Source organism: Numenius arquata, chromosome 8, assembly GCF_964106895.1.
Source record: "Numenius arquata chromosome 8, bNumArq3.hap1.1, whole genome shotgun sequence".
Lineage (NCBI taxonomy): Eukaryota > Metazoa > Chordata > Aves > Charadriiformes > Scolopacidae > Numenius > Numenius arquata.
In genome coordinates this window covers 37,470,076-37,614,254 of record NC_133583.1, presented here as the reverse complement: position 1 = coordinate 37,614,254, position 144,179 = coordinate 37,470,076, and the positions used below count along the sequence as shown (strand labels likewise).

The 144,179-nt window shown below is 37.2% G+C and overlaps 1 long non-coding RNA gene across 1 annotated transcript; it reads left to right on the top strand.

The window, feature by feature from the left end:
* Positions 1-48,656: 48,656 nt before the first annotated feature.
* On the top strand, positions 48,657-112,220 carry LOC141467770 (uncharacterized). The gene is made up of 4 exons (XR_012463334.1): positions 48,657-48,845; positions 79,555-79,668; positions 85,569-85,693; positions 110,180-112,220. It is a non-coding gene; the product is annotated as an uncharacterized lncRNA (long non-coding RNA).
* Positions 112,221-144,179: the final 31,959 nt, after the last annotated feature.

Genomic DNA, 144,179 nt, shown 5'->3' with positions numbered 1-144,179 from the left:
AACAACATTTTTGTATTAAAGCGTCCTCATTCCTTCCAACAAAGGGAGAGAAGTTATGTCTTTACCATCACCCCCAGCAAGCAGATAGACATTTTCTTTAAATCAGCCATTGCTGTTACGTGCTGGACAGAACTATGCGCTACTTAGTTTTACAATATTCTCAGCTTTCAAAACTCTGATTCATTTACTCAGAGCCACTATAATTTAAGATCTGGATAAACTGCAACCCCCTCAGAGATTGTGGGGAAAAAACAATTAAAAACCCTACAAAATTTGAAGTATATCTCAGGTTTGTTTGGTATTTATGTGCTTTTAAAATTTTTAAGATGCAAACCTATAATATCATTTACACTATGCCCATAGCTAGCAAATGTGTTAACAATTCTGCAGAATTATTTTCAGCCCAGCAAGTTTAAAAGACATGGGGATACCTGACAGCATAGCAAAGGGACCAGGGATAACAATATAAGAAGCAGTGAAAGTGGAAGGAAGCAGTAGATAAGAGCAGAAAGAGTTTAGTGATGTGGGATGTAAATCTATTGGATTTACAGGGTCCATAAAACTGGACTCTGCCGTTCAGAGAAGAACTCGTTTGGGTAAGCCACATTCTGGATGGCATAGCTTCAAATAAGGCAACATGTATAAATCCTATAAAATGCACTGAACCACACTAGATCTGTGCTCGCTATAACTGTTCAAAGCTATTTCCCTCAAAGCTCAAAAATCTCTATCTTTAGAACTACAAAGCAGTACAACTAGAGTTGGGTCATGTTTGAGTCCAATCCGTTTCAAATCTTAGCAATTTGCCTTTGTTTCCAGAGTGGGCAAACTGAAATCCAAGATGGAGAGAGCTGCTAATGCTGGGAAAGTCTGGATTCAGAGCTGACCTTTTGGGGTCTTGGGCTTACGTAGTTTGTGAACTGGTGTGGAGACGACATAATATTATTTAAGACAAGGATCACAGAATGGTACTACTGTTCTTTTCCTATCACCACTGAAAGGCTAATTGTTTAAGATAGTGATAAAAAAATTCCTGTCTGAATGTAAAACCATCAAGTTATACAGCAATTCATAAGCGAGCTGAGGGGATTAAAGCCTGGGAACTGTCACACTGAAATACAGTCCTGAACCAATTCAAGTAAAAGAGCAACTTCTTTATCTAGTGACTCAATCACCCTCTGTCAGACAGTGCATTAGGACTGTTTCCTCTTCACACTTCTGCATGATGCTGTATCCCCTTCAGGCCCAAGGAACGTTACTCATAATTTAGTCTGATTCAAAGTTTTCAGGCTGCCAAATCACGTTCACCCTCCAAGCATACACGGAAACTCCTGTCTCAGTCTTCTGCTTAAAAATACACCAATGCTACGGTTTATATAAGGCTGGGATTAAGAGAGTTGGGTAAAACAGCAACACATCCATCAGAAACTGAAATTAAGCCTCTTTGAACATCTTAAGCAGAAAAGAAGTGGGTCACTCAATTATCTATGCTTAAAATTAGGCATTTAACTTATTTTAGCTAATATTGAATTCTTTAAATCATTCATGGAAATTCACTGATCATTCAAGTTAAATATCTGAAGTAATGAGAACTGGGCCATCTAGAGACAGATGTGTATCAAACACACATCAATTAATAAACAGGTTTTGCTTTAACAATCAAAGATGCATCAAATTTTTTAAGGGTAAATTCAAATTACCTGTGTTTTGGGGAGAAAGAAGTAAAACATAATATGCTTTTGTTTTGCTCAGGCCTTTGCAGGTAACGGAGAGGAGAAGAACAGGTTCTGTGAGGAGAGCTGGGCTGCACACTCCCATTGCATTCTCATTACCATGTGTTAAGGTGTAACAGAGAAATAGGAACAAAAAGTGTCAGGTGTAAAAAGTTGATCAACTTCAGTGTTAATGCTACAAAGGTGCTGTTAATAAAGACCTAATTATGACCTTACCAATATTATTAGCATATATATGATTAATGGCCACCTCAACAACTGATTTGGTCAAGCATTATTTATTCAAGAACAGGCTGCTCTCAAAAATATTCACAAAGAAAAATAGTTAAATATTGCAAATTTGCAATTAATGTTTATTTTTAACTTTTTATTACCAGATTATTTTAGGAAACGTTTAACGAGCAGACTGTCCTAACAATACAAGTGTTCTTGAATTCTGTTTTTTGTTTCATTCAACCGTAACAGAAGCCAGCTGCTGATGTTAGATGTGGATTGGCTTTGATCTTCACTAAAACATAGGAGAAGTACCCTTTCTACATTTCTTTCTGGTCCCACACCTCATGGTCACAGTGACCAAAATCCAGAGACTATCATGTGCCTGACTTAACTGCTTGGTGGGAAAGGGGTACAGAGCACATGAGAGGCAGCTCTCTGCAGACACTGAGCATTCCTCTAAAACCACACAGTTTTTTAGTATACTCTGTGAGGGTTGTGACGAGATGATTCAACAGGACATTTGTATTAAGCTTGTGTTCTCCCTTGCTTCAGCAATATCAGTGATTGCTGCAGGATCTAGCAGCTTTTCTTTCCATCACCTACTCTCCCCAACCACCTTCCCCAAGGCGACATATTAGCTAACTTCTGGGATATTTTTCTGAGGAAATGTAACTGTAGCTAGAAATAGAAACAGAATGCTTTGGCTGATATCAAAATCTTTGAAACTTGTGTGAAGCTTGGCTCCAAGCACTTACAGGTTGCAGCCAGGAAGACATTTCCACGCAGGGCTGCCTGGCAGAAGTGCCTGGGCTGTGGGTCTCCCCTGCTAGCACAGACCCTGCCTTGCATCTGAGGCTCACCTGGAAATTTCACTTAAGTTCCCTGCTACTGCAGTGTCCTGTGATACCAATAAAGCTCCTGAGCTCTCCTGCTTTCTTCCTGTGGCACACTGTAATTGTGACCATAGATCTTTTATCATGGGTTTAAGCTTGTTACAGGGTATTAGAAGTGCTGTGCAGCCTCTGGGAGGAGAAGCAGCAGATGTCCCCTGAGCCTGCCTGGATTAACTGCTTGTTACACAATTGTCAGTCTGACAGCCCGGTTGGTCCTTCTCATGCTCAGGTTTCTAACCTGCAAATCATGACCCTGCCCTAGCTAGAAGACAAAAAATTTCTCAATTTTTACTGTTTTTTTTTTCTTTTTTTTTTTTTGTTGCTGTTCTTTTTTTGCTTTGTCTTGGCAGTACCTTCTATAGACCCACTTTCATTTTTTTTCCTCCTGCACAACACCTCTCTTCAGAGACAAGAATCAGAAAGAAGCAAAATCAAGCTTTAAAAAAAAACCAACCACCCCTCAAACAACTCATTCTATTTGAACAGATGGCTTAAAAACCAATGGCTTAAAATGCCTTATTAACTAATGTAAAACAACTTTTTTAAAAAGGAAGAGCTACATTTCATAACATTATCCATATATCTTGCAGAAGCACAGATATTGAAGATCATTGAATCCCATTACATAAATTATTCATTCTCTGCCAAGGCAGTTCCTGTAATGTAAGTTTTAAATAGTTGAAAAGTTGAAAGAGTTTTAAAGTTAGAAAAGTTTAGAAGCTGGAAAGGTTTTAAATACTTGTAAATGGACAACAAAAATCACTAGCTTCTCAGCAAGATAAACCATATGGATATTAAAGCATTATTCTAGTCTCCCTGTTCATGTTTCTGCCTTGGACTGTTTTCTTTTGCAGAAATATAGCCTTTACTCTAATAACTAAGATTAATTTTTGTTGTTTTTCTCATAACAATATAAATGAAATTTCTGTATGGGATAGATTTACACTGTCTTCTAAAAGGAGAAGTAGTTTGGACATAGAACCTGAAACACAGGAGATGGAAAAAATACAAACTAGATTTCAGACTTTTCTATTTGTGTCAAAAAGACACACATCATTGGTAGACCAGACATGCAGTTTCCTGTTTGTTTCATTTCAGAGAACAAAGAAGTTGACAAACATATTTGTATATATAATAACATAATGTTAGTCATCTTATATCAATGAGTGTTTTCAAGTCACATGACAATATAATGGCAAAAAAAAATCAAATTTGAATATTTTAACAGTCAGAAGAAAAGACAGTGATGTGACATTTCCTTACTACCTGCACCCTTTGTATACATATCCATAACATTTGCTCCATCTATGTAACATGCATTTCTGCATTGCAAAGACCATTTGCTTAATAAAATTCAAATATCTGTACAGTGAATAATAAAATTGTATGTTCTCACATCCTGCAACACAGTGGCCAAAGAAATTCAATTTGGATAGCACCATTACAAAAGATTAAATCATATATTTGTTAGTGGTCTGTGAAATTTTTTTATATTCAGAATGTTTCTGAAAATTTTCTCAGTGTAGATTTTGAAACTGTGCTGTAAGGAACCCATTCCTCTGGTTAAGAGCTAACAGATTAAGAACAAAGCACAAATCACTTTTCTTTGGCAAATATCACTTAGATGTGTATTCTTAGGCAGACCAAATTAATCCCTATACATATACTGGATAATCAATGTAAACTTTATGTACTATTCTTTCAGCAGAGGCTACGTCTGCTGCACAGCAGTGCAGGCTGCATAAGGATTTCCATTTAGACACTGAAAACTTCAGAAAATAATGTCCTTGAGGCCAATATTAATTTCAGTTAGAGAAAAAAATCTCAGACTTTTCAAGGCAAGGGGAAAAAAAAAGATCATTCCATTCCTTAAAAACTTTGAAGTTGCACAGCTTTTTAACATTACGTTATCTACTGGGTGAGAGATCTCAAGCAATGTGTAAGAGTACTGTGTCCAGCTCTGGAGCCCTCAGCACAAGAAGGACATGGACCTGTTGGAGTGGGACCAGAGGAGGGCCACAAAGACGATCAGAGGGCTGGAACACCTCTCCTAGAAAGACAGGCTGAGAGAGTTGGGGTGGTTCAGCCCAGAGAAGAGAAGGCTCCGGGGAGACCTTATTGCAGCCCTCCAGTACCTGAAGGGGGCCTACAAGAAAGCTGGGGAGGGACTGTTTGCAAGGGCATGTAGCGACAGGATGAGGGGCAATGGTTTTAAACTAGAGCAGGGCAGGTTTAGATTAGACATTAGGAAGAAGTTCTTTACAATGTGGGCGGTGAGACACTGGAACAGGTTGCCCAGAGAGGTGGTGGAGGCCCCATCCCTGGAGACATTCCAGGTCAGGCTTGATGAGGCTCTGAACAATCTGCTCTAGTTAAAGATGTCCCTGCTTATTGCAGGGGTTTGGACTAGATGACCTTTAAAGGTGCCTTCCAACCCAACACATTCTACAATTCTATGATTCTAAGAGTCAGCTTCTACCTGATCTATACCTCAGTGCATAACTAAGGAGATCGCTTTTGGAAGAGTCTATGCAAAGGGCAGAGCAAAAACTGTTGTACTCGGACTTCTTCATGACTACTATAGCCAAAGATGCTTCTCTCTCACCTCACACACAGGGAATACAAGTTTGAAGTACATGCCTGGCTTGATCTATACAAGGTAGAACCAAAACCCTGCTTCGATACCCTGTAAAACCTAGAAAATAAAGGATGAGAGAAGAGCTGGCAGTGTTGCACATTTTCCCCATTAAATATTTCACATTATGGTTAAGGTGAGGCTGCATGGCTGCCCCTCTGCCCCTTCGGTCAACACTGAGCAAAGTACAAGGTGCATCCTTCCCAAGCAATACAGCAGCTACCACCTAACTGCCTTCCCATACCCTTCATTGCCCTGCTCTAACCAAGAATCGAAACTTTTCCTTTATTCAGTTTATGCAGGATGATACCAGAGTCTATTTCACTATTTTTTCTCAACTCTTTACTGTTCCATTTAGAATAGCAGCACAGAGACTGTCTGTGTGATATTAATTACACAATAGAATTTAATGCCCTTCCCATACTTGTTACATGACTGTTATCATTAAAGAGAAATTTATGTTTGCAGTCTTGTGAAGACTGAAGAAAACTGCAGATTAGGTCAAACAGAAGGTTTGTTTTAGATAGCTCCTGTCATTGCTTCCCAGCATCAGTGAGCATGCTCAAATATGTCTAATAAATTCCCTTGAATTCTCACTAGGGTAAAGTAGAATCTCCATGAAAATGCAATAGTTAAAACACATAAAAGATGTTTGATGCCTGTTAGAAGAGACAGTAAGTCTGTTTTCTGGGTTTTCCTTTGCAGGCTATTTATAATTCAAATGTACTTTCCATATTCACTTATTTAAAAACAGAGGCTCTAGCAAAAGGAAGCAATGCATTAGGAAGAGGCACTGTGCTACATAATCAGTTTTCAGCTGAGACTTCATTTACCATACTGAACTAGTTTTACACAGTAAGACAACCTTATGACCAAACAAGACAAAAGAAAATCCCTTGTGGGGATGTAGCACTAATCAAGGGAACTTCTTTTGCCAGAAAAGACAGTTTCATCATGGCAGTTAGGGGTTTTCTGACTAGAAAGAAAATTGTGTTGGACAAACAATTCTGCTAGAATTGCATATACCACATTGTTATGACAAGGACTTTAATTTATTTTTTACTATGCTGTAGTGTAGCTCTACACAACAAAAGAAAATATTATGGGATATACTTGTATTCTAGTAATGAAGAGAAATGACATCTTTACATGGAATGCTTTTCAAGTTAAATATGTATTTTGATTCCATTTTGATAAACTAATGCTATAAATTACCCTTTTATTTGAAAAAGTCTTTTAGTCCTTTGTCTTAAAATGCTAGATTTAAATAGATCCAGACACAAAGACCCACAAAAATCTGAGTGATCCCAAGCTTTGTGACAGAATCCTGCTTCACAGCATTCCCATGGTAGAAGACAGACACATGTTAAGGGTTTATCATTTCAGACTGCTTCAACCTTTGCTCAAAATTTTAGTAAATATTCAGTTAAGTTACTAAAGCTTTTTCACGGGGGAGGGCAGACATTTAACGTGCCCAGTAGGGGAAACTTTCACTTTCTAATCTTAACAGAAACTCTAGCTTGCGCCACAAAATAAAACCCATAAAAGAACATATTTTATTGTAGGTCCCATATTGTTTCTGTAGCTATATCACAACAATGAACTCTGTATTTCTCTCATCACAGCATATTATCATGCTGGTCCTAGCTCTTGGAAAAAGGGAAATGCAGAACACACATGTGAAATAAAAGAAAACACATATGCTTTAGATTAAGCTGATCTCAAGATGTTAAATCCCAGACCTGCTCCATAGAGGAACAAAATGGGTATTAGCACCATATGATAATTATTCAGTTTAGGACTAGACTGTAAATTGTAACATGGTGTTTTTCCTAGATAATGCATCCTAATTTGATTCCATCTTACTTCTGAGAGATGCTGTCTCATCAACATTTATTCAGAGTCACATTCACTGCACCAGTAAGAAGTGCAGCTATTTTTCTGGCAGCCTGCTGCTCCCTCGTTTTATCCAATGCTGAGTGAGATTATTGTTCTCATTTGTTGAGAGTCAAGCAGTGAGCTACTTATGTCTCTTGACCTTAAATATTTATTGGGCTACAGAAGAAGTTGATTCTGTAGACACCTTTGGTTTGGGTGTTCAGTTATGATGTGAAAGGTTTAAATATTTGACTTTTCCCTTGAAAGATTGTTTTAAATTTACTTTGCCCTATCTCTTTTTCTTCTACTTTAATATAGCTGGAGAATGAAATGTGAGATTTTCATGCCTTTTCTTACCTTATGGATCTCCGCCCACAGAAAAGAAAAATATTTACCCTTATTATTGAAATTCTTCTGATAGCTTTTTGTACTTTTGGTTCAGACTGTAAACTGGCTAGATCACTACAATATTTCTTATATGCTCTTTGGACCAGCTCCCCCTCGGCCCTGCTTTGAGTGAATTTTAAGAACTAATCTTCTTAAAATAGTTATGAAACCATACAGACATGTATCTCTTAAGAATGTATGTTAAAGTAACTAATAGACATTCTTAATTAGAATGACATAATTTGCAATTCTCTATTATAGTCAAGAAAGAAAAGGAAACAATAGGATTACATAAGGTTTAATTTTTTTCCCTTAACTAGGTCTAGTTGAGTATGGCTGGCAAACAACCAGGAACTACCAAGTTTACAGCATTTTTTTTGATGTTCCATAGTTTGTTTTTATTACACATCAAAATAAAACAGACCTTTCGCAATCAATTAAAAACCGGGAAGATTAAGAGAAGCAGTTCACATATTTTCTGGACCAAAGCTTGGACCTTGACTTGTGTCTCCACATGTCAGGTAATTAACCCTAATGCCTGGGTCTTCTGGGCTTCTCTATTCCCCCTCTCCTCCTTATTTCCAGCATAACTTTCACCAAAGTCAAGAGCTTCCCTTGAGAAATTCTGTTTTCAGGGTTTAGTTAAAATACTTCTGACATAGAATAGTTTAGTTTGGTAAGGAGCTCTAAAGCTCATCTAGCCAAATTCCCTGCTCAAAGCAAGGCTAGCTTTCAGCAGCTTGCTATATCATTAGTTTACATATAGATGTTGATAACCTTTTTGCAGACTTTTCGTTTCCTTAGGCATGTCTGATAATTGTGTACACCTCCTTGCAATTGTAATGATTAGAAATACTCTAGTGATTAACAGCAGATCATTTCAAACCAGCACCTATGTAATAGATATCTGTTTCATTTTATTCCCTAAAATGTGTCAACTAAAAGGAGACCATCCATAGATGTTACACACAGAGAAATCCACACTAGCTAACACTTTACTAAGACCATGTACAGGTTATGTCATTTCCAGAAAAATCAAACTCTATTTGTACCATTGAAAAATCAGTAGAAGTTATGAAAAGACTGGTTTTCAGGTAATGCTCTATCACAAGTTTCCCCACTGAGTTTATTAGAATTACTGGTGGACACCAGCACTTTTCAGTTGCTCAGCAACTCTCCAGCTGCTCCATCAGGGTACTGTAAGGAACAGTTTGTACTGTGTTGAAGGGGGTCTAAGAGGACACACTGGTAAAATTGGCCACAGCCCAATGTTGTGGACTTATCTTCTGGCACAGAGCTGGCTGAAATGTTGGTCCGTGCTTTACAACATTATTATTCCAACATATTTAGCTACCTTTATTCGTAAAAATAAATTCAATACTTACTTATACTGGAAACAGAATTTTAGTGAGGTGTATGTATTTTCCAATAGATCCAAGTGAGAATAGGGAAGAACCACAAAGAAAATTGCACTGCACAGGAAGCTTATGAACAGTTTGCAAACCAAACAAGAAAAACTCTTTATCCTATCCATTCAGTGAAATTAACAAATAATAAATTTATGCGCAGAAACAGAACTTCTTTCCAAAGCAGGCCCTTTTATTATTATTATTATTATTATGTTATTTTTTGGTTTAAAGACTTATTAACCAGTTCTTTAATGCTATCTGAAGTGACTTTAACAAATGAGTATCAGCAGTTCAAACCGAACAGTTTACCTGACAGCCTAGCTACTCAGACTTCGAGATTTAAATGACCTGCATATAATTAGAGAAAAAAATACTAAAAAAGCTTCAACTACTAAAGTGTTGTCATTGTTGTTTTAAATGACAAATTAGTGGGATGGAATTCAAGACACTTAATTATCACATTAGTTAGCCAGATGGTTTATTTGAAATCCTAGCAGATGAGTAGCTGATTTTTGCTTTAAGTTGGGCTCAACGAGTTAGCAAAGGCAAAGGACAGCAAGAGTATGTGACTCTTTCTTTTGCTTGCTCTAACAAAAAAAGGAAAATAATTGTCTGCTCATTCTCCTGAGCAATGCCTCAAAAAGAATTTATAAAATAGTGGTAGCCAAAGGAATATGAATGTTCCATGACCCTTCAGATCTTTGGTCACTTAACAGTCTTGTTACCTCTTTGACACAGACTTTCCACTAACTTTTTCAAAGAAAGGGATTTAGAACAAACTTTCATAAAAATGAAGACTTTTTTCTAAACCTGAAAAAAAAGGTTTTAATAGTCTGCACCATCTCTTTTCTCTCCCCTAAATGTTTTGGCAACAAGTAAGATTCCTCGTTGGATGACTTCAGGGGTGGTGCAGAGGAGAGGAGTCATGCATCAATAATCACAGAATAAGAACTGGTGGTATGACTTGGCTTAACTATGCTTTTTCAGCAGTTAGCTCTCTAGTGGCTTGTTCAAATGGTCTCAGCACATTCACAAGAGTTTCCATTAGTGTCTGCTCCAGACGTGAGAAGAATCCATCAATTTCATTTTCAAAATGTCATAGCATGTAATAACTGCCTTTGCTCAAAGAGCTTCTCTTAATAGAGAATGTTGAATTCTGTCTGGTAAGTGCATCCTGAATAAGTTTGTCTTGGGGAACAAGTCATTATTCTTGGAAGAGTTTCAGAAGTTTTTTGGCTTTCACAGGCTGCCTGAACTATGGACAGATACCATCTGCTCTTATAAGAATATACATCTCTAGTGTATCATAGTACTCTTGTATGAAGTATATAGACACAGAAGGGCAACATCTTTAATCCCATCCCCACTGTGAAAGTAAGTGGCAAAAATCTTGGTACTTGTTTTCTTTTAGTGGTTGAATTAGAGGAGTTGAAACATGAACAGCACAGCAATTCATTGCCTCTAAAATATTTCTCAGACGACCCTTTGAGAACAGAAGTAGCATCTGATGCACCCACTTAGGCGCAGTAATTTACAGGGCTCTCTACTCTGAAGTTATAATACTGGTACAATATGTGAGAATAGGGTATATGGCAAACAAGGCAACTGAAGATATTTTACATACAACCATAAATACAGTAGCCTCTGTAAGGTGACATTTCCAAGAAGGGAAATACCACAATTTTCCTTTCAATAGTGGAGATGTGAGGAACAAAAATATTAAATGACTTGTTCAAAATGACACAGGTATCTGTGGCACAGAAGAGAGTCATGCCTTATTTCCCATGTTTCAGACCACATACCATTTGAATAACTGCCCAAAGAAGTTAAAACGCTTGTTTTATGTATTGCTTTGACGGAGTAATTGGTGGAACTTGAAAAAAACTAAAACAACCAACCTCAAAAATTCAAATCCCAGTGATTTTTAACAAGACTAAAATTTTTCAGTGATGAAATACAAGTACTTTGAGGTGATGCCCAGGAGGATCAGCACATGGAAATATTAACACAAGCAAAACATTAACTAAGATTTCCAGTAAAAACGGCACAGTCAATTCAGTTCTTGGTATCAAATAGCAACATCTGTACTATGGTAGGTGTATACTACTACCATCACTTTTTTGCTTCACGCAGAATGCAGATTGTCAGTATGAGACTATTTCTGGGTTAGGACATTAAAGTCAAGCTAATGTATACCAAATGCATCATCTATATATTTTTTAGAGTTCTAGGTTTACCTGCATAGTAGAAAAGTTACTTTATCTAAAATTATTCTTGTAGAGGCATCTGCAAGATTGAAAGGAACTGTAGATTATACAATGCCCTTCTCTCTCTCAACCTGGGGTCCTTCTCTTCAGTTTACATAGAAATGCTCAGTTTTGCCTAGTCATGACAGATTTTTTTGAATCACTATCACTCTTCAGGAGATTTTTCTGAACGACTGCACCAGGGTCTCCCCCCAGCAAAGAACAATATCCCTGTAAAAGCAATATTGTCTAAAACCCACATGTGCATCACTTACTATGACCAAAGTTTGGGAATGACCAAAGTAATCTACAGTAAAACCATAGATTATTTGCCAACAAAATTCCACATAAGGCTCCTGACTATTATTGTCTTGAGACCCTGAATTCCAAAGATGGTCAAAATAATCCTGTTTGGCATTGTTATGTTTCCCTTTCTCAATTAGGCACCCCAACTCCTGACCGGAGCACAATTTGCAACTCTGCACCTCTCAATATATGTGAACTATCATATGTGTGTCTTCCTTTTTTGTCATCCTTTAGCATATGAAATGATGCAGATTATTCCTAGCATGCAGAGTTCTCCTAGATAAAATCTATACCTGTTAAATTAGAAACATGAATCAATACAGGATGTCACAAGCATATCAAACTATTATAAATTATGCAAATACACAATCATAGAGAAACCTGAAGTTTGCACTGTAGGAGGAGCATGAAAAATAATCCAGTTCTGTTTAGTATTTGAGGCTGCTATAAACCTTAGAGGATAGTTAACTAGTTTTTGGAGAATATTTTCGCACTGTGTTTTTGCTTCAGCATATCTCTACAAATGTGCCGCCCCAAGAACAGCTTGGTTTTGCTGTCACTAGAGAGGAGAAGCTCTCCCATGTTCTTGAGAGACACCTTGATTTGGGTCTCCCCAAGAACAATGGAATATGGCTTCTACTTGGAACTGGGGGTGGAGACAGGCTGTTCTTTATAGAAGAATGTCACTCTAAGCTGTTATTGGAAAAAACCTTTTTGAATTCTGAAAAATGATGACCAAAGATAGGACTGCAAGGACTGCAAGTCTTGCCATCATTCATACACGAACACACTTTCACTACGCAAGACACAATTTACTAAATGCTGCTTCAAAACATACAGACCGAAAAAAAAATAGTGACCACCCTTTTCTTGGAAAGGACAAAAGCAGAGATGAAATATCTTCCCTATTATCATGTAACAGGTCAGTAACAGAAGTAGGACTATAAAATGTGCCATCAGTTAAGTGAATCATGTACTACTCTCATAAACTATCATATTGCTTCCCTTAAATCTTACTTGAAAGAAAAATATTGGCTTAAAGCGCATGCTGGTCTGCTTTGTCTCAAAATACTTACTTCAAAGAAAAGTTGCAAATATTTATTCCAAGGGTGCTAGTGGGAAATCTTTTAGAAGCGGAATAGCTACCAACAATATGTCATGTGAAATAAGTGTTGAAGTTACTTAATGGCCGAGTACTGGACAGTTATATGGGAAAAATAGTCCCTCTGATTTTTGAAACAGACTAGAGGGAGCGAAGGAAGAAAGAGGAACTCCAAGCTGCCAGCTCACAGCCCCTACAGGTAACCGAATTGCTTGAAGTCACAAGAAATCTTGTCCAGCCCTTAATGCAAAATGTAATAGCTGAAAGAGTAAAGAAATCCTATGACTGGGTGAAGGGGGGTTACTTACAGTCATGCTTCTAAATGTCATTTGTGTAGAAGTTTTGCTGGTTGTTATTTATTGGCAAACAAGTTGGTAATAAGTGATGGAGCTATATCCTGTTTCCAAAAATTAAAGACCCACTATTTTTCTTTCACATTCTGTGATTTTCTTAGCAAAGCTTGAAGGCCATCCTGCATGAATTTGATTGTGTATTCGCAATTTATTGTTTCCCTACTGTTAAACCCATCTTTTCTGCAAAACCTTTTCTGCATGAACCTTTGTGAGAGTTGTTAAATGAGTGCATCTAATCACCCCTTTTTCTGGAAGGACTCTCTCAGCTAGAAATGAGGTATAAGATCTGTGGCTTTCAAGTTCTACAGTCTAAATTGTTCTTCCGCAACAGCTGGAGAAAATGCTTTCAAGAGTTTTATGCTTCTTCCTGTGTGGTGATGCAGCTTTCCTCTAACGACTATTTCCCATCAATACCCACAAACACCTACCTTCTTAACCACTGGTTTAACGGTTTCTTACCACTTCCACCTTTCCGAAAAAAAGACAGACTCGGTTGGAAGAAGGTTTACAAATATCCGCACACTAGGCTGTTGAAGTAGATATTATCTCAAAGAACTTAAAATTAGGTGTACAATTTGTGTGTAAAGAAAATAAACCAAAACAGTCCTGAATGCGTGCAGGCAGCAGATGTGACCAAAATGATCGGTATATACTCTTTCCCATGCTAAGACTACAATGGTCTTTACTGAAAACTTCACAGCAAGAAAAAATAAGTGACCTTTTTCCAAGCAATATAACTGTTATGAGATTAATAGTTAATACAGCAAAATCCACTGCTCTGAATTATCCCATATTCTTTCAAATTACAAGAAACTTTAAGAAATAAGTTTTCTTAAAAAAAAGAAAACACTTGAAAGCTGTGTTTTTTCCAAGAGCCGCTGTCTACTGACAAATATGTGCTGACGTTTCTGGGAAACTGAATGTTTGCTTCATTTTTCAGAGGACTCTGGAGATCCACCGAATTAACTTCTTGAACTCCTGCTGCATTAAAAAACGGTATATTTTGACTTTATTAGGGTAAAACTTTCACCTATGCAATTATTCAAAATTGCAGTGAAATATTTAACTAACTAGTGTTTCCTTAGATAGTAACTGAGAGTATCATAACAACCCAGCAAATCATTGTGTTTTAATACTGACATATACTCTAAATTATTACAAATATTGTACGCTCTCTCCACATATCTAGTTTACTTATTTGTTACAAAGAAAAGAACAAGGACAGCTGCAGCAGAAGAGCCTGTACATGACACAGTCTGGTAACTGTTCATATAGATCACTATTTCATGGAGCATGCCCAAACTTCATTTAGGGCAAAATACAATTACACGATTCAAAAATTCTGAACTTTCACCTCTTTTTAGACCTGCCTTGAACAAAAATACAAACCAGTTTCCATATAAAATGCTACAGATTGCTCCCACTCCCTCCCCCTGAAAAAAGAGAAGTGCTTTTATTTAAATCAAAACATGCAGACTGAGTGATGATAAAATGTCATGAAATGCTTTTATGCCTTTATAAAATCAGTCAATAGATAGCTAATTCCTAAAAATAATATAATATAAAGTCATTGCCCATATCCTCTGATCTCATAAAACACAGATTGTTGACTTCACTAAGAGAATGTTAAGTAGATAGTCTGTAAGGATTAAAGTTGAAAAGTGCTAAAGTATTGCTCCAGTATTTAATGAGTAACAGGGATATTGTCTGCAATCAAAGGGACAAGAAACATTAAAATACCTAATTTAAAACCTTTTTCCAGCTGAAAATAGAAGTGTTCACAACCAGAGGGTTTCACTCATTCAAATACAGAGGCATGGATTAAATTTAGATTAAAAATAAATTGTTATTATCCAGAAGGGTCAGCTCTGAGGCATTTATGAACAAGACAGCAAAATGAATGATCAGGGTTTATAAAGAATCATCTGATCCATAAATCTATATCCAAATAGCCCAGTGCTCTGGCTTAAAAAAACATGCCAGCCAGAACCTCATCTACAGTTTGTGTGGCACGTGGGAGCGCTATCAGCGTAGGTCTCTTTGGCTCTTACAGACTCAAAGGGGAATAAGGAGACTAATAAGTATGGCAGTTCAGAGTTATTAGCATCACTTGATTATAAACTCTTTGTGCCAGTGCTTAAACAAAACAATCAGCATCTCCTCTCCCTCTAACAAAAAACATTATGCATGCATTAATAATAAGATTGATAACACTGTTATGTTAGTAATATTACTAAATGTATTAATTTGCTTTTTTTAAAAAAAAGTAAAATGCAGCAAAACTTTTAAAGCAATATATCTTAGCATTATAATGAGACGACATAAAATCAGTTTGTCTAGCTAGAGCATGGATTCATATTTATTAATTCAATTTTTCTAAGAGGTTCTACATTAAAGGAATACAGGGAAAATAAAGAATGGAATTTATAAAGAAAGAGGACAAGACCACAAGTTAGGTGAACAGTTCAAATCTAAGTGGAAATTTACAACCATTTGGATTTGCTTTGCTGCTACAGCATTTCAGAAAGGTGTGTTAGATACTGGTTTGGGAGAGTTAATAAGAGAGAAAAGACTAAAGAACTTCAGAAGGAAAAAAAGAGCTACCCAGAATGCCTTACAAAAAGATGCAACAAAGGCAATAACTTAAGTAGGTGACTGCTTATTTTTATTTCCTCTACTTATTTAGGAGGGTATCTCAAAGAAAAATTCTGAAATCCCAGGTTTGTATTTTCACTAATTTTTATCATGCAAAAATCTGAAGATGATTATCAGCAATGTTTTTATAGCATTTAGTGAAAATAACTTTACTTCTACTTCCAATGCGTAATCATAATTTTTAGTAGGATGTCAAGATTGTTCCACTACTGTAATACTTGTGTTAAAACATCAGACAAGTTCATTCTATGGTTTATGTTTTCTTTTCACTTTTCTAATTCATAAAACATGCCACTTACTGGTTTTATGCAAGAAATTCAAATGAGATGTTTAGTAGAACTGATACAGAATTTTTCTATTGCAAAAATCTGGCTGATTTTCTGTCTGACTCAAAAAATCAGTTACTTATTTAATATTTGCCAGTTTTATACTTTTATATTAACTAAAGCTATGGATATGGCCTAAATTCAATTTGAATTTTTAATTTAGATACTAAGAACTTATTTAAATCTTTTGCCTTAATTAGAAATTTTATTTTATAACCTTTTCAGTTAATTAGAACATTTGCCAGTTTTAAAAGACTGTAAAGACAATAAAGACTGTTTTTCTTGCAAAAATCTTAAAATTACCACATTTTAATTAAACTGTGCATGCAACTAGGCTTCTAAAGAAGTAGCCACTTTATACATTTTAGTTTAATTTTAAAAATAATGAACCTGTAAACCACTAAAATTAGAAATAACTTGTTATTTAGTTGTAGTAACCATATGGTTGTAACAAAACAAGAATCAGGCTTCAACACTCACATTCAACATTATAAGTAAATATATATGCCTTTATCAGACCATAAGTATTTGATTGTTTATTTTTATGCATTGCTAAGAGCTTGTTTGGAAATTTCTCATACATAGATATGCATATATTTGTCAACGCGAACACTAGACACCAGCTTGTTAGCTATCACACTTTCTTTCTCCCTCCTCAAGAAAATGTGCACAAAAACAAATGTACCCTTTTCCTCTCTCCAGCTCACCAGTGATATGCCACAATGCACTTTCTCAGAGCAGAGAATCTGGCTTGCATTGTGCATTTCCATACTTTGTGTAAACTCAGCTTAAGTTAGAGTTTAGATTTTGTAAACAATATTCATACAAAACCATTAAGATTATAAGAATGTAAATCAACCTTTCTTATTTCTGTGCCAGCAACTGCAATAAGATGAGGAGCTTTCACTAACACTCTTTTCAGGCCTTGTTCACTGCTCCCATGCTCTGTGTTATTCACAATTTAGCCCTGCTTTCATGGGTAACAATAGCATCAGCTGATAATATGCCAAGCCAATAGAATCTTATTTCATTCACTTAGGGGTAGCTTAAAGTCTTTACTGATGTTTTTTGGTTTTTGGACTGTGAAAGTGGGGTGGAGGGAAGGCTGGATTTTACTATTCACATGCTTTCTTTTGTATAGGTGATAGAGTGTTAACAGGGACTAAGATGCGCACATTTTTTGAAAGTAAAAAAATTAACATATAAAATTTAAGGAGACAAGACAATAACTTGAATAGCATCCATTCACAGAGAAAACAGAGTAAAAATAATCTGTCTATACTGTAGCTATTCTATGCCTCCATTTGTATCTGGTCTTTCTATAGATGGCTGGTACAGTGGCTCCTGTTGCACCTCTCCAAAATCTCATGGCAGGGAGAAAACTTTACTGTTTGTCTTTCAGCTGTCTGTCTCACCGAAACAGCCTGCAGAGAGCTCCGTGCCTTCAATACCACTAGAAGATGCCTGACAATACAACTGCAGTTTTAAGATGATTTGTCCAAATATTAGCAGACAGAACATCCATAAACAAGGTGTGCAGCTGCCCAAGGTACAGGTAGTAATACATCTCATAAGCCTAGTCTCTACTAGGATATAAACATGAAAAATTACAAAATAACTTGCCATTAAGCTTCCTTTGAATGCATAATTTACAGTTGAAGAATTCAACCTTTGGTCATTCACACTGGCAGCTGCCACTTTCAGCCCTCACTGTATGAATCAAGTCAGGACTGAAATGTCTCATGTTACTGCCTGCCACCACAAGAAGGACTCAAATCCAGAGGCACGAAATTCCTAGTAAGGAGGGTCACAAGGGTTTCTGCTATTCTACTATATATTTTACATAAAATTTTCTACCTCACTTAATTTATTCATCTTTGGTGAGTCAAGAGGTCGCTCGTAACATTTCACTAATTCTCACTAATCACCAGGTTGGCATATACAGCTGACAAAATACATAGTTCCTTTTTTTTTTTTTTTTAGCTTTTTTTCTTTGCTTAACCACCTTTTAAACATAAACCAAAAAATATTACCTTTGTATTACACAAGCAATCCCTTTTCCTACACAGTCTAGAGGTATAGGCCTTCCATCAGTCTTTTTCACCACTTTTAAAGCCACTTCTTAAGGAGTTCCGTAGCTGCACAGCAACTGGCTGGCTGCCAACCAGCTGCAAAATGAATGCCCCTCGTATTGACATTAGAGGTTCCTTGATCATACTCAATAAAGCACCTTTGATGTTAGCACTGTTGGTTAATATCATCTTACAGAGTCTTGAGGGAGAGCTTATCGAGTCTGTAAGACAGATTATAAAGCCAGAAAGGACCCTCTAGTGTTAGAATAAAACCAAGTCGGTGTCTCGTGAAGTAAGAATAGTATTTATAGGTGAGAAAATGTCAAAATACACACATCATCTATGATTCACCATTTTTTGCATAAAATTTGGTGAACCACAGATCCCACCTTTTCTAACAAATACCAAGTGGTTTTCTCTTGTTACCCAGCCTTAACAGAGAAGTCCTCACAGGACACTGAGCAACCAGCCACGCCCGGGTGCCTTTCTGTCACCCCATATCCTCCTGACTGTCACCTCATATCCTCCTGACCTTCCTTAGCTCTAGCCAGGCAGCTGCCTCTTTCTTCCCCTTTCTGGCATGGTCTCAGAGTAGTCTGTCACCCTTCCCACAATGTGGGACTTCAACACTTGGCAGACACAAAGCAAAACTTCTAGTGCCCTAGCACTGTGGGCTGTTTGGTTTAGTGACACCTCTTTAAGTACATTAAATTGTAAAAGCAGAAAGACTGACAGGCCTCTGAAAGGTTTCCAAAACAAAAGGGACACTGGCCCAAGAGAAATAAAAAAGGTGTGATACACAGTGACTTGTTTAAGCATCCTCAGTGCTGGCGAATGACCTCTAGAAGGGCAGAAATCTTTCCACATCCTTTACTGGAATATGAAAGGTACTCTTGGATTTGGTGTTTTTGGTGGGTTTTTCTCCCTCTTGTTTCATTAGCTTACTTGCCCAGCCCTGCAGTGGAAATCATGTTCACCAACAACTCAGTGAAGTCATCATCTTTTGCTCTCATCTTCAGTTTTCTGTTCTGCTGTGGGAAATTCCCAAAGGGTACGGCTTCTCCTCCTCTTTTTCAACTACTGCAAAATTTGACTTTTCCCAGTCCTATAGATCTGGAACAGCATCTGGCTAAATGTTATGATCTAGAAGATCCCTTCCAGTACTAAGCTGGAGAAAAAAATCTTCCCTAACATACTAGCCATCTCATTTTATTCTGGGCCAGGTCTGTTTATAAGCAGGTAAAATGACCCTACTGGAGGAAGCCAAAGCGTTGTGGTATCAGGCCTGCCTCCAGCATTGGCTATGAACAAATGCTAGTGAAGCGTCTAAGTATCAGGCAGTTACACAATAGTTTTTCTATTACACTCTTCTAGCTTACAATAACCAGAGGTTTATTAGCTCACAGATCTCTATAAAATTCTTTTCCCTCCCTTTTTAATTATAGAGGGAAAAGGCAGAAAAAGGCTATCACAGATCACTTACATGAGAAAATAAGATATTCTATTTCATTTCTGTGAAACCGCACAGACACAGATGGAGATCATCTTCATCATCTGTTAAATGCTGGATTATGCTGTCATATTAGCCTGACTTATTCAGCAAGGTATAGTCATTCTATGTCATTATACCTAACCCCATATGAAATAGTTGACACCATTCTATTTCTTGGGCCAGCTGCTCTCTCCTTCTTCTCTAGCTCCCCAGCCCAAGGACTCCTGCCTCATCACTCCCACCACCCACCCTTATTTTCACCTTAGGCTCAGCACCTCGTGCACACGCAGGTCTGCCATACCTCCCGCTCTGGGAACTCTGGGAGCAAAACAGTCTCCACTTTTGAACACCCATGGGAAAAACCCTTAGACCTGCAAGCCCGAAAATACAACTCACTTTATCTTATGTCACAGTCAAAAACACTAGAAATGGACTTTCAATAATAAAAATATTACCTTGTAAATCTGCACACTGGGAGGAACATCTGTATGTTTATTTACCACCTTCATAGTTGAGATGGTTTAGCTTGATTGATTTGATGCTATAAGGCAGATATTGTAAACTAAATAAAAGATGTATACACTTCCTTCAGACATGAACTCTTCAGGTTGCATTGAACAAATCTCCAAACACTGTCTCATGAAATAATCTTAGCAGTGAGGAATTTCCCAGTGCCACAGCCTCCAAAAGAAGCAATATCTCTCATTCCTGCATTTTTTCGTCATGGTGCTCCTTTTCCAGCTACATTCTTCAGGCGAACATGCTTTTGCAAGTTATTTTACATTCACTTCAATAAGATTTTCTTTAAATGTCCTATTTTCTTTGAAATAGAAAACTGCAGAATAACATAGTCAGAATAAACTATGACCATACTATGATTAAAAGTATTTTTAGGAGAAACAAAATTCCCATAAATGAATAAAATTTCTAATTTGTGAAAGAACTGATTAGCTACCAACACGACAAAGAAGTTAAAATTGTAAGATCACCCAAATGTTTTATATCATGACTATGACTGAGTTGTCTTTTAACAGTATGCATTCATTAAATTATTAAAAGCTGTCAATTCTTATTAAAATTCTTTTGTATCTTGTTATTTTTTAAACAAAGAAATAAAAAACTGCCTGAGATACAAAAGCAAGTTTCTTTAAGAGAAGAGGAAAGGACATGTTAAGAGTAGCCAGTAAATTAAGTAGGTGAAAAGAAAAACAAATAGTACACCCAACAGTGTTATCTCAACACTATAAATTGATTTTAACCACCCTTTCCAAATATTCACTTTAGATGTGACTACTCAAGAGGAATGAATTCAGTTGAATGTTCTCAATAACTCAATACTTGGGTGTTGTTTTTTTAAAAATTAATCTTCCTAGATCACGTACATGTCCCCTTGATAATCCGTTCCTTTAAAGATTCTACAAGCCTTATAAGCGCAAACTGTTATGGAAGGCATGTTCAAAGGCACAGGTATAAGAATTCAAGGAACGTATTCAAGTTCATGCAAAAACATTTGCAAGACGAGTACTTATCCAGTTGAAGAACAGAAACATCATCACATAGATTAGCTGACCATCTTAATTCCAACAGCACACACTAATTGCTTGCACAGAACACCTGATGGTTAATTCTGACAGACAAGATATTCCTCCTAAACAACTTTAATGCTCCCCAAATAATCAATATATTTCTGTAAGCAATTTTCTGAGCATTAGGAAACACTTTTGGAAGGGATGATAATCCTTAGAAGACAGGAGAGAGGGCTGTAGTTGAGCTGTAGTGGAAAAAAAGGGCTAAAGAACAGGAAGCCCTGGAATTGTCATTTTCACTATATTTAAGAAGGGGTACAGAGGCAAAAAAAGGGGAAAACCCAATGACAATATCGAATTGTCCTTGGATTATTGGACCTCCAATAATCATTAAGTATTTTAACTGTAAAAAAATTCACATGTATAAAATAATTATGTCTCTAATAGTTGGTCCCCATTCTAAAAGAAACCAAGGGTAAATAAATCACATAAAGAACACTGATTACTGCTCCTAATTGTGAAAGCTCATAAGAGATCCAAATGAACAGCTGAAACGTCCAAAGAACCCAAAGAAAGGTACTTGGCAAAGACAAGTTTCCAGGTGTGTCACTGAGAGAAAAGAGTTTGAAAGAGTTGATGTCTTGATACTTCTAAATAACTTAATAGATTTGAGTTGAGCCAAAATAGAACAACCAATGTGCTTTCAACATCGGATGAATAAAATTAGATCTTTTAAAAATGCTTTAAAAGCTTCCTGGATTTTGTCCATTTCTAAATCTGATCTCTAGTATATACTAAGTATATATGTATATATATATAAAAAAATTTATATAAATATATATTTACATAAAGAATATATATTCGATTTTATATAAATATATATTTATATTTTAATAATTCTGGATTTACACATCTGAGCTCCACTGATAGACAGAAAGAAAACAAAAGGATCCTCCTCCTGTTAGATAGGATTTGGATAAAGGGTTAGGAGCCAAAAATTCAAAAAAGAGCTGGTAAAATGAGATAACAACATCTTAAGCATTACTGTACCAAGAAATTCAGAGGTGTCTCTAGCTTATATGAAACTTGTATTTCAGAATGAGTATTACATGTTGAGGATAAGATGCCTACTTTCATTTTCCTATTAAAGTTTACAATTTATATTTATTTATATTTATAACTGTTTTCTTTTATTTTCTTTCAACAATCCTATAAAATCAAAGGGGCACTAGTGATTTTGCACATTGCTTGTGTTTGAGAAACATTAATACGCAATAAATAAATGATATTTATTTGAAAACTGGATGTATAAGAGAAAATTTTAACAACTAGAAAGATTTGCAGTATGGACATCTAGTTCTTTGCACTTTTGTGAACCAGTGAAGTTACTTTTTACAGTTACAAGTGAATATGACAGCCTCATTTATGTTTATAAACTGCACTTTAAATACTAAATAATGTTGTTAATGGAATTTTAAAAGGTAGCACACGTGTTCATTAATATAACTACATTAAGAATGAGGAATTTTGCTGCTTCAGTGCAAGACGACTTTTTGGTTCACATAATAAAAAAACTGAAGCCAAACAACCTGGGTTTTCTTTTCAAACCTACCATATGTTTTTCTAAAATAACAAATTTAACCTTCAAAGATGTGTATGTCATAAAAGAGGCAGTCAACTGGTAGTTTACTTTGCTTTTTTAGCCACATTACTCTCTATTTTCACTGAACAGGGCCACACAGGCTATTTTAAAATCTGAAGACTCCGGCCTTTTTAGTGTAAACCCTCAGTCCCTCCCTGCCTCCTCCCCAAATCCTCAGAGTGTCCGGTGACTTGAACAAAGTATTGCTTTTTCTGCGCAAGTGAGTGTCTCCTAAGTCAACAGCAATATACTGATCCAAGCACCGCAGCCCACCCTCTACCCTGGTGAAGGTAGCTTGTCATTTCCTGTCACAGGATACCCTTCTAAATTACCCTTTTCTTTTTAAGAGTTCAGCAAATCATGTTTCAAGAAATGACCAGTTGTATTTCCTTTTTGATTTAACATGTTAAAAATAAACACAAGTCATCCTTCTTGTTAAATCCAGAGCCAGATGAGAGTATTGTAGATCAAAAATAAACATCAAATTATTTCTTCTCCCAGCTATACCATTTTACATTTGAAGTTGCAAAAGAAAGCAATCTTTAGGTTGGATATTTTTAAAGTTGTACAGAGAAGTAGAAAAGGGATTTGAAGAAATTGCAGTGAACTATTTTCCCTACTTTTAAGTTTTTATGTTGGAGCATGCATTCTTGATTGATAAAAAACAAATGTCCACAAGAATGCTTAACACACTTCAGATTTAAGATTTAGTAATCTGAAAGGTGTTGAAAGTAAAAGCAGTTAAAGTTACAGGCTTCACACCAAGATGTTTTGCCTTGGAGTTCACAAAGTTTTAGACTCAGATGAGGAATTGCCACATATGCTGAACAGTTTTCACAATTCTCATCTCAGAGGAAAAGTTACAGCTTCAATTTCCATGCAATGAAATTGAGGATGGAACTCTGTGAAAAATGAGTCTCAGTTGAGTAGGCAGATGAAAACCTTTTAGGCAATGATAGATTTAGGCCAAATTTTATTTGATTTGCAAATTACCTAACCTTTATTAAAACTTCATTTTCATTGTGGACAGTTTCAAACTAAAATGCATTTTTTAAGCCAAAAGTCTGATAATGTTTACTTTTCAAAAAAAGGTCCTTGTTTTCTTACAGTGAATCAGCTATTCTTTCACATTTTCCTTGACAGGGAAGTTGGAGAACCTCTTGATCCATTTTATTACCCTTTCACAGGTCACTAACAGTGCCAGCTTGCTGGAAGACAGCTGGGTAGTGTGCTACTCGTTGGGCAGACTCAGCTGCAGGGGAGTGGACTGAACTTGCCAGGATATGGGCTGGCCTGTGCCACATGGACTGGTGTGCAAACATTGCTTTAGGACACAGGCTTACCTAGGAAAGACATCTTATACAGTCATAAAAACCTTGGCTTGGCAAATTGAGGACTTCAGTGCAACTTCCCAATCCCTAAAATTCTGGTCGTACAAATACACTAACACATGTTTAGCCTCTTACATGTGAGCAATCCTATTTATTTCCAAAACAAATCATACGTGGATTCTGATTCACTGAATTCCGATAACAGTTATTTTTATGTCTGTCAAGATAATTTTAGAAATATTTAAGGTTTAAATCAAAGAAAGTAATTAGTAATCATCCACCCAAAATTACAGCTTTAAAATATTTATGTTCTGAGGACCAAGAAGAAAACATTAAGTGTTCAAAGCGCTCCCATTTCTTAACTCTAACCAATGCTGCAAAAAAAAGTAATATTCAAAAGTTTTTTGTCTACTGGCATCCCTAATTTCTAACTCAATTTTTTAAAATCTGCTTTATATTGACCTTTCACTATACTTGGGACTCAAACGTGGTGGTTGGACTAAAAAAATCATCATTCTTCCTTCTCTAAAAAATAAGACAAAGTATTGACTCTGCATATCTTCTTCTGTACACTTTATTCCCTTCTTGGTGGAAAACAGGACAATAAAAGTTCAAAAGTCCTCTATAATCTACTTCAGCATAACAGCATCAATGTGAAAAGTAAATATCTCATGCCAATACAAATGTATGCATATATTTTAAAACAGGGATGTTCTGTACAGTCCCTAACGTACATCATTAGCTCATCTAACTTCTACTGTTAAGCCAGCTTTAGTGTTTTGGTCAGTGTCTGAGGTCTTAACAAGACCTCAAACTTCCATGACAAGAGTGAAGTTGTTTTTTTCTTAAATGTGTTGAAGGTTATTGGACGCTACTCCGAGTGTGGGAGACTCCCCGTTTTAGACAAGCACACAGACAATTTTCCAAAAGTAAGCAAAAGCATGGCTTTGCCGCATGTTGATTAACTTTAAGGAAATCTGAATGTCCTAAACCTAGACCATGACTATGGTTGTGTTTGCCACATTTATATTTCGGCATTTTAGGTCTCACTCATGACAGATCTTCATTGCGTTGCCTATTACTTCATTATTAATGAACGCTCCGGTTTTATCCCGTCTTGTATAAGAGAGGCTCATGAACTTGCAGAGGCTTTTTTTCTTCTCTGAGGTAACCAAGCACACTCAAGGGAGTAACGCAGTGCCATGTGTACTCACTGCTTTTGCTTATGTTTGGTAGTGCTGAGATTTCAGTAGAAGCATTATTGCTGTAACAGTAAACTCAGCATAGGAAAACATGATCATTGGTGTTTCTTTTTATTACAAAGTGAAAGAAAAGCTTTAGGGTAAAATAGAGCTTTTCCATTAAGCTCCTTTTCCAACTATACAAAAATGGTGCTATAAAAACTACAGTGGCTTTTGCTAATTCAGTGGCTGTTAATTTACAATCAGATCAAAAGGTAGGATTAGGTGTTTGAACTTTCTCTTTCCCCACTGCTGTATTTTAACTAATTCCATCAAACAAAATGTCAACCTTACTTTCTTTAAACAAAACTCATAACTTGCTAAAAGAAAAGTTGAGTAGTTTTCTATTTGGATCCAAAATACAATGAGGTCAGTAAAAAAACTCTCATTAAGTTTAAACAGGCTCTGGCTCAGGCATTTGTATGGTAATAACTGGACAACCAAGAAAGATGGATGTCTTTTATAAAGCTAGGAGCGTTTTACATCAGCTTTTGCCATTTATCATGTTAACACATGGATATCAATGACTTGGAATACAAACAAGAGGCATTACAATATTTAACTGAAAAGAACTAATAACTATTGAAATTCTTAGTTGATTTGATGAGCGGTCTGCATTTTTTAAACTCAGGAAACCTAAAGAGATAAAAATCCTGTTGTAATATATATGGATGAATATGAACTTAAACTCAGAATAATTGCAAATAGAGACACGTTTATAGACGCCTTGTATTTCACCTTTAACTGCACGAAACCAGTGTTTTCTGCTCTTCCCTGTCCCTCCCCTTCCATTTTCTCAGCTTTTCTTCTATACCAGAAGTGCAGAATTAATTTCAGTATGGGTTAATAAGTGAAAAGTCATGTTTATTTTCTTTTCTAAATTAACACCAAACAAAATCAATTTGGATTGCAGTCAATTTTAAAATATTAGCTCTAGCTTTGATTCCGAGCATATTTTAGCTTTGATTTTGAATTTCTTCAAGTGAGAATTTTGTAAGCATGATTTACTTAAGCAAAAAACTTGAAGTGGTCCTTAATTTTAGATCATGAAAAGCGCCTTTGACTTTAATAAAATCCCACATGTAATTAAGACAATTACTGTGCATTACTGTTGGTCACAAAGATTCATCCTAGTACTGCATGTTCATAGTAAACCACTTACCCACGTTGGCATGTCAGGTTACTGTTGGTTATTTTAATTTGCTCATGCACGCAAGCGTGTAATCAGTATTTTAAAATTAGCACAATCTTCAGTCATAAACTTGTAACACTTACCACGTTTATTTTAAAGCCAAAGGAGCTATCAATGCTATGTTAATGAATACCTTCTAGAGTGGTTAAAATAATAGAATGTGCATTAATGGGTATCACTGTGATTGGCATAAAATGGCCACAGAAGCCAGCTAGAGTGAGCAGAGGCTTGGATTACAACAAAAAGCAGCATTTTTCATAGACTAATTCACCTGCTGCTAGCCACATACCAATAAAAATCACTAACTAGTAGCTAAACTTTCAAATCCATAGTGCTTCTGCATAATCCCCTCTTGCACTGCCAGCAGCGTGCAAAATAAATAAATAAAAGGCTTACCATGCTTAATGCTAGTCAGATGAAAAAGTATGCAAAGGAGTGGAAAGGCAGAATCAAAAATCTTTAGACTTCAGGAAGTTACCTACAATTTGCAAAGCGAACATTTTATTTCAATTGTGGTTTTAAATTATCGCTAAGGAAAAAACCAAGCTGTGCTCCTCTTTGAAGGGGTCCCAGAAAGCACAAAAAGCCTTCACTCACTGTTGTTCCTTTCCTCTCAGGTGCATTTTGTACCTCTCTTCCATTTTTCAGGCCTCCCACTTTTCCTCTTTTATAACTGTAAATCCTCAATGTCCTGACGTTTCCTTTCTAGTCATCACACTTTTCTACTGAGAAGTTTCTCTTTACTTTGAAGGCTGACTCTGCACAGACAGCTTCTCTGTTGTCCACCCCACCCCGATGCCAGTCAACTGTGCTAAATCCAGACATTCCAGATGCCACAGATACTTGTCCATTACATTATCTCCCTTCAGCCCATCTGCTAAAATCAAATTTGCTGGATCGGGGACTAAACAAATGCTTCCCCTTCCCTGGCCTCTGGTAGCACTAAGCCAGCTTAGGGTCAGTAATAACAGCAGAACTTTGAACTCAGGACTTTTGGTTTTGCCTGAAGATGACCAACTTAACCAATTCAAATTAAATGAACAAATGATCTCTCCTGTCATATTAAATATTGCTCCATTATTGAAAAATAATTCCAAAAAATAATCTCTGCACTGTTTTAGCACCTAAAAGGGCTAATGTTCAAGCCCTAGAACGGAATCAGAACTTTTTAACAAATAAATAGTAGCAGTAAGTATTTATCAATGCAGTTATCTTTGTAGTCCTCAATAACCACACTGCTATTTTGTATACACATGCACTGCATACCATCTGCTGATGTTTATTTTAATTCACGAGGAAAGGCCTGTGTTTAAGTTGGAATTTAAGTGACAGAACCAGAACAAAAGGAAAAGGGCAGTAGAATAAACTGAATAAATTCCAAATATGACTTGTAAAGGCAGACAATATAAAAGCTATAATCTTAGTTTAATCCCCACACTTTTTAAACATAGTAATTATTAGACATCTGCTGGTAACACAGCCTTGCTATTGGATAACCTTAATTACCCTGTAATATTTCCTGACACTCCCCAAAATATGCCCTATGGATGATAATTCATTCACGGTTCAGCCCCATTATTAGCTACTAATTCAAACAATCAAGACAAAGACAACGAACAGATGACCTTGAACAATTACCCACTCACTGAACAGAATTTATTTCATGCTTTTCAAAGACTTTACTGCTTTACTGGCTTCATGAGCAGCACTCAAAAATTAACAAAACACAAGCAAGAAAAGAGCTGCAGAATAAAAGGAGATTTGCTGGGGTACCCCAGGTCCCTTAAACATCATTTGCTTGCATTAATAACATAATAGTTACTGCAATATATTTCATTCTCTAAGATTAAGTAGAGACCTAGACAGACTAGGTGCAAAACCCGATACAATTGTTTTATTAGACTGGATTTGTAAGCCGATTAACTATCTGCCAGAAAAGTATTGGGAAACTTGGAATAGACAAAAAAATTAAATGCATATAGGTAAAATGAATGGAATTCACACAACTGTTGCAGAAGCAGATACAATATAATTGACTTCAATGCTGAAGCAGATGGCTGCAAATGTCTGATGCTTCTCTCTGGGCTGCCCAGGAAATATTTCATGCCACAGGTCACGCTTTGTCCTCATTTGAGCTGCCATAACCTGATGTCCTTCTATTTGTTTGAATAGGTAAAGATCAAGCGCATAAAATGGGCCGTTATTGCCAAGAAAACCTAATCTCTACTACTTTGGATGATTACTTGTTTTGTTTATTTTGAGAAATTATCATTGCAATGAACATGAAAAGAGATATGGCTTTTTAAATTATTATCATAGTCAGGTTTTGGACATTTTATCTTCAGATTAGGGTAAGGAGGAAGGTACACTGAGGCGTATAAGAAGTTGTTGTCCTTTTCACTGTACTTCAATTCATTCTGTCTTTGAGAGACTAGGAGGTCCCTTGCAATCCATCTGAAAGTCAAAACATTCAGGTTCAACTGGAAATAGAATTAGAATTACTAAACTGGTAGGAAAATAAGGTTGAAGCAAAATACTGGAAAAAAAGAAAATGTAAATGAAAAGTCAAAGTGAAAATGAAAGCATTGTTTTCTGAGGTGGTTCTGAGAATTACATTGTCTTTGTAGGAATATAGCTGAATTTCTGAAACACCTGTAAAAGTGGATGGCAGAAAGAAGATATTATAAGTAAAATAAAAGCATAGAAAGACAGACGCCACAAAATTTCCCCATGTCAAAATCAGAACTATGATAAAAATAGCTTATAACCCAAATTTATTTATTTTTATGTTCTAATCACAACGACTTTAAAGATGAGATTTTTTAATGTAAAGTTCCTAAGAACGAACAACCTTGTGAAGGTTAGGGCAGGACAGTTAGTCCTAGTTCCAGCCAAACAATAATAAAGCCACAGCTAAAAGGACAACTATAGTTCTCCTTGATCTTAAAAGGTATGCAGTCTGCAAACATAAAGCACTCCATGGAAGGTGGAGTGGAAAAGGATTTTCGTCTCCAATGGAAAGCACAACACTACAATATCTTCAAAGAAAAATATTTCTGTCAACATGGCTTTATAGACTACTTGAGGCTTCTCACTGAAGCTATTCTCTCTGAGCATGCTTTGCTTATCAAGAGTGCCTAATAAAACTTCTAAGATTTAAAAGTCCATCTGCCAGAAATGACATATACGTGATGAGATTTCTCTTCTAGTTCCAAGCGGATTTTTTTTCAACTTTTCCACTACCTGTCTGAACTTCCTCTTCAAGGATGACATTGAAGTGTTAGCACTTCTCCCTATAATGTCATACTTTTCTAGTGTAGTAACTGTAAGAGTGAATCCATGAAATCCACACTTCAATATTGGACATCTTTTCAAAAGCTAGTTTTATAAGCATTTTAAATAGCAATATACTGGATTAAATTTGGTATAGTCGTATAGTCTCTTTTGGCCTCAAAATTCATTAATTACATCAGCATTCCTTCTTAACTTTTTTTTCTTTCGGTTTTTACATGATCCACAATCCAAAATTTGGGATTTTCATTAGGAACTACATTTTTTTATAGGTAGAACTTCTCTAGAAATGGACATTTGACATTTCCTTTCCCAGATCAAAAGTAGCCTCTCAGGTCATAATCAAGCATCTAGGAAACAAATTTGTTATCAAGCCTTTGTAAGAACAGTATGCTCTGTTTATATTTTAAAAAATCGTGTAATGTATGGTCAACATAAAATATTTTCCTGTGGATAAGCCAACAAAATAATCTCTTGGCCACGGGTCAGGAACGGCCTTTTCTAATGCATAAATATTCAAATTATTATTTTTGAGGGGAAAGTTTGAAGTACACTTGTTATTAATTTCTATACAGACCAAATTGATGTAACTTGCCTGCAGCTCATGTCCTTGCTTATTCAGGAACTGAAATGTCATGTACAGCAAGACAGTCTTTTCTTCTAATTAATGTGGTCATGAAACAAATGAAATACAATATGCAAATAAGAGCTATGATGATTAAATAAAATGCTGTCCCTCTAGGAACAAAACACTCAAAATAAACAAGTTCCATATAGTTGGTTTTGAAAGGCCCATCTGTTAAAACTGAAAATATTTTGCTTAAATTACATCTGATTACTAATAGGTACTGTGTTTCAATTATTTCAGGGAAATATAAAAGTTTTTGATAGAGTTCAAGTCCAGAATGAACTACATAGCTAGGCTCCCGTGTGTTTAATCTTAGATGTTGGGCCAATCTCAAAATTAAATTCACGTTTCTGCTCATACCTGAAAAGCCTCCTACAAAGCCAATATGAATCAGATAATTTCTCTTTATGAATGTTACACAGCCAGAAGACATGCTAAAGAATATAGAACCTCCTTTTCAACCTCTTAATTTTATGAATGCTACAGAATGCCATAAAGCCAACAAAAAACAACCAAACTTAGAGAGTGAAGGGTACTTACAAAGATATGATTCGAAGAAAAATTACTGGTTTGCATCAGTGGTGCCATTATCATTTAGCATGTTTGTCCTAATCTCCTGGAGCACACAATAGTGAGTGAGCATCTTGCATGATTATTTTAGAAAATATCTACTTATTAAATGGATTTTAGAAATAGGGCAGAAAGTGACCAAATTCACTAATAAGAATTCTGATTCAAGCATTCTTTAGCCAGCAAGTTCAACAAGGAATGGTGTCCCCTTTCAGACTGGAGAGGATCAAACTGGTTCCTAACATCTTCAAAGCAAAAATTAGACCTTCCTTGTTTTTATCCAATGGGAGTTTTGACAATGGATCTACAACCAGGTTCGCTTACTGGACCCTTCTGGGGAGGGACACCACATCCTAGAGTCAATAATTTTCTGTTTCTCACTAAAGCTTCACACTAAATGGCCCCTTCATCCTGTGACCCTCGAAATTCTTATGTTTTTAAAAATATCCCATTCCAGCGATGTCTTTCAAGATGAAAACAAGACAAGGAAGAAGGTGACCATTTCCGAAGTAAATACGGAGTACCAGGGCATTTGCCTGACATGTAGGAAACCAACATTTCCTGGAATGAATCAGGTACAACAAGACCTGGCATGCAACTTTCTTGATCATAAGAAATTGTTCTGACCACCAAAGTCTTCTTAATTAATTTTGTCCATCTGGACACATAGATCTTTTCCAATATAATCTCCATCAATACTGTTATACTCATTTGAGAAGTTTTAATATCAAGTTATTGGTATTTTTCAGTGACGTATTTCTGCTTAACTTGATTTTTCAAATGAGAATATGAAGTTTAAAGACCCTTGGAAAGTTACAGATACAGAAAATATAAAGCAATAAATAAATCATCATCTGTATAGGCAAAGATGATATTCTGACAGAGTAGACCTTCTAGATGCAAAAGAGCTGTCCAGACCCAGAATGGACTTTGAGAGTAGCAGAATTTTATTTCTTCTTAGATGCACTGTTAAGCAATCAAGGCTTCATACCTACTAAGGCCTAATCCATACAACTCAATGGAAGAGCTGAACTTCAATTGCTACCACCCGCTTTTAATATCTTGGATTTTTCCAGCTCCCCTTCACATGAAAGGTTTTTCTTTCTTAGACTGAATGCTTTTTCCTGCTTATGTTTTCTGTACCCTTCCTAGCTCATGACTGTCTACTTTTATCTTGAATGTAGTCAGTTCCTAGCCTATACCTAAGACTTTGACTACAATGTATTTTTTAGTGGAAATAAAAAAACCTGCCTGCTTTTTTGCTTCTCCCTCCTTCCAATACCTCCTCTATGCTGCCCAATTCCTCCTTCCTCTTTTCTTAGCTTAATCTCTGCTTTTACATCCTGCAAAATTCTTTTTCTATATCATATATACCTTTATTCCTTCTTATCTTTCTCTCCCTACTTTTATTTTCACACACAGTCTTCAATGTCTAAATTTGGTTTAGATTGCAAAGCTTTAAGGATTTTTTTTTTTTCCAAAATAAACTTTCATTCCTTAGCTTTATAATGAAGGAAAATATGCTTGGTTGTTCGAAATTAGCAAATATCATCCCACCTTCTGAATGGTAGATATCAATTTGAATCATACAATCTTTTGTCTCTGAAGTCAAGCACTAAATTCCTGAAGCACATTTAGAACCAGCGAGTTCAGTTTTGCAACAAACGTATTACATCAGTCTGTTTTCTAGTTCCCTAGTTGATGTGAAATATCCTGTATACTGAACATTCATAAATTTAACCTGCTGCAGTCTGACTTGAAACATTTCTACTTGATGTTTTTTACATCTGTTCACTGCAATATAACCTGTACCACTGCAAGGGACAGAAATCATCATTGTCACATTTTTATTTCATATATTTTCTATGTGAAGTAGAAATTATAAACATATGCAAGAAGCCATTGTTGGTATAAGGAGGCAGTTTTAGCAAAAACTATGGTTTTTCCATTGCCATGTTGCCCATTGAAGCTCAAACATTGTCTGGCAACTATCCTCAAGGGCAATTGTCTGGCCAGCTTAGCAGTGGGACCCCTGCCATCCTAACAGATGGGCACCAAGTGTAAGTAGCCATAAGACCATATAAGTGCATTTAGTGTGAAACTTGGGGCATAATTCCCAGCCTTGATCACCATATGGCTTTTCCATATTGAGTTTGTGATAAATGGGATGTGCAGTGCTAACCTAACTTGAACAAGAACAGCCTTAAAGAAAATATTAACAAGAATAGCTCCCACTATGTGATAAGCAGGGGCTAGGTTTGGAACTAGCAGGAGCAGTAGAAGAGTAGGAGTATTTTACACCAACGTGTTCCCACACTTATTTCTGTTGTTTCACTAAGCATTCCATGACAAACTCAACTTCTAAAAACAAGGAAATCAGCTCCTTCACTCCCTCCATACTCCTTTACAGGGAAAGAGAATGCAAAATTATGAAAACCAGTGCCTTCAAGAAAAAACTTTGAATTGATTCAATTAGTCTTGTAATTGAATTGAATCTACATTTCACAGTAATTTCAATACTGAATTCTGCAGGACAGTTTTACAAGAGGTTCAGGATTTCATAGAATCATTTATTATATATGTATTAATGCTTTTACTCCATATTCTTATTGGATATGGAAAGCATTTCACAACCTCTCAGCACACGTTGTTTCAGACAACTGACATACCTGATCTAATGCTCAAGGAAAAAGGAAAGCCAGCAGAACCTATGATTATGTTTGTGGCCACCATCTTTATTCTAAGTAATTCCAAGTAGTGCATGCTTCAGTGCCTATGAATTTTCGCTATTGCAGCAAACTTCATTTGAGTTTGTTAATAGAAAGGATTGAAAACAAACAGTAAGTATTAGTTCCAGGAATGTGAATCTTTTAAAAACTCATACATTGGCTTTGAGTATTTTTAGACAGTGTTTTTGAGTTTTACTTATTGTCAACAAAAGATGCTGTGACTTTTGAAGAGCAAAAATAATGTAATTTTATTAAGTCTTGAGAAAAGTATGAGAACTGATGAAACATCAATCTAGATTTAAGAGTTTAAGTGATAGGAAATCATATGTAAAAGAATTTATCTGGTTGTTGTTCGGCCTTTTCTCTCTATCGTACTTTAGGGTGGAGTTCATCATTGATTTACAACAATCTAAAACCATACTGGCAAAAAGTCCCACCTCTCTCATCCCCAGCTACTCATTTCTACTGGAAAATGCAACGCTGCCTTTCAGTGAGGCATGATTTGAGTAGTTTAGGGTATTTAGGGAACCATTCTCTTAGATAAAAAGAGGGGAAGTCTTAACCTGTTTGGAACAGGTTGCCTACAGAGGTGGTGGAGGCTCCATCCCTGGAGACATTGAAGATTAAGCTTGATGAGGCACTGAGCAACCTGATCTAGTTAAAGATGTCCCTGCTTACTGCAGAAGGGTTGGACTAAATGTCCTGTAAAGGTCCCTTCCAACCCAACACATTCTATAATTCTATTCTATGATTCTAATCTGGTGTACGCCAATACCGATTTTTCTGGAAACGGTTACAGCTGTGCAGCTGAAAGTCTAGAACAATATATCTCTCTAGGTTCAGTTCCTACATCTGAAAGAGCAACACCTTTCATGATACTCATTTGAATTTACTTGTTTTCCAACAGTATTCAAATAATCAACTCTGCTGGCATGAACACTTGCAGAAAGCAAATGTCAAAGTTGCTTATGTGAGCTTTTCTGGAAGTACAGTTTAAATCTGTCCTTCTAAGAACTTCGGTTGAAATGTTTATCTAATTAGGAAGAGAGATAACTGACAGGCAGTATTTCATCAGAATCCTGAAGCAGCCATAATAGAGGATCAAACATAGTCATGTTTTTGCTTGACATATATGAACCCTTTGTGAACTAACTTTGTACTACCTGAAAAAAGATAGTTAAATTTGTGTCCATTTATGTAATGGTTACTTAGGCTACCAATAGCTTTTTTTCATATATGGTTACATATGATTAGAGCCCATTATGTTAATTTTCTCTTAAGAAGATTAGATGTTTCAATTTTCTTTTTAACTATTCACATATAAAGTCTGAAGCTGAATCAGGCTATGTTTCAAAAATCAGGAAATTAACTAGGCAACATTAAACAGTATATTTTTGCAGACCTATGCATCGACAGGAGGCTTCAAATGCATATTGAATAGTGAACAGGTGAGAGAGAGACAAACCAAACATACCAATAGAACATGTCTTAGTCAGCATCAGAGTATAACAAATAATGCAAAATCCCCTTGGAAATACAGAATCTACCACAAGTATTAGGAGATCATATTCACAAGAGAGACAATGTCTTTGTGCTTCAATAGCGGCTCTCTTGAGAAATGAGTCTGAAAGTTGCATAGCTTCCTGTTTCTTGTCATTCAGAAGCTTTCAGGTCCGATTCACTCAGTTTATCTGAAAACTATTTTTCTCAGTTGTCAGTCCTGCAAGGCTGACCTTAACTATGACAGTCAAAGGATGGGCTCCTTCTGATAAGTGCAAGTATGAGTGCAGCACTGAAAGTGAGTGCAGCTGGAATCATCTTTACTCCTGTTTCATCATACAAATGACTCCATAATCTGTCCATCGTGAAGACTTAAGTATGCCAAATTCATAACACAGAAAGAACAAAAGAAAAAGGACTTAGTAAGATGAAACTAGACATGAGTGAAGTAAAAATAAACACCAAGAAATGCTCTAATAGATATTTATCATCCTATAAAAGCAGAAATATTGTACTTCCTATGAAAGTTATGTAGTTAGAAAAGTTACCTCTTTTAGTTATGGATAGGTACATTTTTACAACATAACTAACCTGCAGAACTCGCTACTTATAAGTGATGAGACAAACCAAGAGTTTCATTTGTTTAATTGCTCAGATATTTGTCTGGATAGTGAAATTAAAGAGGGTCTTCATAACAAGAGAAAAATGCTCATCAACCCACTGCCTCATGCCATAAATCACAAGCTTGGGTGAGGCCAGGGCTGTGCATAAATTTCCCCAGTGGATAGTTGACCTGCAAAAGTTTCTGATGTTGGCAATTATAAGAGCAGCGAAAGCCACATGCTCCTTGGCTATATTTACAGGGTTTCAGTTTCTTCACATTCTTCACTGACCTGAGGTGTTCAGCTTCACTGCCAGTACGGGTTGTGATACAGAGCAACCCAGGAGCGACAGAGCTCTCAATCTGCACCTTGTTGATCATCTGCAAAACAGCACAGTGCACAAGCAGCTCTCCAACACCCATGTGGCCTCAGGGGTCCAAATCAGAATAAAAGTTACGAATGTACTACAGAAGTGGATTGTAAGTATTGTGTGCATCTTAAAGGAAATCAATTCTATTTTGCAGCAGGTACTTTCAGAATATGAGCCACATTTTCAGAATTAAGAAGCACCCAATCCTTTTAGAGAAAGCAATACAACTTTGATTGGAATTGCAGTGCATTCAAAACTATTAGAAACACATTTACAAAGTTGTGGTCATTTAAAAGTCTCAGAAATGCCTTATTTCTGCTTGCATTTGCTGGTGTGGTTTCAGTCCTTGTCAGCCAAAACAGAAATGCGTTGTGATTTAAGCTTTCAGCTGCTGGGATCCAGTCAATGGCCCAGCTAACACTGACTCTGGCTCCTCAGTTTTGTTCTCACTCATGTAGGCTGTACCGAGGGGCTCCTAAGCCCTACTCGTCTGACCCCTGATAGAGCCAGGAGCTGCAGAGCGGTGGGTGTTGCAGAGGCTGCACTTGCCCGGACGATGGCGGTGCTGGGCCCGGGGCTGTCCGTCCTTCTGCCACCCTTCTCTCCCACCACCAGTGGTTCACAGCAGCACAGCGTCCCCAAGGCACAATGACACCCAAAACGCTGTAGGGTACTACTATTCCTCACAGGTCCTCTGAGACTAAGCACAATTCAACCCTCATCAGCCTTTAGGAGCCCCAAACGGATTCATAATGCAAAGAATAGGGGGATTCTGGTTCTTGGGTTTTTTGCCTTTTTTACAGTATTAACCTCAGGTCATGATATTATATAGACTTCTGAATAACCTGGTGTCCATAGTCATTTAAAACAGGATGAAACTTTCTGAAGTGCTTTTGGAAAATTAATTTAAGAAAAAAATATTTCCTTATTGCCTACCTTATAATAAATTGGCAATATTTTAAAATGTGTCCAGATTTTTTTCCAATAACTCTTGCTGTAAAGTGTTAACGTTAAAGACACTAAATTCAGAAATAAATGCAACAGAAATGTTTTGTGGTTTTTTTTTAATTTTGTTTCCACCATTTCAGTTCTTCTTTTTCTTAAAATATTTTATTTTCTAAGGTATTGATCATTTATTAAAAATTGCAAACTGAACAGTGTAGTGCTGCTTCCAGATTCTGCTTTTATAATCCAAAGAATCTTTGTGTTTAATCTTTTGTTAAACCCTAAAGTTCTTTGATGCAGGCACATTATTTTCTAGTGATTGCCACCACATGAAAAGGGCGTTAATCCTCTGCTAATTAACAACTTGTTGAGGTCAACAGGGGTCAACACTTTACATTTTTGGATTTAGTGAATTTTTGGTTCATTGGAACTTCTTGTTCTCATCCGTTCAGCTATTCCATCTTTTTTCTCTTGGTGTATCTTTTTCTATGTCAGCGATAGCATCCTCTTGCACTCTTAGCCCACTAAGTACATAGTAAAAGCTTTTGGTTTGAAATGGGATTCAGTTTGCTTGTACTTTTTGAGTAGCTGTACTAGCTACTCTACAATCCCTTTGATTACAAAGCCTATTGCTTCATGCAGTTTAGGTGTTTTGTCTACTCAGGAAATGGAGTTTCCACTGCTTTCGACAGTCATACTACGTTTCACTGCATATAGCATTCTTCAATAAAAATATAATACAATACTTCCACAAAATCATTAACAGTTTTTAAAAGGTATCAAAAAAAAATCCTTTTGGTAGAAAAAAAATATTGAAGAACACCTTGCCACTTTTTAAAATTTATGTATATAAATATTTCTTCATTACCTTATTAATCTGAAAATCAGCTTAACTAAGTCCAGACAATTTTAATTCCTTTCACCATTACCTTCATTGAATGCAATGGCTTACATAGCTGAAATTCTATTAATTGGATTTCAAGAACAGATTTGTTTCCCTTTTCCAGATATCAAGAATAAAAAAAACAATATTAAGTTTCTTTAGGGAAATGATACATGTCAAAAATGTTCTTATCTAAACAACATTAGCAAGATCCACCTTATTTTTTATAGCATGTCAGTGAATCATGCTTATTTTCTAAACGACCACATAGCAACTTTTCACAGTACTGGTGAAATATAACTATGCTGCCCTAACTCTGTATTTTCTTTAAAAGTTTCTGCAATTTCAAGAAAATTAGACAGCAAGACAGAAGATGTTTTGTTTTGCATTCAGATCCCACAAACCGGAAAAAGTGCATGAGAAAAGGCATCACAGAAACAGATTAATAAAACTTGATGGGGTCGAGAAATAATATGAATGAAGAAAAAAAAGGTGGAAGGGCATCAGAATAGAACAGTCCATATCCATATAGTAATGAAAAAACAGGTCTAGTCTTAGTAATCTTGTGCCAGTGAGTTCCACAATTTTATCACACATTGTGTGAAAAAGCACTTCCTTCCTAATAAAAGAATTTGATTTTTATATCTTCAGATTAAGTTGAAGACCTCTCTCATCCCTTGTGAGAGAGACAGAGAACACAGGGGTTCCCAATCTCTCCTCTACAAGCTTCAGTACTTTGCAATTTTTTTTCCTCACGACCCATTTAAATTCTTCTGCTTTCTTAAATAATTAATCCTAAATCTTTGCAGTTTCCTTCACCACCCCCACCCCACCCCCCGCATTTACTTGACTATTTTCATCACTATTTGAACACCCACATTTCTAAAATACCCTAAAAAGGATGAGAAAATTCTCTTTGGAAACATGTTCCTTAATCTAGCTTAAAATTAAAAGAAACTGCTTAGAAAGAAAAAAAAAACCCACAAAACAAACACAGCACAGCCCTGAGGTTGTCACTCGTAGTTATAATTCTTTCAAAAAATCTTCCAAAAATACTACACCATCTAAAACTGAAGTGCAGAATTGGCACACATCCATGTAGACACTGACTAATTACATTTTATAAATGGTATCTCACAGACAGCACTGTATAGATGATAGACCATTACGACAGTTTACAAAGGGAAGTGAGTGATCTTACCCTTTTGAATCTTGATTAAAGGAAAAAAAAAATATTGTATTAATTGCTTGGTTTAAAATGGTTTTGTTATCTGAAGCTCAGTAAAATTTTAGCACAACAGAGGTGATTCATGATACAGGATATGCCTATTTTTTTTACAAACGAAATACCTCCAGGGTGCTGAAGTTCTGTGGCTCTTACTCAGCCATTTGAATGATAGGGGGATGAAGGTTTCCCTGAGGTACCCTTACATCGTTACTGAGTGCGCATCTTCAGCTCCTGTTAACAACAAGGCACTGATTATTTCCATAATTATTTTTGAATGGTTATTTTGACTGTTGAGAAGAAGCAACTTCTGAGATTCCATTTATGCAGATATATGTTAAAATGAAAATAGCTGAAGAAAAAACACGTGTCTTTCTTTTCAGTGTTCTCTTTTCAGAACTTTATTAAAGAATTTTCCCTTTTTATGAAAGTATTAACATCAACTTTTTATTCTTTCTGCTATTCATTTGTAGAAATAGATTTTCATGCAGATAAACTAGCAATTCACTTGCAAGTCAATTCTTTCCTTAGCCTATTAACCAAGTAAGGAATTTCAGTGTAAATATTGGCATTAAAACAGTGCTATAATTTTAGCATTTGAAGAAGTTTCATTACTTGAGGAATTGAAGTATTTAGATAAAGTTAAATTAGGACACAAGAAAATATATTTTTTTAAAAAGACGATGACCTAAATGGTGAATTGTGACAGCAGCCAAGTAAATAACTTAACAAGAAAAAGCTTTGCAGAATATTGATTTAATGCATCACTTAAGCAACAGAATATCTCAAACCCACATTATGCATGCTCTATTTCCTTGTACCTTGGACAGTTTATCTATTCACCTCTCTCAAAGGAACAAGCACATATTTCTACATGAATTGTTTGTCTATGATGTACAGTTTTTAACAGTATAATAAAACTAATCTTCAGTATAATTCTACTTTTGTGGAAGATACTTGTTTATAGAAATTTTATCATACCGGAATTAAAAAGCTGCACAAATTTAACCAAGTTATATATAAATTAATTATCATCTTTATGAAAACGTGTCACTGCAGAATAAGGATTTTCACTATGTCAAAGGACTGTAAATTGCATTTCAACCTCATTGCACAGCAAAGCATTAAAATAATGCCAAAAGTCTGATAAGAAATTAAAGTGATTTTAAATTATGGCTTGAAATGTTACATTCAGGAAGGAGACTGCAGAGGTAGTGCTCTCTCATGGAAGGAGGGACAAAAACCAGGAAAAAATACCCATTTTCATTTTTGTATTTTGTTTTAAGAAACAAGTGAAAGTATCTAATTTTTTATAACAGTCTGTCTTGTTATCCAAAGTATAATCTGGTGCTGTAAGGATTATTTCAGCCAAAATTAGCCTTTATCAGTGCTATGCCATTCAAAATGCATGAATGACAGCTTGATGGCTAGAGAGGCATATGATTTGAATTCTGAAATTTCCTCTCTGTGTCTATGGAGCTGCAGCTACTGCTGCCCGACTCCATGTCACCCAGCTGCCACGTCAGGTTCTGCACGTAGACAGGACTGTTTTCACAGCATACGCTTAAATAGTTCTACCAAAGTCCTACATGAATGATGAATATTATGAATGAGGCCCTTTCCTACATGCCTGTCCTGAGAAGCATTTAAACAGCCTGTTGTCCAATAGTTTTGGTTTTCTCTGATTAAGCACTCAATTTTATGGAAAATGGGCTAAGAAGATAGAGTTACTCAGCAGGTGGCACAGGAATTGCACAGGGTAACAGAAGCCCAAAGGAAACGACGATTTTCATGGTATTCTGCAAAAACATGAATGGTCAGAACACTGTCCCCAGAACAGAGTTTGAATCATTATTTATTCCTAACATTTTCAGTAATTTCCATCACTGTTACCTAGTCTCAAATATATCTCACCAGAGACCAGCAAAGTATATGGAGCTAAATTGTACTGATGAAATGAATCACAGCTAAACTCCTTTCTAGCAACAGCCGTTTCACCAGCAGAGAAACAGTTTTAAATTTTCAGGTCTCTTCTCAGTCTTAGAGGAGGTGGCCACAAGGTCTTACCAATTTCCCTCCCTTCCTCTATTCTGTGGTAAAAAGCTCCCAAGCTATTTGTAGTCTACCCTTTGTAATATCTGCAAAGCAGATTTAAAGGAATTACAGAAGTTACCTCCTGGCCAGTTTTATTTATCTTTTACAGATAAAGGATGCTCTAAGAGCATCTCTGGAGCCTATTTGACCACCCTTAGTGATCTTTCCAGCTGAGCAAGGCAGGGAATAAGACTCATCTGTTCACCTCATGTTGATTTGTCATTTGACATCTGTGTCAGAGCAACACTCTGTAAGAGCAGACACTTTGATGCCACTGCAGCTTCATGTCTGTCAGAACTAGAGCTGGGTGGACTATTTACTGTGAATAATTTATTCAGCAAATTTCACCCTTTCTTCAGTTTAAGAGTTCTCTATACATGTCCTAATTAAAAGAGATAACTGGCTTAATACTCAAGCACTTCATTCTAACTTGTTTCCTTTGTCCAGAGGTGTCCTGAATAAAGGCAGGGGTGAAATCCTGGTGCCACTTAACATATTGAAACCCACTCTCCTCCCTGATTTCGCTAAGGTCAGGATCTCAGTCAAGGTCCCTCAAGCAAGAAACCTCCAGTTTAGACTGTGATATGGCACAAATGAGGTCCATGGTTAAACACTGGGAGGGAACAAAAGAAACAGAGTGGGGGACGCAGAAAAAAGATATTTAGATACCATCATGATGGCTCTGATAAAAAAAAACAAAAAAACCAAACCAGAACAAACTAACCCACAATAGAGATTATGTAACATTTAGGAGGGCTCAGGGTACAATTTTATTCCCCTACAAGGATCAGACAAATATGTGAACATACTTTGGTAACTGCAATTATTTGAACAAGTGCGGTTTGCATTGATTTCTCCCCTCTACCCCTGCTTTCATCCCTTCTGCCTACACCTTATTCTTTAACCAAGAACAAAATCCTCTTGGGTAAAGGAATTCTTTAGTCTTTAGTGTATAAGAAATTCATTAATCGATATAGAATATATAATTCAATACATAATTAAAGATAAAATGTCATTACTAGAGTAGCAGTCCTATTCAACTATATAATAATTTATTTCTGAAAGCATCTCTACCCTGCACGCACCTAGCAAGGATCAGTGCCTGAAGGCAGTATTGAACTATATTCTCTGAAATGTCTAGTGTTTTGCTAGCAATTTCAAACTCCTCTGCTCTTCAACATTCAGTCACTAAACTATGCTGCTTAAATTATTAAATCCTTTTAATTTAAATTTTCATAAGCTACCAGAAGAAAAATGCACATCCTTAAAGTAATAGATCTGTCTTCTTGCAAGGAAAACTATGGTATTAGTATTGTTTTTATGCAGTATTAACTTCCCTTAAGAACAAAATCAATTATTTCATTAAAGAGTAAAATGTGGAGGGCAGATGCTTTAAAAAAAAAAAAGTTCTTTTGAAACTGTCTTGGCTTAGGACCACCCAAAATTTGAACAGAAACGGGCCAAACTACTTACTATCTTAATCCCTAAAAGACTGAGATATCAGACAAGAATAGTGAATCAAAAAATGGGAGACCTCTTTAGACCAAAATTATTGGAAAACAAGCAAAATAATCTCCAAGATTTATTATATTGGTCCCCAAACAATACATTACTTTGAAAAAAAGTTGTAATATATTTTAACTTTGATATAACTTTACTGAAAAATAAGTTGCAACTGCTAATGACTTGTTTCCTTGAGATGCTTTAATCTCACCAATACTACTGCACTTCTGTTGCAGAGAGTGCTGTAGGGGTGCGACAATGGAGGGAATGCCCTATTTATTTTTGTTACAGATGGTGTGAAATACTTAAACATTCATCTATTTCTTCTGTGAAAAGAGAGATGAGTGATCCCAGGGAATAATATATTCAATAAAAAAATTTCAAAATTAGACCACATGTGGCTTTTACACCAAACGACTCCTACATTTGATACATGAACTGCTAAATACTATCATTCTTCACTAGATACTGCATTGCACAAAAGTTTGATACATTTCAGATTTTGAAACCAATAGAATATTTTACAGCAGAAGGGAATTAGAACATAAAGTGCCAGTTGCAGACTTCTAGAAGGAGATGGCAGTTTGATATATATTATATATTATTATGTGTTAATTGAGGATGAAAGAACTTACCTGAAACCAGAAAAAGCTACAACACCTTGTAAGAGTTGTCAGAGGCAAAAAGACCTGTTATGGTCACCAAGTTAGAATGCCCCTACAAAGTCCTTCAGTTTTTGGTGAAAATTAAACCAGCTGAGTTTCAAGCCTGTGTATTTTAGGGAAAATAATTTGTTTATACTGAAAGAAGTTATGGGAACAAGTGAACAAAGAAAAAGAATAAGAATTGGAGGATTCAATAAAACTTGAGGAAATCACCCAAAGGAAAAAAAAAGCATCATTTGAAAGAACTCGCCAGACTTTCTGGAATATGTAGATAAAATATAAAAATTGTTGCATTTTCTTTCATTTCAACAGTACCTTAACAGTTACAAGGGATTTTATGTATTTTAAACTTGAGGCATGTCAGCTTAAAAGCATGGTTGGGTCTAGCTTTGTTGATCAAATCTTTCTGGACATCATAATTCTGTGACACTCAGCATTAAAACATTTGTATCACTCAATTTCATCTGAACAATATTGGAGTTACCAACCCACCGTTTACATAACATTCTGTTTTACCTCGAACTTTTCTCCTACAAATACAGCTGTTAACAGATTATTTTAATTTTGACTTGTATAAACCTTGCAAAAATTTTAGAATCAATTAGCTGAAAATCTTGGATTTTTTCCTAATGTTATCAGTTCATCGGAATGAGATGTTGATGAGATCCGAATTCCTCACCAACAGTCTTGTAACCAAAATCAAGTTTATAAATATAAAACAACTAATAGCTCAAAGTATGCATGAATTTCAGTACATATAGGTCAAGAACATACTGAATCTTAGACAGTTTTTGTAGCAGTTAAATTGCAGCCAAATTATCTAACTTATACACCAAAACTTGACTCTAAACAGAAAGAATGCCTGCAGAGAAAACAGGAATAAATTCTCCTGACTTTCACTAGTAATGGGATCCCAGCTTTCTCTCTGCCTGCTGAAAATCTTCCCAGTATCTCATGTGGTTTCATTCACTTTATCTACATAAATAGCTAGAGGAGATAGAGGAATGAGAAAAGACTCAGCTGGAAAAAAAAAAAAAACCACAAACAAAATGAAACATAAACCCCAAAAAGCTTCCCCAAATCAGTTATGATATTAACAGCTTTGCTAATGAGTTTTCTTTATGTAACTGATAGATCCTGCAACCTGGCCAGCTGGTTCATATACAGCACAGATGACTTGCTCAGGCAGCATTTCAGCAAGTTTCACCCCTTCTGGTGCAGGAGATGAGAACAAACCTTCCTTCACAACCCTCCTGTACCACACGCATTTGAAAAACTCGTGTTAGCTTAGGGACGTTCTTAACAGAGCTATAAAACCATCTGCAGAATATATGCACACACTGCAAGTGATGTGCATGTTTCCAGGCTCTAGTAATTCCTCTCCATGAAATGGCTTTTTGGGTGCCCTTTGCCCACTTGCCTGCCCTCAACGATTTTCAATGACTTTGCTTCTTCTCTATCTTTTTCCAGCTTCCCCGGTATGTCCTAGGGTTTTTTGACTCATTTCTTCTTTTCTGATGCATTACCAACATGAGGGATTTTACTAGCAGTGACTAATATAAGATTTAAACTTTAGCAGATACCACCTACTGCTGAATTATAAAAAGCAAAGGTGTATAGAACAGCAAGAATTCTCTGGCAAAGTGCAAGCAAATGCACAGTCTATGCAGTAATGTTCAATTATTTTCCACAGAAAGGAAAATGGAAAGGCTTAAAAGTGCTGGGCAACATGAAATCTACATAGTACACACAATAGAATTGCATTTGATTTTCTAAGGAAACAAAATGTTTTTAGAAGTATCCATTTATATAATGCAACACATCAACACACAAACTGCGTAACTGCCTTTATTCTAAACTTATCTGAAAGGTGTTTATCTGGCTTTTTGATTTTTGCTTTTCTAAATGTAGCATGCATTGCTAAAAAGAAGCCAAGGGGCAAATCTCCTCCTCCCCCCAAATAGTTATTGAGCTTATATTTACGCAAGAAAAAAAAACCCTAGCTCTTTTGTGAAGTTGTTTGGGAACACACCCCATATGAGAGGGTCAAGGCCATCCTACTTTTTCCCCCTCATGCCATAAGCTCTCTAATAATTCCAAAGAATGAGGAAAAGCTATTTTAGTGACTACCATTTCTAACTTACTTCAATCATCTCTTTTTTTTCCTAGAGCTCCTGGTCAGGGGACGGTGAAAATTCTTAGAAACAGGACCTCTATTAGGCAGGACTTAAGTGTCCTTACCAATCTTTGCTAGGTCAGGCGAAAAAAAAGCCCCAAACCCTCACCCTAAACCTGAAATAGAAGTCCATTCTGTCAATGGATGGAGTCACAGAAGACTGCATAGCAGTAACCATATAGCCTCCAGACTGTAACAGCCCTGTTAGTACAGCAACATCTTGTCTCACATCTTAAGCATCATCACAATGACAGTATCTGCAAAGTAATGTTATTTTCCACAATGTGGTAATTTTATGATGCTCTCATTCTTTGGCTCTTACAGTTATGTATTCTTCTCTAGTAACAAATAATGAAGAAGTAGTTTATTATTCAAGGAGAGTTAACATGATGTAGCCTAAGTCTTCATTTTGATTTCTTCACAATAGAGATAATAGGGAAAATAAGATGTCCACTGAAATACATGAATCCATGTAGATGTACTTACTTCTCTTGCTTCAGACAATTATGAAGCTAAGTATTAATTTGGTATCTGAAATACTTTATGAGTCACAAAAGCGTCTGCTTGTATCACCAAAGTCTTTGAAACGTGGGTCAAGAACTGCAGGTAAATAATCAATGTTCCAGGTGCTCTATATTTTCCTGAAATTCACTCAATGATTTTTTTGAGGAAAGAGCAAAACAATACTAAATTAATTCAGATGTTTATTCCCTCTCTTTAAATAGCTTTTCAGCATTTTAAAATCAGAAACTGACATTCATGAAAAAGATGTATTTAAGACAAGTCCATGTACTGGTCTTAAAACCAAAGAGTTTACTGCTCTCTGGAGTAAGGTTTCTTTTATTAGTATTTCTTCCCACTTTAATTGAATTAAACAACAACAAAAAAAGTAACCAAAATTATGAAGACCACCAGCACTGCGAAAAAAAGAAAATGTCTCCCAGGGTTTTGAGTTCTCTCTCCTCAGTGTTCTGGAGTCCAGATGTGCAAAGCCCAGTGGAGCTGAAAACATTTTTGGAGGGAGGAGAGAAAGTTTTGACGCTACTGCTGTGGCCTTATTTTATCCAAACCAGACAATTACCTCTCTTTATCAAGATTAAAAAACCAAACACCACCACCGCACCCCACCTTTTATATATTATTACTAAACATTATTTTTAAGTGAGCCTGCTAAAGAAAAATAAAGACTCTGCATCTTAGCCTTACAAGGCCGCCTTCTTAACTCAGAGTAGAACGCATAGGGTATTCATCTTCTTTGAAATGCTGTTTGTCAGGTAAGTACATTTTTTAAAATATATTTTTTTCCTGCTCACATATTGAGCAAACACATATTGATTTGCTGCAGCAATACCAGGTCACATTCTGCAGAGGAACATTCCCATATCTTAGGCAGCTACACCTGGAATATGGTGTTCAGCTAAGCGATGACAAGGGTGGTCAGTGAGGTGATGATAAAAGTCTATAAATAGCTTAAGAGGGTGCACTCCAAAGAGGAAGAAGCATTGTTTTAAGGTGGTCTGAACAAGTTTGACTGGTAGAAATGAAAAGGTGCCCTGACACCCAGAACCAGGCATAAGCCGCTGAATAGGAGCTTGTACGTTGTACGAACGCCAGCAGGGCGATCTGTCTGTGCTTGGCCTTGCGCACACCGCAGGCATATAATGAATTCACTATTCCAGAATAATTATTCTGGTAAATTTCCAAGCATAGTTAAGCCCTTCAACTGCTAAATTAGGCCCCAAGTTCAACAGTCCACCAACAGGAGCCACACGCTCAGGGTATTTAGAGTTACACTAGACAAAGTGCTGGAAACATAGAAGAGGAGATAAACCTGGCCAGGGAGGAGGGTGGACACAAGCCCTGGCAAATCTGTCACACCTCTACTTTCTGTGGCTCTAGGAATACATGCATGTGGGATTTGGGAAAGGTCTTTTTAATAAGGGTTAATTGGAGAAGTATGTCACACATGACTGAGTACCGTTTCAAATTACAGCTCACTCTGGCATAACTAAATCAAGGCAAATGATAGAACACCAAAATAGGGAGTAGTCAATCTTCTTCCCTCCTATTTAGTTTTTATAGTTCCATTAGTCTCAAAATTACCAAATATCAGCAATTATATATTTTATGGAATTTGTTGCTTCTTTGAAAATATTAGTATGACCACAACATAACATTCCCCAGAGATCCAATAGTTCTGTAATATCTATTTTCTGTTGTCACTCAAATTATAAATCTAGGCTTTGGAACTGCCAGATTCATTTGTCTGGCTTATGTGATACATGAACTCAAGTCAGATGATCCTGAAATATAGCCCTTTCTGGGCTTAAAAAAAAAAAAAAAATCTAGAACAGAAAAAACAACCATGCTTTAGCCAGCCAGAACAGAGTTATTCCCATAAAAATCATTGTACGGTCTGTAGCACTGTATTGCTCTAAAAGTCGATCCCTGAACCTGAAGAAAGTCACTTCAGCTTCTCTGTGCTGCCCAAGTTAACTGCAAGCATTTCCTGACACACAGAACGCAGGCAGAAAAAGGAAAAACGTCGACTTGAGAAAAGCACAGCTTCCAATCCCCACCCACCAGCTTCAGTCAAAGGGATGACTTCAGTCCCTTTCTTAACTAATCCTGTCACTGTAAAATCCTACAGTCATTCTTCCACACATAAAGGGAAAACGGACTCACTAGGAGGACCTAGACTCTTTCAGCTTGAACTGTTAACCAATGGTGGAAATGCAAGAATGCTGAAGTTGTTCCTTCGGAGCCAATAGAGTGGATTTGTGTGTCCCACATGACTGTGTTTCCCCTGTCTTTCACATGGGCAGTATTTAGTTCAATTCAGAACTGCAGATAGTATAGCGTGCAGAGCAGCAATGGGATGTCTGAGCACAAGTGGCTGACTTCCAGGCGACTTCAGGAAGCATTTTTACATTTCTCCTGAGTTAAACTGGGATTCTGCACCCTTGACATCCTCCTACCCTCCTTGTCTCTGCAGAAGGAGACAGCGATCTGCACAGCACAACAAAACTGTGAGTACGCGGTCTATTTATTTTTATTTTCACCCAGAAAAGCAAATCTCCTAAAATTGTCAAAATGCTGTGTGCACTACAATCGACGGTTACCTTTTCTTATAAGATGAACAAGTATCTAAAGTGCTTTTCAAATTCAGAAATATTTCTTGCATGCTTCAATAAAAGAAAAAAAGAAAGAGTTCTCCTCCAGGGCAGCGCCTGCATGCACGCTGCATGCCACACTGCTTCCTGACATAGCCAGCGTGCTGCTTTGTTCATAAAGAAAAACAAAGACAAAAAGCCCTACACATGTATGTTGTTCACTTTTATTTGTACTCTGTGTCTAATCAGGCCTGATCTGTCCCCAAGGGGAAAAAAATAAAGGCAAACTTTAACTCCGCCAGCAAGGGCAGCCCAGACTTTCCAGACATCTGACAGTTATTATAATTAGCTATGAAAGACAGCGAAGACACTTTGGGGCAAATAGCTCTTACATTTGGAACAATGAAGTCGAGCAAGGTTCCCATCCCACCCCTTCCACAGGGGGAGGGGGAGAGGCGAGCCAACGGGGGGAGTGTTAGAAGCGGGTTATGGCTGGACTGAAAAAACACAACTAGTCTAATATCTGGACTCACTCAGCACAAGGAGAGGCTTTTTGATAAGCAACTTTTAACTACCTCTAGATTGCAGCTTGCATTCACTCCAATTCCTGGTGGGGTGGGAAAGGGTGTGGGGCTCTTCGCAGCATAACGTCAGAAGGTCGGGGTGGAAGGGGCAGTGGGAGCGAAGCGGGCAGAAAGAAGAGAATATCCATAGCAAGAGACATTGCAATTGCTTCCCAGAGCTTTGCTGGCCAGATCTCCTTAAGCCCAAGTTGCTTTCTGGGCAAGATTTATGGGAGTTCTCAAACAGAAGCAACAGACAAAGCAGAGCTTTTTTTTTTTCTTCTTCTCCGGAAAAGAAATTGAACCCAAATGGATAACTGTATAATCAGGAGCACTGATTTGTATTTTTGTTCTTTTTTTTCCTTTATGTGTTCATAAGACCTTTAATAAGATTTGTCCCCCTCCTCCTCCCCCCTCCCCCCCTCCCCCCCGGCCTCCTCTTACCCTCCTCCCCTACCAAAAGTTAGATTCTGAAAACTACGATCAGAAGGGAAAAAGCAAAGACAATAGAAATCTGACTCGGTCCTGGCTGGGCTGGATCTCTAATAAAGCATGAAGTGAAAACAGTTTCTAAGTGAAAGATGAGCAGACTTCTTTTTAAAAAAAAATTAAGTGCAATAAGGAGAAATTGTTGAAAGATTCCAGACGCTACTAATTATGGCTTAAATAAATCTTCCTGGACAGATGTTTGCTTGCTCCCACTGAGGTGAAAGGAACGTTAAAAGAAGCATTTTTTAAAAAAGGATTTGATGTGAATTTTTTTACATATGATTTTTTTTTTTTTTTAAATACACCCTTTTATTCTTTGTCTGCCCTCCTGTTATCTCCCCCTCCCCCAACCGCCGCCCACTGTGAGCTGAGACACCTGAAGGCTAGACATAATGATCAACAGAGCACTGCGCTCGCCTGTCTGGATTCCAGCCAGATTTTTTTTTTCTTTTTTTTTTTTTTTTCCCCTCCACAATCAAGGAGCCTGCACGCAATGCACGGCAAGCCCCTTGCTCTGCTATGTGCAGATCAGACAGAAGTCTGAACCGTGCTGCAAGAAAGATTAAAGACAAACACAAGCCTTTCCTCCTTATGTCGGCCAGGCTCGGTTTCAACTTCATTGTGATTTGCAAAAAATATGAAATAAGAAACTTTGTAAACATATATCCATGTTATTGTACAAAACATGCCCATATGTGCACACACTTTCCAACACTGTAACCAGGGGCATCCACTGTTTCCCATTTTACAGCAGTTTCTACTCTAGCTTTACAGCCAATGCAGTATTTTATGTTAAGTTCATGCATCACTTACATAATTGCCATGTAGCTCTCAAATACTGTGTAAAGATTTTGTATACGTATAAAATATACTACATAAAGGCAAATAGCTAGAGTATGGAGACCTACATCTGAAAGGCGGTCAAACTGAAATACTTGAACATATTTAGGTTTAGAGAGATTAGTGAGATCTCCTAGACAGTTTTAAGCAAGGCAGTAGCGAAGTGCTTTGCGAGTAGGTTGTCTTCAAACCAAAGAACGGGAGCGTGGCCGGGGACTATTTTAGTTAGCTGGCCTTCAACCGCTGGCCTTCCTGTTGCCACAGCCCAGAGTAACGCCGACTGGCCCAGTATCATCGTGCCAGAAAGTTGGTCTTGGGAATGCAGTACTCCCCAAAATAGTTGCTCTCCGTTTGGTGTGGCTATGGGTGGGGTTAGCAGATACATCCAGGGAAAAGGGAGATTCAAAGCATTTATTCTATTTAATTTGTAAATGTATGCTGTGTGGGCCTATTTTCTAAAAGTTTTTGGAATTGCATTGTTTTCTGGTACAAATTATGGCATGATACGAATGGTGATTAATTTTTGCTTGTCAATATGGACTTTGTGTGAAAAAGACTTGAAGAAAATACAGTTTTATACACACATGGAAATATACACATGTACACTGCTTTTAATTTACTCCCTGAAAACGCTATATTTTAGTCACACTAACAGGTATCTTAATAGAAAGATAGGGGTTTTCTAGGTTTTTTTTTCTTTAATATTGCTAATAAACACTATTTGAAAAGGAACACAGCGTAGGTATCCCATAAATTTAGTCTTAAAAAAAAACTTCCTTTCCAAATAGCAGCAGAGACATACAAACAAAAGGTTGCATGAAACGGCAACAATATCCACATGCAAGGTAAAAGTTCTAGAAAAGACAGAAATTTAGAGAAGGAATTGAGAGCTGCGGTCGAATTTGTATTCCTGTATTACTTTTTTTAAACAAGGGATTTAACACTTTTCTGAAGGAACATTTTATATAGCTTATATGAAATCTACAAGCTAACTCAACAAAATGGTCATATATGAGAAGTATATACTTGTAAATTACATGTATATGTATATACACAAGTTCAGTAGTATTAAGCGCTAATTTCCTTTCTACATTTCCTGTTATATTACGCTTGAAAAAATAAAATTTGTCACTTAACGTTTCTCAAATGTATTTTGCAATAATGCCTGCAGCTACATTTTGAAGTGCTGACTTTTATTTTCTTAAGGTAATGACAATAAGCAATCATATTTTTATCCATTTCCTAAAGACTGAAATCCTACGTATATCAATTCCTCTAAACTTCAGAAGTGATTTACACACTACCTTGCATTAGAAAGTATATTTCAACCAGCAATTTATATATTGTTTGTTAATGCAAAAGTAATGACTAATCACATAAGACTTAAGCATTAAACCTGAGCATATGAATACAGGGCCCTTGCCTCCATGTTTAGTTTCACACTCTCCCCTTCTCCCAGTAATGTCTCTTGGTTTTTGCGAATGCTGGGTGTTCAGCAGCTCTTACTAAAGCAGGTAGGAGATACAAATGCCCAGCATTTTTGTAAATGTGGCATTACTCTCCAGCTGCTGTTGTCCAGGCACCTGAGATTTGGAGCTATGTGTTTTAGCTTTCTATGCAAAGAGTTTATTTACCTAAATGTGAAAAATTCTGATCTGTGGTTTTTTGCTGACATCCTTAAACTTTAAATAGTTGATGTTGAAACAAAGCAATCATGGAAGCTCATGCATATTTATGACTCCACTCCTTAAAAATTTGATGTCTGTTACAGCTCATCTCTTAGCCTATGGCCTCCAATTAGTTGTGTAAACTCCTCCTGCTACTAGCACAAACTTCAGGTTCTAATTTCTTTTTTTAAACTCTCCTCTCCCCTCTTCCCCCCATGCTTCCTCTAGTTGCATCTGTTTGTTTGACCCTTTCCTAGTTCAAGCAGAAGAGCAAATTTTAATCATAAGAATAAACCACACAGGATTACTTCCAAAACTTTCAAAAAATTGGTTGTTTCACATATACCTTTGCACACCAGAAGTAACTTGAGAGCCTACCAGAAACATAGGCACTCTCAAAAAGGTAACGGGGTCAAATGAGCTCATGCCTTACAGATAGGAAGAGAACTGCACGTTGCATTTTTATAGACAAAAAGCACAGAGTGTTTTAATGTAAGCAGATTTCTGTTTGATATTTTGGCAAACTGTTGCAAAGACCAAACTACGGTTGAGCCAAAATGACTTTCGGCATGGTACAGTTAGACCAGATGGCCACGTGTTCTTTTCTTATTTAGATGAGACTTTTCCTTTCAATAACATCTTTCTTCCTGACCTGCTTAAAAATTCCAGCGAATGAAATCAGCACAGGATTTTCAATTCTAATTGACCATGTGCAGAGGAAGGGCCAATAGAGAAATCAGTAGGGCCATTGTAAGGCACACTGCATCAATCTCCCCTTTGTCCTGAATCTTTTCTAGCATGAGCTAAAATAATTAAGAATATTTAATTTATATTATTTGTACAGCAGCAAATCTAGTCGCGTTCAGGCAAAAATCATTGCAAGTGCCTCTTTTACAAATGCGTGCAACGAGGAATACATATGTCTATCACACACCAGACAAACAGGTACTCAGCATCATTTTGTTGCCAACTATTTAAGAAAAAGAATTAAAAACCCTCAGGCAGAGAGCAGAAAAAAAAGAAGGAAAGGTGTGGGTGAATTAAATCATGAACTGTTCTGCTTGCCCTTTTTAATGAAGTCAGAAAATGCGAAGAATAGGATACTTCTCAAATTAAAAAAAAAAAATTAAAATATTAGAAAAATATAATTTTTGATTATCCAAAACACTCACCCTTAAAACATCTGTAATCTTCAATCACCATTAATTTGCCTATATAGATTTTACACACACATACCCCACCCACGCTATGTGGGTTTGTGATCACAGTCTCACTTGTGTCTGTGTGATCCACTTGCAAAGTACAGATTGTAAATACTGTACATATCACACAGACACCTTAACTACAGAAATATGCACACAGATGACATTACAGTCTTACCTATTTTACTTGGATTTAGTAAGATAACTGTGGAGTAATATAACAGTATGTATAGAGATTTAGCAAGTAGAGTGTGCAAAAGATGCACCAGGTCCTACCCATATGTTTACATAAGCAATGGATAAGGTAAGAGGGTAAAATGAATCCTTTAGAAAAGGAGGAGGGGGAAAAGACCAGTTGAAAGCAATACAGAGCAAGCTCGTTTTTGTTTTGGTGTTGGGGTTGGTTTGTTTGTTGTTTTACACAAGGAAAAAAATTAGCAACAGATTTCTTATTCCTGCACTATTTTGTACAAATTCCCTCTACTATTCACAGTTTAGTTTAACATTACACTTGAGTGGTTGATGGTTTCAGATTATCACTATAAGCTTGAATCCAGAAACAGCCAAACAGCCCTGGAAAATCATTACCGAAAGATAATTGTGAAAATGGTTTCAATAAGTTATGCTTCTTTTCTTAAGTTGAATCAGCTCTTCATTAAAACCCCAATCACTTTTTAAATGTAGGGTGAAAAACAATCCAGGAGAAAATGCAGTGGGCAGCATGGCCTTTGCTATATGTCAAGCATGCAGTCCAAGTAACATGTGCGTGAAGAAACATGCCTGAGAACAGAAAACAAAGCACAGACTTTGGGACTGGCCAGGCAGACGTGGTAAAAGGTCTGGTTTCAGCTCTCCAGCAAGATGCTTTGTAGCCTTGGGCAAATCATTTAACTGCCTGGCTTCTCATCTACGTCATATTAGTAGAATTCAAGTTTTGAATGTGTGATTATTATTGTGAGGTTGGCATTGATATACCACAGCAAAGGGTACTGGAGACACCTCAGATGCTTGAAAAGAATATAAAATCCCAGACAAAACAATAGCGTTTTTTGTTGTTGCTGTTATTAAATCAACTCATTTTTGGTGTGGTATTTCTATAACTAGACAAGATACAGAGCCCGTTTCTCAAAAGGTTCACATAACTCAGTCCTAGCTAAATTTTCTTAAGATGTTCCTTGTACTTGAACTTTCACATTTTTTGCTAACATGCAACAAAACATCAGAATATAGGATAAAGGGAAGATACTACTCCATTCGTAATGATTCTCTGTAATCAACACGAAGTGCTGTCATGGAAGGCCTAATTCTAAAATGTTGAGTCCTGTAGAGTAATGGCTTATTGAAGAGACTGTCCCATGGTACCAGTGAGCCTGACTGCAGGCTAAAATGCTGCACTGTGTGACCAGGAGTGCCAAACCTGAGCCCTAGACATTTACCGCTCCAGTATTTGTGCACCGAGGGTCTGATCTTGTAATGGTGTTGAGCGTGTCCTTACGTCTAAAGCCTGAAGATGATCCAGTGGACCACTTCCATGCTCAAAGTTCAGCGCAAGCTTCAAGCATGGTTCTGAAACAGCTCTTTAATTTCTACAGAACCCTTTGCCACAAGTAAACACCTTTGCTGGGTTCTGCCCACTTCACTGGCAGTTGTTTAATTGTGCTCCCTATTTCACCTTTATTTTTCTATTGACAATTCATTGATCCCCAACCACTGAACAGACCAAGAAACCCTTGGCCAGCGACTCTAAAAATCACTGCACAGGAAGAGAAATCAGCGGGCCTGCCTGAAGATGGTTTCACAGAAGATTTTTTTCAGACTGCCATTTTGTGACTAACTGAAATGATGACGTTGCACACATGGAACCAAAACTTTGTTTTCCCTTTGTGAACAAATAGGAGGGATATTTGTGCAAAAGAAAAACATAGTTTTCCACCGAAGGTTTCCATTAATCAATATTCATGCACAGTATGAAAGAAACACTCAGACTTTCAGCTACCTCTTGTCAGTTCTGTTCAGGAGTTATAAAAATTAATTAAGAAAATGGCAATGTGGCAGATCTGCTGGTCATCTCAGCAGGTTGGGGTAGTGAGAAGTGGGTAAGAGGGAAATATCCTGTGTGGAAGTACGGCCTCGTGCAGTGCTCAGAATGGGGAGAGGAAGTCAGTAACATGTGCACAGTTACATGCAATTGATGGGCTGTATTTCACCAGTCTATTTTTACTGTCAAGGCTCCAGACTATATTAGGAGTCTATCCAGTCTCTTAAGCCATGGGATGTGGATAATGGGATCAGATAAAATGATTAAAATCAGTTTGGTCTCATGATTTCAGCTAGTAAGCGTAATAGATGCAAAACTGAAAGACTTAATTGTATGATAAAAGTACAAACACCTCTTTGTGTTTTTACCTCTACATTTTTCCAGTTTAGAGAAAAAACTGGTGAAGGTTTGTTTGTTTGATTTAAAAAAAATAAACAGCCTAAAGAAAACAAAACAAAACAACCCAACAATGGCAAGCAAGATAATTATTTTCTTGCAGCATCCCAGTTGAAACTGGCTTCATCTATCCAAACAAAAAAGCTCACAAGTTGTAAAAACAAAATTTATACTGCCATCCCATGAAATATTTTACATAAAGTCTCTGGTTAAGAATCTTCAGAAAAAAGGATGCATTTAAGTTACTTACATAGCTTGATAACTGCCTTTTTTTAGAGATAAAAATCTGATAATTTCCCGGAATGTCTTATCCATCCACTGTGTCTGTGCTACTGTTTTCAAGCATTTTTTTTTAGTTCATTTGAAACTACTATTCTAAGAGAATAATTTGCAAAAAAGAGGATTTTAAAAGATGGGAAGTCTAGTGCATGACAACTGTGAAGAAAAGCAGTTCCCAAGGTTGATTAAAAAACATAGAAAGGGTTAAAATTTCAGATCTTTATGTAAGAATTAAAAATGAAAGGAGAGTTAAAAAGGGGGAGAAGGAGGGTGTGTGGGGGGGAAGAGCTAAGCTGCTGGTGACTTGAGTGTATTTATGGATTACTATGTCCTGAAAAGAAGAAAACCAGAGTTGTAAGATGACACTGCAGGGGTTGTCTGGACTTTTCACCAAGTGTAAAGTCTGTTTAGTCAGTGTCTTAATGCCTAATGCTGACCTTTGCCCTCTTCACTCCTCCCTGCTCCAGGTGCAACATTTTTGCAAGTGCTTTAACATTATTGGAAAGTTTGTGCAGGTTTCACACGCTGCAAAGTGCACAGAGCATTCTACAGAACAACCACCATTATACACGTCCAACATCAAGGCTTAGCACATTTTTTATCCTAAGAACACACAATGATTTGTTTTACACATTTTCCGTTATTAGTTATTACTGAATTAAATTAACAAAAACAAAAGCTTCTTTGTAAGGGTATGCCATTTGCATAATTCTATACAGCAAGATAAAGTTTAAACTCATGTCACATACTCCCCAGCACTGTGAATTATAGCAGGAGTATGCAACATATGCCGGTAATGTTATTGATCTCTGTTAAATTAATTCACTTTGCTATGGAAATGGCAGACAAAAACAGAGCCCATTGCTACAAAACAGCCAAGGCACTTCAGCTGATTTTCCTCAGAAATAAACTGATTTCTTGTACAGTTATTAATTATATTGGGGCTGATATAAATTTTAAAGAAAAACACAACAGTTTTACAGAGTAATTATAAAAAGAGCTAAACGCCATAAGGTCTGTATATTTTCAATTTTAATTTACAAAAATAAGGAATGTAGTAAAATATATATTAAATATGAGGTGCTATAAATTCTACAGCTCTCAGTGATGCAGATAATATAAAAGATGGCACACACATATGTAATGTTTATTCATCTATGCTTTATATTTAGTAGATGGTTACTAAGATTTTTGAGGGCTTGCAATTTGACTTTGCTGGGGAGAAAGCATAAGCTGGGTACCATCATCTTTGAGACCATTACAGATTTCATGTTATTTCCAAAAAAGTTTACCACGGGTATTTCCTGCCACTGTGGGTAAGGAACCCATTTTCCCCATTCATATCGTGTTGCAGGACCAACAGCTTCTTCAGATGTGGACCTGGTATTTAAGATCTATAAGTTTTCCACCGTATGATACCATGTACTAAAATGCACTCTGTAGACTGCGCTATAAAGCTTACTGGAAATACAAGACTGTCCAGTACACATTTTCTGCACTTTGTGATCCATACCAGCTAACTATGCTTAAAAAAATTTTAGAAATTATGATTTAGACATTTAAAAGCTTTAAATAACTAACTGACTTCCCCCACATTCCTTCCTCTCTGAGCTATGCTGCAAAATACTCATTATGTTGAAGGAAAAGAGGAAAAGGATTGGTTTAAAAGAGGTGAATAGCAGCAGGTAGTCTTTATGGAGAACCTTACTAGTCAGAACTGTCTAGCCAAAATAACCCAGGGTAACACCTCTTTTAGCTACAGCGTTACTTCAAGGTGAGACTTGCATAAAAAGAGGTCTGATGAGGGTTTACACTTAGGGAATTTCCCTGACAGAGATGTGCTTGGATCTGGAGTAAAGCATTTATATTACTGGATTGTCTTTCAGTTATGACAAGCAGCCTGCAGCATACTGCGTCTTTCGAAAAGACTATTTTGAAGTTTCCCTATGACATCTATAGATAAATTAATTTAAGCCATCTTCATTATCTAGTTTTAAGGGGTCTGATTCTGGAGGAGTTTTTTCTTTAAAACAAAAATACCTTTTACTTCATGGATCTTACTACACTAGTTTATTCTAGGGATAGGCACAGGTCAAGGGATCAAAATATTCTGGGAAGTGTCCTGAAAGTTTTGTCATGTTCTTTGATTTTATTTGTAACATTTGTACTACAAGAGAATCAAGAAAAAAAAAATATGAAAAGTCGTTTATTGCATGACAGCCTATTTCTAGAGCTGGGCAGCTTTATCTCAGCACAAACAGTGCTCCTGTTCACAGCGCAGCTGCTAACAACTCATCAACACTCCTTGTTTAAGAGAAGGGTACAATTAGAAGTCAAAACTTTCAAGCAACCTGAAATGTTATTATTGTAGTAAGCTACGCAACTGGATTTGATTTCTAGCCAGACTGTATCCCTTTGCTCCTGACACTGTTTACAAGACATATTTAGTGCAGGTGGTACTCTCCTTAATTTCACTGAAGGTCAAGTGTACTTGTCATAATTGTATTTTTCGCACAGCTGAGAATTCAACTGCTTCTGTAGACTGAAAACAGACATTGTTTCTATGAAGGAAATACATAGCACTGAAGAGTCAGACTCGAAACAAACAGAATTAAATAATTTTTCACACTGTTTTCTGCTACTATCTCATCAAGATCATCACTTTTGAGGTTGCTGTGTATGAGTGGAAGCAGCCATTGGGTATTTACACTTAGAGCTAACTTCAGAATCCTTTGTCTGGAAAACATGGTTTCATTTGTCCTGCTCTAGGTGGCTACTATGAATATTTTTCATGACTGCAGTCTAAGATGAAGTTCTTGTCATGTTTGTAAATGATTTGACAATGATTTGCAAGTGCACAATTGAATAAAACTGAAATAATTCAATTTTCTAATTTAAGTAGAGAAAAAAATAGGTAACCAAAAATATAAATTCATTTAGTCTTCTGCTATTTTGGAAGATCAAAATCACGTCTTTCAGAGAAGACTCAGATAAAGCTTATTCTCTGTAAAATCTAAAATGATTTGTTACAGTTGTTGCACACCATACCAAAATCTGCACAAAAAAAATAGCATAGTAGAAGTAAAACACTATCCTTGTGTCTTCATTCATTCACCCTTATGAATTATCAGCCCCTCCTACATGCAATAAGTGCACCTAAAATACAGGAAATTGTCGATTGAACCTGCTTTTTCTGAATGCATATTTCCGTTATCCTCTAACTTACAATCAGTCCTAATGCCTTCACTACACATTTTATCTGAAGAAAGGAAATTAAAGCAAACCATCTCTGATTTGTGCTTGGTTTCAAAGTTCCTCTCCATGTCAGTTGAAACAAGCCATAACAAAACCCAAAAGAAACCCCAGGTGTCTCCTTCTGTAATTCTTATATAATACTTCAGTCTTGCATAACATGTAAAAAACAGTTTTCTTCCAGTAAATGACTTCCTAATACATCATATGCATAGAAGAGAAAAAAATCTTTCCTTCCAGATCCTGTGCACCATCAGGATCAGAGCTCAGGTGTGCTCCAGAGCATTAGATCACAAAATTCTAAAACTAGAGATAGATTCCCCTTGTGAAATCCATTTGTTGGTGACCTGCTTCTAACTCATCTCTTCCATCCAACCTGCTTTTAAGCCACTCTGTCCTCAAACTCTGTATTCCTCTGCAAAGAGTGCGTAAGATGTAAAAATCCAAACTAGTTGACATAAATATGAAAAGTCACTCCAGGTAGGATGAGGTTTTCTTATTTTACTTAAAAACAAAAATGCAAGTAAAATAGTGCCTTTTTGTGAGGCAGTTCATTTTCAAAGATACATAAATATTTTTATTAAACTGACACAAGAAAGATTAGGACTTCAAATCTACATTTAAATTATTAGTGAAACTCAAATAAATTCTCATATGGGAAAGTGCTTAGTATCTCTTTCATAATTTTCCTACTTGCAAAATTACAGACAAGCAAAATAGCATGGTAAAGCAAGCATTGTCTCCCGAAATTTCAGTAAATCAAAATATGGGTTGTTGTTTTTTCAATCTGTGGGATTCATCTGACATCTTGTTTCTAAATCTAAGCTGCTTCTTTCCTCACCTCATTGATGACTCATGTATTTTATATTTTTATTTATTTATTATTATTAAATTTTACTGGTTTATTTTATGGTTAAATCCACATTTCAATTCTACAAAACACATTGCTAAAAAAAAAAAAGAGGAAAAAAGATTCCTCTAACCAATATCCTCTGCCAGTTTTGTATGCGTATTCAGGGAATAAAGTTTATATAACTTCATTTAGAAAGTCATTCATCATGACTATTCTATCAGTACCAGTATTCTAGCTGAATTTTTCAGGGTCAGTGGCAAAATTTGATAAAATAAGATATTTTCCATAATAAATAAATAAATAGAAACTGTTGATCATGTTAATGGAGGAAGTGAAACCTGAGTTACTTAAACTGATAAAGTTCATGTCCTTTTCAAAGAGGAATTAACAACTTTTTTGCTGAAAGACTGGTTTAGATTTGTACAACCAAAAAAATCCTGAACTGTAAGAAAGAAATAGGTCAAAGGAAATGGGGACTAACACTGAATGTGCATCAAGTTCATGAATATATTTCTTGGTTGCATAACTGTGAGTTGGTTCCACAAGGGAGATGGTAACACACCTGTACCCATTCAGGTCATTTTGTAGCAACCAGCACAAGGGATCACATTTAACATCATCCCAGCAGGCTTGAATGGGTTAGGACTCCATTGTGTGTTTCCAACACACATGAAGATCCTTGGTGGAAGGAGACTTACGCCTTGCACACAGATTAGGAGAACATCAAGGCCACTGAAATCACCAGAGGGAGTTGGCTGAATTCACAAACTTTTTATTGCATTAAGACTTAGCTCTCTAGTTTGTTCTCCTCCAACGGCCCTCTGCTGGGTAACACACTATGCAGTGCCTATGTCCTATCCTTCCCTTCTTTGGGATTTACACAGAACAGACAGCAATGATTTCCTGCTGGATGCCCTCAGGATTCACTGCGTGTTTTGGACATTGCAAAAGGAGAGCACAGTCAAGAAAATTTGAGACTTTTATGGGAGAGGGAGTTGTGGCCTTTGGCTACAAGATCTTAATGAGCTTCCTGCTCCTTTTTTCCTTAGCTCTCTACAACAGGAGGTGGCAAGCATAATGAAGGCTAGAATTGTGCATCCCTCCTTGCCAAAGATTTGTCATCCAGTATTTTTAAATTTAGAAACTTAGCTTGGCTGGCATTTCTTCTACCGCACGAATGTAAAATAAGTGAGGTTAACATAGCGTGAAAGAGAAATGTGGGGGAGACCTACTTCTCATGTGTTCTGTTTGAAAACTCGTACTTTATTTCATGACAAGCAATAAGATTCGCTGAAAAAGGCATTCTGCATTGAAAGATATTGGGCATTCTACAGTATATGAGAATATTTCTGAATGAAAACTTTCTGTATTGTTTTCCATTTCCTTAATAAGGCCTCAGACTGTACCAGCTGTCTAAACATATTTACAGTCTCTCCACACTGCTGCAATCCCACTGCAGTGGAATTTGTGTAAGAGTCAAAGGTAGCATAGTTGAAGAGGTTTTGGTTTGTTTTTTAAGACACAAGAAGATAGCCATGCATTTTCTGCAAACATAGCTAGAAGTTTGCTACAAGTATAGCTGGCTCATTATAGAAACATTTGTTAATCTAATTTAGAGATACAACCTTTCTGAGTGTCTGCTAGCCACTTGGCAAGCTCTTTTTTTTTTTTTTTTTTAATTTTGTGCTACATTCTGCAGTTTGCTTTTGATTTACCTACTTTGTCCTCTACTGCCCTCTTTTTCCATTTTTTTCCTTTGTAAGATGCTAGTTGAGCCACAAAAGCAAACCCTGTATCTCCCAGTGTATTTGCCAAGTTAATTTTATGTTTCCTTAATTGTTTAAGTTGGGGAAAAAACCTACACAATACAACAACCCACATTTTGGATCAGATTATACATCCACATCCTAAGCCATGAGTTAAGATGAGATCAGATCAAGCTTACCTAAAAGCAGATAAGCAATTACTGAATAACCAATAGACCGTATTTATCACTTGAATAAATTGCTCAGAATTTGACTGTTAATATCTTTTCTGAAATTACTATTTGGAGGATCCCTCACCCATCCTCCAGGAAAGACATCTGGCTAGCATTGAATGGAGTTTAGTGTTTGAACATCCCATCTGGTTTCATCATGTTAACACATGATTCCAAGTCATTCAAGAAGTATGAACAATAGATATTGTATTCCATATAGTGCCATGTGGATTTAATCTTTAAAAGATGGTGGCACTGTAGAACTCAACCTTTTAGTTAAAAAGTCAAAACATTTCATGTACTGAAAACTTATTTCCAATAGCCTCAGAAAAGCCTCACATTTTATCCTACTCTAAGAACGACAAGCAGACAGTCTCCCTCATACAGTGCCATTCCCATTCTTACCTATCATAATACCTATCTTGATAAATCAAGAACACATTTCCTAAACATGGCAGTGAAAAGCAACATTAAGACAGACTTTTTCATGAGAATACTCATTATTTTCATCCTGAAATTACTTCCAGATTGCTTAAAAACAAATGCAGAAGTTTTCTGTGAGGCAAATGGAAGTTGGGCACCTTTGCCTTCCAGTGGTGATAACTCTATCTTTCACTGAGATTAGCAAAATCTACAAAGTCTCTCTTCAAAACAAACGGTGAGTAAGCATTTTCTTCAACAGACCAGCACTAATCTGTCTCAGTGATGCTGAAAGAACATCTCATTTCTCTTTCTTCTCTTTAATAAAAATTCAAATTTCAGTTAATAACATTTCTTATTCAAACACTTATTTTCCATTTAATTCTTCATAAGGGTGATTGACCCATTGTCCTGTAACACTGATCTTAACAGGTATTTTCTGTATTTATTAAAGGATCCCTAGTAGGAGCAAATATCAATAAGTGAATTATTATGAGAACTTAATAGAGCTGATTTCAGACTGAGAAATAATCATAGAAGCTTCAAATAAAAGCAGGTATTTAAGTATTTCCTAGCTGTCCTTTAAGCCACCTAATAAAATTAGATTACTTCATTTGAGCACTTTGGAAAGTGAATGGATTTTACCTGCTAGGAAAAGAAGATGGGGAAGTAAATACAAAGATTTGGGAAAGAAACATGTTTTTAGCGGAATGAAGCAGGGAAAACATGCTTTCAAATTTGTACGACTGTGTGACAAAAATCTGTGGTCGTGTCATTTTTAAATCAGATTGCTGAATCTCAACTCACATTTTATTTTCGGACTTAAGATTGGATTTTTCATCAAAAGTCCCTAGAACTGGACCAGGAAGAGGGACTAGTTTATCTTCAAAACTGTGAAGCCGGAGTCAGAGCTGTGTAACAAGACATTATAGATTTGGCTGATGAGAAAAGACAAAAAGAATTCTGTGGAGGCTGATAAAGGAGATTAAATTACACCATCCAACTTTTCCTGAACTCTGTTGAAATGTATCCTTTCTTTAGTGTCACCATAATTACCAGCCAGCTCACAGGCTGAAGTAAGTTAGACAAAAGTGAGCAAGAAAAGCAAAGTGGATCTTATAAGGATTTTCACACCAACACCTAAATCAAAAGTATTGAAGAAGCTACTGATGATGCTTAAAATATCACTTTGCATTTGAAAAATTTGTTTACCTGCTGTGTTGTTTCAGTTGACAAAACCTATCTAGAGGATCAGGACTACTGTATTTGAAAATGGAACAGGCAAGGAAGGAAGAAATTGGTTCTGGTTTACTTTATGGAAGTGAATGAGATCCTTGTGGGACAAACTGGTTAAGTTCACAGCAAAATGGGCTTGAAGGTTAGCTGTACTAGCTGGAGATTTTATTTAAACTTATGGAGATCATATAGATTGTTGAACCAGTAGACTTGAGGATTCAACAGTGTCATTTCCAGCTGACTACAGCAGAGAAGATCCTGAACTCCCAAATTCATGATAAGAACTATAAAATGCAAGATTGGAATAGGGACGATCAAACTTTGCTCTTTTTAATGTAGTGTCCAACTGTTCCTACCATCTCTAATAATTAAATTATTAATGTATTAGTTACTGTGTTCATTGATGAGCACATTGGTTTTACAGAACTAAAAGAGAATTGTTCATTTCATTTGGCAACACTTCTATCAACTCTTTTCAAGTCATTCTGGTTGAGAACTCATTCAGCTCAGATTCATGCAAGCTATAGCAGACAGCCTGTGTCAGAAAGTCTTCAGAGTCTGATTCAAGTATTCTGTCTAGAAAGGCATTACTTTTGAGTACTCAAAACCTATTCATTCAGTTCCCTGTGTTGGCAGGCACAGAGTCTCCAAACTACACAATTCTTTTCTGTCTGTAATTATTAACATAGAAAATGTTAAGAACCTCCCTCCATCATCTGTAACACCTGAATTACTACAAGCACTTGTCATGCACTAAACAGAAAAAAGGACACTGAAATAAGGGACTTCAGGAAACTGAAGTCTTAAACTGAGTCTGCCTGAAAACACTTTTAAAAGATTTTAGATTTTTGTGGCCTTAGGACATGAAAAGCATGTAAGATCCTTCCTTAAAAACAACTAAAAAAAACCCCTGTCTTCTAGAATTTAGGCAGTTGGTTAAATATTGTTGGTTCCATAGAAGCATTTTGCACAATTTGATTTTTTTATAGTCTTTTCTGACTTCTCAGACAAGATTGAGAGTTACAATTGGTTCTACTCACAATTGCTTTTACTTACGACGTAGCAAGAAAAATTCAAGGATGCAGCAAGAGTTCCCAAAGGAGACAAAATTCGTTCAAATGCTTTACTGCAAGTTAAACCATGCTGGCCTAGCTAGACAACACAAACTTGGTGTGAAATAATCCTCAAGATTAGCAATACGTCCATTAAAGAGGGCAGTAATACAGTGCCTGATGGAACTTGTTTTAGTAAATTAGCTGGCTCTCTGATTTGCAAGAAAGTCTGAGATATTAATGGTAATTTTGTAGTTCTTGAATGGAGCAAGGAGTATTTATTTTTTAGAACACTGTATTCAATCATCTTGCTCCTACCTATGATTAACTTCATAAATAAAACAGAACGCCCTCACTATTGTATTCTGCATTGGGGGGGGGGGGGGCAGAAGTATCTCAGCAGTTTGATTTCAGTTTCAGCATTAAGAGAAAAATAAGTGGCTTTATTGAATATGTCTACTCTTGCTGGATATCTACATAGAGCTATGACAATTAACTGAAACTAATGGGTGGTCCTAATATGAAGCCTTGCAAGGGCATTCTGAGTTCTAAATTGGACTTTGATTATTTGTAACTCATGGCTAGCCCTATGGAGGCTCTAAATATGTTATGATCCAAATAACTAAATTCAAACTTAAATCTCATCTCCCTTCATTAATGTAACTAAGACGTTTTTGCACTGCAGACATTTGAAATCTCCCTCTCGCTAATACAATCTTGTTTTCCACATATAAATGGCAAGTTGCCAATTAGGGAAGTACATGTGCTGTGATGCAAAGGAAAATAAGTAGATATGTCTGTATGTATTAACTACAAGTCAGAGTATTGTCTAGTGCAGCTGGAGTGAAAAACCACTCCAAAAAAAGCTAATTACAACTCCAGACTTTATTATTATAAGCATAAGCTTTTGTGAGCTAGACTTACACTTCTCACTACATCTTATTTCTTATTTTTGTCTCACTTTTTTTTTCTTCTTCCACTTATTCAAGCTCTTGAAAATAAAATTGTGTCAAAGCTATTAAAAGAGAAAAAAAAAAAGTTATAACAAGGTAATGTACCAAACTACAGAAAAAACACCAAAATTCTCTTCGTTCATTCCATTACCTCTATGGGTGGGCCTTTTAGTTCCTTCTAGCCATATGTAGAACACAATTCCAACATAGACATCAGAATTTCATTAAAATATCTAATAAATAAAACTCATTAGCATTGGTTGAAACACTTTTGCAAAGCTTCCTTTTCCCCTTCTTGGGGAAGGAAAGAACAAATTACTGGTGAAGCCAGAAGGAGACCCAGGTTCATCTGGGGTCCTGGTTCCAGATTCAGAATCATGTAATGTGAGAAACTCCTCTTTGCTTACTCCCTGACTGCCAGGCGGTGGAAAGGTATTTTAAGATTATTTCCCTTTATTCATTGTACTATAAATCAAATCAAATTGAGGCTATTTTGGACATTGTTATACAATAAAAAAGAATCTAGGCAATTCTATATGGTAAAGCATACACACAGTTGTATATCACCCTCAAAACCTGGCAGTAGTAATCAAGATCAGGATACTGAGGAAAACATATGAAGTTAACAAAACTAACAAACCCCATATGTTGTCTTTCTATCTGTATTTTCTGTCCAGGTACTGTAAGTATCTTGACCATCCACAAGGTCACCATATTTGTTGACACTGCTAAAATAAAAATATAACTATAATTATGTTTTATTCATCCTCCTCTCTAGTTAAGAATGAGAGACTTAGCATAGCTAAATTTTGTGGGGTCTGTAATTTCCGTATGACTGTGCTGCAATCTCTCCTCCTGAAATGCTTGGCATCTTCTTGTGCCACACTACTCAGCATAAGCTGCTTTTCTGTAATTCATAGACCACTTCTGTACAGAACCATTGCCATTTTTCATTTGCAAAAGGAACTATATGAAGTGATAGAACTTTCAGTAATGGAAAAAAATGTGTCCTACTTTTAACTTAACAGAAAGTGGCATTTCAACTTATAGCCTTGCCAGTGCTCTTGTTAGTAATGTGATGTGATGTGTCATGTAGGTTGAAGTGAAGTTGTTTGCCTCGAGGATCAAGTGCCACTTCTCACCGAAAACGTAAGAAGATTTCACTTCATGTTTGACTCCTAATTCACAAGTAGTGCAGTCTTTGAACATCAGCCTTTCCATCAAGCTGGAGATGGTGATTCATGAAGTTAAACTTCATGTGGGGTTATACCATTTTTAAAGGAAACTCCTTCAGAAAACATTTCTAAGGATTAAAAGGGAATTTATGGTCAAAACCAGACACATTGACTCCAAAATAGCTGTTTCCCATTCAGCAGCAATTGAGTATTTTAGACAGATCTCTTCATTCTTCCTAAATTTCACTGAAATTTAATATGGAACAGAACTAGTTTTGAACTCAAGGTTTTGTGGGCTGGAAAAAGTGAGTTTTCTGCTTACCTGTGGTCATGAAATATTTATCAGTTCACCAGTTAAAAAAGTAGGAATGAATGGCATACAGTGATTCATTTCTATACGTGAAGGACTTAATATAAATTAGCAATCTAGCATTCAGTTGTCACATGTATTCAAAATATTGAGTCATGTTACTTTATCTCACCCTGATACAAGCATAACAACAATGTGGCCTCCAATTGTTATTTAGTGTTTAATGTAATGGGCCAGAAGTACCTCAAAGTTGCTTGGCATTATTAACAACGCAAGAACTAAATGCACAATTGTGGGAAACTTTTGCAAGAAACTCTATGTGCAACAGTATCTACTGCATAATTTCTAGTAAAAAGCTTGTGGTCCATTTTGGACGAGTGCAACTACTTATGCAAATTTTTCAAATTAAATACCCAATAAAACCATTTAATAAAACATAAAAGTGCCCTAACCAGTCCTCCAGATAAAGTAGTTGATTTTAATAATAGAACTATCACATCCCAGACCCATATCTGTTTTTTCAGTATTTTAAAAGAGAATTGCAATTGTTAAGAGTTATGCAAATTTATTCAGGGGAGTGGAAGGATGACTTTTGGGCTTTTATTAGTGCACTTTGGGGGGGAAGAGGGAAAGGAATGAGAGAGTCAGCTCTGTATTTAAAATAATTCTTTTGCTGCCAGAAGATTTTGCCATCACAAAATAGGCAATACCTGGAACAAACCAGACAAGATAAAGATCTTGTCAGCCTCTGCTTATGGCCAGAGCTAAGCAAATGCGTAGTTGACAAGTCTTAAGAGATGCTACTCTTGTTGAAAAGTATCTTCAACAATTATCAAAGTTATGGCAGGTTGCCATTTTCCTAGTCATGGAAATGTGCTGTTTGGATGTCAGGCATTGCAGGTGACTTCTCACAAAGAAAACCTCCAGTTTTCACAGGAATTCGACAGAATAGACTAGCTATTACCAGAGTCTTCGCTTTCTATTTTAAATCTTTTTAAGAGGGCTAGATATACCTTTGGAAAAAAAATAAATGGGGAATGCTTGAGAGGATGTGCAAAGATTGATCTATTTGAGGTACGGAATGAAGAAAAAAAAATATCTAGGAAGTACAAAACCTGCATGTATTTTGAGCTATCTTAATACATAAGACAGATCCCTTAAAAGAAATTTCACTGTAAATCATGTACTGGACTTGCTTTCGTTGGTTTTTAACCTTAGAAGATAAAAATATGCTGGTTGCTTATTAGACTATCATAAAAAAGACTGTTGTCCAACCAAAAATATAGTTCTTTCTTTACAAAGACAACCCCCCATAAAATTAGAAGGGTTTCTATGATTAAAAGAGAGTTATGCAAATATTTAAAATATATACATCTTCCTCTATCAAGTGCAAGCCAAGCATATGGCATTATTCTTGGGAGTTAAAGGTGGAGATTGACTAAAATTTCTTCTGGGCTTAAATCTGATTTGATGGGAGTCTCATCAAGGTTAGACATCTCCAGATAAAGAAAAAAACCCAAACAAAACCCAAAAAACAACAGTAAAACTTGAATACACTCTACTTTTTATATGCTTCAAATCATTCTGGTAATTTATGTTGTTGTTTTTTTTTTTTTTATTATATGGATTTGTTAAAAAGGTTGTCTATGCATTTTAAGGCAGAAGGATCAATGTTACAATTTTAAAGAAGTAATCACTAAATAGCTATATAATCACAGATTTCAGAGGAAAAATGTTATTAACAGTCAATCAAATAAAGTGACAAAAAGAACACAGACTGGGTCTCAGTTCACTGCTTGTTTTTACCGAGGAATTTTGTCTAGAAGCATGTAAAATGCAGAGTCATAGCACTCTTCTGCAATGTCAGAACTCAGTGTGGTGATGTTGTTATTTAAAACTTTTTTTTCTAGTTAAAAGAATTAAAATAAACTGTTAAAACCTCTTCAGTGAACCAATGTCACTACGGTAGACTATAGCATCTGCAGTGGTGGTAACATTTGCCAGGGCATGCCCTGTTCTGCCACCATTATCAGAGCGACTTGTGATGGAGGAACAGAACTAAAGGCCAAATTCTTTCAACCAACCAAGACGATGTACAGCAATAGATGCCCCCGTAGGTTTTTATTCCCCTCCCAACTATGACCCTATTAAAGGTGAAGAGCAGATTTAAATCCTGGAAGTGAAACAAGATGGAGAAAAAACACTGAAAAGTATTTCATGTCCTAACTTGAAGGCACAGAGCATTTACATGGTGATGTCTATATATGCTAATTTAATTAATAAAATGAAGGTAGTATGTACCACGCAACTCAAAAGCAAGACTCACTGCATGCACAAAAAATATTATTCAACATACTGTGAAGAAAATTATTTACTAAAAATATCTTTTTGAATAGTGTGACTTATCTACTCATGAGACAAGTTTGCCATACCAGTTCTACTTCCTATACTAAAACTTTAGTCAAGGAAAACATATTGTACAATCTTGGCAAAAAAAAACAACCCAAAAATTAAAAAAAATTGTAAAGTGTATGGCTTTCTTATTTAACAAGCTTCCCTTCCTGTAACATAAATGAAGGCTTTTGCTACACCTATGTCAAGTATACAAGTTAATGAAAGATGAGAACTTTCAAAAAAGAAAAAAAGAAAAAGTGCTGGCTCCCTGAAAAAGGAAATAGAATTCGCTTTTGTGAGAATGGAAAACTATCCCCACTCTGGGGGAAAAAAAAAAAAAAAGGTATCCTTGACCTTTATTCCGTCTCTCTAGATGCTTTACTATAAAAAAAAAAACCAAACCAATAAATCCACTTATTTAACTGGTCACATTATACTGAGGTTACCTGGGAGAAATAATGTTTCTGGAAAGAAGCAGTCCAAGGCAGTTATAAAAACCTTTATGAGAACATTTAAGCAAACAAAAAAAATCCAGCTTCATCATCACATAGTCCTATCTCCTGGCTTTTCAAAAAAATACAGGTAGTTGTGTTTAAAGGAGTAAGAACATTAGACATATTGATTTGATGAGTCTGAGCTTAAACTAGGACATCAAGAAATAGTAACATCAGCAGGTATTCCCCCTTACTCCTCTGCTGCAAAAAAAACCCTGCAACTCCTTACTATGTTATAACTTCCTCCTCTGATCGACAGTAGTGCCTGTCAGTTTGCGTCTCTGATGGTTGAAATGGGTATTGCAAGAAATTTTACTTTTGTTTTTAAATTATTATTGTATGTAAAGCAAAAGTCTTTCCTTCCAGAATTAGTATTTGGAGTATTGGCATTTCTCTCTTTTGTTTTGTTGACACTACTATCGACTGTCATGGTAGCAAGAGCACGGTGAGGACTCCCAGGGCATTGCCCCACTTTCTCAACCCCTTTTAGGTTGCATGACAGAGGCAAAGACTGCAGAGAGCCAGAAGCCTTCTATACTCTATAGCATCAGCCAGCTCTTTCTGCTGAAATAAATGCAGCAATAAGCGTCTGCCACTTTACAGAAAATAATAATTTTTTAAAAATCTTTTAACGTTAGCAAGTATCTTCTGTTGCATATTTAACAAACAAGAAACCAAAGGTTTAAAGTTTTTTTCTTTGTTTGTTTGGGTTTTTTTTTGTTTTTTTAAATTGACTCTCTAAAGTGAGCACCTTTGAAATGTAAATGCCTGAACTCACATACCCTATTGGCAATCCACAGTTTTTATTACCTGCTGGTAGCCTGGAACATTTTTAATTTTGCACTGCTTACTGGCAGCCTGGAGAGCTCCTGCACACAGTAGGGTGAACTTTCCAAGAGCTGGCCAATATTAGTCACGCTAAAAGTAACATTTTTGGGCAAAGTTTTTAAGTCATAGTCCATCTGCATGCATCTACTTTCACACATTCACAGTAATTTACAATATTTTCATCTATATAATCATTTCACTTAAAAGGAGGATGAATAGGGATACCTTCTTTAAATTGCGTGCCAAAATTAGGTTACTGGATAATAGAAATAAGCAGAGTTTCCTAATTCCTGTGAATTACAGGGATTTGCAAAACAGTTCTTACCCTAATGTGAAGCACTATAAAAACAAACCTTCAGAATACTTAAATAATAGTCTGGAATGTAATTAGAAACTTTAATATTTGAAGTTGAATGCAAATATGTTTTTCTTCACTTTTATTCTAGTTAGGTTGCTTATAAGGAGCCTACCATTGAATCAGAAATAAGCTTCTATTTACCTTTGAGTAAATTAGACAGTCAAAAATATTTTAAAGTGCTGGAGAAAGAATGCATCAGGGCCAATCACAAACACAGACAAATTAAAATATGCTCAAAGTAATTAAAAATCTTAGAGGACAGAAAGAAATATTGTGTTTGAAGGTGTGGTATAATCAGGGTACCTACAGTTACTTTGAACCTTGCAACTTTAACAGAGTGGGATTTGAATAATACCCTATAAAAAACAGCCTTCATTCTGTTGGAAGAAGGCACAAGATGGTACTTCCAACACCACTTAAAATAAACAGCAAATTTAGATAATATCTTGGAAACTCCTAGTTATCAAGGGAGTTTCTCTTGGAAACTACATACCTATAAGGTTTAAGATAACAAAATTCTGCTACCAATACCCAATCCTGTTAGGACTGTAGTTTTTTGTATTAGCATCTTTTAGATTAAGCTGGGTCTATATCCTGGATCTATATAGGAACTTTAATTTACCCTACTCTACTATTTACTATAATTGTTCATCTCTCTGAAATATGTATTTGATCAATCTACTGGTATTGGTGCACACACCACCTGTAACGTATACTCTGACAATTCAAAGAATTCAAACTGTCCACTGATGGATCACATTTCTTTCTAAAAGCAGTACCCTAAACATGAAAATTTCCTCCTTAGTTATGTAAAAAGCACATCAAAAGCTGAATACAAAGATTAGGCTTGATATGAAAATTCTCTCTGGGATGTGCAATTGAACATACTCAAATTGTATTAAAAAGACTGGTATATTGTTTCCTTTTTAATTAGAGAAATTTCTAACCCTAGATCTATTATGTGCAGCATATAAACACATGATTTTCAAAGGTCCCAAACAAATAAACAGTTCACACAATTTTCTTCAAACCTTTGCTGTGTAACGTAACTTTTTGTGGTAAAGAAAATGCACCTTGTCCACAAAAAACTTCCCTCAGGAATTGAGTAGTTATTACAATTCTGAGATAGGAGAAAAACTTGATATAATACCTTATAGTTATCATGAAAACGTACCTTCAACAGTTTTCTTTTTTACTTTTTCCTATTACAATAGTAATTTGAAGTGACATCTGAGATATTTATTTGCAGTAAGAACCCAAGCCCTTGTGTCATGTAGCACCATATTCCATAAGCTGTCTCATTTAAAACTTGTAAGCCTAGCTGGATACTGGCACGTATGATTCGAGATGACAGAACTAAACAAACAGGGGAAAGAAATAAATTTAGAAAGTAACAGAAGTCCAATTATGAACTATAGAAATATATACTCTCATTGAGTTGAATAGAAAAAGCCTGTGCTTAAAGTTAGGGACATGTGCTCAAATCTCTCATTTAATCAGTCAACAATAAAAGATCATCTGCCAGTAAACATTTTAACCTGGTACAGTATTGTAAATACTGCATCATCTATTTGGATATAGTCTATTGCTTCCATGGTATTAGCTGCAGATAGTGGAAAAAATAAAACTATGGGATACTATGTTGGGATATCTTCTTTGAATTTACTGAATTCCTTCCAAAATGCCTTATGGATGGACTATTTAGTATTCATCGCCATGCTCCTGTACAGCAACGGCTGTTAATCTTCTAAAACATACAGAAAAGGAAAAACATTAGCTCTACAAACAGGCTTATTTTGGCCTATCTTGTCATTTTTAGTAGATGAGCCGTTGGGCTTTCTACAGGAAAAATAAAAAAATTCTAGTAGTTAACTGTAAATTAAATAGCTAAAGTAGGAATTTACTGTCTAGTGTATCTGAGAATCAGTGAAACAAATTCACTTTTCTTCTCTTTTCAAGGTCAACGCTAAGATGACATACAGTCTGCATTACACAGTTGTATCATATAGTCAACGTGCCAGACGATGAACCCATAATTCAACAAGCTCAGACTTCAGATCCAGCACAAATATGGAGCGAAATGTGCTTTCCAGTGCTTCTGAATATTGCATTCAGTCATTGCTGCTCCCTAGGAAAACAACTGCCCCCCCAACCACACACACAGAAACCTCCTCCTTTTCCTCCCCTTTCAATGTGTCCTTCCCCACCCAAATGTAACCCAAAAGCCAAAGAAAATCATAAGTATGGCAGGCAAGGGTAAGACTGAGTTTTTGTCATTGCAATGTAGAGTTACTGAAGTGATCTTAGCAGCTCAGCAAGATAAATTACACTGCTCTGGTTTTACACTGGTACAGAAGAGATGAGGATCTAACTCTCCTTTTGTAGTTAAACTGATTTTAACAAGAGGAATTGGGGAGGGGAAAGGAAGGGTTTAAACTACTTTCTGAAAAGGTATCTAAAGGGAAAATACAATCTTCAAAAAGGAAGAAAATTAAAAGCTTTTCCTCAAGTTTCCTTTAATTTCTTATCTTCCTAAAATACATATATACAGTTTGTTCCAGGAAATGTCTGAAATGCCTTCTGTTAGCTTTTAAATAAACATGAAAATCTCCTTTCGAGTTCAAAGAGTTTCAAATAATGACAGGGGGAGAGTTCTTGGACTATAACACAGATGTAAACAAAGGTCAGGAATCACTCTCAATAATTAAAATGCATTATCGTTACTTTTGGACTTTTAGTCTGCTATCACATAACCGAATTAGACTTGAGCAAAGCTCTAATGCACTTCTACAGCAATCTTTTCCTGTACACTAAAGCCAACAGACCTCAGCTAGATTTCTCAGCTAGGAGCTAATGTTTCTGGGTACATGTTACTGTTGCAGTTTCATTTGTCAGTAAAGCCTTATTTACTTGCTTCCTGTTATTAATTATGGGAAACAGGATCTCTTCAAACTGTAGGAGAGGCTCTTTTAACTCCTGTCTAGACTTTTCAAGACAAAATATTGATGGGCCCTTTAATGTTTGTGCAGAGACACAAACTGAGCGAAAAAAACCCATCGTTACCTCAAACAGCTTAAGACTCCTTATCACACATCCAAAAAAAAAAAAAAAAAATCCTTTAAATCACTCGGGCTCACATCCTTATTGTTAGTCACTGAAGTAAGGTTTTCTTTCATAGTTGGATACTTTCTTCATCTGTCACACTGATTAATTAACAGCTCACAGTATGAGTCCTAAGCTTAAATAGCCTACTGAAATGAGGAGGAGAGATCAACGTTAATATTCCATAAAAAGCTAAAGAGGAGAAATGCTTTCTTTAGTATGAAGGGATCTGTCTTTTAATAAAAAAAAGTTAACTATTTTCTGTTTGGTTACATTACACAAGGAGATGAAAGTGCACAGCCTGTAAAGGAAGATTGCAGCAGAGGATTAGGACAAAAGTTAGAGAAGACTTTAAATGTTTTAAATTAAGCTGTTGGTTGGAAACAACCAGGTCTTCAGCACCATTGAAATAATTTTCATCACTGTTAAAAAAAGCCAGTTTATCAACACACAATATACAAGCCTATAAACACAGTACTGTTGCCTGTACAAATATATGGGGAAAGGCATGCAATTACATGAAATGGAGAGTTGCTAAAACCTTAAACCTAAAGCTGCTGTTAGCCAAAATATTGATAGTTTCTCCCCTCCACCACACCCTTTCACCAAATGGTTACAGTCCAGCAATTATTTGAAGAGTTTGACTTTCAACAGCTATGGCTCTCCCCCTTTTCTAAGCCCCTCCAGTACTGCTGAGTGGACAAAAATTACAGATGCAAAAGCTGACAAAAGAGTGCAAGGCCCCTCCTCTCCAGTGCCTCGACAGTCAGAGCTCCTGCCAAAACATGCCTGAAAGCTAGTGAAGAGACAAAGACACAAAGATTCCATTTTATCAGGGAAAATAGATTTCATGTAGAAACTACCGGGGAGAAGAATAGCATGCTGGCACGTGTGTCGTTTCAAAAGCAGAGCAGGAATGAATATTTCAAGGAAAAATGAAATCATATTTGATTATTCAGTAAGCTCAACAAATGCTGTTTAACACACAGCTCTGTTTAAACTGCAAAGTACTAAAGGGGTGGGAGGGGGGAATCTCCCGTAAAGCTGGAAATACATTTTCAGTCATGGAGAACCTTCAGTTCAACATGATCCAAGATAAGAGTTCACCGCTGTTGCTCAAAATCTTCTCCTGATAATGCTGTAGTACACATGCCACTAAAACAAAGTAAATTCAGCTTTTTTAGCTCAAATCTGTTTGAATACGTTTACTACTAAAAGATTCTTCCCCCAGGGTGTCATTAATAAAGTTGCAACAAGTTTAAAGCCCTGGCACCTAAGCACTTCCAAGTCTGCAAGCTTTTCATAGCAAGTTTACTACTTTTGGCTTGTTATGCTATCGTGACTGGCACTCATCACTGAGCTGGAACGGGTCTGCCTGTGAGCAGGAAGATCAGCAGCGAGGTGAATGCAGGCAAGCAGAGCAGAAGATAAAGAACATGATTTCTCTTTGAAACTAGTCAGAAAGTCGGGGAAAAGTGCAACCGGTGATGGTAAGATTTGAGACGATTCAAGTTTCTCACTAATTTAAAAATAAAAGTGATAATTACAACAGCATATAAGATTAAAAACTATTATTTTAAGTGTGATTCCAATCCATTACGACTCAGTGGCAAAAGGAGCTACTGTTAAAAATAACATGAGCTCCCACTAGGCTGAGAATTTGGGAAGTAGAGATATAAAATGGAGGCTTAGTCATCAGTAAGGATTTCAAAATGCTCCCAGCTCTGATAATGACTGCTCATCAACATGTTGGGTTCTTACAAACTCTTTGCTTATAATAGCCCTTCTTTCTTTTCTTTAGCCTGCTTCTACATATCTGGTGGCAGAGCCACCTGAATTCAGCTGGAGTCTTCCAGTCTTTCCACCAACACACTTACACAGTACAAAAAACATAGAAGATGATACTTAAGGAAAATACTAAAAATGTGATTAATGCCCTGAATTGACAGGTTTGCAATTGAGGATAAAATACAACTGCTGAGAGCTCTCTACAAGAGGACTCCCAGGAGCCCTGTGCCCGGCAGAGAGCCCCGCTCTCTGCCTCTCCTCACCTGCAACGTTCCTCCCCTCCCTTCAGCCCAGCCATGCACTGCCGCATCTCCCCTGCCCGCCCAGACCCACGCCACAAGGATGTGGCACAGTTCACACTCTGCACCCTCATGCTGCCTTACAGCCCTTGCTTGCCCTTCCGTCTGCTGCTGAAGATCACTCTGATGATAGAAAGAAAGGGCTGGTAATCCTTTGACTAACTAATAAAACCACTTCAGGAGATCGACACTGATCATTATACAGGGATTGGGGCAGTCAAGAACAATACGTGAAAAAACAAAAATTATGCTGAGAAACAGCCTTATTCTCTTTATTCTATCCGGGGTGAAGGGTAGAGGACACAAGAACAAACCTTGACCACTACATTTTGTTACAAGTTTACATTTAATTTTCATTTTCAATATTTATCACATCCCTTTGGCTGATCCCACTATCCTCCCACTTGCTAAGTCCAGGCATTCTCTAAGTCTTCGAAGCCAGACAGGATCTAAATGCTTTTTGTTCTTTTTATGCATTTTACCATCCAACCATCATTCAGTCCCTCCTCATCTCGTATTTCTGGTGCCACAAAATCCTCTCATCTACTCTGATAAAATGCCATCCTCCTCATGCACAGCTATTCCCATTTGGTCTCCATTCTCAACCAGACTAAACCCACCATCACATTTTCGGTTTGCTAGCAAAAAGGGCTCCTAAAAGATGGCTCACTACAAAGATGTAAAAAAAGTCTGCATCTACCATTTTGATCCTTTTACTGATACTTTTTTTTTTTTTCCTCCTTCAAATTCTCATAAAGTGGGTCCCACCTTCCTCCTGTACTCCAGTCGCAGAAAGTAGAACTGCTGCACTTGCACACATAGAACAAGAGTGATTTGGCTGCCTGATTTCCAGAAATACTGCAAAAGAAGGACACTTAGTTCTGGGGTCAAACTCTGAAAGGACTACTAACAGCAGAAATATATTTAAAAAGAAAAAGGGGTGGGTCGGTGGGTGGGTGAAGAAGGGCTGCAGTTATTGACTAGATGTGAGATACAGAGCAAAGAATGAAATAAGCAACAAAATTTATGAATGAAGAATTACAAACATGCTTCCTTGTTTTCTCTTATACAGCTGGTAAACTTATTCTTCAGACTAATATTACAAAGGAATCTTTTGAGAGAAAACTCAATTCATATCAGATTATGGAAACACTGCAGCAGTTAAATATTATCACTTGATTTCCCATATATAGAGACCTGTTCCCTCACTCAGCTAACACTTCCTATTTGAATGCTTTTCAAGATTACTTGAAGATTGAATCCTAGAATTATTTCAGCCTAGAAAAGCCGTTGAAAGCCAAAATGAAATCATGCACCTTTGTCTAATTCCTGTCATTGCAACCGAGTTCATTTTAATGACCGCATGTCCAGGCAATACATGGCACAGGACTTGAAAAGGAAGGAGACTTATGTTTTAGTTGGCAGTGGTGCAGCATAGGTCTTTAGCATGAAATTTATTAGCATTAATGGGCATTATGTAAATAAAGCACTGTGCTTTAATTCGCTGGGAGTGGTGGCGATTTTTTCATGTCCTATAAAATAGACAAATAACAAATGTGAGACTTTTCAAAGTTATTTGAAGAATTCAAACTTGCATGTGCCTCCATTAATAGTAACGGAGAAGGTGTAGCTGAACAAGATGGATCCAAAATTCTCAAAATGTCTTCCATGAAACTGCATGAAGATTAATACAACAGAGCAGCCTTTTTAAGAATATGCTGTATAATTACAGTATTTTGCAGACCAGAAGGTCTTCAAAAAGTAATCATTAGACCATTGAAAAATCCAGATTTGAAAAGATTTATTTTTAGATTTAATATACCATACTTATTTGATACTAGACTTATTCAGATGAGTCCAATTTAATAAAGTGGCTTTAACAAGCAGCTCAAATATTTGTCACTTGAGCCCTGGCATTTTCAATCTTGAATGCCAAGAATTTAGAAGGCTTTGGGAATCCCATCACCTGACCCACTGCATTTTAGGGACAGGGGGTAGTCATTTATGCAGTCCCTCAGGTGCCTTTGAACATTGCAGGCTAAGGTTGGAACAATTTTCAGACCTACTGAAAAATTGCACCACTGTTGCAGATTTCATCAGGATTGGTGCATGGTACCAATAAAGATCAGTCTACTACCTATTTGAGTACTTAAGTGGAGTTATTTTTCCTTAAGAAAAAAATGAATTTAAAGCTACACTAAAGACTCATGCGCACAGGTTTAATATTTGAATTTTCAGTGAAGGATCTTATAAAGACTTATCTGCAGCACTGAAAAATAAGCCTCGAGCTCATTTTCTGAGAAATTTTTATTGTTTTATATGTCTGAATAATCTCACAAGAACAGCAAACCAAACCAGCATGAAACAAAATACCATAGACATATGTATTTATGGTGTTTAAATTATTGAAAATGTAAGGCTTATTCATAGTATTGTGTCTCAGTTTAATATTCTGAATGATGTAATTTCAGTCAGAACTAACTTGAAGCACAACATATTTTACCTGAAAATCCAAAGAAAAGAGTTAGCACAAAACCACTCAGACCTTTATAGTGACACTAGAGATTTTTCTTTGGGTAATGTCAAGACCAATTATCGGCTGATCTATTGAGCATATCCTAAGCTATCGCACAAAATCTTTTATTTCTTTGTCTTCTAGACAAATCACCACAGAGCTGCAGACCAGCAAATGAAGTGAACTGAGGGCAATTTGACCAACATCATGCATGTCGATTCCCCAGAAGTCGATGAAACATGTTATCGGGTCTCCAAGGTACATCCCAGAGATTAGTTGGTTGTGCCATACAATTAGTAAATGATTAAAACCAGCTTTTTTCTTTGATTACATTAAGATACTTGCAGCAATGAGAGTTATTATCTTCCACAGAAGAGAGTACATTCCCAAATTATGTTGTTTATTAGCACTTAATTAACAATGTGCCACCCTAGCCAAATGATCAGGCAAACCAGTGGTCTCAGGTACAAGGAAAAGATCATTACGAAACTCCACCTGTCTCATTTGGGAAAATCAAGTAAGTACATCTGAACCATAGAGTGCACAGAAATATTTTAATGTTGGTTTTCATCTCAGGCTTTTTGTGTATTTTGTGCCAAACCCATAAGCCTTCTTCAGAGAAATCAAAAAAACAGCGTAGAGACTGAATTAAACAGATGAGTTTTAAATGGCTAAACATTTTTTCTTGTATTTTCATAAGAACGGGACCCCAGGTAAATGATGCCTCCTAATACAGCACATGAAAATCTCAATTATGAAAATCATTATTCTAGGCACTATGTGCCATTTTATATTCCCAGCAGGATGTTTTTCATCTCATCAAGAGTTTCCAAGGCTGTTCAGTGTTTCTGTATATGCAAAATACATTTAAGGGCCCCCAAAAAGATCTACTAATTACAAAAGCCTAGTCAAGTGGTCAGACAGACTGGAACTTGAGGATTATAGGTAAGAGGGATGAAATGAAGGCTTGGAAACTATAATTTCTTTTTCTGTGGTAGCAGCAGAAGCAGCTGTTATAGACCAGGCAAATTAAAGATGTGGCTAAACCAGCAGTCTGGAAACAAGGCATTGCAAAAACATAACAGCGAGTCATCTGCACCCCATTTTTAAAAAGCCAAAAGTGCTGACCATTTCTTTTTCTCTCTCTCTCTTCCTGTTATTCTTATCTGTCACAAATATCCTCCCAGCTGGTACCCTTCCAGCCCTTGCTCACCAGTTCTAATTTCCCACCCCCGTCTTGGGGAGTTAATAGTAATTCCTGGGACTGTGGACAAGTGCTCCATAGTGGGAGTTGTCAGCAAACAAGAAAGGACACTTCTAAAAGAAGAGCAGGTGAAATAACAGAGTTGCAGTTCTACTCTTTTTTTTTTTTTTTTTTTTTTTATTTTTTGCATACAAGAGTTGTTCATCAAACATGTAAAAACAGTCTTCACATAGTGACCAATATTTACCATTCCTTGAGAGCAGTTTCATCTCACCAGTAAGATCAGCATCTAGATTCAGAAAGTTCTCCGATTAAAGAACAAGCGGATTGCCTCCTCATTTTTCAGATACATTGGTTAAGTGTCTTATAATTGACTATTTTCATAAGAAATTTTTCTCTTTCTTCAATTTCTAGATTGTTTATACTGAATCTTTTTAAAATAAGTTAAAAATTGTTTTGCCATGAACTAATGAGCCTGTATATTGTTTTCCATATCAGAAAGTGATGAAAAATCTATGAATTATTGCAAAAAGTTTCTTAAACAACAAAAACACCCCAAACCAACTCTTTGTCTTTCCTTGACAGCAGGTATAAGTATATAGACTTCCTGTTAGAAGTAGCAGAAACATTAGTTGCCTTGCTTAGACAGCTTTTAGGTCAAACAGTGCTGCAAACCTAGAATTCGTCTCAATTTATATTAGCATAAGCCTGTGGACTACTTTTGATCTCAGTTTATACATCATGAATGAATATCACCCAATCTATTTCCCCTATGTTTATTTGTACTCAAAACCAACCCATCATTTCAGATTTGTGGCAGATGCATTTTTTAAGTGCTGCCATTTCGGTACTACTCTAACGATGTTGTTAATGTTGCTGCATTGAAACATTGTATCTGATTTGAGGCACACTCAAGCTCCTCGCAAACAATTATTCATTAAATACACTTCAAAAATGTTTATGAGTTTCATACCATAAATTTTTAACAGACACAAAATTGATACAGGCAAACAAAGTGCCCCATTTCTTATCAGAAATTAATCTTAGGTGTCATGGGGCCTTTGTCTGATGCCTTTAACTGAAACAAATCAATTACCATTTTGCATTTTCGTATGTCTAAGAATATGAGATAACAGCAAAAGAATTCTAAAGGTTAAAACCTATATTCAGTACAGTCGCTCCCCCTTCCCCCTCTGTTAGAGTGGATATTTGAGGAGGTTCTTTACATCTCCTCCCACACAGTTTCTCTGCTTCGTAAGCAGAAGCCAGCTGCTGGTTCTTTCAAGTCTAGCGGTTAGTTGACATTTACTATTAGTTTATGGTTTCCATTCTATCTTAGCAAGGAAAAGAGGCAGAAAGTTTCTTTTAAAAGAGTGAAGATTAAATCTTTATATTTCTAATTCCCCCAAAACTGGAGGTTTTTTGGTGGGGCATAAGGGAGGGACAAAAACACAAAGCTGTGCACCAGCACAGAGAATAGGACTAACGAGCCCTGGCTTTACTGTTACTATTCCTTCCTCTGGGAAACACCTCATTGCAACTCTTGACCAGCAGAGCTGATTTTGTTGTTTATTCCCTTTTCAATCTCAGTCACTAAAAAAATGCTGTGTAGAGTGTTGATTACATTTCTGTCTTGACAAACTTGGCAGCATTATATAGCAACTGCCATAAACAGGAAAAAAAAAAAAAAAAAAAAAAAAGAGTCCTGCATATATACCCATGTTACAATGATTTGATTGTAGAGATGGGAGAAACAAGAAAGAGGTCTAGGACATGCCACAAAACACTTTTCCAGAGCAAGGAGAACATTAAACCCATCTGAAACCTATACAAAGTAAGAGATCTATGTCCTGCAAACACTGGCATAGTGCACCCATGTGAAAGATTGCCACTACAGTTTAACTCCCCTCTCCAGACACACACTGCGATACAGACCTAACGTCAGACTTAATTCCCAGATAAGCACACTGATGCAAGGCTGTTTAAGGTTTGTCCTTCTGAAATTTACCTTGAAAAAAAAAACTCAATTATGAATTTTAAGTATATGAAATTTTTATACAAAAGTACAGATACAAAATAGTAGTCATGGCCACTATTTCAGTGGAATATACTTTCTAAAATTATTTTCAGATTAATAGGTATTCTGAGCTCATAATAAACAAAATACAGTTAGAAGTGGCTCTCCTTTAGGACAAGTTCATACATGAAGGAATCAGAAAAGCAGAGGTGATCTGATAAGCAAAATTACACACACACCCCGCCCCAAATCAGGAAGTCAAAAAAGCCATACCTGTAGCTGTTAACAGCCCACTAAAACCCTCACTTAGTAAAACTGAGCTTAGAAGTCAGTCAGCTAGTAATACCGTGTTTATTTAATGGACTTTTACAGAGCAGAAATCCAGACCATGTAGCCTTTTATCTGATGATATTTACTAACAAAGAGCTTTAAAAGAAGTAGCATTAACAGGATTGTTGTAGATATGAAAAGGAACTTGGAATGTGCAATGACTAGACGGCTCCAAACTTTCTCTGATGTGTTTAAGAGCCACAGAAGAAAACCATCTGAGACAGCTCAGTACAGAGAGTGCCAGAAAATACCATACTGTTTTTTTTCTAGGTCTAGGTCAGGACATTTGAAGACATCCATGACTGACTATGATTTCTTTTTCCTAAATCAAGGCTTCCATGACTGACATCATAGAAGCAGTTATAAAAATCATACTGGCTCACAACATCTGCAGGAACTCGATAGCGCAGCTGTTCACTGCACGTGTTAAACAGACAGCATTAAAATATGTAAAAATAGGTCAAAGCAAAAACAAAAAGAACCTGAAATGAAGAATCTCACCTAGATAACTGGAATTAAATGTAGAAACAACCTTTTCTCCAGGTCAGCAAGCTGAAAGCATTAAGAGAAAAGCATTTTGCAGCAATCCACACACAATAGGTCTTGAGCATTACTTCCTTTTATTGTGTATTGCACTTAAGGGGCACTAGATTTTCTAAACAGTATCCAAAGCATACTTTCAAGTCCAGCCAACAAACATCTGAATGTCACAGCAGCCTTTCAAGAGAAAGTTACAGTGCTGTGAGTTTTTAGAGAGACTGAAATATTTCAGAGAGATCAAATATATCCCAGTGCTACCTCCTCTTGTTCCCTTGAATTAAAAATGAAGAGCAGCTTATCTGGAAAGCAGAATCTAATTAAAATGATCTTTTCTAAAGAATAAAGGATAAAAGCACCGATCTTTAAACAAGGTGGAAACCCATTTGGAGATGGACGGCAATGTTTGTTTCTTTTTACAAAGTAATGATTCAGAAGTACACCCAAAACCACATTTAAGTGATGAACATTAAAACATTAAGTACTAAAAATGAGGTGCATCCTGTGGGAGCATGATCCAACCATCACCTTTCTTTCCCCACCGATAGAAGCTTTAAAGAAAGTCAGACATAACTGCATTCAAGTACATTAAAAAAATCTGCGATATTTTATCACACATGCTGAACTTTTTGAAAGACTTTTTACTGATTTCAGTTACAATTTGTACTTCAAAAGAGATGCTGTAATAGTCGACAATAAAATTAAGCTAAGGTTTTGCATGTTTTCATATGAATGGAAGAGAGGGATTCAGATATATCAGATTATGGAAGAATAAAAAAATAATCAAAGAGCTTTATGAACAGAATTTTTTCCCCTCACACTTGTTTTCTTTTTTTTTTTTTTTTAAACAGCCCTCACATTGTCAACATTAGTTTTAGTTTCCACTATGTGTAAGTAAAGTGAAATATTAAGTACATATACAAGTGCACAGACAGCAAGATGCTTCTTTGCAACTCAGTGGAATAAATGCAAGAATTTTCCACTGTTCCAACCAGAGCTCTTCAGCCACAGCTCTGAAGCATAAGTGTGTATATATATATTTTCTCTCCGTATACATACAGTTGTTTCACTTCATTGCTAAGGGAAAACTCTATATCATTATTACAGTTTTTTCTTTACTAGACAATATAGACTATGCACTACTGTTAAGACTGATTAGAAAAGAATATCTTTCTCACAGAGATAAAAAGAGGTTTTGAAATTTTTTATTGTATGTTAGACTAAAGATAGGTATGTTCAAATAACTTTAATTTTCTTTAGGGGAAATGAGGTCACAGCAAAGGAAAAAAGGAGGAGAAAAGCTAAGCAGCATGATCACTTTCCAGATAGACAGTAGTTTGATCATTAAGACTTTCACACAGAGTATGGGAAACCCAGGTTTCCAGGCCCTTCTCCAGCAACAACAGAGCTCTGATATTCCTCAGGCACACCAAAACCACCAGACTACCAACAATTCAGGGCAGCAAGGGGTCTTGTTTCTTCTCCTTATGCAAAAGACCTTCCCAGAAAAATGTGCTTTGAAAAATATGTTTCTTCAAAACATCTTGCGTTTTCCCCACACAGGGGGAAAAAAAAAAAAAAAGATTAAATTTTCAATCAGATATATGTACAAAAACTGTAAATATCTGCAATTGCAGGGGAAAAACTCTTAACAGAATGAAAAAATTATTTTCTATAAAGTTCCAGTAATATCTTTAATCATATTAGAAACTTAGTGCGTTACATTAATTTGTTAAATTAACACAGTTGGACTTTTAGATCAAACAGAGAAAAAAGACAAGATTGTGGTCCAACAAAAACATGTTATAAAAACACTGCTATTTAAAACAGACCAAGTATTTTCTTGCGCTTGAACCCTAACAAAGGAGTTTTTCCTTAAGGCAGTCATTAGTTGTTTTGTCTTCATTTTTGTGACTTTTTTTTTCTTAATGGTAATGTATCAGTTACACTGCTTTGTTAAATGCACTCTAATCTGTTCTTATTCTTGTATCAAATTTCTTAGGACACTTTTTCTTGGTATTAGTAATAGTTGTGATAGGATTGCTTTACTCTCAAGTTTGCATTTTACAGAAGACCATAAGCCTCAGAAGGTCGCTGTGTGGAAGAAACACACTTGGGCCAACCCATCATGTCAATATTACACAAAGCACAGCCAGTTCCAGCATTCTTTCTTCTCTGGAGAATTCTCGTGCCAGGTAGTGGAAGCTAACTCGCTTATTTCTTTGCTGTTGAATTATTTATTTTTTTTCTAGCATCACCCCTTTAAGTGCGATTTACATTTTAAGATTCTGGAGGGATACCTGCTACTTCTAAAGGGCCACATAAGATGCAGCTGCTCCACCACACTATGGGGAAAGAAGAGGGCTGGTTATGGGGACCCCCACACCTTCTCTTTCTCACATAGCCAAGTAAACTCCACTATAATTGATGCAGTATGCAGAAAACAGAAGAGAGGGCTAATTGAGTTTAAAAGCTATACAGTTGCAGCCTCACTTAGGAAATGCCTCCAGGCTTGTTTGAGCATTTAGTAATAAACCTAGACCACAAAGCGAAGTGAATATTCAACTCCACGTGCCCAGAAGGGAGAGAAGATCCTTTTCTCCATACTCATAAGCCCATGTTAGCCCCTTCAGTCTTTCTCCAACAAAGTAGGATTCTAGTAATCTGGGAATCATCATTTCCATTTTTCTTATCCTGAAGGCAGAGCTGTATACTGCTGACAGTTACCATAATACATCAGCATCATCTCCTGAAATCAAGGCCCTGTTTTGCTACATCTTGTAAGTTAAAAAAAAAAAAAAAAAAAAGCCATTTTCCAGCTAAACAGATTAGAAAAATAGAAGTGGCCACACAGACTTTGGGAACACAAGAAATTCATGTTTGGCGTTCCTCTTCTGCCACAAGTGGCAGTTATAGCTAGTACCTGCGAAGCTTTCTACCCTTGATCAACTGCTCACTAGGGCATTTAAGATAATTTAAATGATCTGTAGTGATGATTTGAAACAAGATAATCCACAATCAGACTATCCACAGCATTTAATGGATTAATTAGGTGTAGAAGGAATCCAGGATCAACCCTCAACCCAGTCATGAAATTTGAACACAGGCATATTCAACCATGGTAGAACACATTCTAAAACAATACCAAAAAGATGGAAACAACCACAATTAAAGCTGTTCTCACATTCTTTGTTTGTACTGAATTCAGGCTTTATTAAGCTTTTAGTGTCTTATAAAAACAGACCCATGAAACAGTGGGAGAAACACCAGAGCTGAACATCTAGAAACGCTTCCATAGGTGGGTTTTTCGTCTTTACCTCTCTATACATGCTGTAATCATGACTAGAGCAAGCAAGCAGCATGACAAAGAAAAAAAATCCTATGAGGAGCAGCTCGGGAAACTGGGGTTGTTTAGCATGGAGAAAAGGAGGCTGAGGGGAGACCTTTGCTCTCTACACCTACCTGAAAGGAGGTAGGGTGAGTGTGCTTCTCTTTTTCCCAAGTAAAAAGCGATGAGAGGAAATAGCCTCAAGTTGTCCAGGGGAGGTTTAGATTGGATATTAGAAAAAAAAGATTCACCGGAAGGGTTATCAAGTATTGGAATAGGCTGCCTAGGGAAGTGGTTGAGTCACCCTCCCTGGAGATATTTAAAAAGACGTGTAGATGTGGTGCTTAAGGACATGGTTTAGCGGTGGACTTGGCAGTGTTAGGTTTACCGGTGGACTTGATCTTAAAGGTCTTTTCCAACCTGCATGATTCTATGAATGACAGGTTCAAATCATTGGCTATGTTCCCTTATGTGCTCCCATGTAAGGGATCCCATTCGAGATGCCATTATTATATCCTTAGATCTAAGTGTGTCTTGCACTCACTTGAACAATATGAATGCATTTAAAGACAACAATCCATAATACAGTTTCCTTCATACTGTATATACACATCACTACAGCCACAGTGAATGTATTTCAACAGATACAATATTATCAGATAGCCAAATCATATCCTTGCTGTCCAAAAATTACAGCACCACTCCATACAGCATAACAGGAACATCTGGAATTCTGCTCTCATGAAGGCAGCTGGGACTGCACTGCTACATCAGGAAGCGAACTATACTTTCCTCAGAGTTTTAATCGTTACAGAGTATACTCAGGGCTTTTTGCAGAAAAGCAACAACCATTTTGGTTACTGAAATAATTACTTGTGTACAAGGCGTTTTTTAGGAAAATGTTATCTATGTGCATAATATGCTTGTATGACACTGAGAAATTGTGCACATTCACTCTATATTTAAAAGCCAGTTGAGCATGAAGAACAGTTCTCTATCTCTTCAGAAATTATTTCTTAAGTAAAAAAATAGTGTTAAACCTAAGACTAATTTTACCAAACCTGCCACTAAGAAGAGTTTTTTCACTAACTTGTTTTCTGATCTTATTTAAAAAACAGGTTGGGAAAATGCTAGCCATTACTTATCTCAAATTGTGCTTTGGTTTCATGTTATTCTCAGAGAGGGTTTGCAGCAACAAGGGCAAGAAAAATTACTCATTTCTCTTTGCCCAGCTCTGTTATATGACAGGGAAGTGACGACTTGCAAACTTGATCCATAACAGGTAAATGAAGCCAGATGAAATTAACTTACCATAACAGCTGTCATGCTCTCTCTAGCTTTTTCCAACACCCATGCACATTCAGTCCTTTACACGTTTTTCTCTTCTGTGCAGGTAAGTCACAGGACTGTGGCTCACTAAATATTAAATTACTGCTCATTTGGCTTCACAGACTCCCACAGGACTGTAGGCACTACATACTACTCAAACACTATCTGGCTGTTCTGTGTGAAGTACATGCACATCATCCTAGCACCTCCAAATGCTCTTAACTAAATTGTTAGTTAATCCTTGAGCTTTTTGGTTTCTTCATATTTATTTTTCCACTTCTTTCAGCAACTGATTAATTTTTCTGCTGATTATGCTGTTACAATAGTTTGCAGAGTACAGAAGAGAAGGAAATGCAACATTGCTTTAAAGACCATAAATCCTTCTTCCATTCAGAATCTTTGAAGAAGTATCAGTAACAATACTACAAGTTAAGAGATCGGTACCAGTCCATCTTCATGAAGTATATATTTTCTGATCTTGAGGGCACAGATTATGCTGACAAAGACATCAGAATACTGCTTCTATACTATTCAAGCTGATAGTTTCAAATCTGTTAATAACTTAATATGAGCAAACATATGACTATTTCCAAAAAATTCTATTGAATACTTGTAATTTCAAAGTCTCTTCTGTTCTTAAAAATCTTCCGATATTTATGCCCAATCCCTCTGAGCATTATGAAGAACATGTAGACCAAGTAAGTGGGGGAAGGTGATGCAAATATGCTGCAAATTTTTCTAGCATTTCCCCTAAATTTCCTAATAGAACCTGTTGCAACTTAGATTGAAGATTAGAGCTATGATATTAAAACAGTGAGCTTTTCTTTCAAAGTCTGTGATCCCTCACAGGTACTAGCAATTTGATTTGTAAGCAGATGTTATAATAACCCTAAACTCTTCCTGACTTTTACTATTTTTACAAACACTTCCACTAACTTGAAGGAGATTCCAGCATAGGTCATTAAGCTCTAGGTAAATTCTAGTTTTCTGTGGGTTTCAAGAACAGGGGAAAGAATTCCTAGTCTGCCAGGCCAAGCTTTTGTGACAAGGGTGCTAAGAAAGAAGTCATCATTTTTCAAAAGTCACAAGAAAATTATAACAATTTTGAAAGTAGATCGTTCCCTTCAACACTATTTTCAGCAACTGACATATGTAAATTCTACAATTACAGGAGAGGCATTTCCTGTCATTTTTATCTTGCATGGAAAAACATAATAAAAACTAAAGAGGCAAAAGTTTACCCAAAATTCACACTTGTAGGTTGCATATCCATGTAAGTAGTACATGATAAACCATGAGCTATGCACGCAGACGCACACAAGTCTGTAAAACACTGAATCTGGAAAATTCAGCACAAAAAGTCAGAGGCCACTAGTTATTTGAACTACTGTTTTTTTCAATAGTGGGTACACAAGAGGTTATTTTAATCACTGTGACTAGACATAGTGAGAAAGTGCAGCCACACTAAGCCAACGAATTTCATAAGTAATGATGCATTTGAATTAGCAAAAAAAAAAAGTACAGTAGGAACTGAAAAAAAATCTCATTTCTCTTGGCATGATTTCTGTTACATTGTGAAGCAGAAAGAAATCGTAACAAGAAGAGGTATTAGTACATTGGCAGGGCAGTCAAAGAAGAAATTAGCAACAAATACAGGAAAAGGAAATACTTAATACTTGTACCCCAAGACCCAGAATTTTGATATTTTACTCATGACACTTCCAAATAATAAGAAAGAAAACAATGACCTCTACAAGACAGAAGCTAGAAGTGGTACAGTTCCCCAACATACTCCAAAGTTATATCTTTTGCATTTGCTGTTAGAAGTTGAGAAAACTTAAACTTCCAAAATTTATAACTTACAGGCATAATTTCTAGTTAAAATTCTTGGACTACTTGGCAAAGAAACCTTATTTAGAGCCACTAAACACTTCTTTGGAGAACCCCTCCTGTCTTCTGCCAAAACTAAAAAGTACTGACTGTAGTGGCCATGTATAATGGTTTAAGTGAAAACTTTCTTCACTAATACTCAGATAGGAATAAACACAGATGATTGCTTTCACTTGACCAATGTACCTTTTTGCATTTTAATGACTGTTCTGATCAAGATTCCTTTCAAAACCAAAGCAGTCGTAAGATTTCTTTTTGTACATTCTAGTACTAGATTTTGGAAGAAACTGAGCTGTTATATGAATGCACAGGATCAGCAAAAAGCTACTTTGATGATCATAGGTTTGAGAGAGACTGCTTCAAAGAAGTAGCTACACATGACAGATATCAGACAAAGATAATTCTCAATAAATAACTTCTGCTAAGATCCAGAGTTTCTAAATTAATGCAGTAGCTTTATTTTTCTTCACTTCTCTTCACCTTCAGTATAAAGTAGATCCATGTCATATATATTCTAGCAGAGAAATATGCATTCAATTTTAGGTATGATTTGTTTTTAAGTGAGAAAAGAAAGGCATACATACATGCACACATTTATCACGCTTAAAACATGAGGCTTGTACTATACAGAGAGACAGCTTTTCCGAAACCCTCTACCTATCCCTTTGCCAACTATTACTATTTAGTTTTGATTTAATCACAGAAAAGAAGGTGGATTTGAACTCTGTTAGCACTGCATGAATATTTTGAAGAGTCAAAACTGGAAACATCCAGTATATATGCGGTATAGTACCAGACTGAGATACAATGAAGGAGTTGAAAGAAAAAAAAAGCCTAAGCACAATTTACAAAAGCTTCATTCTTTTGTTTGCATTCTATCAGCATAAAGAAATAACACAACTATTACGACAGTCTCCTGCTACAAATGGCAGAGCGCTCTAAACAAGTTTCACTTACCCAGCATTTCTTCTCCTCTTTTGAAATATGTGCTTTAAAAAAGCTTCACAATTAACATACTGTACACATTTTCCAAGGTTCTCAAAGATCAGGAACTGTTTCTGGAAAGACTCATTCCAATTTGGCAAACAATTACAGCATACATTACAGTAAGGTGCATTAAATGTTTTGCTTCTGTGGGGGTACGGAAACATGTGCTTACCCACAGTTAAGTTCAACAAGCAAAATAAAGTCAGTCATAATTTAAAATGTGGGTAAAAAAAGAAAAAGAAAAGAGGAGAGCAAGAGAAAGGATAAGTCCAAAAGGCAGAGAACATTACAACAGCCAAGTGGAAACAAATGACATATTATAAAGGGGATGCAGTCACAGGACTATGTGTAACTCTGTTACAGCTAAACACCAATAGCTTCTGGTGAAATTAGTTCTGTGTGCTACTTTAGTAAAAGTATAAAGAAGCATATTCAAAAGCCAACGAGCACAAAGAAAACATAGTCATGACTATTCACAATAGTGAATTCTGTACTGAATGTGTGAACAGGACAAGAGTTAGGCAAAATACAAGCAGCCTCCCTTTGCCTGGGATCTTTGTAGTGACACAAGCCAAGCAATCTAAACAGAAAATGTCTGTCCATGCTAGGAGGAGGGGAAGAAATAATACCCCACAAAAACAGAAACTACTTTCCTCATCTAAGAATGGTAACTTTTGACAACATTTGGCACCACAAGTTCAAAGGGCTATTTTTTCTGCTTTGTAAGTACAGACTCAGAGATTTTTACAGTATTCCTGTCTCCATGCTATTGCTTTTTATGCCATTAATGGCATTTAAATTATAGATCTACTTCAGCCATGTAGTCAAAACACCACATCACCCAATGAGACACTGTATTATAATTTCAGTGTGTCTGTGTTTTAACTGTTCTTTCATATACTGTACTTCTCGTCAATCACCCTCTTTCTCTGCCAAAGAATAGATACAAGAGACAAGTCTATCTTTAGACTCCACTGAAATTTGTTGCTCAGACGGCTGCAATACTTCATTCATCACATAGCCAAGACTCCTGTTTACACCAAAAAAATTTTAGAGCTACAAATAGTACAGAGCCAGACAAAAAACTTTCATGGAGAATTTAAAATTAAAATATAGGATATGGTTAGGGAGTCAGAAATAATGTGCTTTAAACAAACTAACTTGTAAATTAGATCAGGTGGGATTTTTTGTTTCTTTTCACAGAATCACATGGGGTTGGAAGGGACCTCCGGAGATTTGTTTTGGTTTTTTTTTAATATAAGATTTTTTTTATTTCCACATTCAGGAAAATAATCCAGAGGTACTGAAACACTATTTTCCAAAGGTAGATTTTTATTGACCTGTACATATGTACAGTTATTCACAATAACAAGTACTGATTAAATAATTTGCATTTTGAGAGCATCTTAAAAGAGAATGTATTCAAATTTCTAAACAATTGTGTGACAAAATCAGAGGCATTTCTTCTTCTAAATTATTTTAACAAAGAAGGTAGACTAGTCATATGAAGTCACTAACAGAGCTAGGTCCTGAATCCAGATTTTTGGCCTGCATTTAAAACTTTTTTTTTCATCTCAAAAGCCCAAAGAAAGCTGTTTCAAGGTCACAAAACTGCATTTTGGGGGTGTCTGCTCCTATAAACTGGTCTCCTGCTTGCAGTTCTCAAACAGCCAGGTCCACTTAAGGTGAAAGGATTTATTTATCTAAGGAAGAATTTTCAAGATTTCATGGTTTCCTATTTTCTGCAATGCAAAGTATGTGCAGTTCATCAGTCTGAACACTCAGACTCTCAAGTTAGTGTTTCAAAAGTATTCACAATAAGAAAAAAGATTCATATTATTAAATTACAGTCAGCTAATTTTATTCTGTATTGGCTTATTTCTTATTTCTAATGCCATATGCAAAATAAAAAAATTTGGCTTTTTTTTTTCCTTATTAAAGGCGAAGTCTCAACTCAGAAGAGCTAAATACCAGGAATCCATTTACTTTTTTGAACATGTTCTAAACTTGCCAAGATTATCTAGCACAATTGAATATATTCAGCAGTCCAACTAAACTTTTAAAAGTGTTTCCACTAGATGGGGGTGAGAAAGCTGAGAAAATCAGCCTACAGGTTTTTTTTGAAATGTTGAAATTATTTTACTTTTTTCTAAGTCAAAAGAATATTTTTTTTATTTTAAGAGTGAGCTAGCTTCTTTATTTCTTTTATTTTTCCCCTCTAATGTAATGTCTTTTATTCCCCTCCTGCACTCAATTTTAAACATCATCCAAAGCTACAATGATTTGACATTGGATAGTAGAGTATGAAAGCAAAACAAAACCCTGCCCAGCTCTTCACTCATTCCTTCTCACAGTGCAACATCTACAACAAAAACCCCAGCACACCATAGGCATTGGAGAAAGTTATGCACATATATGAATATCCCAAATGTAATTTCGTTTTTTTCTAAAATGTCAATAGTCAAAAGGACATAGTTATTATTCCTGACCTTTAGGACAAAAAGCTCAGAGCATCCTTAGGATATAAAAGTTCTTCTCAAACATCTGACAAAAAACATGTAGAAGTAGATCTACTTTAAATTCTGAAATATCTTTATCAACAGAAGTGCCTCTGAAGTAGTTCCATCAAGCCTCATAGATATATATACTCACAAATGACTGAAATCAGAGAGACTACTGAAATAAGTGAGGTCAGAGAGGACCTCAGCACTTCACCTAGTACAAAGTCCTGCTCAAACCAGATACCAGCCTCTGCTGACATGTCAGTAATAATCTGAGACAAAACTGTAAACATTTATCTCATAACAACTCTATGCACAGGCTTACGTAATCAGCCAATGACTAAAAGTGGAAGAACATCTACATTTTAGCTATGGAGTTTAACTGTTCTTTGTGACTTATGGTCTCCATAGTAAAAAGAAATAGCTGTGGTATGTCAGATTCTACCCCATGGTTACTCTTGGTAAATGATCTCAATTTAGTCTAGACCATTACATAATAGTATATTAGATGATTTAGTAATGAATCTAGCCATGGATGATCCTTTGAAGATACTTTTAGTTTTTGCATTGCTTTAATCTGACCACATTAATCAATGCCTTAATAATATTTAGTTTATTTTAAATTAACGTCACTCACTAGAGGCTCTTCAGAAGTTGGTGCAGTCAGCCTGGGGTGGATTCATTCCAGGTATTGATGGTTTGTTCTGATAATTTGATCCGAAATTCCTCCTTGCACAGAAGTCACTAGCCTTTCCTAGCTTCAACTCTAAACATCAGCATAAAAATTCCTATTTAACTTCATTAAGGGCAAAGTAACATTGGGCCCTTCTGAAAACCTACTCTGAAGACATACTGTTTAGCCCAAAGCTACCCCTAGAACAAATCACTGTTCATAAGTGAACATGACAACCCTCCATAAGTATCTAAAATATACTAGGCTTGATTGCAGAAGATCTCCAGTTCTTAAGTAAAGAGTTTGCCTCCTTTAGTTGGTTCAATAAAGATTTTGATCTCTGGCCTTTAAATAAGGGTAAAAATACTAGGTATTCTCTTCAGACATCTGCTTGAAAAGATGTGGTATTACATGACAAAGATTTAATTCATGCTTGACTGCTAGCAGGCTGTAATTTGTATTTCAGGTATAAAATGAAAGAGCTTACTGGGAAGCACTAGAATACCTTCCCCTCTATCCCTGCTCTGGACTGGGAAGTCAGGTCTATTTTTAAGCTTACTGATATGTCCCTGTTGACATCATCAATAGAAATGGACTGATTATGACAGAATAGGAAAAAAACTTCATTTAAACACAAACCAAAACTAAGTGAGAATCAACTTTACCCTCTGTTTCCCTTCTTACAAACCACAAATCTCAAGTTAGACTATCTATTTCCATGATTGTCAGGGATGCTAATAATTAAATATATTCTATCTTATACCTTGTTATATACGTACTTTCATATCTTCTTCCTTTTTAAATCAAGAAAAATACTATTTATTATTCAATATAGTATATATCAAAGTGAAATAGGTATACTACTTTTCTAGTACATGCATTCTTCAGTACTTGTATAGACAGACAAACAATTAAATGCTTAAGTCAGTAAATTTTCAAGCAGATATTATTTATAGAGTGCTGATGGAAACAAACCTTTACAAAAAAACATGCAAAAATATTTTGGTTTGCTTCTCGACAACTAGAAATTTTTGGCTCTGGGAGATCCAGCAAACAGACAAAACCACTTTTCACTGTAAAATCCTTTTCACTCTTTACCAAATGAGTAAATGTCTATTATGCTTGTGTTTCAAAGATCCCCCTTTATTCAGATCTGCTCACATTTAGTCATGTTCAGTGACCAAATTTTGATTTTCCCAATAAAATATCTCTATGTGCTCATTTGCTTTAACTATTTCAGACATTTTCTTGCTTTCTCTAAATAAATTCCTTGCCCCCTTCCATTTTTCAACTTGCATGCAAGGGTAGCACAGTCATCTGCAGTACCAAATCCATATATTCAAAAATCCAGCCACACATGTTTAATTATTCCTTGCATAGGCAAATAACAAGCATCTATATTCAGAGGTTTGTGATGGGACTGAAGGGGACAATGAGATAAAAAACTATCTGTCCACTCTGTGCTTTTCACTGCTTATCATCACTCAAATTCATAGGACTGCAGAGAAATTTCTAGCAGGGCTACTGTACCTATGATATTTAAGTACTGTTGTAGATTTAATTATATGAAAATTAAACAAATTAGAATAAAATTTAAGCTACTACAGCAGAGAGTTTCCATATCAGTTTAATAACTACTTTTATAATCAGAAAATTTGCCATAGATACTCTCTAGATTGAACATTAATTAACATAATCTGTGAACTATTTTGCTGAGCTCATCCAGAGACCTCTTTTTAAGCTGCAAATTTTGAGACACAGTTTTAATCACGTGCCTGACAGTTAAAACATTTCAATTTTCATTATTAAGTACCTAAGCCTGATTTGAAGGAAATATGGACAGACAAACTTCAGGAAGAAAGAAACCAAAACCAACACCAAAGCCATAGAAACATTTAGGCCAGCATTCTGGATCTAAAAAAAGGGCTCTATTGCCTGATCACATCTCAAGTGAATTTCCATGAGAAGTTTAACAAGGAATTATATAAACAGTGCACAGTGAGGTATCTTCAGTTTATAATTACCAACTCGTCATAAGCCACAGACACATAACCCTTTGCGATGCAATCTACATTGCCACAGTTCACAACAGAATAGCTCCTGGGGCTATTATTTCCCTTTTTGCCTCCTTGTAGTACATTTTTGCAACATTTCTGAGTTTTATCATTAACGTTGAGTTGGAAGCATGCTTCTGTTGCAAACTAGTACTCCCCCATAAACTCTTTGTCTCTCACGAAGGGAAAATGTAGGACAGAGCTGCAGTGGTGGGAGAAGAAACAGGGAGGGTGAGGGGATGAAATACACAATCAGAAACAGTAGCTCTACTAGACCTGTATTACGTAGCATCCATCTGAGTCATAACAGCTCTTCAACTGTACCTCATCATAAGCTATTGCGCACCACACCTCTTACAAGAATAGGCATGTTTTCCATGTTTCTGCACTCTTAGTCTCATTTTACATAAGCAACATTTGTTCTCCATTGTCCCAAATTAACGAATGAAAAAAAAAAAAAAATCAAATGAAAGTCAGCAAGATTCATACTATAACACATTTTCACAATGAGTTTTTCCAAGTATACCCAAAGGCACCTAGAGAAGAGTATCTAGATTATTTTCAATTATCTGATCTTCTGACTAAAACAAAAAATATCAGCAAAAACTTTCAGTAATAAAGCAGTCTAACAACATACTCAAGCAAGTGAACATAGATAAGGAAGCTCAAAACACACAGTTAACTCCTCTCAAGGTCAATTGGAAAGGAAAATCCCTTCTTAGAAAGTCCCCATCTAAAAAGGAAAATCCCCCGTTTTAAGACAGACTCTAGGTGATGTACTCAGAGTAGAAGAAAATTGCATAGCACTTTAAGGTTCAACTTTGCAGATAAGCAAGGCTTAGGACTCCCATACGTTGAAGGTGGAATATAACATTTTCAAAATAAAGGTTGTCAAAGGTTTGTTTTGGTTTGGTGGGACTTTTGTTTTGTTGGGGGTTTTTTTGGTTGGTTATTGTTTGTTTTTTTGTGGTTGGTTTGTTTGTTTAAAAAAAAAAAAAAAACCTAGGAGAAACACTGCTTTGATGGTTATAGGTTACTCCCACTAATAATTCTCCATATTAATAACCTTAAAACCAAGAAATCTCTCAGACCTGTTTTCCATTGTTTTAACTCCAGAAAAGAACTTGTAAGATATAACGAGCTTTCTGTTTTCATCTGAGCCATCTGACTACTTGCTGGCAGAGCAATAAATAGAAATAAACTCTACAGTTTGGTACATATGAATATAATTTTCTTTTATCTTCTTAGGTTTACTTTCAGTGTGGCTGAGCTAAAAGCTAATTTGCATAATAAAAATCCTTCTCAGACCCTCAAATTCATATGCTAACATTTTCAGCTATTAAAGTCATATGCATAAATACTGGGTTTGTACATTAGACTTCTAGAATTAGAAGTTGAAACTAAACACTTTTATAATGGGAATAGACTTTGTGGCTCTGGTTTACCTGCTAAACCTCTTCCTGGAGAACTATCCAGCTGGAGAAAACATATCCCGTGTACAGATTTCTTGGCTGTGCCGTGTCACACATCACCCAGGAGGTTTCACTTCAGCAGAAGGAGCAATATCAAGTTAGGCCTTAGAAGAAAGCAGAACATCAAGCAAAGAATATATTAGCCGCTTAGTTAAGGACAAGAAGAGGCAACCAAACCCCACAATCATTACATCCGTTTCCTAACTGAGGAGGAAGAGAGGAGGGGAAGCTGTAAAGATAGGTTAGAGCAACCAAAGGACTGAAGTTATAGAAATAATAAATATTGTTATTATTTTCCAAGCATCTATACCCAAAATATCTATAGAGATTTATAACTAGGCAGCAGCTATATACATTGCCTAAAGCACTACCCACATAGGAGGACTCTCAGAAATCAGCAGGTTGACGAGAGTGCTCCTAAATAAGGAGGGGGAATAGTGAAAGTCACAGGTCTAGAACTTCAGCCTTGAAACATTGGATTTAATGTTGCTGCTATTATAACGATATGACCAGGAACTCTCTCCTGGAGTTTGGCCCTGAAAACACTCCTCTCCCAACTGGCAAAGAAGAAGGGACTTTTACTGCTTCCCTCTCGAGGAGCAGCTTACCCATTCAGGGCATTGAAGACCTAGATTCAAATTCCAGCTTTACCAATGGGATTTTGAACCGAAATCCCTTCCCCCGTACATACAACCAGATATTCTGATTGAGAGATGCTCTCAAATGCCTCCTCAATAAGCTTTCACAATTTGCAAAGAGCAATTAAATATTCAGCTGGCAACAGGGAATATGCTTAGCTACAGTTTGGTAATTGAGACACGAACTTCCCTCGTCTTTAGGATTTGCTCCAATGACTGCTCATAGGAGCAGAAAGCACAGGGGAAGGGAACTGGATGCTCCTTCAGCCTGTTGTGCAAGACATGCCAAAGTGCGGTCAGCGGGGCACTTCTGCAGAGGGGTGCTCAGTGCCAGCCTGGCCTAAGCAACGGGGCAGCTATTTTGGTAGCCAGGGGCTTTGGGCACCTTCATAGTGAGACAAGCACTGAATAGCGTGTTTTGAGAATTCAGATTTTGAACTTGGGTACTACGTGCTAGTAAAGCCAGCTGTGGAACACATTTAAGCAAAATAATGCAGCTTGATCAGATTTACACTAGGGTAATTTTGTAATGATTGTTTTAAATACTTACTAGAAATTATTTGCATATTCAAAGTGTGATTGGAAAATTCATTCTGTTCTTTCTTATAAAATGAAATGGCTCTCGGTATTTTTGGGAAGGTTCCTGGATTCTGTAAAAAACTGGAAATGCCATGAAGTTGCATTTATGATTGTGAAAAGGATTTGTTTGCACATCAGTTTCAGTATTACTTTTTCTGATTAATATTACACCATTTTAATTTTCAGTACGCCAGCTCTGTACAGACATCATCTGTTTGGTGAAAGCTGGGGGCAGCTGAACTGCTTTATAGGTACTCTGCTGGTTGGCATTCTGTGCATGTGCAAGGCAGTTTGATGTTGATATTTAGACTTGATTGGCAGCAAAATACGTTATTTAAAATAGAAGAATTTCTAATTTCACTAAACTTAAGTCTTGGCGAGTGAAGAGCTGAATAACAAGTACCACAGTAGCTGAGCATAAAGGCATTGCATGGAATATAAGATACCAAAAGGAAATAAAATAGGACCTTGCTACCATTTGAGACCAGAGACCAGTTTAACCCTGCAGGACGGCAAGACATTTGTTACGTAACAGCAACTTCAGATGGCGTTTTTAAATCCTGCCATCTTTTCACTGAAGAACAGAAGATTAGACTTCTACAGACTCTGAGAGACAGGGAGGGGAGCCAGCAGTGATATTTTGCACAGAGTGACTGATTTCTGGCACCATCTAGCTTCTCTGCATCAGGAATCTGGCAGCCTGGTAGGTGCTTTTAAAAGATGTTGATGGAATAGTTGATACTAGTGCTATACAAAGGCTCAAAACAACACAAGTAAGAATAAGAAAGAATAGGTTCTAAGCCCCAAAATTGCATTAATTTTTCCTTGGTTTTTTTTTTTTTTTTTTTTTTTTTTTAATAAAGAGAGTGGGGAAGAAAATCCTGGGCAGAATGCCAAAGACATTGTTCATCATTCAGCCTCTGACTATGCATCTCTGACAAACATCTAATATATACCAAACATTTCAGACACAAAGAAGCCTGTGCAAGACTGTTAGTTCTTAATTTTCATGAGACGCGGTATAATCTGCAAAGTACAAATTTTTTTTGACCAATAAAACTATCCTGTTTCCACTCAGAATTGCAAAACTCCAATGAGTCTTTGTAATTACAGTGAATTTGTACTTATTCACTACCCTTATAAGGATTTTTGAACTATAGAAACTAATTCATCACCACCAGTTTTGTATGAAAAACTGCTGATGATTTGAGAAAAGCAGCCATGTTTTGTTGCTGAACGTCAAAATGGAATCACTTGATAAGATGTACAAGCTTTCAATGCTTGTGCACTGTAAAATTTTGCAGAACCATATTTACTTGTCAGTATAAAAACATATTTACAGATTTATACCCTGGGAAACGAGAAAGGAAGACAAATAAGGTTGGTTTATGTCCTCAGTAGAGGAGAAAAAGGTGTTGAAAGAGGAAAAACAAAATTCTTACTGGACTATACCAGGCAAGCAAACGTACTCTCTCCAATTCAGAACCTTTTTTCAATTTGCACAGTGAAACTTTCTCTCCATTTGTCTGAAATCACCTGAAACGTGCTTTCAGAGCTAATCCCTTCACGTTTGGTTTACTTATCGTAGGCCCAACCAAAGCAAGGATTCTTAAATGCATACCCAACTCACTTTCTCATTTATTTGGTCTTTTCAACTACATGCATGCACAGCTACTGAAATAGAAAAATTAGCTGCATTTACACACAACTAATATATACCAGTTTCCTAGTGGAAAGAATGGAACACAGTTACATGCCTTTTCCTATAATCCACTTAGAGTGATATTTCTCTGCCTCTCCCTCAGTGTCTTGGCTCAACATACTTCATCTGCATAGACATACTTTTCTGAGTAAAGAGGTCTAGGGTTATTCTGCTCTTGATTCATTCACGATCAGCCTTTGTGTTTTGTGATTACATCCAATAACTGAAGCGTAAATGCAAGGGAGACATGGTTGCCTATTTGCTTTAATTGTAACAAAGTTTTCTTTAGAGGAAAAAGTCTTACATTCTCTTCTCCCTAGATATTTAGGGGTTTTTAGACTTTTCACTTCTTTTGATTATACAAGAGTATGAAGGACATATTTTCCACAGCATAGGGACAGCTGATGTCTGAACATTAGCAAGTCAATATTTGATGTGGCATGTATAAGACTATCCAAGTGGGAAGGAATTTCAAGAATTAGATCAAAGTAAGAACTAAAACGAACCCAATAAACTGCAGGCAAAAGTCCAAACTGAAGTTTGAAACTACTCTCAAAGTCAGCACCTGTTATTTGAAGGCGCATTAAGCTCATTGAACAATTACAGATCAAAATGGAAAAGCAAGTACAACAAAATTAAGTAATGGGAACAAATCAGAGAAATGTTCATAAAGGGGAAAAGAAAACTGGGACATCTGTCAACAGCCTACATCTTGGATGTCTGTTAATGGTTTTATATTCAGTTATACATTATTCAATTGTAATTGCTACAAAGTGTGAGAGTCTATATAGTTTGGATGAGCCACAGATACTAGAACTAGAGAATCTTAGGCTATCGCATAGTGTTCATCTGAAAGATAAATTACATTAAAATTAACACATTTATATGCTGTTGCCCTTTTCAGTGCTGCACGAAAGAAAGCATTGGAATTTTTAGCAGAAATTCCACTGAGTGTCAAGGGAAGGGAATCTTTCGAAATCCCTTAGTCCTTTTGAAGTTCTCTGCATGTAGTTTCAGAGTAACATATTGTTTTAAAAAGACTGGAAGGTAATTTTCTAGGAAGTAGTAAAAAACTTTCACTAAGCCCTTCTCCCTTCCTTTTTCCTAATGGGCTCTTACGAACAGCTAAGCAAAGTGGCTTGCACATACATAAACACACATGTGCACACACATAAGCTCTTGGCTACCTATGTTTGTGGTGATTTACTTCAGTGGCAGCATGTCCAATCCAAAATTGTCTGCCCCATAGCTCCTGAAGAAAAATGCTATAGTTGGTTTTATTGAAGATGTTATGACATTGCTCACATCCTCTTTCTAGACAGCAACTCTGCTGTTTTCTTCCATATGGAGTTAGATTTCCTGGCATGAACGCATGCAAACCGCCACTCCAGAAGTCAGACATGACCTTCCTCCCTACTTGTATGCTCATGTATCAATAAAATAAGTTGCAAACTTAGCCAAAAAAAAAAAAAAAAGAAAAAGAAAAAGAAAACCCCACATCCAGCAAGGACTGGAAGGACTGGATTTATGTGAATATTTTCAGAAGACACTTATATTATGCAGGTAATCCAATATAATCATAAACAGCTGAATGAGATTCTGATCCTGACCTTCAGGTACCCAAAACAGGTGCTTGAGATTAAGCATTGGAAAGAAGGTGAAGAGCAGAGGAGAGGGGAAAAGTGTTAAAAGTATTATAGGAATGGAGTAATGCTACCCTTATTTTTGATATTTGGGAGGAGTTTGTCATGACTACAGTAGCCCACGCCCTTTCTGCACTGAATAATTCCTAGCATTTCTGTATCACCACATCTCAGATACACAAATTGAAGACTTAACTTTCTAATCTTGCAAGTGTGGGCAGAGAGAAGGAAGGAGAGAGCAAGAAATACCAGTAAGTTTCCCCTCCCCTTACCCTCGCATTACTGAATGGTACTTCTCTCTCTCTCTCTCCAAATACCCGAAGAATTCACTGCCTCTGCACTAGACAGAGGGGAAGACTGAAAGGAAACAAATTATTTGTATACACATCATAATTTGTTTTTCTTTTTTTTTTTGGTGTGGTTTTTTTTTGTTTGTGGTTGTTGTTTTGGTTTTGGTTTGTTGTTTTTTTTTTTAAATATAACTTTAAAATATATTTTATATGTTTATTTCTCAAATAGCAGGGGTAAAATTGTAGTTCCAGAAGAAAAAGCGACCAGGATTTGTCACTCTGTTATTGTCTTGCTTAATGGATTTTATATATTAGAGAAGAATCTACATCTTAGAAACCATTTGTCTTCAATTTCATTCCAGTTTTTGCCCTAGGAGAGGTGGGACAAATTTCTAAGATTTTTAACAGCTCTTTATTCTCCTTCCTCACTTCACAGTGCCTTACATTACATTAACAGTGCTGTGAACAGCATATGACAACAATACTGAGCTATTATGCAAGACACTCAGACTAGACTCTCATACACCAATTAAGCATGATCCACATTTCACAATGAGAAAAATAAATTCCAGAGACTTGAACAGACTGGTTATATCCTTTTTTTGGTCATATTATATTCTTCCTTCCATCCTATTCACTAATTTATTTCTTTCTCAGTCTCATACCTTTCTCCCCAAACCTTAAGCCACATTATTTGGAACCTTAAACTAGTTTCAATCAGTGGCATGAGGTCAGTGATCACATCCATGGGACTGGCAAGATTAGAATGTATTTATCCCAAGTCCGAGTGCATTGCCCTATTCAGACAGCTATGCTGCCTGCTAGTTATCAGGTTGAATTGAAAACAAAAGTTATATTAAAAGACAGCAGGATCATTATTTCTCCTTTCTGCCCCCCTCCTCAAGTGCCTGAGGTCATTTTCCACAACAAAAATAAAAGCCCTTCTTGGAAGTGTTTTTGTGCTAAACAGCAGTGGTTAATTTCTTGCAACTAATTAGTTATTCAAGTGAAAGTATAATGATCCTCCAACATGATTGAAAGTGCTTCAACTGAGTTTCCTGCTAACAGCATACTTCTAGAAAAGACGCAATAAATCAGCGGGGTTATGGAAATCTTTAAACAAAGCAAGTCTACGACAGGAACCTATTAAAGATATAGCTATGTAATATTTATGTACCTAGCTGACGTGCTTTTAACCTAGCACTTTCAGCTATAGCTTTTTAGCACCTGGGTCGTATTCACTAAGAATTAAATTCACCCTAGCTGCTAAAAGCCAGTATAGTGTCTCTGCATTAGGTGTTTGGCGTGCACAGTCACCATAGGTCCCAAGTGATAGAGCCTTCCCAACGAATGGAATTTCAACCAGATTTTTCTAAAGAAAAATACAAACAGAACACCTTTAAGTAGCAGAAGAATTCAGATCTGTGAGCCTCAAATTCCCTGATAACCCTTAAAAAGAAAATTGGTAGGTACCTAAGGAAGAGAAGTTTTATAAATCCAAGGAGGTATTGATGTGGAAAACAGAACTTCTCAGAACAGCCACTGTCACCTATGGTTGTTCAAATTATGGTTTTTTGAGTAAGAGTAGTTACTGAGATGGTAATAGCAGATCTCTAGAGATTTTTAGAGAAGGTGCTGACTGCATAAAATGCCATCCACTTCCTAAAAAAAAAAATTAATTAATTACAGGTTGGTTAAAAAGTATTAGGTGCTGCAGAAAAGAAAGACTTATATAGAAATACATTTTGATAATGTTTGAGCCTTCTGGATCTTACAGACATACAAATCTGATGCCCTTAAATTTCCAAAAGGAAGAGACATTTCCTTTTCTTCCATCACATTAAACTGTGCCTGCACATGTGTTTACATGTATTTTTAAAACACATAAGCATCTGTGAAGCAAATGGAATGGTTTAATAGTCTCCACTTTCTTTAACTATACATGCTTTCCTTCATCCCATTCACTCATTTACTTCATTGCCATTCTCCCAGTCAGTCTTCCCACAGTTTGGAGAGACAGAATTTGGATTCACAAACCAGTTTCAGTCAAGGTCCCAAACACTGCTTTATTTCCTGGCCTACTCTTTCATACTGCATCAGATGGCTGCAAAAAGGGAAACCTCACTGCTGTGGGGCTGGAAAAGGGAAATTTCAGGAAGGGGTGTAGGAACTGCAGTTTTCTGGGACTCTGGGAAGGGCAGAGGAAGCAAGAGGGTTACAAGAAATTAGCAGGAAAAGGTAATTTAAGGACAGAAAGAGACCAAACATCACTCCCCTTCCAAGAAAATTATCTTTGCTCTCACCATAGGTTTTTTGGGCCAATGACCACTTTCAACTCACACTTTCTGTTGGAAAAATAAATTAGGAGTCCAGTTTAATTTTGTCAATAGAAAGTTTAAAGTGGTCACTGGAGCACAAAGTACTTTTCAAAGGGCAGCTGAGCTCAACAGGGACACGGAGGAGGATGTTGAGTGCCACAAAAATACAGGCAGATTAAAAACATTAAGGGTGCAGCATTTTTCAACAACAAACATAAGGCTTTAATAACAGTTCCTACAATCTTGTATCTATTTATTGTGGGCTATTTTTCTTTAGAAGAATATCTATTACTTAAAAATGCCGTTGCCAGGGCAGAAAATAAGTCGTTTGTGTGTGTTGGTCTTTATAAAAAAAAAAAAAGGCCTAACAGAAAAGAGTAAACGAAGTAGGCATTTGCTCCCTGAATACACAGAATTATGCTTCGCATTTGCGCTGCAAATCATTGGATTCAGTACAAGTAACTGTAGTGCAATGGGTTTTGCTATGCTAAATATTTAAACTGTGTGCCCAGTCCTTCAAAGTCTGAGCTTATTCTGTGTTCAGAGCTTTGTAGGGTTGAGTCAATAGCATATTTGTTTTGAATGGTTGTTCCTAGATAACAGTAACAAAAAATCCAAAACTTGTTTACATCATTTAACATGCCTAAAAGCTTAGCTCAAAACACTAAAAAAACCAAACGCCAAAGAAGCAAGCAGAAAATGCCATTCTTTAGAATGATCTCTGCCATGAAAAGTAAGAAGTTACCCCATCAAAAGGCAAAAAGTAGGTTTTGCCAACTCTGGACCAAAAACTGTTTTGTTTTTAAACTGGAGCAATTACTGGCATAAAAAGATTTCAAGTAATTTCCTCTTCTCCCTGAAGATAGCCATGAGCCTTTCTACTACCCCAGACTGCACGTTGTAGTGATTGCAAGATAGGCATATCTTGTGGGTCCTAAGCAGTAGCCTTTATTTATCAGAGCATACAGAATATGTGACAGACTCAAAACAAAGCAAATCAGACAATTCCATCACTCTTATGAAAACTTTGTTCCCATCTGAGCAGTACCTTCAGCTCTAATAGACAGATGTTATATCAGCTATTTAGCAAATGCCCCTCTACTATTTTCTCAACTCATATTGATATATTAATAAGATTTCATCAACGTGTACACACAGACACCCATGGAGTGTTCATTATACTTTCAAATTGCATTTGTCTAACTTCTGTAAAGTGTGGTGATATTTTTAGGAACAAAGATGAAGCATAATCTCTCATCTGTTTCAAATTACACATGAAAAATGCTACAATAGCAACAAATAGATTTTCATGCAGAAATTTCACAAGGGAAAAAATGCAAGAATGCCAAAATACAAATACAGTAAAAGAAATAATGCAAACAGTCAATGATTTACCATCCTTACTTTTTCAGAATTGCAGTTCTAGCTGAATGCTGTCTGCCTTTAGTTAGTATCCAGTACCTTGTAATAAACACAGTATTTGAAAACATATTTTTTCATATCTACATGCTACCTAGAAAGCTTCTGATACTTACTCTGGAAGCAGAGAACCCAGAAAGGTGCCTCTTTTCCAGTGAAGACAAGATTTCCTCTCTAAGGGCCTGGGGCAGCGTGCTTCAAATGCTAATAGCTTGAGTTGGGTGCAATAGCCCTATATTGTTTATATAGCACTTCACATGTTCAAAGTGCTATGAGATATCAGCCATCACTACACTTTTATGAGGCTGTAAGTATTACCCACTAAACATTAGGGTTCAAATGACTTGCTCTTGATCAAAAGAAACTTTGTGCAGCAGTACCGTAATTATTTGAATTTGGTAGTTCTCACAGTCCATTCCTATGGAGATTCAGAAAGATGAGGGGGAGGGGATATTAAAGCCAGTTGCTACTGCACTCTGCTCTGGCAGCGAGGTACAGACACATGGAGAATCCCTAAGCTGGCTTGGACTCAAACAGCACCTTTTCTGGTAACTTCTAAAAAGAATTAAACATCAAAAGCAGAAATTAAACAAAATGTTTTAAAATCATAGAATAGTTTGGATTGGAAGGGACCTTTAAAGGTCATCTAATCTAACCCCCCTGCAATGTGCAGGGACATCTTTAACTAGATTAGGTGGCTCAGAGCACTGTCCAACCTGACCTTGAATGTTTCCAGGGATGGGGCATCTACCACCTCTCTGGGCCACCTGTTTCAGTGTTTCACCACCATCATTGTAAAAAATTTCTTCCTTATATTTAGCCTAAATCTAGCCTCTCAGTGTAAAACCATTACCCCTTGTCCTATCACAACAGGCCCTGCCAAAAAGTCTGTTCCTTTCTTTCCTGTAGGCCCCCTTTAAGTACTGAAAGGCCGCAATAAGGTCTCCCCAGAGCCTTCTCTTCTCCAGGCTGAACAACGCCAACTCTCTCAGCCTGTCCTCATAGGAAAAGTGTTCCATCTCTCTGAAAAGCCTCAGCATGTGTTTCTGAACATATGCATTTCATATAGTCACTGTGAAGAACCTAAAAGACAATGAACAAACTGTACTGAAATAGTCCAAAAATTTTAAGGTGGGGATCCCCATTCATTCTGAAGTAGTTTGTTTGTTTTTTAAACTAAGGGGCTAAGTAAGCAAATTAAAAGTAATCAGCCCATTTTCTGCAGGTAAAGAACTATAATCTATTATATAACACTTAAGTACAGGAGTACTCAACTACTTTTAGAAATATAGAATATTTTTAGTCTCTGTTTTTATACATACTTTCATTCTATGAAAATTCAATTTCTATGCTGACATTTGTAAGTTTAACCTCAAAATATCAAGTCTCCATTTCCCATAAAATAAATACAAAGACAATATTGAAAAACAACTAATGAATCCACAGTCTTGGTACATATGACAACCAAAAAAATGCTTGACAAACATTAAAGAGGATGCATCCTGAAGATTCTTCTCTTTATAGCTGAAAACACTTAATGTAGAAACAGTAACACTGAGACTGAAAAAAGACAGAGAGAATAAGAAAACTCTTATCCTCTGCCTTTCCATCCAGCACCCATCCTGTCATACGATATTGTCTTTCCCACATCTTACATGAACTTGTACACAGTTTGGTTTCTACACATACCATATGTTTTCTAAGTGCAGCTTCACAGTTATTGGCCTTAGAATCTTGCCTACAGGATCCCATGAGAAATAGATCGTACTACTAAGACAAAAATGTAGACCCTTACATGCAATCCAGATTCAAATAAGAAAAGGGTGCCCATTTAAGGGTATCACAGGAAGGAGGAGGGTAAGAAATTCCCTTCAAAGGCAGTAATGACTATGGAGAATTACTAACAGAACCTGTTGTGGTTTAGCCGAGTTGATCATGTCGCTGTTAATATTTACACCCTCTATCGTACAATTTCCATTTGACATTTTTTGGGTACAGGCCACACAGAACTTTGTCAGACTGCACTTGCAATTTCTACTGTTTTGACTTACGTAACCTGAAAAGTTGAATTACTGAAATATTTGCTAAACTATTAAATTTTAAACAATTTTGGTAGGTGAGCATTACTTCATGGATTTTAATGTAAGAAGCAGTTACTGTGCTTCCATCTACTGATCTAAAGAACAGACGTTTACATATGATTTATGGACACCAAATTATGTGCATATCTTCCATAAATAGCAATGTGTTCCAGTAACAAAGAGTGGAGAATTGTCATCCAAAAGGCTGGGAAACTGCAGGCCGTATTAGAATTTATTCACCAATTTCTTGGCTTTAAATAAAAAACAAAGCCTATCGGTCCAGTACCGCAATCCTTTATGTCGGAAAAGCTCTTAGAGTTTCAAACAGGACTAACAACAGGAAGTACTAAATTGCGGAGTCAGGCTCAATAGCTCAGATACAGAAGTCTGTATAGAACACATGAATGCCCCTATGATTTATTAAAAAAGAGTAACAATTTTTACCAATTTTGAGGTACAATAAGCTTTGGCTTTTTATTACTGCCTATATTGCCTTGGGTATTTTTACATTAAATTTTGTTTTGGAAATATCTTTAATAACAAAATTTAACAAAATACTAATCAGGTAAAATCCTAATGGGCAAAACATAGCTTTGAAGTCTGCAATTAAATTATTTCTGGAATTGCAATCAAGTATTTGATTGAACTAATATTTTTGCTGCTCCTCACATTTGTTCTGTTCTTAAAATTAGCTTGGCTAATCAGCACCTCGCCTCATAGCCTCCGTTGTGGACATGTAATATCATCTGATGGGTTTAATTTCAAGAGCAGCCAATTTTTGGACACAGAATTGCTAAAAAACTTAGTCAAAAGCTACAGACACATAAACTAGCATACCTGGAGATGTTCTAGTCTCTGGGCCAGCAGAACTCTGACAGGACTCAACAAACTGCAGATTGCTCTGTGATGGCTATGTGTGTCAAACACGTTTTGATTTAGTTTAAAACACAGCCAAGATATTTCTCCCCCCTCTTATTACATGGGCAAAACCCAGGATGATTATGCATAACATTAGATTTCTTCATACCATAATGGACATAAAGCAGCCTTGCAGAATGCAGAATTTAAACAAGGCAATCACAATTTTCCCTCATCTCTCAGGTTGGCATGCACTAGTGCTTCAACAGGCTGCTATTTTTCTCCAGAGATGGCTGTACTACAGTAAATGGTGAAATACTTCCTAAACTATCTTTGTTTTCCAACAGAGATTTACAACGATTTTTCCATAGATTGGAGGCAACATGAAAACATTGCGATTTGCTAGTTGGATTTCTTGAAAAAACATTGGCCTTAGAAGTACTGTATTAATAATTAGGAGACAATGCTATACTCCAATGCACTGCAGAAACCGCTGTGATTAGTGTTTGTAGAATACAGTGAGAGTCTTAAGACTACAGTGAAGGTTATTGGATTCCGTTCTTAAAGTTTTTACCACCACAGAAGATACGAACACTTCATTTTGTGAGAAAAAGGACTTCCTCTTTATAGCCACACAGAGTTTTTACTTTCCGCATATAACTCAAAGTCATCCAAGAATAAATTGAATCTTTAATAACTACAGTCAGATGGATTTGATTCCTTTTGGGGGAAGCACAGCAGTGTCAATACTTACTGAGCTTTAGTATTACTAATAATTTATTGCAGGTAAAATGTCAATACAACATCAAAATTTGTCATTTGAGAAAGTTTTTATTAAAAAGATGAACACACAACAAAAAATAGAAAAGGTGATAAGAACTGATAGCTGATCATTTTACTTCACTTTTTTTTTTTCCAGATGAGCATCCAGGTGCCAGCTGGTGTAAATGCAGATACCACTGACGTCAATGGAGCTGTGTCAGTTTACACTAGCTGAGAATCTGATCCCAAGTGTGTTAGTGCCATTTTTAGACACTGCCACTGGAATTCACTTTTGCAACACAATTAAAAATACATCCACGCATTGCATTTTTTTCCTGTCCCCAAGTGTATAACTGGAAGCCTGTTAACAGACTGTGGGAGAGGGCAAGTGGGAGGTGGAAGTAGCCAACAACTGTATCCAAGAGATAACTTTGCAATATGACTATTAACACTATTGTTCTGTTGTCTTCCTTATACACAAATGAATATTTGCTTTCAAAAGTCTTAACTCCACCTTTCAGTAACAATTCATTGCCAGCAAAAGAAAAAAATGCTGTAAACCACACAGAGTATCTACCACATAAATATATTAACATACTATTTTAATCAGTGTATAATCTGAATAGGCTGTTTTAATGCATCATTAGGGAAATTATCTAAAATTGTAAGAAGCTCCCCCCAAACTGGGATCTGTGTATTCCCCTAAGTATTTGTTCCTAAGCAATCTCACTGCTGTACAAACAGTAAGATTGTTAAAAGTACTAAAACAGCTGTTTGAAGTAGTCTGCAAGCCAGACCTGTCCAACATCTATCGTTTATATTTCATCACGTGGGGGAGGGAGAAAGAAGAAAGGAAGAGGTGGGACAACAAGCAGGGCAGAGTAGTACTTCACAGTGCCAGCCACCATTTCTAAGTAGAGAGAAGGAGCTTTTATTATAGTTTTACATAAGGCAGCTGTTAAACATGAGTGTACTATCTAACAGTTGCCAGTATTAACCAGTACAATGAAGTTGAATGTTAGTCTTTTGATTCAAGACATCAAGGTCAAAATGGAAAAGCTAACTAATTAGAACCGAAGATGCAGTTCACATAGCATTGAAGTAATTGTCTGTTTTTGCAGCACAACACCCATATCTTCAATTTAGGTCAGGACTTCAAGAGGGGGAAAAAGACTGAAGATGAGATGCTCTACTTCACACAGTTGCCCTCTGGAAGGACTGGCAAAGGCAGTCACTTAAATTAAGTACAGGTCATCAGACAAGATATATAATCTATTCCTAAGACAGGCAGCTCTAGCAGTCCAAATCCCTATGGCCTTTACAGCAACACAACGAACTACTTCCTCATGTACCTCTGTCAATTCATGTTAGGTTCCAATTTTTTTAAAGCGATATTTCATGTACACCGTGACCCTATTGCTCATAGCAAGGAAAGTGTTTTGGTTTATTTATGACCTAGTAACCTTAAATAAAAAAAACATACATCCAATCTCAATGTTCACATAAGCCTGCAGATCTGAAATAAAATTTAAAATAAAGCTGGCATTTGTAACAGCTAGCTAAGCCCAGTAAGGGATTTTAAAAAAAAAAAAAAAATGAAAACCAGATGAGAGAAGATGAAAGCATTTTTACCCTGCATAACCTGCACACATCAGGAATCAAGGCTAGAGCTCAGGAGTACTTTTTTGTGTTTTTGTACTTACAAGTTTCAGCCCATTTCAACAGATGCTAGGTAACCAAGGAAATACTGAGGTTTTTTCCATTATGGGCCAGGGGGTGTGGGGGGATAATAATAACCTGTGAAAGTAATTCCTTCTAAGATACAATCCACCCAGCTGCAAGCTCTACATAGCTCCTCTCCTTCTCCTACACCCCACCCTAACTGCCAGGTATCAGCCAGGCAAGACCCCATATTAAAATACGAAGTGACAGATGGAAGCAGGGAATAAGAGCATAGGAATAAGTACTGAAAGAAATGGCATATAGAAAGAAAGTTTATAATAGGACGGATGTTAAACATGAGTGACCCTAAACCATAAAGTCTACTCATTTAGCTAGAACAACGCTGAACAGATGCAGATGCACAAAAGACTACCGAGTTGGAGAGCCTTATTCTCTCATCACACATGCTGGTGTAAGGAACTCCTTTCATAACATCAACAGAATTAAACTATGGGAAAACCAGTACAAATAAATGGAAAAAAAAAATAAAAAAAAAAGAAAAGAAAGAAGGTTGACTGCCACATTTGGTTAGAGTTCAGATATATTATAATCACAGTGGCTTTCCTAAACAAAACACATCTAATCTACCATAAAGGAGAAAATTAGTTTATTCCAATAAGCTGTATTAGTGACTCTCTGTCCTTTAGACACATTTGATAGAAAGTACAGTTGAGTTAAATGATGTAATAAATATGTCTACATGCAGAGCAATGATTTGTAAGAAACAGCTGGGACAAAGTCCTTGCAATGTTGTTTGTTTACAAAATATATACAGGCAGCACACTTATGACCTCAAGTATTTTGGTGCTGGTTCCCTTTACGCAAGTACCAACAAATTTAATGAAAAAATACAACATTTATAAAGATTTTTAAAATAATCAGAAATTGATGAGAGAATATAAGACATCTTTTACCAAAGATCTATTTAAACAAACAGCAATTCCTGTAAGCCAATGAATCAGTCAATAATTTCAGTGTGGCAAGGTAAGAGTGGACCTAGAAAAAAAGAATTCAGACCAACTGAGCTGCAAGACCACCTTCTACAAGAGAACTCTGCTCACCAATGCAAATAAGGTAAAATTCCTAGGTTACCATGTTTTGTCTTCTGATCCAACCTCTAAAACCCTTCCCCTACAACACCAAAATTGCAACCCTACATATATAGTTCTTTAAATTTTTTATTTAATTATTTTAAGAATGAGGACAATTGAGTTGGAAAACTCAGAAGATTAGGAAAATGTGTTGTGCTACTGTGGAAACCTTTAAGAATAAGTACTTTACTGTGTGATAATCAAGTTCAGAATATGGACAGCATGCTGCTACATAAAAAATACATGAAAAGAAATTTAAGTCATCATTTGCCTTTTTTCCTCCTGAAAACTATAACAGGTTCTGCCTGTATGACAATTTGTAAGGGAAAAAGGCATTCTAAGATGTTCATTGAAAAGTTAAGCCTTCTTAAAAGAAAATGTAGTTTTTGTCATTCCTAAGCAAGTTTAGATCCAATTGAACCATGTCAGCAGAAGAAATTTTACTCAATTGGGCAATCTATAATTGGCAACACTGATTCATAAAACTACTAGCCAGCTCTGTTCATATACGGGATCTTGTGTTTTGTTTTGCTATGAAATTCAGTTTTGTGAAATGACATTAATTCACTTGTGCCTGGACCCCTGACCTATATTGTTAAAGCCTGAATAAGTGAAATATCTTTTCTTTTCATAGAGAGAAGTTTGGAAAACTGCCAGCTCCTTGCACAAAGACTGAAATAGGATGGGCAGAGATGGGTGTTGGTAAGAGAAAAATGACTGAAACTGCATCATCTGTATGATTAAAATCATTGTGTGAATTTTGATTTCCCCCCCTCCTTTCAGACATTTGCGGATGCTGTCAAGTCAATGGAGCTCTGTTGTAGTGGTTGCTTCAGTGAACATTCAACGCTGTCGGTGAGTTTGGAATTAAAGTGAAAACCATCGACCGTTGATTGTACCCTCCAGCTAACCATCCTCCTCCTTGCTTCATGCTTTCAGGCCTTAACACCGAAGATAGCAACCTAACTACCACATGATGTTTCTCCCCCACTCTGTCAAGCTTTACAAAAAAAAGGTCACAATCAACATTCATTGCTGTCGGTGGGTTTAACTATGTGGACAAGCTCACTGAACAATGAATGCAACTGTGGCCCCACATTTTACAGTTGCCATTGAGAGGAACATCAGCTCTGAAAGCAGTAGTGAGAAGCAAACACTTCTTATAGGCTATATTTTTATGGTAAAAAAAATAGTTGGGGATAGTCACTTTTTTCTTGCTTGTTTTTAAGTGTGTTTAACTTAGCTGACTAGAAAAAAAAAAACACCTCACTGCCTCCCAGGGTTAAGCATCATTGAAATGATAGTCAGTATGTATGTGGAAATAAATAACAACATGAAGAACTTTGTGTATATTCACTCCTAAGGACTCTGAGCATAAGAGGAAAGAATAGTTAAATCTCATTTTAACTAGGCGTTGTGGAATAGTTCAAAAATTTCTTCTATGCTTGTCTTAGCAAATACAAATGGGAGCCTTAGTTCAAAGATACAGATAAAATATTATATCAAAGGATTAATTAATTTTACATGAAACTGATCTTAAGCACCTAAATAAATAATAGTATTTGCTGTCTAATAATATATTTACCTTTTTTAGAAATCTGAATGATGATAGAGAAATGTATATACAGTAATAATAATGGAACAGTAGTTAAACTGTAAAATTACTGTAAAATTTGGGTACCTATGTCACACTCTCAGTATTGCTGATCGTAATAAGAAAATAAAAGTGTAAAAAAAGCTCAGAACTTTGTCCTTATTTCCTTATGAATCTTTTTTGACCTTGGGAAGACACTCAGAAGGGCAGTCTACATTTCTCACATTACACAGTCATCCAAGGTAAGTTCAGCCCTTAGACTTAGTGCAATTCAGATATTCTGGAGTAGGAATTGCTTCCAAAAGCTAGGCAATCACACAACATTCATGTTGTTGCTCCTCATAATGGTGGGATCATTAACAATACTTTAGTCTGATTATTTACATCAGTTACACAATAGTTGTGTACTGTGCTTGTTTTATCCATGTTTCACCACGTAGCAACTGAACAGGGTACGAGCACCAAGGCTATCGTGGCAGGATACATCTGTAGTTGCTGCTTGAACTTTGTGTTACTAGTCTGCTTAAATGATAAAAATATAGTTCAATCATGAAAAGGATCAGTCCTCAATACTATACAAGACTGATATTTCTAGGAAAATACAAAAATAAAAAAGTCAATGCCTCAAAGACATAATCACACTAATAAATTAAATCCTGGAATTGTTTGGACATTATTTAAGGTTGATGTTTGGGAAGATTATATTTTTTCCTTGCAATATTTACAAGAGAACCACCCACAGGGTCTATTGCTCACTGTATACTGTTGTGGTCAGACAGCAGAGTTAAGTATTAAAAGGAAGGGTTGCTATGGATGTGTGACTTCTCTGCAACACTGTTCAAAGATAAGCCTGTATCTTTAAGTTTATTCATTTCTACAAAATTGGGAACTTGAATTACTACCGACTTACATATTGCAGATAGAATACACAACTTTGACTCCTGATTTTAATATGATCTTAATCTATCTAGGAGAAAGTTTCAAATTAGGTTGTAGCTAGTATGTTCTTGCAACAATATGCATCAAGGTTCCTTATTAGAACCTAAAAATTGGGTCTTGTTTCTGCAATATATTTATTAATGCTACTTATAGTTGTGTTACATATTTTTAACAGAGAAAATACTAATCAAAATAGAAGATTCTGGATTTTGGCTATACTGGAAGCATATATATACATACATATATACACTTGGAGCATGAGTGGTTCCTGTATATGTATTTTTCTATGCTAACTGGTAATGTCTGAACAATTTGCACTGAGGGGACAGATTTCAATGTAGAAAAAAGATAAAGTAAGTTATATAATTTTCTAAGGCAGTACTGTTCCTCAAAATACATGTTTTTCCCCAATTTCTATCATAATTTTGTTTCATACACTCCCTAAATATTAAATAGCAACAATTCATACCCTACCAGAACAGGATGCAGAAACCTCAGCCAACATTGACCTAGGCACAGATAATCAGCCCACTCCCATTACAAATATAAAACAAATATTTTCACCTGGACTGCAAGTTTTTGCTGGTTTCTGAAGAATAGACTCTGCAACAATAGTCTCTTTTATTGGTGCCTAGTATAAAATTTATCAGTGATTTTAGTAACATCGTGTTTTCACAGAGATAGAAAAATGTCTTCTTAGTGTACAGATATATAATATTTCATATAACTTAAAGTCAGCTTCTACAGACTAGTAATTTCCAGAGTGTTCATTAGCAAAACAATACCATTATTCCACACCCCACAAGGGATGCTGGCTCACACATGTCTTTCCTCACTCTGTAAAGCCACGGAACAATCCCATTTTGGTAACGGTAGTTGTGAAATACTATGGAGAAGTTTCATGGTCATTTTCATGTTTTTTTGTTAATAGGATACATATGTACTCAGTGCAATGCCCACAGGCCATAGAGACATTCTAGAAAATTGCTCTTCAGTGTCATTGCAAATAATTCACTCACAGCAATAATTTTAGATCAAGCATATCAAAGTTGCAGTAAGCACAATGGACCTTGACATAATAGGAGCACTAGAGTTCTACAGCAGCGGAGAAGGGATATACTATCCATATATGAGAGATCAGTTGGTGTTCCTTAGTGCACACAAGACTGTGCTTGAAGACAGCAGAGGTGGTAATAAGGGCTTTTTATAAGGTTTAGAGTTGTTGGGGTTTTTTGAAAACCCTGAACCTCTAAGCATTCAGGTTTTTTTCCTGACTTCTGGCATAAGATGTGTCAAAACATCTAGCCCAACAGTTTCTGCATCAGGTCTGTAACTTCTGTTTAGCAAATACAGGACACTCAGATTTACCTCTAAAACTACAAGTCAAAGAATTCCCATGAGAAAAATAAGCGTGTGATACTCAGGACCATGTAGAATGAATATGTTAGACATACTTTTTGGCACAGCCTACCACCACCACAATAACATCTCTTGCTTTACAGATGGTGAAGTGACATACAGCGAGTTAAAGAGTTAAATATAGAAGCAGCCTATACTTTAACTAGAAGCAGTATCTAGATGATCTTGCACTCCAATCATGTGTCTTTCTGGGAATAGAAGAATGATCCTGTAATCCTGTCTTTTCCCTAATGCAAACACCATGTTTCTCTTGCTGACCACCCCCTTTTCCTTTTCTTCTGATGTTTATCTTTGTTTCTTGCCAGAGTTACAATGAAAGCCAATATTTTTTTAAGCACGTGCATGGCAACACCCACTCCAGATTAACTGATTTTTCTATCTTGCTCTTTCCTTTATTTAGGTTTTTATAATTTTATCTTAACTTTTCTTCTTTTTTTTTTTTAGTCTTCCCGTGCATCCTCAAGTGCAAGTGCCAGGAACACAGACCACATTCCAAAGACCCCAGCCAAGGCTAGCTGAAATAGTCCAATGTCTCCTTATTTTACAAGTAATCACTGATCCTTTTCAGCCAAAAATAGCATTTGTAATGGCACCATACAGTTAACACATTTAAATTTGTCTAACATTATTCCATAGATACATAAGTGTCCACAAGTTCTTTCCTAGCTTGAAATAGATTATTTCATCCCCTTGAAATGCAGCACTTGCAGTTTTTGGAACTTAAGAGGTTTTTTTTTTGTTGGTTTTTTTTTTTTTTTTTTCAAAATATAGCACCTCCTACTTCTCTCTCCCCCTCAAAATCACTAAGGTTTTGAAACATAGAAACCATGGCAGCATGTAATAGTAGGAATGAACTTCAAATACAAACAGAAACCTATCATGATTTAGTAAAAAAATATTTTGCCATTGTATTTCATTTCCCTTCCATTATTTTAATTTTAAAAGGACAGACTGCAAAAGGGGCAATAGAAAGTATAAATACAAAATCAGCAAGTTTTTCATGAGCTTAAAAAAACCCAATATTTCTTCTCATATGTAAATGAGGTGTACCTTCAAGGTGCATAGGCATAAGACGACAGTTAAAATATTTGCCATCTGTTCCTATTGGGAGATATTGCAGATACTGCCGTATAACTTAAGTAAACAGAACTTAACAAAAGTTAACTACTTTCCAATAAGAAATGTATTAGAAGTAAAAGAGCAACACTATTTTACTTTATTTTATCCTCGTTCTTTGTTCATATAGTAAGCATAATAGTTAACTGCCCCCTCTTGCTGTCTGCATCCAAAGGGTGTTTACAAGCTCAGTATTTTACATTGCCATGCTAGATCCTTCACTTCATAACACCCAGTAATCACAAATTAAATGCACAAATATTTGACACATACATGTAAGGTTTATTTTTGAGTTTAGGAAGAATCTGAGGAGAAAATAGGGCAAGTATTCAAATCACACAGCTTCCAAATATGGCTTTTATCAAAAAATTTGATAGAATTGCTTGATTTCTACATCTTCTGGTTATGGGACTGTCTTCACAATGTCACTAGAACCGAAAATATTCTCCTCCTCCTAGATTTGGATCTGAACTGGTACCAAAAGATTTAGGGAAAGCTTCAAGAACAGAAACTCTAATCCACAGAAGACACGAATTACAACAGAAACTTTGTCTATATTTCACAGTAAATCAGAAATAAGCCCCCTAGCTCTGCAACTAACATATACAGTCATGATACGTATTCTGACCTTTCCTGATTTTGCTTCATGACATACAGCTGCTTCCAAGCAAGTCCTAAAAATTTTGATGATGTTTTAACAAAGCCACTTTAACCCATTTCAGGTTTGCAAATAGATTATTATGAGATCTGATGATATAAGTCGTCGGTGTTGCGGGGGTTTGGGCGTTCTGGTTGCTTTTGGTTTTTTTGGTCATTATTTTCTCTATCAGAAACGTCACACTCAGGATTTATGATGAAAAACATATCTAAAAATTGACCAGATACCACAATTCTAGGAAACCACTGTTCAGAAGGTTCAGATACCAGCTCAGGCAAAGGGGCAAGATAGCTGGAAAGTAACATTCACCTAGCTGTTAAGACAGTGGAAGTTTCACTTTGCACTGAAGATAAACTACAACATACATGAACTGTTTATCTAAAATGCAGTATCACCTGTAGGTAATGGCAAGTTATCCCAATAATCATGCTATTGAGCTAATTAACTGCATGGATCTATTATTTAGTGATTAAACAGTTAAAATATTTTATCATAGGCATTTTGAAACACTTAAACAAAAAGAAATACAAAAATATTAATTTTAGCTAGTGAGAACTGAGTCCAGGTGGTTGCCCTCAAAAGTTAACATCACCATCTGATGTGGAAAACATTCCTAATTATCATAAAGTACACCCTGTGCTAATTACTGTGTTTGCCTCATGCCTGTGAGCCATGATAAGCCTAGAGTTCATGACAATAGATTTACATATAGATGCCATCCACTCAGTATCAATATGCCACTGGTTATCACACTGACAGACATGACGAAATTACCCTGTCCACTATCCCGCTAAAAGGACTTTCAGACAGACATTCCAGGATGCAACTGTAGAATACAACAGGAAAAAAGACAGTACTTGAAAGACAGCAGCTGGCTGTGGCCTACAGTATATCTTAAAGGAAGTCTTTGTAGCCTTTCCAGGAAGATCTCTGTACATCCCCAAAACAATTGTGGGAGGTAGTTCCAGAAGTTCACATCGATCATGGTATGCTAACTAATGAATTCAGATTCTCTGCTGGTTTTAGTCAACATATTTTTATTGATTTCAGTGGAATTATGCCAATTTGTACAAGCTGAGGATTTGGCAAGCCAACACACAAGAGAAATGTAAAAGAAGTATAGTCCCACACATCCTACACTAAATAAAAATGCAGTCAGAGGTAGATGTCACTCTTGGGGGAGGGGGGAGAGAAACAAAAGAACATGTACTTGAAAAACACATGTTCCCACCTACAGAGAGAGCATTTCTGCCCACAGACAAACTGTGGGTGGCCCTGGACACACAGCACTTGGACGCTTAACTACTCCATTTGTGCAGATTACTGCTTTGCAGGTACAAATAAGGAGCTTTGGAACACAACAGGCAGGAGAGTATTTGGGAGGAGAAATGTCACACCCACATTATGATAATCTGGCCTTTGCCACTACATGACAGTCTCCTCTTCATGAAGCTTGAGTTATGTGGGTGGGAAAGAGCTTGCAGCATATTTGTCTGACAATGGCTCCCACAGCACAAGTGTATGTATTTGAAGCAATGGCAGCTTGTTTCCTCTCTCTCCCTTCACATTGGGCACTTTACATCATTTCTCATCATTTTGACACCATTTGTTCTACCAGAGCTGGTAGAACTAAGCTAGTCATTGGTTGGATTTGAGAAAAAAAAATATTAAGTCAGAGCAAGACATTATCACATCATTTAAAATACCTTCTGTCACAATATCTTCATTTGGGGTGCCTATTGGCACCCCTCTCTGGCCTAGAACTATGTATTGACTTCAGATTTTTATTCAGCCTTTACAAGACATGATTTATGTTCTGCAAAATTTTAGACATTGGAGGTACGTGTACAAATGCTTGCAACTGCTGACTTGAAGTGCCTTCTGGAACCAGATGACATGTATCAAAAGTAAGATAACCAAACCACAGGTCTGTTCAATATGAATACCACAAACTGACTGTTAAGATTCAATTCTAAAAAAAAAAAAAACCCACAAAAAAAAACACAAAACCAAGAAGCCCAGCAAAACAAACAAAACCATCAAAAACCCTCTCCCCTTCTTCCCCTCTCTCCGTTGCTATACCACCCATCCCACCAATGTCTTTGTGGATGCACACAGACATTCAATATACTTCATACCTACAGAAAAAAAAAAAAGAAAGAAAAAAACATTAGGTTTCCTTCCTCCTTATAGAGACTGTTATCTGTGTGGGAATGCGACTTCTGCTTTAAACCTTGTAGTGAGATTTTGGGTACAGTACTGTATCTATTCCTAAATAGTAAGGAGCATTACTCAGGAGTAACCCAAGTCTGAGACATGCATACCTGCACAGATGTGCATACTTTTCCAGCTGGTTTTAAGCAGTTATAAAGTCTAGCGCTAGTGGTTCCTGTACTTAGACTAGGTACCTGAGCTACATTTTCCTGAAAGTGTTCCTGACTCATTTGTTTTCTGTGAGGATACTATCAGATTAGTTCAAGATAACCCATGATAAAAATCATTTGCCAGGAAGATATACTAGCCTTTGTTGAACGGAAACTGAAAGGTAATTCAGTAAAGCGCCTACAAATAATAGACCATGTTTAAGGATTCTTTGTAGTCATTAAAACTAAACAATTTATTCCTTTGTCTTCTACCATAAATGAACTGGTATAGGTCACATCTACAAAGAAATATTGATTTGGGGATCCAAGTCAGAAAGATTACATTAGCAGCTTGCTGTGCTTGAGCTCACGGGATACTGGTGCCACTATCCTCTGCATAACATGAATAGCCACAGTTTTAACATGCCCTCCTACCTTGTTGAGCAATGAAGTTGTTACCTCTGCGTTGCACATAGATGATACTGGTAGGTTCCTGAGCTGACTGCAGGTTATGTACCTCTATTATCATCAGAATCTGTAACCGGCAGTGTTAAAGTGAACACAGAGCCTGGATACTTCCAAGCACAGAATATCACAATATGTGCTTAGTTTCGCTTTAAGATTGTTGGCTGCTACATTTTATCATCTCTTTTTAAAATAAGGTTGCTCACTAACTGCTTTCCAAGCTTTCACATATGTATCATTCCCACCAGCTACAAGTGTAAATTTGCAAGCAATGGGAACACACACACACGCAGTCTGATGGAATCTGTATAGAAGGTAAAGCTGTCACCAGATGGCATTTGTGTGCAGCCAGATATTCAGAAGCAGCATCTGAATTTTGGATGCTTCGTGGGGTTTTTTTTGGTTGCTGGTGTTTTGTTGTTGTTTTTTTTTTTTTTTTGTTGGTTTGTTGTTTTTTTTTTTTTGAATAGTCCCAAAACACAGCATTTGCTCCTAGAAATAACTCTTGTGATATTTTGTGGATAAACCTCTAACAGCTCATTTTGCATGACTACGTACCTAGACTATAAGAACCCTAAATTAGTACTTTGGTAGAGACCGCTCAAAAATTCAGTCCATAATGTCAGTAAATAAACCTTTTATGAATATGATTTTGAGTCAGCCCTAACAGTAGCAAAAATAAGTAGGTTGCGTGTTTCTTTCCTACAGGGAAATGTTGCCAAAAATATATAACTGTCACTTTTCATCTTCAGAATAATGTTAGCTACTGAAAAAAAGATTCACAATGAGCAATTATGTCTTCAGCTTTCATGTCATTTTACATCATTCCACTATCAGCCATGCTCAAAAGCTTAGAGGCAACATTCTAGGTCAGTGACTTTTGCAGACAGTGTATTTGTTGTTTGGTAATTAAATTAGATACACTTTAAATAACCAGATTCTGAAACAGACAGCCAGTTACAAACACATGACCAAATATATCACTGGCGCTGTTGACACTGGATGAGGAAAATTATACATGTTAATACATAATAATCATTAACTATCACTGAGGATTATAAATTTAAGGATTATGATATTAAGAATAAGTGGATCAGAAAATCACTGCAGAGAAAAATCTTTAAGATGTAGCTAAAAGCCAGACTGAAGGACTGACCTACTTTTCATCATCAAGTTTTATTTATGCATGTATAGAATTTTCTTATGTTATGATTATCAAAATAATTTCTCCTACCAGGAAAGCTCTTAACTATTAATAAAAATAAATAGAGAATTAAATACTGCAGTGGGTGCTCAGCTTTTACTTTTAATAAGGTTTTAGCGTTCATCTCATGCAAATAGCCACTAGTGCTGTTTCAGATAAAACTTTAAACAGCAAAATAGAAACATTTTCACTTTATATTGATTTTTTTTTTTAAATTATTAACTCTTAAGACAAAATTGGAATTTAAAAACATATTTCAGATCAAGCATGGCTCAGAGGCATATACTGTGTAAAAAAGGACATAGGTTTGCTATTTTTTCAGGCCTTGCAATTTGCAAGTGAGCATTAAAAAGTCAATCGGATGGGTGCTATATGTTCTTTGTAGGAGCAGTTTTCCTAACTCTTCAAAGGATAAATAGACTTTTGAAAACAAAACCAAAAATAAACACTAAGCAATTTAGAGAGGTACTGTTGGCCTTTATTTTGTGTGTGTTTAAGGAGTGATGTTAATTGATTAAGGCATGCAAACGATAATAGAGCACAGGAAGAACACAACTTCAAGCTGGAGTCTGGCAAGTCATACAAGTGGTTCCACAGCACAGTCTACAGGGATTCCACTGTTTTGGGTGTACTTTCTTCAGCTCACCACCACAGTTCAGCTCAGAGTTTGTTCACTTAATTCCCCTACTACCTTGCCCACAATCAGCATTCAAGTAGAATTCCTCAATTTGCAAAAACCATGCAAAAAGGTCCCATTTTAAAATCCTATTTCATCTTCTCTTCTGGAGCCTGACCAGTTGGCCTTTTATTTCAAGACAGATACAAGCTACAAGGTACAGTCAACAGTAACAGATTATTACCCTGTCCACTTAACTGCAACTGCAGACCACTGTAAGGACTTTGAAGCCAGCCCCACAAGCTAAAGATGATATGATTATAGCTTTACCATCGTTACTTCAAAAGTACCGAGCTGGAAAATTAGTCTTAATGTTTGCAGGTATTGCTTTGGCTGAAACACATGGAAAAATTTGCTTTAAGAATGAGGAAAATGCAACCCACCACATGTATATTTCTGACTGTTATAAAACATGAGACTGAACAAGAGGTTTCTGTGTCCCTTCCTGTGCCATGGGTAGGGGTTTGCAGAGGTGTCACACTCAGCTGCCAGCAGGTGTTGCAATGGGTGGCCATGTAAAGCACCTATTCACTGAACTCTGTCACTCCAGCTATGTGCTCTTTATGGCAAAGAAAATAGAGAAAACAAAGAGGCTGTTATACTTTAACTTCAAAGCCTTCATACCCCCAAACTTCAGCTCTGTACCTCAGGCAGTGCAGCCCAGAAGAGAGTCAGCACAGTCTCAGGTAAAGATATTTTTTCTGCTCCAATAACCTAGTCTCTGTAGTGCTTGCGAGAGATCAGAATTTAGAAAAAAAAATAATCTTGGTATAGGCACAGTGATAGCAGAAGGTCATCTGACATTTGTCATTTGACTGACAGGTAAGTTTTATTCTTAAGCTTTCCAAGTTCACAGGGAGAGGTTTTTTTTGAAAGGTCATAGAGGAATTCTAAGTTTATCCATAAGTGCTGCAAGAATCAATGCACAAGAAGTTAGGAGATATTGATCTTCCCAGTTTACGGTTCGTGTTGGAGTTATCATTCTCCAGTTGCACCAATTTCCTCTTCATCAGGGGCAAAGCTTTTATGAGATCCCCAAAGCCTGTGTGCAATATTTATTCTGTTAGTCTAATTAAAGGTATTACTATGTACATAGTTACTGGATCTGTCCCCAATGGCACTTCACATCATAAATAACAGATGTGAAATGTACTCCTATCAGGACAAGTGCTAGTATCAATTCTTCTTATGCTATCTCTTTAACTGTTACATTACTTCACCATTCTTTAGGATTTTCCTTTGAATGAAAAAAATAGCATTAGGATAATACTAGTTTGGGATAATTAAATTTACTAAACCTTCATGGGCCTATATGAAGTAATAATCATTTTGAGATGTATTCACTTCAATGTAAAATGAAATAGATAGTTATACAATGTATAAGGCAGGAGTACCAATTTTCTGACATTTAATTGCATGGGATTGGCCTAAAATAAAATTGCAACTTTAAACATGCGTTCAAAAGGCTTTACTGTTAGTCCATGAAAGATTTGGGAAAACCCATAACAGTTTGGTCTTCCACTCCACACTTTAGAGATATTCAGATTATAGATTCAGATTAATCCACCTACATTAGAATACATAAGCATATATTTTTCAGTGGAAAGGAGAAGGTTGTAACTATACAGTTTAATTCTCTTTTCAGATCCATGCAGGTGCTACATTAGAAGATCAAAATGTGTGTGTGCTTAAAACGTTAATTCAGCTGCTTAAAAGACTAAGGCAGTGGCTTAATACCTCTAAGCTACAGACCATCAACTGCAATGTTTATGTTGAGCTATACTCCTCACTCACAAGGGTTCAATACAATAATATCAGCAAAAAAATCTAATAACAGGTTTCCCTTTTATCCTGTACCTATATAATGTCTGTAGTCATATTTTCATCTAAAACAACTCTACTTTACCGTACATTTTTAACAGCATATGGCATTTCAAAACCATAGGGGAAATTGAGAAGTCACAACAAGTCCATCTCATTTCTCATGATGTGATTAAGCCTTATACCTTTCTGAGAATAAGTTTTTCTCTTCCTATATGGAAGAAGTTTTTATATCTTAAGACATTCCTCTCATTTTTCTTGTCTTATGCCAAAGCACTCAGATTTTTCCAGCGTAGATATATGACAATTTTCAATATCTTTTTAGGATCTCAACCTTTCTTGAAGTGGCACATCCAAGATTTTATGAAATAATTTGGATGGTGCTTTACTACTGCTGACTACAGTAGATATGCTTTCTGACCATTTCCTCGGTTTCCCCCAACATACTTACAGTCCCCCTTCTCCCAATTTAGTTCTTATTTGTAAAGCTGGTGAAGTTCAACACCAGCTTCTTAGTGAAGCTGCTGAATAGTCCTGCTCTTGGGACAGAACCTCGCATTCCACCATTCAATAGCTTTTAATTTTGACAGCAAATAACTGACAACTACCTTGACGCTTAATACAAGGATAACAGTTATTGTTTCTCTGTTTTCTGTAAGTCCTATTATCCGATTGTAATGGATATTTATTTGACAGTTTCCTCCTTACAAATCCATGGTGACTCCATTCTCCTCACATTTCAAGAGTTTTTAAAAAGCTGGACCGTTTATTCCAATATTAATTCAAGGAATTTAACTTCAGCCAGCAGACCAACAATTCTGTGACTCCACTTACCCTGTTCCCAATTCTTAAAGATGGAAAAGATTGTTGTTCTTTCTAGCCATCATCTATTCTCCACAAAGCTTTTAGATCTTTCCTTGGAAGCACCTCTTTCAGGCATTTTTTCAGGAAAAAATTTTGGAGAGAAACTAGGGAGTTTTACAGATGATTGACATTGTAAGCACAGGACACTTGGCAGTAAAAAAGAAAAATTACTTGAGCAGAAGTATACCAGAATCAAAGAAAAACTTGTAGACAGAAATACATGATCCAGTTTCTCACTACAGACCTATAGTAAAATGGAAAAAATGACATTCAGTATGGTGCAAGCCTGAAGGAAGGCATCATTTCTGGTCTTACATAGCCTTACTTTGGGACAGTACAGATGTGATTGCGTGACTTGGGGACTGTGGACACCAATGACTGAGGTGGATGACAGGGGGGATTAGGTCAGGTAGCAATGCTAGAAGGAGGCGGCATTATCAGGCTGCAGGAAGTGTAGTACTGACAGATATGAAAAAAGCACTTCATTGACAGATTCCAGAGAACAAAAGTTTGGGAAGGTTGTGCGAAATAAAATCTTTTAAAAATATCCATAAAAGAGAGAATACAGAAGCGTCAGATGGTGTCACAGTATAGATCAAAATATAATTCATCAACAGGAGGTGAGACATTTTGCAGGAATGGGGAAAACAAGTCAACAAATATACCAGAAAAAGGAGCCGAGAAGGACATGCAATAAATGCTATGCAGCTGTTGTACCCCTCTTCTTGCTCACTTCCATATTTGCTAACAGCCCTTTGCAATCATTAAACCCTTTGATAGTTTAAAAAAAGATGACCTACTGACATACAGCTGGGTTTACCTCTGCATGGATAGTTCTGCAAAACTAGATATCCACCTTTTCCAGACCACCTCATTTTCCAAGTTAGCAATCTGGCTGAATGGGGTCCATCACAAAGGTAGGTTTATACTGGATCACAGATTGGTGCTGTCTAGCATGTCATTGGCCTTATTCGCTTACTCATGGGTAAAGAGTTCTGCCCTACTCCCCCTGCTTCCTGAATAAGATATTATTTAATAACGTAGCACATAGAAGAATCTTTGCTAGCTCACTTTCAAAATAAGCTTTCCTATTTCTGGTATTGCAATAGGAACTGAGCATTAGAAGGATTAAAAGTATAATTAAAGTTTGCTTGCACAACTACTGGGGTGCTTTTTTCCCCTTTTTGTGAGTATTTTTCAAATTGAAAGCTTTAGTTGTTTCGAAGGAAAATAGCGTCTCAAATTTATTGTGAATTCTGGCAAATAAATGAGTCCTTTTGTAGCCAAATCCAGGATAAAATCTTTAAGCATTTCATTGCTCTTTTTATTTATTGAAATATTTTGTTTTCTGTTTCAGCAGTTGATTCAACATCTCACAGTGCAGTTGTCTGCACTGCCACATCAAAAAAAAAATCCAAATATTTGTTCCCCAATTTGGTTAATCAATATTTGCTCATTTCTTTTGTTTTAAGAAATAAATGTCTTTTTTGATTGCAACTGTAATAATTATTGATGTTCACAAGTTAAAGTTCTCTTATAGCAACCCTTTACTTTGCGATGTTTTTATATACACGAGAGGATTTGCCTCATCCAGAAAGCATAGCCTGTGAAACCGCATTGGCTTTAGACAACAAGTTGCAGCAGCACCTGGCTAAATTCTTTCATCCTCTTGAAATACTATTTTGAAGTTGCTCTGTCCTATGATATTTGAAGTCAGGCTGCTGTTGCTTTCTGCTTCAAAACTTAGCAAGAACGTAGGAACACATGAACAATGAAGGCATTTGTGATACTCTTGCAAGTGGCAAAAACTGTTTTCCAGGAGTTAATTTTTTTCATTTCATTTTTCTTTTCTTTGAGCCAACTTTTTTTTTCCCCCAGACTGTTAGAGTTCATAAAAAAAAAAAATCTTCTGGCTTCCAGCAAACTTATGTTCTCCTTTCATCTAGAAAGGCATAAATGTGTTGAGCCAAAACCACGGTATTCGCTGCTATTTGAAACAATCTGTGTAGCTCTTTTACATCTCTATTTGCAGAGTCCCCTACAAAATTCAGTATAGTAACCACAGAGCTAACCTTTCTAACTGTCCACACACATCATCCTCTAGGTAAATGAAGTAATATATAGCATCAGTCTGTGGAGTCTTTTATGACTGGGATCAAAATAGCTCCCATCGACTAACATGTTCAAATACTGACTTTATCATCTAGCCAAGTGAGATTCCAAAATTAGAATTACAGTGGGTATTTCTGCTGATCTGAAAGATTTAACATTTTTTCTCATCAATAATTCTATTTGAAATAAAAAATGAATGCTTCAAAATCTAATATCACTGTACACAATGTAGGGAAGAGACAGTAATTTGGTATCTCAATAAATTTTTTAAGAAGAATATTGAGGCGAAAAACTCAATTCCCACCAATAAGACATCAGGGAAAAATTAAATAAGGTTGTATGACAGGTTCATTTTTTGTATCATTTGATATGGACAGACCTAATACACAGTGCAACTCAAGCTTAGAAATCATTCTTCTCTCAGATCACAATCTTGAGGAACATATAACACCAGCTAAATATGCAATAAACGAGCCTAAACATTTATTATAACAATTAGACTTCCCTGCTCCACCCCCAATAAAATAATGAATTAACAATAATTAACAATAAAATACATTTGCTCAGAAGAACAAGCCTTTTGTGATTTCCAGTTAAGATACACAATCAATGTGAATCAAAACAGATAGGGGAAAAATTGAGACAACAGGGTAATTTGTTTCACTATTTTCAATCAAAAACATTGAACATTTTTTATCTAAAAAACCAATCTCTTTTAATATAGATTAAACAAAGATAAAATAATTCCTACATTAAAACATTAATTTCAGACCATATATTTGGGTTCACCCAAAAGAAATTGATGGGAAAGGTAACCCCCACTTTCTCCCATCTGGTTTGGTTTGTCCTGAAACCATTTCCCCTCTCTTCCTTTCAAGTGCATTAATTCAATCACTGAACTGAAAAAGTCCAAGCTTTATTTAACATCTGTGCTTTGATGCACATACATAACTGGAATATCGCAAAGCCTTTTGCTAAGTAATATTTCATTATATTGCAAGGAACATCTTTTAATTTGTTCAGATTTTATTAGATGTTGTCAGTGGTCACACACGAAACTGGTAGGCTAGGGACGGAATCCGCACTAATTTTCTCTCAACACCCCTAAAGAGAAAATTTGGCAGTGGACAAACCATCACAGAATCACACAGAATCACAGATCTTAGTGGTTGGAAGGGACCTTTGAGATCATCGAGTCCAACCACATTAAAAAAAAAAAAACAAACCCACAAACAAACAAAAAAACACAACACACAAAACCAAACAACAACACCCCCCCCCCAAAAAAAAAAAAGCGCACCCACCAACTAAACCCCACACCCACAACCTCACACACAACACCCCACCACAAACCACAATCCCGGGCACTAGAGCATGCCCTGAAAAGCCATGCCTACACGTTTCTTAAATACCTCCAGGGATGGTGACTCCACCACCTCCCTGGGCAGGCCGTTCCAGTGCTTGACCACTCTTTCAGTAAAGTAATTCTTCCTAATATCTAATCTAAACCTCCCTTGCCGCAGCTTCATACCATTTCCTCTGGTCCTATCGTTATTCCCTTGGGAGAAGAGGCCAACCCCCGCCTCTCTACAGTTTCCTTTCAGGTAGTTGTAGAGGGCAATGAGGTCTCCCCTCAGCCTCCTCTTCTCCAAACTAAACATGCCCAGTTCGCTCAGCCTCTCCTCATAGGACTTGTTCTCCAGACTCCTCACCAGCTTGGTGGCTCTCCTCTGGACACGCTCCAGCACTTCAATGTCTTTCCTGTAGTGAGGGGCCCAGAACTGAACACAGCACTCGAGGTGAGGCCTCACCAGGGCCGAGTACAGAGGCACAATCACTTCCCTGCTCCTGCTGGCCACGCTATTCCTGATACAAGCCAGGATGCTGTTGGCCTTCTTGGCCACCTGGGCACACTGCTGGCTCATGTTAAGCCGGCTGCCCACTAACACTCCCAGGTCCTTTTCTGCCGGGCAGCTTTCCAGCCACTCAGCCCCAAGCCTGTAGCATTGCTTGGGGTTGTTGTGACCAAAATGCAGGACCCGGCACTTGGCCTTATTAAACCTCATCCCATTGGCCTTGGCCCATTGATCAGTTCAGGGAATCTGTTGCACAATAAACTGAGACAAAACTCCATCACTTTCTTGCTCCCCTTACACTCCTTACACTCCATTAGGTTTTACTGCTAGGGAACGGACCCGTGCTGCCACCATGACAGTTCTAAACCCCAAGTTGTCTCTTTTACACCCAAAGAGACATGCAGTACCTCCAAAAGCAGAACCAACACCTACATTAAAAGGTAGAACTACTCGCACTTATACAAGTTAAACATTGTATGGTAAAAGCTGTTTCATTGGATCCAAAGGCTACAATTGAGGAAAGGGAAGCAGATGTCTGCTTGCTTCATAAACATTATATAAAAGCACAGAAGCACGAGCAAAAAGAGATGGTGTCAATGCAGGAAGAACATCCTTCAATGTTTCAACTTCCCCTCACACTCAGGCATTACCAGAATCTATGTATTTTTGGTGTTCACAGGAAAATAGTATTTACTCATAATAAAGTCCAAGAAAAGCACGAAGGAGAGACAATGACAACAAAAATGTGATGATATAATGGTAAGTTACAACACTCAGTAACCCTTCCATTACTGGTCTTTGCCTTCCAAAAATTTCCATGCATATTGAGAAGCAAGTCTCTCCTTGCTGTATTCCTTTGAATCTTTATTCAAAAATCTGAGAGGCCTGGTCAAACTACATAGCATCTGTTCACTGTGCCATGGATTTTCAAGGTTGAGGCAAGGCTGCACAGCACAAGGTGATATAAAGCAGCATTTTTATTCACTTGCAGCTTGTCCAAATTTCATTTGGTTTCTATACTTGTTAGTTGTAAGAAGTTAGAAAAAGTAGGTCTTTATGAGAGTGAGCTAAGCTTTCATCATTCACAAGCAGCAGCATAGAAACATGCCTCACAAAGCTATTTGCAGGCAACCAGGGTTCTGCTGTGTTGGATCATAGAATTGTCTAGGTTGGAAGGGACCTTTAGGATCATCTAGTCCAACCATCAACCTAATTCTGATAAAAACCCATCACTAAACCATGTCACTAAGCACTATGTCAACCCATCTTTTAAATACCTCCAGGGATGGTGCCTCAACCACTTCCCTGGGCAGCCCATTCCAATGCTTGATAACCTTTTCAGTGTAAAAGTTTTTCCTAATATCCAATCTGAACCTCCCTGGTGCAACTTGAGGCCATTTCCTCTTGTCCTATCACCTGTGACTTGGGAGAAGAGACTGACCCCTGCCTCTCTACAACCTCCTTTCAGGTAATTGTAGGGAGTGATAAGGTCTTCCCTCAGCCTCCTTTTCTCTAGGGCGAACAACCCCAGCTCCCTCAGCCTCTCCTCATAAGACTTGTGCTCCAGACCCCTCACAAGCTTTGTTGCCCTTCTCTGGGCCTGCTCCAGCACCTCAATGTCTTTTTTGTGGTAAGGGGCCCAAAACTGGACACAATACTCCAGGTGGGGCCTCACCAGTGCCAATCATAGAATATGTTGGGTTGGAAGGGACCTTTAAAGGTCATCTAGTCTAAACCCCCCTGCAATGAACAGGGACATCTTTAACTAGATCAGGTTGCTCAGAGCCCCGTCCAACCTGACCTTGAATGTTTCCAGAGATGGCGCATCTACCACCTCTCTGGGCAACTTGTTCCAGTGTTTCACTACCTTCATTGTAAAAAGTTTCTTCCTTATATCTAGCCTGAATCTACCCTAGATAAAGAATGAAATCAAATGGTCTGATTATGAAAGGTGGCTAATTAAGAAATATTTTGTAAGATAATTTCAACTCCCATGGTGGTCTGTGTGAGACAGAAAGCTTGCTGTTAGTTTGTTCAGTTACTTTTTGGGCTGGGAATAACATGAACTATCTTAAGTCATCTTTGAAGTATTCAAATAATAATAAAGCAAGCAAGCAAAAAATCCTGATAAATGCAATCTGTTATTTTAGCTCTGAGTATCCAGTATTTGCTTTTTTCCACCCAGGTAATTCCTCAGGTACTGGAAACCTGGCAGGATGACCTGTTTGCTTTCCATTATAAAGCCAAAAATACCCTACTCAGTTTCATTCCAGAGCTGTTACCCTTACTCTAAAAAAGGAAACTGAAATGAGATGAGTAACACTTCTTTCATCACTGCTTCTGGAAGATGTATTTTCCTGATATGTAATACCTAATTCAGTATTCCATCTGAACACTTTTGATATGAAAATACCAAAATGACAGTGCATATGAACATAGAACAGCAAGATCTGCTGAGCAGAAGAGAGAAGAGAGCACGAACTGACATCAGAAACCTGGACTAGAATTTACGTCTTGGTTAATGTAACTTGCATTTCACTGTTTTTGGGGGTGCGGGCTTGTTTTTGGTGTTTTGTTTGGTTTTTTGTTGGGTGATTTTTTAGAGGGGTTGGTGTTTTTTAGCATTAAAGAGTCAATGAACGTGGGATTCTAGGTACAGCTTCTTTGGCAAATAAAATCACAGAAAATATACTAAAAGCAGCCTTAATTCCTTAACACATCCTGAAAATAAGGTGTGCAAAAATGGTCAGAAGTCAGGCATTAGAAAATTTTCTGGAATCTGGGTTGCAGCACAAAATTTATCATGCATCCTTGTAGCATATTATCTCATCACAGTAGCTATGAAGTTCTCTAAACTTATATAGAATAAGATTGTTAATCTTAGAACACTGTTTTTATTCATTGCTGAAACTTAAGGGTGGCCACAGGTATAAGAGAGCGTGCCTGTACTGGTTTCAGCAGAGCAGACAACATCATCTGAGAGTTTGCCCTTAGAGTCTAACCAGGCCAGCATCCAACCACCCTGGGCATTCAGGGAAGTTAAGGGCATAACTTTGAAGTTTAGGCCACCTTCTTTGAATTGCAAGAATAAACCATATCATTACTAAGGAACCACAGCAAGTGATAACCTTATGAATGTGGAGATCAAAAGAACCTGATACAGGATGTTGTTAAGCGGCATCCTTTTGCTGTACCTATTCACAACCCCCACAAAACAGCACAAGATCGTGCAGACCACGTGGAGAGCGACAGCGGCAGCGTTGAGTGCCGCGGCTTTAAATTTTATTTAGACCGAGACAGAGTGGAGGCTTCCCGGAAAGGGAGAAGCCGACGGAGAGCGGAGAGACCCGAAACGAGTCGGGAATCTCGCGAGGGAGCCGAGAGGCTGACGCGACTGGGGGCGGGCCGGGCGAGCCGCGGCAAATTTAAAAGCGGCCATACCGCAGCAGGGGCAGAGGGCGTGCCGGGCGCACGTGAGCGCAAGGGCGGGTACATTAGCGCGCAGGCGCACGTGCGCAGAGCGTGTGGGGCTCGTGCACAGGACAAAGAGGGAGAGTCTGAGGGCGGATGGTCCGTTCAGGCTCAGGAGAGGAAATGGCAACGAAATGCCCCAAAGCCCCTGTGAAGAAGAATGTGGGAACTCAGACCCAACTCCCATGCCAAGACGCAGCCATACAGGGCGCTGGCTGCACCGAATGCCTGAGCCTGGCTGTGGTACCACAGGGACCCAGAGACACCCATCATGTGCAATGCGAGCAGATAAACGACCTGCTCAGGCAGGTGGTGGAACTGAGAGAAGAGGTGGAAAGGTTAAGAAGCATTAGAGAATACGAAAGTGAAATAGACTGGTGGAGCCGTACCCTGAGGCAAAGGCAGCAAGAAGAGGCTCTAATAAAAGTAGATGATCCCCTCCCACCCTATCACCAGGCAGAGAGAGGGGACTTAATGGAAAGGGGGGAATGGAGGCTGGTCCTTCCTCGGAGAGGCAAGCGGAACCCCCAACGGCCTCCCTCGCCTTCCCAGTTACATCTGCATAATAGGTTTGGAGTTCTGGATTTTGGGGATGAGGTAAATGAGAACGAAGAGGACAATCTACCCAGTGAGGCACCCAGGACTAGTCACCCACCCCCATGCCTCAGGACCTCATCAACTAAGGAAAAAAGAAAGGTGATTGTAATAGGTGACTCCCTTCTGAGTGGAACAGAGGGCCCAATCTGTAGACCAGACCCATCCCACAGGGAAGTCACCTGCCTCCCTGGGGTCAGGATTAAGGATATACAGAGAGAAATTCACTCCCTGGTTCAGCCCTCAGATTATTACCCACTACTGATATTTCAAGTGGGCAATGATGAGGTAGCCACCAGAAGCCTAAAGGCAATGAAAAGGGACTTCAGAGTGCTGGGACGACTGGTCAAGGGATCAGGAACACAAGTGGTGTTCTCTTCTATCCCACCAGTCACAGGGATGGATGGGGGGATAAATAGGAAGAATCAAAAGATCAATTCATGGCTGAAAGACTGGTGTAAACGGCAGGACATTGGATTTTTCGATCACAGGCAGATCTACAGCTCACCAGGCATACTGGCAGCAGGTGGGGGAAGCCTAACCCAAAGGGGAAAAAGGATATTGGGACAAGAATTAGCAGGGCTCATTGAGAGAGCTTTAAACTAGTTTTGAAGGGGGATGGGGTTGGAACCAGGGTTACTAAAGTGGTGCCCGGGAGTAGTGTGCCAGTGCTAGTAGGTAAAGGTGGCAGCACGGCCTTGCAGCCTGTTGTGGCAGTTGATGAGGGAGAGAAGAACACATGTGGCAGTGAAGACATGAGTAGTGATAAGATGGTAACTGCAGAAATGTCTGCATATGAACAGGTGGGAATTAGTGCTTGCCCTCCCAGAAAAATAGTGGGACGATTAGCCCAGCTGAAGTGTATCTACATGAATGCACGCAGCATGGGTAACAAACAGGAGGAGCTGGAGGCCATCGTACAGCAAGAAAACTATGATCTGGTTGCCATCACAGAAACACGGTGGGAGGACTCGCATAACTGGAGTGCTGTGATTGATGGTTACCAACTTTTCAGAAGGGACAGGCAAGGAAAGAGAGGTGGTGGGGTGGCCCTTTATGTTAAGACCAGTATTGTATGCCTTGAACTTAGCAATATGCACGATGACAGCGTTGAGTGTCTATGGATAAGAATTAAGGGGAAGACCAATAAGGCAGACATCGTGGTGGGAATTTGTTATAGACCCCCAAACCAGGATATAAAGGCAGATGAAATATTCTATAAGCAGCTGGCAGAGGCCTCACGATCACTCCCCCCTGTACTCATGGGGGACTTCAACTTCCCAGATATCTGCTGGAAATATAACACAGCAGAGAGGCAACAGTCCTGGAGATTCTTAGAGTGCATGGAAGACAACTTCCTAACGCAGCTGGTGAGAGAACCGACTAGGGAAAGTGCCCTACTGGACCTGCTGTTAGTTAACTCAAGATCTTGTGGGGGATGTAAACGTTGGAGGTCATCTTGGACAGAGTGATGACGAAATGAGACAATTTTCAATTCTTGCTGAAGTAAGGCGGGGGGCCAGCAAAACTGCCACCTTGGACTTCTGAAGGGCAGACTTTGGCCTCTTCAGGAGCATGGTTGAAAGTGTACCTTGGGAGACAGTCCTGAAGGGCAAAGGTGCCCAGGAAGGCTGGTCGTACTTCAAGGAGGCACTCTTAAAAGCCCAGGAAAGAGCCATACCCAAATCCCAAAAATCAAGCAGGAAGGGAAGAAGACCAGCCTGGCTAAATAGAGAGCTTTGGCTGGAGCTCAGGAACAAAAAGAAGGTTTATGATCTTTGGAAAAGGGGCCTGGCAGGCAAGGAGAAATACCAGGAAGCGGTGAAGATATGCAGGGGGAAAATTAGAAGGGCCAAGGCTCAAGCCAAGCTCATCTTGGCCACTACAGTTAAGAATAACAAAAAGGGTTTTTTTCGGTATGTAAACAGTAAAAGGAAGATTAGGGATAATGTGGGCCCACTGATGAATGAGATGGGCGCCCTAGTGGTGGAAGACACAGAGAAAGCAGAGTTGCTGAATGCCTTCTTTTCTTCAGTCTTCACTGCTAAGGCTGTCCCTCATGAATCTCTGGCCTTGGAGGCCAGGGGGAGGGTATGGAGAGAGGAAGTTTTTCCTCCAGTAGAGGAGGACCAGGTTCGGGACCACTTGGCCAAACTGGACATTCATAAGTCCATGGGCCTTGATGGGATGCACCGACGAGTGCTGAGAGAGCTGGCAGATGTTATCGCTGGGCCACTCTCTATCATCTTTGAAAGGTCATGGAGAACAGGAGAGGTGCCTGAAGACTGGAGGAAGGCCAACATCACTCGTCTTCAAAAAGGGCAAGAAGGAGGACCCTGGGAACTACAGACCAGTTAGTTTCACCTCCATCCCTGGGAAGGTAATGGAGAGACTCATTCTAGATGTCATCTCCAAACAAGTTGAAGAGCAGGGGGTTATTGGAAGTGGGCAACATGGGTTTACCAAGGGTAAATCATGTTTGACCAATCTGATAGCTTTCTACGATGCTATAACTGGTTGGTTGGATGAGGGGAGGGCAGCAGATGTCGTCTACCTTGACTTCAGCAAGGCTTTTGACACAGTCTCCCATAGCATCCTCATTGGGAAACTAAGGAAGTGTGGGCTGGATGAGGGGACAGTGAGGTGGATTGAGAACTGGCTGTGTGACAGGACCCAAAGGGTAATGATTAATGGAGCAGGTTCAAGCTGGAGGCCTGTAACCAGTGGTGTCCCCCAGGGGTCAATACTTGGTCCAGTCCTGTTCAACATATTCATCAGCGACCTGGACGAGGGGACAGAGTGTATCCTCAGCAAGTTTGCTGAGGATACCAAACTGGGAGGGGTGGCTGACACACCGGAGGGCCGTGCTGCCATCCAGCGAGACCTGGACAGGCTGGAGAGCTGGGCAAGGAAGAACCTCATGAGGTTCAACAGGGAAAAGTGTAGGGTCCTGCACATGGGGAAGAAGAATGTTAGGCACCAATACAGGTTAGGTGTGGACCTGCTGGAGTCAAGTTCTGAAGAGAAAGATCTGGGGGTCCTGGTGGACAGCAAAATGACAATGAGCAAGCAGTCTGCTCTTGTGGCCAGGAAGGCCAATGGAATCCTGGGCTGCGTAGGGAAGAGCATGGCTAGTAGGTCGAGGGAAGTCATTCTCCCCCTCTACTCTGCACTGGTGAGGCCACAACTGGAATACTGCATCCAGTTCTGGGCTCCCCAATTCAAGAGAGACAGGGAACTACTGGAAAGAGTCCAGTGAAGGGCAACGAGGATGATTCAAGGATTGGAGCATCTCCCTTATGAAGAAAGGCTGAGAGAGCTGGGACTCTTTAGTCTGGAGAAGAGAAGGCTGAGGGGAGACCTTATCAATGCTTATAAGTATCTGAAGGGTGGGTTGAAGGAGGAGGGAGCCAGACTCTTCAGTGGTTGCCAGTGAGAGGATGAGGGGCAACGGGCACAAGCTGGAACATAGGAGGTTCCACTCAAATATGAGAAGAAACTTCTTTACAGTGAGGGTGACAGAGCACTGGAACAGGCTGCCCAGGGAGGTCGTGGAGTCCCCTTTGGAGATTTTCAAGACCCGCCTGGATGCAGTCCTGAGTAACATGCTCTGACATGCTCTGGGCAATCCTGCTTCGGCAAGGGAGTTGGACTAGGTGATCTTTATGGTCCCTTCCAACTCTAAAAAATTCAGTGAAATTCAGATCCATTGCTGGAAGACCTTCATTTCAATCCACCAGTAATACAACTAGCACTTCAACACATTTGGGTTTGCGAGCCTTCCAGTCAGCTCACAAACTGCAACAGGTGATAAAGCTGGCAGCTTGCATTCTAGAGAAAATCTCAAAGCTTTTTAATAAGAAGCCACACAATCTTAAAGCATAGATGATATTGTTAAAAACTTCAAAAACATAACAGACCTATTGAAAAAAGAGCAAATATCAAATTCAGAATTTAATTTTGGAAACAGAGTAATTGTGCCATATATCATTCTTAAGTCTATATTTTAAATAAATTATTGAAGGAGAAATATGTTGCTGAATAGCCTTTCCCTACAGACGTGGCTGAAAAACGCACATGGTATGTAGAATTGAAGAGAGAAAATGTAGGAAAGAATTTTTAAGTGTCAGCTACAGCAATTTTAAAGCTATGCAAGATTCAGAAAAGAGTTGAATTTTTAAGTTGAATTAATTGTTAGGTTCAATAGAGTATGGAAATTAAAGTCTGAAGTCTCAAAATCATACTTAATGCTACATAAGGCTTCATCTTAAAGAAATAAATTACTACTCCTTGATAAGTCTAAGAACTTCCTGAGCACAGACAATGACCCTGTTAAAACACATATAATACTGATCATCCAGCTTTCAAGTATTATCTAAATACATGATGTGTTGAACTGGTTGAGTGGGAAGCCAGCTTTTTATCGAATTGCCCACCAGGTTTTAAATGGACATTATTTAAAGTAAAGAATAAATTAGGTTAAGTCAAAATTACTGCTGATTATCAACCCCAGATATTAGATTACACAACATTCCGATAAACCTTTATTCAAAAGCTCACAAGTTCCTCATCAGGCATGCAGAATTAGGTGCTAATTAAGAAAGTCCTCACTCATACAACAAGAGCTGTTACAACTTCAAAAAAGAAGGTCTTTAAAAAGAAAGAATTCTCACTTGGTATCTTTAAGCAGCTGTTAAAGACAAGGTCCCATTTCTAAATCTGTATTCTCAACAGCTCTCAGAAGCAGCAAGTGGTACTTCACATCATATACTAGAAAACTTCACCCCTTAAAGCAATCTTTCACACATTGCTTCTGTGCTTATCTATAAATATAATGAGCAATCAGCTCCCACAGTGGTGCCTTGCTGTCTGTTGAGAAATACTCTTCTATTGTAAAATTTTCAGACAGTGTTTTTGACCATTAATAAACAAAGCAGCCAAGCTTGCCTCTTTTCACTAGTTTAATCTCAGAATATCTAAACTGTACGCGAACCCATATATCTTTATGAGCAAATATTTGGCACAGAAATAAACTTTATTAAAGATCTAAATTTCAAGCAGCAAATCAGAAATGGACTTTTTGATGTCCTTTCTTTATATACATAGTACAAAGTACAGCATTAATAAACAAACTCAAGCCCTAAATTCCCTGAGTCAGCGTTATAGCAAAGCTGTCTATGAACATAATGTTAGATGTCCCTCGAAAAACCACATTTGCTTAGTAAAGAAAGCTGTATGGCAGACTACATCTGCACCCATATTACCAGAATATACATATATAAACTAGAGACTACTGTAAATGTGTATTCAAAAGGATGCCTTATAATACAATGTTAAATTTCATATCAGTTTAGCCATATCCCCTATGGGGATATAGCTGTGGATCTATTTCTCTTGAGCTTGTCCATCCATGCTCTAAATCTGATATCTGCTTTAAATTGTTTTGATTCTAATCCACTGTGGGTTAAGAAAGATCTTAGGAAGAGGCCTTTAAGTTTTAACCATTGGAGCTCTTACCATGGCACCAGGAACATGGGTGGCATACTAAATAGCTACAACACCAGACACGGACACAATCCCGTTTGAGTCAGAAGCTGGGATCAGATACAAGAAAATGCTAATGGACAGTCAAAGACAAAGTCTCTGGATTCATGCAGGGCAGACATTCAATGCAGATTTCCACTACTTGCAGATGCATTTAGGAGAGGCACCACCTGTTTCCCCAGATGTTTACATGCTCCATTAGAAGATAACCAATCAACCAGCTAATCAACCCCGATTGTGTTATGAGAATTTTACAATTAATGGATACTCCACATGGAAAACAATCCCCAAACTTACTGCATTTCATCTACCCACAGTAGTCCCATGAATTTGTAAAAATTACAATTGCATCCATGCTTCAAAGAAATTATCCTGATAAAGCATGGAAGAAGCCAAACCGAAGCAAAGCTGTTGAAACTTTTTCAGCTTTATGCAAATTGTTGTACAGCTTGGCCTTCTCTTTTCTGAAGGCATTTCTCAACACCAAGAAAGACATTGCTCTGTTGGCTTTACAGGGACTACAGTTACATATTGTATGCCATTCTAGTCACAGCCTGAATTCGGTGACATCATTCAGCTATTAAAGAGCCCCAGATTTAACATACACAGGCTGTTTATATTGCATCTTACATGGAATAAGGCTTTTTTATAATGTCTATTTCATATACTGTTTACTGTTTTTTCCCCTACAAACACACGTTTGATGGCTAGAGCATAAATTATTGTCCTATTCTCAGAATCAAAGTTCACTACCTATCTCTGTTAACTACTATGTTGCTTTTGCTTCTCTAATTTATATAACAATCATTTTATGATTGAATTATTTTATCAATAAAAAGTGATTTTCCTGTAAAAATAACAAGTGGATAAACACCACCTTATTTAGGCTTCTAATTATTTGTAAGACTAGGTTCTCAAACTTCACTTTATGTTGACCTTAGTCTTGGTGTATAAAAATACCAGAGAATGAATTTAACTAATACCAAGAAAGACAAATTGCATGTAGAATTGGACTGTCTTACACATCTTCCATAAGGAAAGCCACACCACTGAAGATTTCTCCTCCCTAAAAAGCATTTAACACCTTCAGCTGCTTTTCAGAGGCCAGTTTGGTATAGGAAGAATATTTACACAAGCTTATAAACTGTGACAAAAGCAGAAAAGTAAACCCTTGCGAGACAACCAGTGATATCAAGAGCACATACAAGAGATAAGGGCACCGAACTTCCCTCATGAATATATCTTAGGAATCACATCACCCTAAAATTAGAGCCCAACTTCCTCAAAGTCTTTCCACAATTTTCCTATGTGTACCACATTCCTCTGTGCGTCACAGCACACATACATAGCCACACTGTCCTCACACTGTAAGGGCAACAGAGAACCTGGGAACAGCAGAGTAGAGACAGCATTTACATAAGGAAGTTTTTACAAACATACACGACTACAGCAAGAGCAGCCTTACCATAGATGCAAAGCAAGAACATTTAAAATCTCAGATACCCCAAGTCACCTTCAGAGAAGGAAACCTTTCCTCCCCCTTGCTCCTTCCACTCACACAGCTGCTCTGACAGCAGATTAGGGCTGTAAGCAATATTAACAGAAACAACCTACCTGAGCAAGTCAGCTCTTTCTCAAAGTGCTGCCTGAGCACCTTCCCCAGAAGACTTGTTGCTGGCTGGAGGCTGACCCTATAAAGCTTCTGCTGAGGGGAAGGTTCTGGACCCAGGCATGGGCTGGGCCCAGGTGCTGTGCATCAGCCCGGGCCCAGGTGCTGTGCATCAGCCCGGGTGGGAGATGTCCACAGAGGACCACAGAATCACAGAAGGGTGGGGGTTGGAAGGGACTTTCAGAGATCATCTAGTCCACACCCCCTGCTAAAGCAGGTTCACCTAGAGTAGGTTGCACAGGAATGCATCTAGGTGGGTTTTGAATATCTCCAGAGAAGGAGACTCCACAACCTTTCTGGACAGGCTGTTCCAGTGCTCTGACACCATCAAAGTAAAAAAGTTTTTCCTCATAATGAGATGGAATTTCCTGTGTTCCAGCTTGTGCTCATTACCCCTTGTCCCATTGCTGGACACACCACTGAAAAGAGCTTGGACCCATCTTCTTGACACTTTAGATATTTCTAAGCATTCTCTCTCCAGGCTAAATAGACCCATGTCTCTCAGCCTTTCCTCATAGGAGAGATGCTCCAGTCCCCTGATCACCTTTGTAGCCCTCCACTGCACTGTCTCCAATATTTCCTTGTGTTTCTTGAACTGGGGAGCCCAGAACTGGATGCAGTGCTCCAGGTGGGGCCTCACCAGGGCAGAGTAGACAGGGAGGATGACCTGCTTTGACCTGCTGGCCACACTCTTTTTAATACATGCCAGGAGACCATTGGCCTTCTTGGCCACAAGAGCACATTGGTGCTCTGAAATGCCTCCCCAGCCTGGAGTGATCAAGGCAGCAAGCAGTTAGGTCATGCTGTGTGAGGCCTTCCCTCCCCACAGTGGCTGCCAGGAGATGGTTCCTGTCAGTGCCTGGGCAGAGGGTAGTTGTGAGGGGGAAATACAGAGAGCTGAGTAAGGCCATTTGCCTGGAGTGTCTAAAAGTGAACTGTCTGCAGGGACCAGCTGAGCCTAAACCAGGCTCCTAAACATGCAGACAGCTGGGGGGGGAAAATGCCCAGAACAGGCCTCAGAAGAAGCTGCTTGCTCTGCCAGCCTCAGGGACGGGTCTGTGCACATTACCTAACTGGGGACATGTCACCGAAGGGGTGGGAGCAGGGCTCTGCCTCTTCCCACTTGCTTACCCTTTAGACACAATAGGCATCCAGGATGTTTCTGCCTTTGATTGACCACAAGGGGTTTGATTATTTTAAAGGCAATTACAAAGCCTAGTGTCTTCCATACTGCAAACTAAATGCCATATCACTACCTATGCTCTGTCTGCAACTTCTGCTGGTTCCACCACCCTTCAGCTAGCTGTTATGTAGTGGTCAGCTAATGTTGGCTAACAAGCATGCTTGTTACAAGAGAATTTCACTTCTAATATTAAACAGCAAAATATTAAATTACACAGTAGTCTATGGGTATAGTGAGTTGTTAAAAGTTTTCAGAACACTTTTTGATTCATGCAGACAAAGAATTTTACCTCCTAAAGTCATGCCTATGGGTTGGGGTTTTTTTGTGTGGTGTGATCCATCTTTTAAGTTACACCAATTTGTAATTAAGCACATAAAGAATCTGTTTTGCCTGGCAGCTCTACCCTACTGTGACTTTAAAAAGTATCAATTCAAAATTTTTTGAGCACTGCAAAGAATTCAGAATGTTTCTGCTCCTAATACTCAGCATCTGTCTAGAAAACATATCAATCATATGATCACAAACAGCTGTTGCATTAGACTTTTAATCAGCCACGATTTTCAAAAGAGACAAAGAATGTTGGAAGGGATGATGGAAAGTTATTGCAGAAAATGCCCTACTTGAGAACTCCAAAATCCAATTTTAGGGAGACAGAACTTTACTAAGCACTGTAAAAACTCTTCATGTATAACATATCATATTACAGACAGTATAACTATCTGATAGAAATAAAATACTTGGGCAATGCACATACAAGTAAAAGTGTAAGTGCTCTAGGCAGGTATTTTGATATTAAATATAAAAGATAAGTATCACTAGCTTGCACAGATTGCAAAGAATAAAGTTGTTGCCCAGCACACCATTTCCTCTTCAAGTTCCATAAATCCCATTAAAGAGGGGTTATGAAGTCTTATTGGAGACACAATATATCCCTTTGCTTAGAAAATGTTGATGTCCAAAAATGGCCAGTTTCTCTTCTCAGTAATGTTAGTGTAAATCTGCATTAGCTCTGTTGGATCCAGGAGACATTACAGGGTAGCTCCTGACTCATTTTTAATAGAACATGCCAATTTGAAACAGTAATATGACTACTCCATTTTATCCATCTGCCACAAGAACACAAAATTGAAGAAAGGCTGCTTCTATAATTGCTTTGTTTTTTAAAAAATCCCAAACTCCTGACATTCAACTATTATATCCCTTCTAGTACTTTATGAAGTTATTTATATCATACAATCCCTTTAAAATACTTTCGAGTCTGGAGCCTTAGGGCATCCTAAACACATCCACGCTGAGAACATCAGGCATGGTGTTTGCTCCACAGTCAGCCTGCATAATTTCTAGGCTTTGACTTGATCCTGACTCATCTCCTGACCCCTGCCTGATTTAAGTGTTGCCTGCTGAGCTCTTTTTGCCCAGGAAAAGGCTCTGGGTGTCCTTCCAGCACTCTTCCAGCCTACCTGTGCCTGCAGCAGAGGTGGATGTTGCAAATGTTGATGCATCTACTTGGGAGCCGTCATCTTTTTGTGAGGAATAAATCCTGGAGCTAAGGTCCTAGGGCAAACAGTGAACAGATGTAACACCAATCAGCGATATAGACTTCCTGGCAATAGCCAAAGACTTTTACTTTTGTCTAGGACCGTGTATTTTGTTTTCCTCACTCATAGGCAGGTGAGGGTTCTCCTTTGTTTTGAGCAGCCCAGACTGCTTAAGAGGACACACTGCAGCCACTATAAATTCTGCCTGCCTTTTGCTTCCTTTTCTAGCTACTTGTTCTTGCTGTGCCCAACAGCAGT